Genomic DNA, 103,067 nt, shown 5'->3' with positions numbered 1-103,067 from the left:
GACAGAGCCAACTTCAAAGAATATCGAAGAAAATGAATGAGACAGTCCAGCTTAACAAAGTAGTCCAGTGGAAGACATCTAGCTTGGTAGCAGCAAACCCAAGTAATGTTTCATGACTTCAGGTTTCATACATTTTGAACAGGGACCATTTATCTTCCTTTTACTTGATTTAATTTGCATGTTGTGTTCAGTAGTTTGACAGGGTGTTGTACTTGCTATTGCATCTAACTTTGTTTATGAAAACATGTGATTGACAGACAGACGAACAGACACAGACAGATCATGTTTGAAATATATGTATTTGACAGACAGACAGACAGACCGACAGACAGACAGACAGACAGACAGACAGACAGACAGATTGTTATATTTGAACTCTTTCTCTACCAATAACAATTGCTAAGTTTACGTATGCATAACAATAACAGTCAATGAACAAAATGTTGAACGTCTTTATCATACAGAAAATCATCAAAATTGCACTTAGACAACTTTGACAACTTTTAAAAATCACACGAGCGTTGCAAGACTGTACAATTTCAGACAGTTGCTTTCTCCATCTATCTCTAAAGTCTGTTTTGCTGCTTTTTCCATTTGCATCTTTTGAAATTTTGGAGATCTTATCGAGATAGTCTTCAGCCATAGGGCCCCAATAGATAGACAGACAGACAGACACTGTTGTAGCCTGAAGAGTTTGTTGTTGATTTAAAGGAACTCTACTTAAAGACTAGCTTTTAAGCTATTGATGGAAATTTCTGTGTATTTGAAATATATGTATTAGACAGACAGACAGACAGACAGACAGACAGACAGACATCCAATATTACTAACTTGGAAACACTCCAAGGCTTCAGTCATGTGTAACGTGCTCTCATGATATCACCCCTGAGGCGAAAGCTTAGGCTTGCATAAGAGACATATCTATCGATGACATCAACAAAGCATCTCCGCCTAGATCAGTTCAAAGTATTAAGCCCGTTTTCAGAGCGAGTTTTCAGGATTACTGTTTTGTAGCCCTCAGGATGATACAACTTGGTCCATCAGATGAGAGTGCATGGAAGCTTTTCTTCCTAATACCGAGAATGATTTTGAACTCATCACGGGGAGGTAACTCAGGCATGAAACAAGGAAGAGTTACCTACAGAAAATTCTTTGATTTTCAGTGGGATGAACTGATTGATTTCAACAAGCAACAACCAATATGGAAACAGCATGATTTATTGTCTCAGAGTCAGAAGGCTGCCCTGAGGTTAGTGAAGAGTGGCGAATTATCGCATGCAGCAAGAGTATTGACCAGTGTAGGCATGGCTTCATCAACCAAAGAGACAGCAGAGAAATTGGCTGCAAAACATCCAGCCAGGAGAGATCAGTTGCTAAGCTCTTCATCACTGCCTAATGAAGAGACCCTTAACCTGTCCAAGAACCAGCTGTTCGAAGCAGTGAGGAAGTCACCTAATGGTTCAGGCACTGGACCTTCGGGTTGGAGATACAAACACTTACGAGTTGTTATAGACAATCCACTCACAGCTGACCTTCTATACTCTGCTTGCTCAGCAATAGCTAGGGGTGCCTTACCTGAAACCATCTGCCAGCTCATGTCAGCAGCACGTCTTATTGCCTTACCCAAACCAAATGGAGATGTAAGGCCAATAGCAATTGGAGAGGTACTTAGAAGATTGACTGCAAAAGCTATCTGTAGTCAAAAGAAGAGACAATTTGAGGACTTCTTCTGCCCATTACAACATGGTGTTGCCACACCAGGAGGATGCGAGCTTATTGTTCATCATATACAGCTATTGTTAGAAGAAAATCCAGATTGGATTCTTCTAAAAACTGATATGAAGAACTCTTTTAATTCGATAAGGAGATCTCACCTTTTGAAGCAAGTAGCTCAAGATCATCCCGACATCTATTCGCACGTGGCCCAAATGTATTCTTCATCAAGTCCGTTAGTATTTCAACAGGATACAGACTTGGACAAAATTATAGGGACACCTGGCATTTTTGTGTCTAGTCTAACTTTGGCACTGAATTTTTCTCTAGCAAAACCAAATGTTTTTCGAATTTCTTTTTTCATGGATTGCGCCATTGTTAGTATGTAACATAGCTTGAGTTCAAGACTGCAGCTGTACTTACTACCTACTGCGCATCTAGTTTGCTTTGAAGAAGGAAGACGGCCATTCCTACTTTTCTTGTCTTTGTACATGTTCATCGCTCTTGGATGCTCATTGTTGGCATACAATCTAAGAATGCTCTGTAGTAGAGAGTGAAAGCAATTTTGTGGGTCCTCTTATCAACATTATGGAAAAAAGGCGAATCATCTGTTTTTGCGCATTGATTTCGCGCATGTCATCACAATTTGAATTGTTTTGCCATTTTAATCAATAAACAAACTTTAACGTATTCAAAAATCATGCGACACTAATTAATTACAAAGAAATCCTGCTAAGACAAAAACTGAACAAGTTATAGCAACAAAAGAACATTGACATGCCGCTTCCGGTCCACGTTTTACGTAGCAAAATCTCAAACTGCTACCGCCAAAATGTCAGCTGCACTAAAACCGCTGCCCTTGAGACCGCCAAACTTAGGCGATAAGTTAGCCTGAACGTTCAGCTGCACGCAGTTGCAGAGTCTTGTTCCGTGCGATATTTCACGAGTTGCAGCGATGCCTCGAGGCAAACAGTTGAGTCCAAAAACGCGAGGGAAAATTGAAGCCTTTCACTCAGTTGGCCATTCTGTGCGTCAGATCGCAGCTTTTGTCCGCCGCTCCAGGAATTCGGTTCATCAGTGCCTGCAACGGCTTTCCCATGGCAGCAGCGATTATGAAAAACGACCTGGACGTGGGAAGGCAACGACAATCCGGGAAGATCATCGACTGAAGAGAATGGCACTGCAGAACCGACGAGCACCATCACGACTGCTCTCGTATCAGCTGGCTGATGAAACCGGCAAGCAGGTGTCAAGTAGAACAGTCCGTCGTCGTCTCAGTGAGATAGGAGTGAACGCTCGGAGGCCTAGAAAAAAACCACTGCTAACAGAAAACCATCGGCGTTTGCGACTGGGATGGGCAACCACTCACACACAATGGACTTTGGATGACTGGAAATCTGTTCTTTTTACAGATGAGTCAAAAGTCAGCATAGGAAACGATGGTGCTCTGTACGTTTGGCGTCGCAAAGGTGAGGAATTTCTCCCTGAATGTTGTGACCGTACGGTCCACCACGCGGCTAGTGTGATGGTGTGGGGATCGATGTGTTGGCATGGTTTGGGGTCTCTGGTGAAACTGGAAGATCGTTTGGACAGCACGGCGTACCAACAGGTTCTGGAAGAGCACATGCTTACAGACGCAGCGGCATTGATAGGAGACGACTTTGTCTTCCAGCAGGACAACGCGCCAATCCACACGTCTCGGTCAACAAGGCAATGGCTTCGCCAGCATGACGTCACTCTGTTGGACTGGCCGCCAAAATCGCCTGATGCGAATCCAATCGAGAACTTGTGGCATGAACTCAAAACTGCTGCCAACCGTCGCAAACCGAGAACTGCAGCTGAGCTCTGGAATGCTCTACAAGAGGCGTGGCAGCAGATTCCAGCCGCGCGTGTCCGGAACTTGGCAGAAAGTGTTCCGCGACGTTTGGACGCAATCAGGAGGGCGAGAGGCGGGAACACTCGGTACTGAGGAACTGGTGAAGGGCTTCAATTTTCCTTCGCGTTATTAAAACCGGCTTTTTTAAAAGCCACTAAACAAAATCAGAGAGAGTCTAACTTACGACTTTTACGTAGTCATGACGTCATACACTTTTAGGTCTCGTTTTCCGCAATGCGAAGCGTAAAGAAAGCAATTTAGGGTCTACGGTATTCTCAAGAAACCTAACAATCAACGCGGTAACTATTAAGTTCTTAACAATATTGATAGTTGGTAAATTGTGATCTAATTATTGTGTTACTACATACCCACAGCGGGGTGTCCCTATAATTTTGTCCAAGTCTGTACTTTGCCGTCAATAATATTGTCTGAGGAAGACATACACCAAGGAGACCCTCTTGGGCCAGTTCTGTTCTCAATTTAAATCCACCCATTTCTGAAGGAGCTACAAGAGCATTACCCTAACATTAGAATTTTGGCATATCTTGACGACGTTTTTCTATTGGGTAACTCAGTGAGTGTGCTTCCAGCATTCGAAGAAATGAAGACTACGTTCATGGAAATCAGTTTGGAAGTGGCCAATAACAAGTGTGAAATCTATAGCCCAACAGCAGTTGTACATTGAGCCATAGTGTCATCAACCTCGGTACCAGTCGCATCGAAAGGAGTAACTGTGCTTGGAATACCGCTTGGGTCCAGCAAGTTTGTCACAGAAGCTTGCTGTTCAAATGCTGAGAAGGGTGACCTCCTCTGCAACAAGCTGCCTGACTTAAATGATGTCCAAAGTTCAATGTTGTTACTAAGATACTGCCATGTGAGCCGGTTGAATCATCTAGGGCGAGTGATACCACCAGAAATGTTACACACAGCGGCTGCCATACACGACGAATAGATCAAAAGAACATTCTGCAGTCTATTGGGTTGCAAAACTCTTAGTAAAGGCCAGTGGCAGCAAGTAGCGTGGCCTATGGAGGTTTTGGTATGACTTATCTCTCATCCACATCAGCGTTTGCTTTTGTATCATCTTGGGCTCATTCTCTGTCACAGTTGCCACAGCGCTTTCCAGATACCAGTCTTGTAGTCGGCCGCCTGATTTCCAACAGGTCTGAAGTCAGTGAAAGGATTGACTCAGCTACTTGTCCAAAAGAAGTATCGCGTTTGAGTTCAATTCAAGGAAGAGGGACGGGAGCATGGCTAGATGCTATCCCGAACTCACAAAGGTTTGCACTAAAACCAAAAGATTTCAGTTGGCGACCTTTTTGAGACTGGGATTGCTGGTAGACTCCTCAAAATGGATTACAAGATGCGATTGCGGAAAAGACCTGGATTCTGAGAGATACCATCTCAAAACGTGTAAGACTGGAGGAGGTCCTGTCTGGACCCATAATACCATTGTAGGTGTTTGGTCCGAATGTTTGAGCCAGTTACACATAAACCACAAGAAAGAGCCCAGAGAAAGGTACTGTGATTGCGAGGATCAACCTGACATAGCGATCATGGATCCAGTAACTGGAGCGACATTGAACTAGATGTGTCTTTGGCCCACCCATGGTGTGCCGATATCTTGTCAAGAGCAGCCCGAGAAGACTGGGCAGCAGTGGTAAGAAGGGAAGAGAGGAAAGTCAAGAAATACCAGTCGAAGGTCCTGCCGGGTGGATTATGCCTCAACTTCATGCCTCTAGTTATGGAACACTTCGGTCGTTGGGGGAGACAAGCACAATCGTTCCTGTCTCAATTATCTTGACTAAGTAAAAACATTGACCTTGGTAACAGTGACCAAGATTTCAAGTGCTACTGTAGAAGAAGATTAGCTGTAGCTCTCCAAAGGTACAACGCAAAGGTTCTCATCCAGAAGATGAACCGCTCACGAAGCAAAGAAAATGAAATTAGTGACATATATAGTGTCCAATTGTGTGCAACCTAAGTTGATAAGTTTTTAGAGACCCGTGTGGGTCTAATTGATATATAACGGACTTTCGTATCTATAGCTTGTAATAGTTCATATGTATGAAATATAAAGATTTGACAGACAGACAGACAGACAGACAGACAGGGGCTTGGTTGAATGCAAGCCCAACTTCAGTAGTGTTTGCACTTAATACCCACAAATTTCGTTTTGCGACGTTCTCGAGATTGGGCTTGTCTTTACCCCTTTCTGATTGGATGACCACCTGTAACTGTGGAGCCACCCTAGATGGCAGTGGGTACCACCTGTTAACCCGTAAGTCTGGTGGTGGGCCAGTTTGGTCACATGAAGACACAGCATCTACTTGGTCTGATTGTCTTCATGAGCTAAATGTGCATCATTGAAGAGAGCCACGACATCGGTATTTGAATTCAAATGATAGACTAGACACTGTGGCTTTGACTCCGATAAGGGTTACAACATTGACCTGGATATAGCTCTGGCACACCCTTGGAGCTCTGATATTTTCCCAAAGTCATCTGAGTCAGATGGTGCTGCTGCACAAAGAAGAGAAGAGAGAAGGAAGGCAAAATATGCAAAAGAAAATCTACCAAGTGGATCAACAGTCAGTTTTATTCCCTTAGTCTAGAACACTCTGGACAATGGGGTGAGATGGCAAAACCTTTCTGGAAACTCTAGCCAAGAAGTCACGTTATGAACCTTTTTGGTTAACCTAACACTACTGAGTTTCTAGACATCTGGAGAAAAAAATTTTCAACTCAACTTCAATAGTGCAACGCTAAGGTCATAATGAGAAAAATTTCAGCTCTCACCAATAACATTGACTGTACTGTAGAGTGCTCTACCCAATTTTTCAGCCACTAAGTTGGCTCCAGGTAGTTTGTGTAGTTCTCTTTTAAGTGTTAGATGTTTGTTTTTAAAATGTAGTTGTAGTGACTCTTGTAGTTGTGGAGCTTTACATAGTTACCTTACTAGCATTGTATTATAGATGTATGTTTGAAGTAAATGTTATTTGACAGACAGACAGACAGACAGACAGATTTGTTTTATTGTCATCAAACGTCACTACTTACATCACTTGCTGCAGTACTAAAAGTTCTACTTTCCTACTGTTCTTCGTTTTAATTAATGAATAGAACTATGAATGGCTTTGTCCATCTCTAGCTTGTCTTGTCCATCCAAACAATTCAATGAAAGCCTAGATAGCTTTCTTAAAACAACTCTACTGTTACATTTCTGAATAATCACAGAAAATCTTCTTCTCCAATAGCTTCTAAACGCTGCTTCATTTTTCCTTCCCAGCATGTCTTTGGACTTCTTTGCAAGTTCATTTAAAAATTCCTCTGCTTTGGGTCCCCAACGACCAAAGTGTTCGAACACCAGAGGAGTAACAAAAGGCTTAGAACCATCTGGTAATGATTCTTTGCGATACTTTACTTCCTTCCTTGCCTCTCATTTTGTTGCTGCATATCCACATGTCGTGGACGCTCCCTTGATGGTATCTTTGCTCCAGGGATGAGCCATAGCATCATCTATCTCTTTTGTTGTTCCTGAGTCTACGTCGTAAAATGTGATGTCTGGTCTATCTTCAGTGTGGATGTATCTGTGTCTTGGCTCAATCTGGTGGCATATGAGCAAATCGCTGAGACACTCGCTCCATCCAGAAACTAGGGTGTTGTGCGTCCAGACAGGACCTCCCCCATACTTACATGTAATCAAGTGATATCCTTCTCTGTCCAGCTCTGCTCCACACTCACATTTTACAAGGAGCTGACTGAATGGCAGACAGACACCCAACCTCAGACAAGACGCTAGACGAAATTCATTCTGCTTTAGTGCGTGCTTGTCTGAAGTGGGGACTGTTTCAAGCCATCCTCCCGCCCCTCGTCCTTGCAAGGATCTCATTCTTCCCGCGTCTTTTTCCTCAACTATTCTATTGGTAAATGTTGCTGCTTCCATGCAGGAAATGTCCGTTGATAAACGATGCTGTAGTTTCCTGGGGTTCTTGATCATCTCCTCTAGAGTGTGATATATAACTTCTTCTTCATCGTCCAAGTTTGACTTGGGAGGAAGATTAGACACTGCTTGATACAAGGTTGACCTTATGGTAGAGGAATCATTCTTAGGGCTGCTTTGATAGAGATTTTCTAAGTCCCGACACATTGATGGAAATCTATTGGGGAGTTCTTTACAGACAGACAGACAGACAGACAGACAGACAGACAGACAGGTATTGACAGACAGACAGACAGATGGACGGACGGACGGACAGACAGACAGACAGACAGACAGACAGACAGGTATTGACAGACAGACAGACAGACAGACGGACAGACGGACGGACAGATGGACTGACGGACGGACAGACGGACTGACAGGCACATATCAATGTTTTCTTCAGAGGAGGGAATCCACTAAGAAGACCCACTTGGTCCTGCTTTATTTTCGATCACTATTCAACACACATTGTTAGAGTTACAGAAGGCTAACCGGAACATCACTTGCTTGGCATACTTGGATGATGTTTGTGTCTTGGGGCCAATTGATGCAGTTGTATCAGCATCGAATGATCTCAGATTTTTCTTTTCATCAATTGGATTGGAAAGCCAAGACAAAAATGTGAATTGCTATTTCCTACCACATCAGTCTGTTGTGATGTCACATTTCCTGTTTCAAATGAAGGTATCATTGTCCTGGGGACCCCAGTTGGTAACAGCTTATTCACCTCAAAAGTTAGCACTGACTTTGCACAGTCAGGAAGCTTACTCTCTGAAGAATTGCTTCTGCTGGGGATAGAGTGCCATCTTACTTCTTTGCTACTGCTATGCTCATCGTTTGTGTCATCTACTCAGAAACATTCCTTCTGATGAGATACGTTCTTCTACGATTATCCATGACACACAAACGCAAACTACCTTTACCAAACTGCTGAACGTCAATGATATGACTGCTGAAGCCTGGTCACAAGCTAGTTTTCCAGTGAGGTATGGTGGTTTTGAATGACTCCTGCAACTCAAATTTGGCCTATCGTATTCGTCTCTGGTTGGGCTGACTCGTTCCAAGTGTTACCGGGCTGATTTCCAGATCTACAGCCACAAGTAGCTTCAGTAATCAGTCAAACAATGTCTCCAAGTGCTCTGGAAGTTAGCATTAGTCACCATCTACAATAGTGTTTGTGTCCTGGTCAGGCTCTGACAGGCCTCATCTCTAACACCAAAGACTTTAGCATAAGTTGACTGAAAAACAAACAAAATCTCAAGTTTAGTACATGATTGACGACAATTCTTCAATCAAGGACGTAGCTCGTCTGAGATCCCTTCAAGGAAAGTGTTCAGGAGCCACGCTATTCCACCTCAAGAAAGCTTGCAATTTCTCCTGGATTATTCCACTTGGCAGCACTAATGAGGTTGGGTCTACGTTTGCCACTGCCTCAATCTATAATTGAATGTGATTGTGAAAAGACACTGGACACCGATGGATACCACCTCATTACTTGCAAGACAGAAGGGGGTCCAGTTTGGTGACACAACTCAATGGTCTCTGCTTGGTTTGCATGTTTGAAATGTGTGTCACTTCCTTACACTATTGAACCAAGAGACTGTTACAGCAGCTCTCAATCCAGACGTGACATAGCTGTCCATAATGCAACTGACTTCAACGTTGAACTTGACATCTCTCTGGCACACCCATGGAGCTCAGAAGTAATTTCACATACAGCCACAACGGATGGATCAGCAGCTTATATATAAGTACAGAAAGGAAGATATAGAAGTACAGCAAAGAAAAGCACATTGGTGGAGGTTCTCCTTGCTTGATTCCTTTAGTTTTCGAACATTTTGGATGTTAGGGGAATAGCAGAGAGAACTTTCTCCACCAGTTGTCACTAAGATCACGTAATGAAGATGGAAAGATGAATTCAATTGAATTTAAAACGTACTGGCGGCAAATACTATCAATAACATTGCAACATTGCAATAGTAGTGTTTTAGCTAAGAAGATTGACAGAATAGTTTGTAGTAATGACTCTGTAGATGATAGCTACAAACATTAGATAGCTGTTCGTTAGAGTTTTTTTTGTACGACCACTATTGTTGTTTACCTTGAACTTTTAGTGTTATATGTAGCCTTTTCTGTATTAGCATTGATGTTTTCAATAAATGTTCTTTGACAGACAGGCAGACAGACAGACAGACAGACAGACAGACAGACAGACAGACACACACACACACACACACACACACACACACACACACACACACACACACACACACAGATCCTTGATGTTACATGGTAGCAGATGAGGCTTTAGTCTTCTGCCTCTTATTGTTATTGTAGATTAACAAGGGAAAAGGCCAGCCGAAGAAAGGCTACAAACAGTCACGTAATTGTAATCTCCGGTCTATAATTCTAACAACGGCTTCCAGAATGATTCAAAATGTGCATCAGACCTTCCTACAAACCAACTGGTTTTAAGTTGTCGTAAATGCCAATGTAAACTGGCCATTGTTGTAAGAAGAAAGTTTTCCTTTAGCCAGTAAGTTGTTGTAAGGATAGCAAAGAAAGGTCTGAGATTCTTGGTGTCTTGCATCAGATCGAGATGATGGTGGCCTGTAGGTGGACTTAAAGATAGAGAGCTCAGTATATACCTTGTTCCATATACAACAGTTAACATCACTCGTAATACACTACTGTGTTGTAAGCAACATGCCCGCTAGTTGCGATACCGCGTAGACACGAGACAGTGTGAGCTTCAATGGGGCAACGTGCCAGGTTGTGAGGGATTTGTGAACAATGGGTTAACCAGAGTGGTCAGCTCACACACTGAGCTCACACGCTGAGCTCCGACAAGTGGCGTGAACCCAGGAGGCCACTCAGGGTGATGTTGGAGGATCGACACCCGTTAGAACCACCATCTACTCAAGCCAAGAGGTCAGTCAAGCTGATGTTGGAGACTGTCCCACTCCGCTTGAGCCCAAGAGGTCAGTGGAGGTGATGTTGGAGGCTCATCACACCATTACAGAATCCATTCCATTTAATGACGTATATGAGACAACTGGCTTGCACCAAAGATGTTAGTTGCATTGACGTTGCAACCTGAGTAAATTCAACATATATGTGCATTAACCATCTCTATTGTGAGTAAATGTGAAAGAAAAACAGATGTCAGTCAGCAGACCATGATGGAAAGTTGGTAGGAATGTGGGCTAGCATTTGCCACAGAAGAGAGAGCCTTGTCATTCAGTTGGATGTATCGTTGGTTTCAGTTGAAGACTAATGACTAAGAGGCTTTGATCAGCCTATCTGGCAGGCCAGTGGTGGCTACAATTGTTGCTGCTCCATTCCGGAAGCTGTGACCTGCGTAGTGGTCTTTGTTGTACCCAATTTATGTAGCAAAGACTGAAGCATAGAGGTAAGACGCAGGGGAGTGAGAAAAGACTCATCTGCGTGTGCAAATAGTGGTAGATCCGATGCTCTAAGACGGGCCAGGTAGTTTTCAACTCCTTACCGGACAGATTGAATGGTGTGTCCGTCTAAGAAATATGTCGACGCTTAAGCAGAACAGGTTCGTTTTGGAAGCCTTGATGTGTACCCGTTGTTGTCGGTTGTGAGATCAGAGTGTAACAGTGTTCGGTCCTTGTCATAATTGCTGGGTCTTGGAGCTGTAAACTCTGAGCACCGAAAGCCGAAGAAGGCCGTGGTAAATGCAGCCCAGTACATCTGACGGTCGTCGGTTGATAGGTCAAGACTTCCTTGCAGCGCCGATTTCATTTGACCCATGATCTTGATAGTGATTGGAAGGCGAGGTTTTGGAGGTAACCAAAGTCCGCGGCGTCTGATGCCTCAGAGGACAAGGGGAAGGCAAATAGAAGTTGCTACAGCGTCTGGCATGCCTGCGAGTTGATGATGGTGTTAGATGCCACCCAGATATACCTTCAGCGTCTGGTGCTGCACTTCTAAAACACCTGACGCGACAAACTCGACAAGAGATGACTCTGAAGCTGGGAACGGTGACCACTTCCTCTGTCTGCAGAACTCTTTATACCGTGACACGCCCGTGTTATAGGTGCGTCTTGATGAGGTGGCAATGCTTTCGTTTAGAAAGAATGTGGCTGCTGGTTTGGGAGACCAATGGTGAGAGCTTCTGCAGGCAGTAGAGTTGGCTGTGGTGCTGCTCGAGGTGCTAATGCATGGAACTTGGTCTGTACGCAAGACAATGTGTCAGCAATTATGTTAGAAGCGCCTGGAATACGTCTAATAATGACAGTATAGTTATTGTTTGCCGCCATAAAAGACAAGCAACGACGAGTGCCATGAGATTGGGGCAGCGGGATGAGCCGTGTTGCCACAAGTGGACTATGCGCTGGTTGTCATAGTGGGAGAAAACTCATTTGCCAGACCAATGAATACCTGTTGTCAAACAGGCTACGACGACGGCGAACAATTCTTGCCATGCTATAGACTTCATTGAGTCAAGCGTCTGGTGCGAGTGCCAATCACCGCAGAACCAAGCTCCACTGTAGTATGTGCCAAAACCGTGTGAATCGGACACATCTGTGTAGAGCTCCATGTCTGTGGTGGCAGAGAGATGGACATCCAGCGTCATTGCCACCCCTATCCAGGACAGGAGACACCGATACCACCATTGGAAATCCTTACTAGTTTTGCAGTTAATGTAGACATGGTGTTGACTCAATCGGACAGAGGTTGTCAGGTCAATGAGTTGTCGTAGAAAATTCGGTCGGCCGGAATGACCTTGCATGCGAAACTAAGCTTACCGATTATGGATTGTAGGTCGCGCTTGGTCGCCTTACGGCATGACAGCCATTGGCGAGTTTTATCCATCAGATCCCTCAGTTTTCAGGAGCTAACCTGGCTACAAGCGCCTCTGAGTTGAGTTCAATTCGTAGGAAAGTTATGGTTGTAGTCTGGCCTGTTTCTTTGCTCGGCTCCGTCAGTACGCTCAGCTGATGGGCTTTGTTCTTCACCCGTGTCATGGATGCACGGCAAGTGGAGTTGTCAGGTTTGACAAAGAAGAAATCCTTGAGGTAGTGTAAAACGTGATTAATGTGGCACTCGTTTACTAGGATCCATTCAAACGCGTCTGCTACTTGATTAAATAGTGCTGGTGATGAGCGTAGACCAAAGGCAAGCGCTTGTCGATGGACTCCCAGCAAGTCCCAATCCTCTCGGCGGACAGGGCACAAACAAATGGCATGTTTCAAGTCCTCTTTGCCATGCAGCAACCCTGACCGGTCTGTTTCACAAAGGCAATGGCATTGTCAATTTTTTGTACCGCAAGTGGTACTCCTCTGAGTCAATGCCGTTGTTAATACTAAGTCCACGAGGAGCAAAGAGGTACATAATCAGTCTTTGGAACAACACCTACGCCAGGGCAGTGGAGAGTTGGCAGAGGGGTTTGTTGTAAGGGCCAACCATGTGACCGTGAAATTGAGCCCAGCCTTTGCTGAACAATAACCTTGTGCTCGAGTGTGGACCTTAGGTTGCAAGATAAATGAAAGTAACATGCACCAGTGTAGCCAAGATTGAAACCGTGATGTAGTGACCAAAGCAGTGATTCAACAAACGTATGATCTAATTAGCCGATAAGTTCGTAACCTCGCGCCAGATCCGCTAGTAAGACAGTAGCCGCGTATGCAGACCAAGCCTGAAGCCACGAGCTGATGTTGCGGACATGTCTGCGCTTTGGATCAGATACCGAGGCTTTTGTTGCCATGGGGACCCACCCAGTTTTAGTTGTTACTTCAGTAACTATGGTGTTAAAGTCAACATATTCAGTTGGTGGTATCTTCCTCTTTGTCCTCCTAGATAGCATCCAGGATGCAGGTGATCACTAGATCTGGCTGCCATCCATGCGTGGCCGAGAGATATGCGAGGGCTGGAATGACGTGATTTTGATCTTTGCGGGAATGGCGACTGGGCGATCTAGACCATTGTTTGTGTGGTGATCAAGACCTTGATGATGAGTGAGAGCTTCAGTTGCTGTTGTTGTTTCGGTTCTCACGATTGTGACTCCGCATCCGGGTACGACCCTCCCTTGTAGCGGTGGCAGGAAAAACCTGACCTGGATCTCGAACAAATGAGCATGATACGAATAGCTTCAGACATGGCAGCTACTGATGCTTGTACTGTTGACTGGATCACAGTCTGTAGTGATGTGCTGTTGATTTGTGTGGCCATGGTAGGTGTTTCCGTTGTCACCGCCGTGGATAAAGCTTCTGCCGGCTCTGTAGTTGTTGTAGTCGCTCTGTCAGTAGGAAAGAGAGCAGCGGAGAGTCGCTTGATTCGTTCCGGTTTGGAGCTAGTGGAGACAAGTTGATATTGCTCTAGAAGCAAGTGAATTGACATGTCTGAAAGCAAACCAATTTCTTCTGGAGACTGAGGCAGAGTGAGGGACGATGCTCGTTGGGTTGAACGAATAGTGCGCTTACTCATATCAAAAAAAGCTACCAGCTATACAATGCTAACTGAACGATGCAACGTTTTCACAGTCATCTGCATTAATACATAGTTCAACCCCTAGCTATTATTAACAGTACAAAGGTTCGGCTAACCTCTGTAATCTTCTACTCTTGATGTTAGCCTACGTTTACTATGTAAACTAACCAGTATTGAATTTGTGGTCAATAGTGTCATCTGGTTAGTGACAGGCTGGATGATGATGTGTTGGGGCAAGTTTTGCAGTATAGAGAATAGTGTTGGTCGGATGAATGCGATGAAGGAATTTTTAGGCTATGTCTCATTGCAGAGGAGTTAATGTGTGGAGGAATTTTCCAGAGCGAAAGCCATTGTTTGTGAGTGATTGCACCGTATGAGGCCTTTCAATTTTCTTGACATAGTGGATGTCTGCTGTGTTTGAATAAGAGACATCGATACAGTAAACAAGTATTTGCATCTGACAGTAGCAGCAGTTTATAGACTGTGCTGAAGAGACAAAAATGTGTCTGCCATTGTGGCATTCTATGTTTTGAAGAGGCCTCTTGATGGGGGAGGCTAGCCCAAGATTGTGGGATGGTGTGTAAAACTTGAGGGTAAATTTTTGCTGTGGCCGTTCTTGCATTTGGAGGCTGTTTGGTTCGTATATCTTTAGCGTTGAAGAAGCGACATCTAGCCATTGACGGCTGAAGTATGGGGTGATTGGACTGGTCTTTTGTAAGGTGGTTTCCTCACAAGGGTTCTTTGCCAGCATCTTCATAATACTTGGAAGGTGCAAGGTTGTGTCGTCCATCAAGTTTTTTCTCCAGGACATGTAAAGTTGGTGATAAAAGGATGAGAGTTTGGTTTAGTTGTGGTTGTTGGGCATCCAGCCTGAGGCGGCAAAACTTCATAGCCCATGTTGTATTGTTCGATGAGATGAGATAGTTACTGTCAAGCGAGGTCTTTCCAAGCTGCTTGATTGTTTTTTTCAAGCTGCTTGATTGTTTTTTCAAACAAGTGTTATTTTACAAAATAGAATTGGAGAACAAGGCATGCCTCATCTCCTTTCCAGAAAAATGGCACTATGCCTCCAAACGATACACACACCGATCTTCTTATTAGTGGTGGTGTTCTAATCCAAAGAAAATCCCAGATATTGTTTTGAAATTGCTGCAACATTTGATGGGGCATAGAATATATGTGTGCCAGGTAGTATATTTTGCTTAAGGCATATGTTGACAGGACATGTGCTTGCGCTAGGTATGACATACATACATACATACATACATACATGATGATGATGATGATGGTATGTCCACTGTAATCAGTGACCATCTTCTCAGTGTCTTTGGCCATGTTTATGGGATAACAGACCAGCCCTTGACAGGCAAACCTTTTCACATTGAGAACAAGTCAGGTTTGGTTCCAGTTGATTTTTAGGACTGGTACAGCACACTTTTTTGCCAGTCTTCGACTTTGATATGTGAAGCACTAGATCGTTCAAACTTATCCAAAGACTGGTGACAATGTTGAAGCTGTTTGACTCTATCCGTAGCAGAAGGTTCAAATGTGTCTGAATTGATGGAACAAGATTTAAGACTGCTCTTTAGTGAGTATTTGAAGCGGAGATATCGATGACCGTGGCGATGCTTTCCATGTTCAAGTTCACCGAATAGTAGCTGCTTTGGTATTCTGTCATCAGGCATACACATGTCCAGTCCAACTGAGCTAACTTTTCATGATGTAATATTGTATTCCACTCATTTTGCAAAGTGAAAGAACTCCTGTATTTGCTGTTATGTCTTGCCACTTGATTCCACAAATATTCCATAGGCAATGCATATCATACTGTACATACATACATGATGGTTGTCCACTGATTTCAGTGATGATGTTATCATTCCAAGTTGTTGGAATCAATTGAACACTTTTTCAAGTTGGTCTTTAGTGAGTCTTTGAATCGTAGTTTTGGTTTTGACTGAGCATGGTTTTCCTGAGCAAGCTGACCAAGAAATAACTGCTTGAGAATTCTGTCATCAGACATCCGAATTAGATGTCCAGTCTATCTGAACTGAGATTTGACGAAAAAGTACTCAATTCCAGGTATATTGGCCATTTCTAACACTTCGACTTTAAATATCATATCCTGCCAGCGAATACCACAGATGCTGCAAAGACGACAGAGATGAAAAGTTTCAAGTTTCTTAATGTGTATGTGGACACTTGTATGTGGTCCAAGTTTCACAACCATAGAGCAGAATAGATAGTACAACTGCTTTGTATACTGCAATCTTGATATTGATCCGAATGTCATGTCTCTTCCACAATTTTTAAGAGAGCTTTCCAACCCGGAGTTTGCTTGGAAAATATGCTGTGATACTTCTACATCTATTGTTGCACCATTGGACATTTTGCTTCTTAGATATGTAAAGTTGTCGACATAAGATAGTTTGTTCTCGTCAATCATAACAGGTGGAGGTTTGAGGGTAGAAAAGGGGTGTGGTTGGAAGATCACTTTAGTCATGTTTAGACTGATTCCCAGGCCAAAGCAAATGGCAGAGTCGGCCAAACGATTGACAATACACTGGATGTCATCAAACTATGAGCAAACAGTGCACAATCTTCAGCATATAGGAATTCCCTAACCTGAGACTCTGAAATTAATTTTCGAGATCCAAATCGTCTAGAGTTGAAGACTCCACCATTGATTATGAACTGAATGCAAACTTCCTGTCCTCATCACAGAAAGCATCCATCAGCATGACAGAAAGCAATATGCTGAAAAGTGTGGGTGCCAGGACACATCCTTGCTTAGTTCCATTGTTCACTGGAAAGCAATCAGATTCTGAACCACCCTCAATGACATGTGCCATCATGTCTTCATGAAATGCTTTGATTAATTCATTATTTGGAAGGGCAGCCTACTTTGGCTAAAATTCTCCTCGAGCCAGATTGATCCACAGAGTCAAAAGCTTTCGCAAAGTCCACAAAAACAATAAATATGTCAGTATGTTGCTCAAGGCTCTTTTTGCACCTGCTGAGCTGAGAAGATCATATCAACTGTGCCTCTGCCACATCTGAAACCACACTGGCTTCAGGAAAAATTCTACTGGCTATATGAGCAGTCAAACTGTTTAGTGGTACTCTTGCCATAATCTTCCCAGTTATGGATAAGAGGGAAATACCTCGATGATTGTTGCAGTCTAACTTATCTTCTTTTTCTTGTACAGATGTACAATATTCTCATCTTTGAAATCTTGAGGAAAAGTTTCTTGTCTCCAGCAGTCACGAATAAGGTCTCCTATCTTTGATAATAGCTGCCCTCCATATTTGTAAACTTCTGCAGGTATCTTGTCAGCACCTGCTGCTTTGTTGTTAGACATTTCCTGGATAGCACCAAAGATCTCATCATTTTCGAGTATCCTTACGAATTTAGGGCAAATAGGAAGTTGAGGAATGCTCTCAATAGCCTCTGAAAAAATGAATGATGATCTGTTGAGCACAGATTGGAAATGTTCAGCCCAACTTCGTTACACGTTATTCTTCTGAGTAAATAATACTTCCCCATCAACACTGCGAAGTGGAGCAAAGCTGTATGCCACAGGTCCAAACACTTGTTTAAGTGTAACGTAAAACGATTTGAAGTCGCAATTGTCGGCTGATAACTGGAGATCTTTGGCTGTTGTCTTCCACCCTGTATCTCTCATTGACATACATACATACATACATACATACATACATACATACCTTCCCTTCTTGCCTTGGAGGGTTAGGTTGATGTTCTGTCGGTTGTTCTGCTGTCGCTGCTTTTCTTGGTAGTTGCAATTCTTGTCGACAGCTGACTGTGCAACTAACCCAGCTTCCTTCTGTTACTTCATATTTAGGAGAACAGGATTATATTTGTATTTTCAACAATGTCTTAGACGGTGTCAGGCCAAATTTGCAACTCCCTGATTTGAAACAATGTCAGCTTCAAAGTCATTTTGACACGTCAGTGCTTATTAGGTTGAAATCTGTAAGTAGTCTTCGCGATCAAGCGAGACTTAGTACTCTTGCAATTGCTCACACTGGAGCATGGCACCGGGCAACCCCAAACCCTAAACTTGGCCTATCCATGTCTAGAGAGGAATTCGTGATTGCTGTTCGGGTCTTTCTTGGTATACCACTCTTCTCTCTTCCACCGAATGTTTCCAAGTGTTCTTGTGGGCACATTCTCGATGTCTTTGGAGATCATCTACTAAGTTGTAGAAACCGAAGTCTTAGGATCAACGCCATGATGCTTTACATGACGTACTCTTTCATTATCTCTTTTCTGGCAACAAGGGCTCGAAAATTGAACAACGTTGTAGTGCAGAAAACTTCAAACGTCTCGGTGACTTGTATCATCCTGATTTTTTAGAAAGATGTAGTGCTTTTTTTGATGTTTCAGTGAGGAACTCATTACAGCCTAATCACATATGCCATTTTAAATCCTGGACCATCTGCAGAGGCTGGAGTTGAAGAGAAAGATGTAAAGGACTTTTTAGCTTTGCTTTTTAAGTTTCTGATGGAATGTTGTGGTATTTGAAAAACATATATATATATATATGTATTGACAGACAGACAAATCTACAGACAGACAGGGAAAACCAGCTAGACCAACAGACAAACAGAGTTCAATGGACAGGTAAACAGAATAAACAGATATGTAGACTTCCACAAGAAATATAAAACTCTTGCTGTTTCTTTTCTTAGTTTTAATTCAGTGTTGCTTGTATTGCATGCAAACAGTTGGAGATGAAGAAATGCATTCATTAGGAAGGGCCATTCATTCACCGTTTTCTGAGTTTCAACTGATGTATGCAAGTCTTGAGCAAGACCATCTTCTAGGAGAATTGGGCTTTATCAGTCTGGTGTGGACTATTTGTATACTCTTGGTTGTATCAGAGGAAGAGTTTTCTTATGGTATTTGCAGGAAGCACAAGGTCTTGTGGATACTGTTAATTTGATTAGCAACTCCATCTCAAAACTGTATCATTTGGCAGATTCAGTAAGAAGTGTTGTTCTTTTGTCTGCTTATCTGTATGTTGTTAGTTTGTTTGCATGTCTACCTGCTTGTTTACTATTACTACATGTAGTTTGTTTGGCTAATTTGAATGTTTGCAATTGTTTTATAAGTGTATTGTTGTTGTAAATGTGTTTATTTGATTCTCAATTGTCATTACAGTTATGCTAATTAGTCATCAGTAGTTTGTGATTGTGCAAGCTCATTGCTATGCTTAGTTTCAGCTATGAGCGAAAAGCAATGGGACTTGGTAAAAGTCATGAGATTTGGCGAGTGCCATACTCAAAACATACAGTAGTGAACTGACTTCTGGTCTGCGGTCTATTTGGGGTATCTACGTCTGTTATGCTCAGGACTGTGCCACACCTTACTTTGGTTCAATCACTGAGCTGTAGTTGCGATTGATTATACGTGGCAACCAGAGTTAATGGAAGAACTACAAATCAGATTTGCGAAACGTTCATGAAACAATTTTTTTACCAGAGCAGCATAGTTTATGTTTGCGATTGCCAAGTCTTGTTGGAAAAAACAACAGAGCTTTCTTGCAACTGGTTAACGTGAAATCAATCACTTTCGTGATTTTAGTAGGACTTTTGTAGAGGAACCTAACAGTGCATAAGCATGACCAATATTTATATTTCATATGTGATAACTCTCGTTACTGTACCTTGACAACTACAGACTATTACGGGCTTTGTTGTCACATGAAACAACAGTCGCTTTGAACAATTTAGATAGATGTTACAAGTAGTCCACTTAAAAGGAAAGTAAAGGTTAGATTTGTAACTCTTTGCAACAGTCCTATCGTGGTTTTCAGAAGGCTCGTAGCTGTAGAAGCAAGGGTGTAGACACAGCTTTAATTATTAGTTATGATATATATGCATACAGACATACAAATGGATACAGTACATACATATAGGATGTTCCAAAAGTATAGACAGCGTGAATGATTATAGATATATCTGGATTTTATACCAAGTGAAAGAAGACAATTGTGGGATCTTCTATTTAAGTTATCACAGGTGTTTGAACTGATGACTCCATGGGGTTGGGGTTGGGGTGACCTTTTGATCCAGACATATAATAATCATTCAAAGGGTGTATACATTTTTGGGACACTTTGTGTGTATGCACACACATCCATATGTATATACATATAGGTGTGTGTGTGTGTGTGTGTGTGTGTGTGTGTGTGTGTGTGTGTGTGTGTGTGTGTGTGTGTGTGTGTGTGTGTGTGTGTGTGTGTGTGTGTGTGTGTGTGTTCAAACTTCGCAATGGCCTATTTAATGGCGGCCAAACTTACCATGTCCAGTATCGTCATAGAGGACATGTGATATTTTATAGGTACAATAGTGCCATCTATTGTCCCAGTACACTCTGATGGTACTGCCACCAGACTGTCCACGACTGCTTATTCATCAGGTCAAACCTGCTTATTTCGCAGCTAACCCTGATATCTAAGGGCTTCTCCACTATCCGCAACCAGTGGACGTGCTTGGTAGCAGATGACGCTGCTACTGGAAATAGAACCCAGCTTCCAAGACTGAATTAGTCAGAGGAGCATTTCAGCACAGTATCGTAAGCAACTGTGGTCACTTTGACTTTGAAGTGTAGTTCCTTGTTTCAAGATTCTGGACAGCTTACTGCGTCCATGCTTGTCGCTTGGCATGTTGTATGTCTTCACCTGTCAACATTTGGTGAGTTTTGGAAAGAGAGAGAGTGGGATCGGTTCTGCACACGCCCATCTCACTTTAATCAATTTAATGTACAGGTCTTCGTGACATATCTATTTATTTATTTTTCTATTCTCTGTGTCTTCTATTCAAATCCAACGGCGTTGGGCTAGAGGTGACGGGCAGGTGTAGAATGACACTGGAAGCTCTTAGTCTCGAACTTACACATTGGTGGCTCAGGTGTGATGGTCGTTTGATGCTGACTGGAGCAACTGTATCATTGATATCCTACCTAAGTGTCAGAGCAGCCCTTTCAGGGACAGCACTGCTCTCTCTATAAGGAGAAGGGGTGATAAATGGAACCTTAAACAAATCTTGCTTCTCTTATATTCTGTTGGCTTACCACAGTCAACTGGGCATCCAGTATGCCATCGAAAGAAACGTAATATACTCAAGTTGAAACGTACCCTTGCAACATGGAATGTTTGAACCTTACAAGACAATTGAAATAATGTAAGTCATGAACATCCTACTGCTATTATTGCTAGAGAGCTTAGGTGATATAACATCGATATTGCTGCACTCAGTGAGACACATTTGGCTGGTGAATCAAATTTGGAAGAAATTGGTGCTGGTTACACCTTCTTTATTCAGGTGTGCCAAAAGGCGAGAAACACCAAGCTGGTGTGGGTTTTGCTATTAAAACCAGTAGTCTACACCAGTTTGAATTTCTTCCAAAAGGAATAAACTCTTGTTTAATGTCATTACGTGTGAGTCTTTCACATGATCGTTTGCTACACTTATCAGTGCCTATGTACCGACTCTCGTGGATTCAGATGAAGCTAAAGAACGATTCTATGAAGACTTGACCAGAGTGCTTGATTTGGTTCCAAGCAACCACAAATTATTTCTGTTTGGGGACTTTAATGCTCATGTTGGTTGTGACAATTCTGCTTGGAGCAAGGTGATTGGCCATCATGGTATGGGAAAAGAAAATTTAAATGGAACTCTGCTTCTTTCTACCTGTGCCCAGAATGCCCTTGTAATAACAAATACTGTCTTTCAACAACTTAATAAATACAAGACAACATGGATGCATCCACACTCACATCACTGGCATCTTCTGGATTATGTCTTGTAAAGCAACGCAACGCGACTTATAAGACATCAGACTAACTCGAGCTATGAGAGGAGATGGTTGCTGGTCTGACCCTCTTTTAATGAGATGTACCACTTCTTTAGTTATCCAAACCAAACATCATCCAGGCAGATCCAAGTTTGTAAGAAAATTATGTGTCGAGAATCTACACCTGAACGACACTAGATGTCAGTTCCAACATATGATACAGCAGTCATCAGCAGAACCAATGGATTCTGAAGACATCGAGTCTCTCTGGAACGAAGTGAAATATAGAACTTACCAATGTGCATCTGAGAGTGTATGTAGGTCATCCCAAGCGTAAACATCAAGACTGGTTTGACATGAATGATTCTTCTCTTCAGAGTCTACTTCAAAGTATGCCCAATGCCCAAGGCTCATAACAGTTGGATTACTAATAATAGCTCTAAGTCTAAGAGACTGATATACAATCGTCTGAGGCAATCTGTGCAAGTAAAGCTATGGATAATGAAAAAGAAGTGGTGGCAAGATCAAGCACATTCTATACAAAGGGCAGCAGATGAACATGATATGAAGCGTGTGTATATTAGTTTGAAGACAATGGTTGGTTCTCAGCATAAAAGGTTCACACCCGTCTCTTCCAGCAATGTCTTATGTCTACTCACTAATCACAATGAAATTATACAAAGATGGGCTGAACATTTTCAATCAGTTCTGAATCGTTCATCTGTTGTTGATGAAACAGTGTTGGAAGAATTACCTGAGTGGCCATTGCAAGACCAACTCATAGAAAATCCAGCTATGGACGAAGTGAATAAGGCAGTTATTGATCAGATGTCATCTGGGAGAGCTTCAGGTTCAGATGGTTTACCTTCTGAAAACTTCAGATTTGGTGGTAAACATCTGATAGGAAAGTTACTTCAACTGTATACAGCTGTATGACAAGAATCAGTTCCTAAGGACTTTAAAGATGCAGCCATCATTCACCTATACAAGCGCAAAAGGGACCGTTCTATCTGTGGCAACCATCGTGGCATCTCCCTGTTGTCCACTGCAGGAAAAATTCTAGCTCACATCATACAGAATATGCTCTCCAGTAATGTCTCTAGCAACATACTTCCAGACAGCCAATGTGGCTTTCACTCGGGTCGTGGGACTACAGACATGACTTTTAGAGCCAGGCAATTGCAGGGAAATTGCTGTGAACAGCACAAAGATCTTTCATGGTCTTTGTTGACCTTACTAAGGCTTTTGACACCGTGAATAGAAACCTTTTATAGAAAATCCTGTCTACGATTGGCTGTTCTCGTAAACTTGTCAACATAATAAGATCTTTCATGACAATATGGCAGCCAAGATGATACACAATGAAGACTCATCAAATTCATTTAAAGTTACCAATGGCATCAAACAAGGCTGTGTTCTGGCACCTTTGTTATTCAATGTGTTCTTTGCAATGATGTTGAATGTTGCATTCAAGAATTGTAACAAAATTATTTATTTACCTTCAATCTGATGCTGATGGAGGTATCTTTAATCTTCGTCGATTCAACGCAAAGGAAAAATTAGAGACATCTTGGTATGGGACTTGCTTTTTGCAGACGATTGTGTTCTCATTGCCCATTCTTTAGACGACATCCAGTTTATCATGGACTGCTTGCCAATGCGGCACAAAGGTTTGGACTTACTATCAGTTTGAAAAAGACAGAAGATTTGCTACAGCCAAAGCCTGGAGCTACATACACACCTCTAACTGTGAAGGTGAACGGAAGTGCATTCAAATCAGTTGAGAAGTTCAAATATTTGAAAGTTTATTATCACAAAACCCTGTTCTAGATGACGAAATTGCTATGCGTCTGAACAAAGCTGGTGTTGCTTTTGGTAGCTTGACAAGACAGCTTTGGAATGAACATGGGATCAGCATAGTTACGAAAGTGAAGGTATATTGTGCTGTTATTATTGCCACTCTACTCTATGGTTGTGAGACCTGGACTTAGTACAGGAGACACGTCAGACAACTAGACAGATTCCACACGCGTTGTCTCCACAAGATAGCGAATATCAAATGGCAAGATTGGCTACCCAACACAGAGGTTTTGAAAAAATGTAAAATATTGGGAATAGAAGCATTTCTTGTGCAGTCCCAACTTTGTTGGTGTAAACATGTGTGTCGCATGACTGATGAGTGGCTGCCCGAAGCTGTCTTTTACTGTCAGCTAAGAGATGGAAGTAGATCAGCTGGAGGACAGAAGTTGCGTTATAGAGATACCCTGAAATCCAATATGAAATTATGTGGTTTTGTGAATGTATCCAAATGGGAAAACATTGCATCAGATCAGACGTTATGGAGAGCTGTTTGCAAGGAGTCAGCAACAATCTTTAAGGACCAACGAGTTCACTCATTGAAGCGGAAACGACGGAAGAGAAAAGCTGCTCAGCTATCGCAAACGGGCTACATATGTGATATATGTGGTCGATCCTATGGGGCTCGGATTAGTTTATACAGACATAGGCAAAGCCATGATTGAGATTAGTTGTTCCGACTACTCATTCCATAATAGCGTGTGTGTGTGTGTGTGTGTGTGTGTGTGTGTGTGTGTGTGTGTGTGTGTGCACGTGTACATGCGTGCGTGTGTGCATGCGTGTGTGCATGCATGTGTGTGTTTGTTTGGCTACATTGTTCTGTGGAGAATTACAAAATGTTTTCAGGTAATCAGTTGTTATGTGTCTTTTAGGCTGTTAGCCATTGTCTTGCATTTACTGATGGGTTAGGCTTTGTTGGCCTTCTTTCTGCTCTTGAGGTGCTGTACATGCTCACCACATTTACTGATGTTAACTGATATGATTGTGTGGGCAGAGTTTGTTTAGTGGGTATTTGTCAAGGCTGGATGTGGTTTTAGTGGAACTAAAGTCAATTTGTAGACTAGAATTACCCAGTGGGAATCAGATGGCAACGTTTGGCGAAGACTGGGGATATGCACAGAATGCATTTGGACTGTTGCAATGTTGCGGTTCGACTATAGCAGTGTGTTTTGGTCTGCTTGCCATCTTGTCTTGCTATCTGTTTTCTGTGTGTGTTTATTTCTATCTTTTTGCTCTTGTGTGTGTGCTTTTGTTTTGCCCATGAACCTGCATTTCTATGTATTTTAGGAGATCTGTTGCTCAAATTTGCAATGTTTCAATCCAATCTTTCTGCATCTGTTTTGTCAAGAGCTTCAATTATTCAACTGTTTTCTAGCTCATCTCCATGGATGCCAGTTTCTCATGTAGCTCTTCATACATATAATTATCTCGTTGAGCATCGACCTGCTGAATATCAGCAGTTGGTAGAACTCATCTATCAATGTGAAACGGGTGTGTAGCAATTCTAGTAGAGGATGTGAATGTTTTATTATGTATAACCTAGCAACAACAAGAAGTTTTGTTGCTCTTGTTAATTAATGCTGTTTGTTCTTTGCATTTTTATGTTAGCTTCTGATTCATTGCTTTCCGGGTCTCATCAACGTTTGGTTGCATTCAGTGATAGCTGTCATGACTTTGCATTTAACATGCTTTTTGTTAGTCTGAAAGAGAATCTTTTACAAATCCCGACACTTAAGGTGATTGGGCTTGCATTCAGATAGGAATTGGTGTTGTTACTGTTGTTATTGTTGCTGTTGTTTGTATTTTTGTTTGTTGTTGTTTGTTGGTGCTGCTGTGTGTATGTACAGTGAGGCACCTGTGACTCAGTTGAAAGAGAATTGCATTTGAATGAAAACGTTTTTGGTCATAGTTTTGGCAGTGGTCACAGTTTTAATTTCTTTCGATTAGAGATGAACATGCGCTTATCTTTTTTTGTGTCAAGAGTAAAAATGTGAGAGTCTGTGGTTTGTGATAGGGAATGGTGACATCTACAGAGCGTGCTTGGCTTAATTAAACATCAGCTATGGAGGGACTTTGAGTGAATATATTTTACCTCAGTCAGTGTAATGAGTCAGTCCTCTTGCATATCTAGCTTGGAACTAAGGGATTACTAGTAGAGCAAATTTGAGGGGTTTCTTGACTAGCACATGGTAGTTTTACTCTTGCTTCTGGAGCATAGCTTAATTAATTATGTAATGTAATGTAATGTAATGTAATGTAATGTAATGTTAAATTTTCATCACACATTACAGCCTTTACTTATTTTACTGTTTACATGCATGCCTGCAAACGCACTTGTTACATTTGTGCAGTGCTTGTTGTGTTTTCTGTTCATTTGTGCATTATGTTTGTGTGGTTGTTTGTGTGTGTTTACCTATTTTCTCGTTTGACTATCAATGTATTTTTTCTTTTTGTAACAACAGATTTGGCAAGCAGGAACATCGGACAACGAAGCTAGTTCTTTGGTGCTGCCTTCATTTTCTCTTTCTCCTCTCACATACATCACTCAAGTTAGACTGTTTACACTACTGTCAAATAATTGTAAGTTCATCACGACAGTATTTAGATTGGGGATCGCTTGCTTACTTTGCCCCAGCAACTGGAATCATACACTTCTCACGACAATCCTGCTCTTGAGTTTGCTCTCAAATCATCGTCTTTATTATTTAGCGGTAAACCAAGTAAGAATTTATTGAATCCCTAATACAGCTACAGTCATACATAGCTTTATGCTTGTGTGTGTGTGTGTGTGTGTGTGTGTGTGTGTGTGTGTGTGTGTGTGTGTGTGTGTGTGTGTGTGTAACGAAAGACGATCTCTAAGAGTGGGAACTTCACATGCAATGTTTGTGGATGCTCTTGCAAGGCATGCATTGGTCTTTGGAGACACAAGCAAAGCCATAAATGAGTTTGGTCGTGTTGACCACTCACTCCACCATGTGTGTGTGTGTGTGTGTGTGTGTGTGTGTGTGTGTGTGTGTGTGTGTGTGTGTTTGTGTGTGCGTATGCACGTGTGTGTGTTTGTGTGTGCGTACGCATGTGTGTGTGTGTGTGTGTGTGTGTGTGTGTGTTTGTGTGTGCTTACGCACGTGTGTGTGTGTGTGTGTGTGTGTGTGTGTGTGTGTGTGTGTGTGTATGTGATTTTTGTGTCTACAAATGTATGTGCATACATGCATGGATGCAAGCATTCTTGTAGAGATGCGTGCACAGACACAGACATGCAAAGACACACAGACATGCACATGCAGACACAGACATGGACACAGACACACAGGAGAATATAATTTGTTCAGACATCTAAAACATGCTGGGTCATCAGCTAAATAGAGTCCCGGATCTAATATGGGACATTCTCAAATATGGGACACTGGCACAAAGCTTCAAAGCAAGCTACCTCTCCATTTTTTGTATCAAAGTTAAGACTGATCATTCATTAATCATTTCTGTTAGATTCAAGCTCTTCGGTTTCATTTTCATACTGCCACAAGCTCTTTTCGAGGAAGGGTCCGATTCTCCAATATGGGACAAAACTATCTAATATGAGACAGCCGCTAGTTCTCTCTGAACAAAGCATCTTAAGCATGGATCAGGTATTCAGTCAAGAGGGGCACGTCTCTTCTACCTACAATGTTGGAGCCAAGTTCGTCGCTTTGCTCTTCTCCTCTAAAGAGACAACGGAAAAGGGGCAGGTTACAGCATCTAATATGGGACATCCGTATTGTTTGAAGAGAGACATTGTTGTGTTGCCTAGAATTTATTTGACTGTCAAACAGCAAGGCAACGCTGTTATTGCTTCCAGTGCTTATCAAGTCCTCTGTTCTCAGTTAGAGAGCTTTTTCACTGTTGTCTGCATTGTCTAGCTAACTAAAACACAGCTGCAAAAACAGCTTGTAGTCTAGAAATGACCAGAATCATCATCTTTGTGTTCAAACACTTTGTAGCATCTCTTGGTTGCATAAAAAACACTCCCTGTTGTTCTTAGCAAAACTGATCGAATGTAGATGGAGCTACTGTAGTGAAGTGTTTATGTAGTTCCAGATCGCGTTGTCCTCGTTATCTTTGTCTTTCTGCATGGTCGTCTCCATGTACACTGTCTCGTAGAGCCAGACCAGGAACTGCACAGCCATATCTTCTTGCACGCAGGGCTTCAAACAACGTGCAGATCTCATGAATAATCTAGAATTATCTAGACTAAGGTAGTAAAGAGAATACTCAATAAGCGACTTACAGTTGACTCAACTGCATAAATCTTCAGTTCAGACCTTGCATAAACATGCACTTTGTGAATGAGGAAGTCACTGAGTTCTAAACACTTCATTACAGTGACTCTACCCACATTCGATCGGTTTTGCCAAGAACAACAGGGACTGTTTTTGATGCAACCAAGAGATGCTACAAAGTGTTTGAACACAAAGATGGTGATTCCAGTTATTTCTAGACTATAAGCTGTTTTTGCAGCTGTGTTTTAGCTAGCTAGACAATGCAGATAACAGTGAAAAAGCTGTCTAACTGAGAACAAAGGACTTGATTAATCACTAGAAGCAATAAACAGTTTTGTCTTGCTGTTTGAGAGTCAAATAAATTCTAGGCAACGCGACATTGTCTCGCTTCAAACAATACGGGTGTCCCATATTGGATGCTGCACCCTGCCCCTTTTCTGTCGCCTCTCTAGAGGAGAAGCACAAAGCGACGAACTTGGCTTCAACATTGTCGGTGGAAGAGACATGCCCCTCTTGACTGAATACCCGATCCATGATTAAGACGCTTTGTTCAGCAAGAACTGACGGCTGTCCCATATTAGATGGTTTTGTCCCATATTGGAGCATCGGACCCTTCCTTGAAAAAGAGCTTGTGGCAGTACGAAACTGAAACCGATTAGCTTGAATCTAACAGAAACGAATGATCAGTCTTTACTTTGATATAAAAATGAAATGGTAGCTTGCTTTGAAGCTTTGTGCCAGTGTCCCATATTTGAGAATGTCCCATATTAGATCAGGGACTCTACTATATTTTTATTATATATATATATATATATAATAAAAATATCAGCATTCTTCCTTTTTCCCTGGTGAAGTGCAATGCCGGCAACATCTTGCAAGTCTTTTACCACCTACTAGTTCTGTCTCGTCCTCTGTTTCTTCTACACAACATTTCTTCCAGAAGGCTCTGGATGATGCTTTGAGATCCAGCATTAAAGTCAGCTTTGTTAGTCTGTGAGAACAGGCATGTTTCAGTGCTGTCGCATATCTTCATGCGGGGGCTTGGTTGAGGGCAATCACCAACTCAAGTCTAGGCCTGGCCATGTCTCCGCGTGAATTTGTGACTTCTTTGCGTTTGCGTTTGGGAATTCCGGTTTTTCCAGCACCCCACACTCAGTCTGTTGTGTGTGCAGTCATGAATTGGACATTTTTGGTGACCATGCTCTTGGCTGTGGTCCTCTTCGGATTAAGCGACATGATGCCTTATGTGATGTCATCTTCCAGTGGTTGCTCTTAGACAAATCCGATGTACGTCGAGAACAACGCTGTTCCTCTCATTCTATGACAAGACCAGGTGACGTTTTCCATCCCGACTTTTCCCTAGGCAAGGCTGCTTATTTCGACATTTCCGTGAGGAATTCGTTCACTCCCTCTCACCTTATTAATGCTGCCATAAAAGCTGGTGCTGCTGCTGAGGCCGGGGAAGTGGACAAAGATGAACGCCATCTTGCTAACGTTTCAAGTTATGGCTGTTTGTTTTACCCTCTTGTGGTGGAATCATACGGAGTGTGGGCTGCACATAGTCTGGAGGTGTTGAGATCAATTGTCAAGAAGTCTCTTCTATCATCTGGCTTGTCTCTGGGCCAAGCTTCCAGGCAATTTCACGGACAGTTATCTGTTTGTTTATGGCAGTATAATTCAAGACTGATTAGTGACTATCTACCTAATTATTATGACTTAGAGTCTTTGTGCTTCTGTCCTTAGGGCGGATATGTGTTATCTGTGTTATCTGTATTATATACAAATATATTTATATATATATAGTCCATTCTTAATAAAATGTCAGTAATATATATATATATATATATATATATATATATATGTTGCTCTGAAATTAATGCTTCTTTTTAAGCCCCTACATTCACAAAAAGTGTCAAGAACAAAGACCACTTTTGAATAAACATTTTATGTTTTGATTTTAATGTAACTATATTAATTTCCCACACTCAAAGTGTGCAGAATTGAAATATCGTTTTAAACTGCACTATCTTAGATTTGTCCAGAATCAGAACAAACCATGCAAAAGATTTATGACCCATGCACAATTTGCATTCATTATTAGTCTATTGGAAGGTTGTTGCTATATAATTTACAAAGGAGCCATGACAGCAGTTGCTAGAAATTAATTCTTATGATTGTTTGCTAATTCAATGCACTTCTGCATTAATTAAGTATGTTGTGCTGAAGTAATGCATTTAGAGCAGTGACACATAACAAAACAATATTGTTTGAATTTTCTAAATGAACACCAACATCACCATAGCAATGCTCTCATCCTTTTTTTGAAAGAACAGGTTTTCTAATGCTTCTTTTAATAATGGTTGTCTTTAGTTAAAACATTTTTTAAAATGGGAAAGCTATAGGGTTGTCATATGAAAAAGAATAGAAACAAAACCATGTAGGGTGTGCTGTGACATCTTTCATCAATTAACTAATGCAGACTGAACAATAGGTCATCCCTACATTTCACCATTTTCTAAGTTATAGCAGTGTTTAGAAAATTTTGCAATGTAGGAATAATGTATTGCTCAGTCTGTATGACTGAATATATGAAATGGACAAATGGACAAATGTTAAGCCCTCCACGTCTTTCGATGTCGACCTTAAGGTCAGTTGCGGAGATAGCTCTCCCTGCCTCTAGAGACAGGGGCCTCCATGCGCTACATGGAGTCTTGGGGCCAGCGCTACAATCCACCTGGAGCTTGGCCACAGTCATCCAGGGGCACTGACAATGGCACAGCTCTGGGACTGGACACCAAGGCCCACACATACCCGTCTGCTGCATGATGTTGCTGCCAAGCCAGCGGTCATGTCCACCCCAGTCAATGACCAGGTACTCATTTATACTCCTGAGTCAAGAGAAGCAAGTGTGGGCGAGTTCCTTGCTCAAGGAAACTGCGACAGTGTTGCCTCCACCAGGATCGAACCTTCAACCCTCATCACGGAATACAAGATCCCGGATGTCATCACCAACACTCTACCATCTGCTCCACCTCCCCCCAATATATGAAATACGTAACAGCACACCCTACATGGTCTTGTTTCTATTCTTTTTCGTACGACAACCCTACATATTTCCCATTTTTTTCAAATTGTTTTAAAACTTGTTTGCATTCTTTTTAAAATTATTTAAGAAAGTAAAGAAATATATTGAAAGCATGGGATAATTCAATATAGACTTATAACAAGATCTACCACACTGGTAATGTACATGATAGTCATGTATTCAGACTACACCCAGATTCAGACTACACCCAGATTCAGACTACACCCAGATTCAGACGAATTCCGTTCTGAAGCATACATATACGCAGTTACTAAGGTAACAGTGTATGCAAGCAGCTGTGAAACGGCTCTGCGCAGTATCAGAGCCTTCTATTTACGGTTCTGTGCAGAATGCCAGGTGGACATTGATGGTAGAAATTGACACACTCCCCCGTTCATCACTCAGTGCAGGAAACGTGTAGGTTGGATTTGGTTCAAATGCAATCAGAATTTAGAGACAAAATGCTAGTGGTAGAAGAACGGCTTCAATCGGCAGAAAGTTTTCAATTGCTGAAAGTGTTGCGGAGTGCGATGACATGTACAGTCTACACCGTACTGGTGTGGGCATGTGTTCAAATGAACTGGAAGGTGCAGTGTTTGCGTCACCGAGAAATTTTACACGGGAGTTGGTTCCTCGAGAGGTGCTCTGTGCACTGCAATGACAAATTTGAGTAGTCACATGGTCATATCAACCTGCTCCACTGCAGTCGCAGAGGTGCTCCACTGCAGTTGCAGAGGTTTGGTGTAAAATCAGCTTTGTAGTATAAACGGTTGATATTGTACCCGCTCTTACAGAAGAAGTGGACAACAACCCTACCCTACAGACCAACGTTATTGCATTGGTGTCGAAGCATGTGTGGGTAAACTGTCACTTAAAGTCTGTTAGAAAGCAGTGAAACAGTGGCAGTACACTGGCTTAGTAACAAGTGTGTAGAGTGGGATTCACTTATTAAAATTTTTGGTGAATGACAAACTGAGATTTTTGACATTAGTGGTGCTTTCAACTAATTGCACATCTGCACAAGAGTGGGGTAGAGTTCAGTAAGCCTAATGGCATCAATGACATACCAGACATGCTATTGCTAATTGTATTCTATATTCTTTAGCCAATCCTTGTATTGTGCGGTTAGGATATGAAGTTCTTCTGTTTCTTTGTCACAGTTTACTTTATTAAACAGACTTTGATGGCCGTTTCTGGCTGGACAAATTTGTATCGTTATATTTTCCTCTGCAGACATAGACAAACAAGCAAACAGGCACAGAGATGGACAGACAGCGAGATAGACAGACAGACTTACAAACAGACAATTAGTCACACACACACACACACACACACACACACACACACACACACACACACACACACACACACACACACACATACACACACACACACACACACACACACACACACACACACACACACACACACACACACCTCCACACGCACACGTGCATGCACACAAACACACACACACACACACACACACACACAACACACACACACACACACACACACACACACACACACACACACACACACACACACACACACACGCAGGCACGTGCATGCGAAGTGGTAATTTGCAGATGCACTTTTGTGGGCTAGTATGTAAAGACTGATTGTTGTATTTTATTGGGTTACTAGCGGTTGTTTCTAGTCATGAACCTGATGTTGCTTACCATTGGATTCATGCGATAACTGAAGCCACAATGCAGATGTATATTCAGCAGATCTTGAATATTCCTTGCTTGTCTCATCAATCATCAGCACAACTTGCCACTGACATTGGTATTCAGTTTCAAATATAATAGTATCTTTTTGGGTAACCTGCATTTATGGTTTAAGTAAGAAATCTGAGTTAAAGAGGAGAAGACTGTTATAAAAATCTTGTTTATTACCTTACTTACTTTTGTTTTGGTTTAGAGTATCTTTGTAACGTGTTGACTGCGCTGGAAGTGACTCCTAGTGTCACTTTGAATCAGATTGTTGTACTTCTCAAAGCACATCCTGAACAGTAAGTCATAACTATTTACACCATTTACAGGTCAAAATTGACACTTGTCCCATCAAATTCTTATATCTGTCAAATCAAATTAAGTAGTTTGTAGTCAGATCAAATTCACAAGATGTCAAATCAAATTTGTAGTATGTCAGATCAAGTGTGTAATCTGTGAATCAAATTGACAATGTGTCAAATCAAAACTGTTATTCCTCAATTGGCTCAAAACAAACTTGTAACTTGTCAAAGCAATTTTGTTCTTTGTCAAATCAAATCTGGATTATGTCAAATCAAATTAGCAAGAAATCTAATTAAATGCGCAAGACGTCTCATCTAGTAGGTAAGACTTTAGTGCATTGATCACAATTAATCAATGCTATCACACATTCATCTCAATAGAGCTACCTACATATAGCAAAGCAAAGTACCTATAGCAAAGCAACAGATAGCAAAGTAAGTTACTAACACATAACAATTTAAGGCAATCACCAAACTCAGTGAAGTGTACAAGCATACAGAGTAGTGAAATGACATAACTTCTAGTACCATTACAGTGGGCCAGTGCTTTTGGCAGCGTGTGATGCAGCACATAACTGCATATTTAGTCTTCTCCGCTAAGTCTAATGTATATGAAAATTCAGTGCTTTGTGACTTGGATTTTGTGGTAACAATTACATATCAGTAATGAATGGCAGTCAACAGCTTAGGTAGTAGGGATGTCTTGTGCTTTTGATTAGATATCTTGCTAATTTGATTTGACGTTATCCACATTTGATTTTACTGACAAGAAAGTTGGTTTGACAAGTTACAAATTTGGTTGGAGGTATGACAATTTTGATTTCACGCATTGTCAATATGATTTTGCAGATTTCACACTTAGACTTGACCTGAATACATGCTACTTTGATTTAACAGAATACCAATTTGATGTGACAAGTGACAATTTTGAACTGTAAACGGTGTAGTATTGCCTTTTTTGTCTAAGAAGATGTACCTAATTTGATGAGAGGTACAGTACTTTTTGAATCAATAGTGGTTGATTTTAGTAAGGAATGACCAACTCTTTTGTAGAACTGTAATTAAAAGAGGCACAGTTGTTTGTAAGAGTTATGAAGAGTAAATCTTGAAGTAATTGCAACTGATTTCAGAATTAGCTTTACTTGCCATTCTTACAACAGAACCTCATGTGTCTGGTCTTTGTTGTGAGGTGGTTATAAAACAAAGTTGCACTGCACTGCTTAATAATTTTGTGTAACATGTTGCTGTTTGTTTTGTAGATTTGTGATGATAGCAAAAGATGAAAATATTCCTAGTGCTATCTACACTACAGTTTCTCAAATTAGAGGAATTGATATGTAGATTTGGATATTTTAGTTATTGTTGTTACAATGATCACAATAATATTTACTATGTGTACAGTTGATAGAGTGTATATGTCAGTCAATTTGTGCAATTGCAGCAATTAGTTGTAAGGTGTTGAAAGAGTTTTGAGTATCACCTGGCATCTCATATTAGTTAACCTAATGAGTCACTAGGCAGTTGTCTCTGCTGTCTGTTCTACTTTCTTACTGCTTGTTGCTTTACATCACTTGGACACCCTACCCTGGACAGGTGTAGGATGTGATGGAGTTGTGCATGTGCAGCAGAGGTACATACTGAGTACTTCACTCTGTGAGCTGTTATCTTCAACAATTGTTCTCTCCCTGTAGTGAGTAAATCAACGGGATGTCCGGGAGTATATAGTTATGATGATATCATTGGTTTTGAATGTTTACTGTACTCGCTTGATTAATACCCCAGAGCTCGAGTAAGCCCCCAACCCCTACTCTGGCCAAGGCATTTCATACCTCATATAATTAGTCCTGTAAGTACTAGTAATGCTAATGACGCTTCCACAAAGTGGCGGTTTGCTAGATTGCGCCTGTAGGAATGTTGACATTCTTCAGCTTGCTCGCTTCTGTCGACCACGTGTTGAAGTTTTTTTGATAGAAAGAAGATTAGGTTTCTATAATTTTAGGTAGTGCTGGTGGTTTGACAATTATTGAGAAAGACCAAGAAATATTAATCATATGCCACACACAAGATCCATGCATTAGCTAGACTTGCTCTAGGTGCAGTTTTAGATGTCTGGCTCCTAAGGGTTGCAAAGCCTCTGGAGGGGAACTTTGGTCAGAACTGAGTGATGCCAGCATTCACAAGTCAAAACACACACACCACACACCACACACCACACACACACACACACACACACACACACACACACACACACACACACACACACACACACACACACACACAAGACGCGCGCACGTTGACTAACGCGCGCTAAATCAAAGCCTCGGCCTCCAGAGTTTTAGCTGTGTCAATGGTCGGCTACAGAGGTGATAGCAAGCTTTCTAGTAGAGATTACGCTTTAGCTGGAGCTCTTGCTGGAGCTGTGACGAGAGCCACAGTTTCTCCTCTTGACGTTCTCAAAATACGATTTCAACTTCAAGTAGAGAATTTTAGACACAACCGTGCTTTTCAGGTGCTGATATTCGAGCTCGAGTATTGTGCCTACGCATTTTCATTTCTTCTATGTTATAGGAGCGTACTCCGAAGTATAGAGGACTACTTCAAGCTGTTCAAGTAATCTTACAAGAGGAGGGTGTACGAGCTTTTTGGTATTACACTGATACATTGTAAAGCCTGGTCCACAATATTGACGTTGACGTTCCGCCGATGTCAACGTCAATATTTCATGCCAGCGTCACCGCCCGCAGCGGCGTAGCCAGAGTCCAATATTTTGGGGGCACACTGGAAAATTTTCTCAAATCTGTATTTCTACTTTTATACCTTTTCACTTGTTAAGCATATTGTTCTTCTGTGTGTCTACTGGGGCAAACCTGTCTGAAAACAGCTGCTTCCAGGTATATCTTACTGAAAGTATATCTCTTTCCTAGAATCTATACTATGGCCAGAAGCGCTAAAATAGTTTATCTCTTTTGTCCCATGCCAGCCCTGAGGTAAGTCTTCAGTCTCTTTAAACTTGAAAATGAACGTTGAAATGATGCGGTCTAGATACACCCGCAGTGTCAATTTGGGACATAGCTTGCAGGTGTACATAGCTACCTTGACTGGCAAGAGATGATTATTATGCCAGAGAAAGATGTTACTTCCTGTTTGATCTCTAGATATCTTGCTACTGATTTCATCTGAAATGACACCATTTCATGATTAAAATCATAGTGCTTAATTAACCAAGCAAGGGGCTCCATAATTGTGACATTAAGAAAGAAGGACTATCTTGGACTACCAGCACTAGCTGTCGTTATTAAAGACTGACTTTTAACTGAAAAACGTCTATTGAATTCTCTTAGCACCTGATTCAGTGTCTTGTTGTAAATGGAAATGTGATAATGGTTATTGATGTCTCTAAAACCTTTTTCATTACTTCATGTTACTGTTGTTGCAATTACGACAAACTTTTTCAAATGAGTAGGTTTACTGGCAAGCCAGTAGCAAGCAAATAGAAAGTGGTCCAGTCTAACGTGCGCTAACAAGCATATGTTATGTAAAGTAGCGTTGTATTTCATCTGCCTTGGGGAGCAACAAAATTGGTCTGGAAGTTTGTAGCTACCTGGATCTAGTGGACAATTGCAAAATGTGGACTTTGCATGTATGTGACGTGTTTTCTAATAAATTGATTACTTATTTGAAAAGGAAGTAGATCAAACAGGCTTCTGGTAAAGTTCACTCTTAGAAAAAGTGATCCGCCAGCCGGATAGGCTCCTACGGCAACAGTTGTTGCAATCTGCGACGTGGTTTGGGAGGGACTTCAATAGAAGGACTGAAGATCTATCTTTTTGCTATAGATACGATATCAGTTTGATACCACTATTCCTGGTGGTATCAAACAAATCTACAGCAGCAGCCAAATCTAGAGATTTTGTTGATGTACTTCAAATTAGTTATGATAAGCTAGGATCAGTTAGGATAAGTTATATCTACAGTAAGCCTTTCTCCAGGAGCAAAACCTTGTCAAAGACAACAGTGCAAAAAAGGAAATTGAATTGACTGAATTTGCATTAGGCAATTGCCAAAGCCATGAAGTCGCATTAAGAACGCACAGTAATGTTGACGACACACGACAAATTATGAGGTTAGGCAATCTAGCTTTACGGAAAATAGAAGCAATTACATATTATTTCATTATCTAAAACATCACTGGCATGGGCAGTAACAATCATTGACACCAAGTTTAGGGCTAAACCTGCAATTTGAAAATATTGGGTGTAATTTGCAATTTGCTAGGATCAAAATCTAAACTAGTAGCCAAATTTTGGGGGCACGTGCAGCACGCCCCCTATAGCTACACCACTGGTCATCGACATTGACCCCAGCGTCACAACATTGACACTGGAAATGAACTCAGTTCTATTCCAGTGTCAACAACCTGAAGCACTCAGCGTACAAGCACATGATCATTTTCAACCAATCAAAAGCACACATTAGGAACTAAGACACATCCGGGAGCAGCAGTGGCTGAAGCACTGGTGGAATCCGTGAGGAACTACCGGTGCTAATGGCAAATTCGGTTGAATGATTATAAAGACTTAGGACTGAGAAAATGCCCGTGAAATTGTTTTTGCTGCTAGCGTTGCTAAAGTATTTTTTAGTCCACTTTCGTCTCCTTCCAGCTATTGAACTCTTTTGCGTCTATGACGCAGTAGAAAAAGAAACAGAGGAGCCACGTATAACGGCGGTATTTGTTTATGTTGAACTCGCTGGACTTGAGCTTCAGACCATCTGATCTGTGCATCGCGTCGTGCAAATACATTGTGAACAAGTCAACGTCAATGTTGGACACCGACGTTGACATTGATGTCAGTGTCTGTGTCAATATTGTGAACCAGGCTTAAGGGCTGGTTTCCTTAACTTAAACAAGCTGAGCGTCAGCTCAGTGTGAACGATGGTCGACGCTGAAAGTGAAACGTAATGATTTAGAGGGAACTCTTATGGAAAAACGACCTGCTTTCGAAATGTAGATGTTGTCATTAATCTTCGAATGATGTTGTTGCCGTGGTCTTACTCGCTTTGCAAAGACAGATATAGTGTATTAACTTAAATTTACGAGACGTACGCAAGTCTCTAAAAATTCTGTATTATGTGGATTGGAGTGGCTGCTAATCAGGAACGGTAGCATTGACGGTATGCAGAGTTAGGTAGTTTATTTGCGCTAGCTTACAAAGGACTACAGCAAGCGCTACGTGTAGTTTGGTATATAGCTACTAGTTAAGATGGAAACATTGTTGGGGAGAGCGTCAGTGAGAACAGAAACGAAACACGGTAATTTGTCAAACAGACACACAACATAATGATTTGTCAAAATGCTTTGCCTAGAAGAAACTTAAGTTTATATGTAGTCAAACACAAACTGATTCATACACCTGCACCGCAGAACGTAAACCATGTGGTACACATTGACATAATTGCTTACTATGTACATACTTTAGCAAAGAAATTTATCTGTGTGAATTTGGTCGCATGAAATCAAGCTACAAGAATTTCATTCACAGCCGGATGTCAACGCGTGTTTGGACATCATGCACGTATCAGGTGCAAACTGAGGAATTTTTGAAGGAGGCGCCTGCATTTAAAAATGGGCATGGCAATGCTTTATTCTTATGCATTGTTTATATATATATATATATATATATATATATATATATATATGATATTGATGTGATATTTAATTTGGTGTGCAATGTTCTTTCCGGATTGCTATATGAGTAATAATGTTCGGTCATTACTATGTCACCCAAAAGCTCCACTTAAACTATTTCAAAGAGTGAACGTTGTATACAAAATTGGTGCCAATAATTGTGACAAACAAGAAGAAATCTGAAACTAAGACTAAATGAACACAAATTAGCAATTTGACGTGGCGACATCCATAACAATGCCATTGCAGCCCACTGCTGGGAAACTGATCACATAATGAATTGGGAAGAAAGTCCAAACAACAGAAAACAAATACTATACAGACGAATCAAAGAGGCAATATGGATTAGAAAACATGGGGCATTAAATCAAGATGATGGTAAGACCATGATTAGAGACCATTGGTCAACACTATTATGATGTAACAAAAAAACTAACAATTTAAAATGCAGTTGATAAACGTTATCTATTATTTTCGATTGATAAAGACTTATGGGTCAAAACGTTCCGATTTGTCAAATTTTCTATACGGTGCACATCTCTCGCGGTATGTCTAATACATATATATATATATATATATATATATATATATATATATATATATATATACAGTCGTGTGTCGCTTATCTGACCCCCTTGGGACTGGACCCTTTTGAATAAGTGAAAATGTTGGATAACTGAAGCAATTACGAACTCAACTATTGTTCATATTATACGGCATTTTTTCACATTAGGTATACTGAATGTAGATGTAGAATGAATGTAGTTGTAGATGAATGTAGAATACAACGAGAAGAAATGCTTGAACTCACTCTCAAACTTGTTTCAAGAAACCACTGACGTGCACATGGATGTGTACATGTACGCAGGACCAGCCACATGATCACCCATGTGACAAACTTGACCTGTCGGATAAGTGACTCGCGACTGTATGTGTGTGTGTGTGTGTGTGTGTGTGTGTGTGTGTGTGTGTGTGTGTGTGTGTGTGTGTGTGTGTGTGTGTGTGTGTGTGTGTGTGTGTGTGTGTGTGTGTGTGTGTGTGTGTGTGTGTGTATCGGATAAGTGATGTGCGACTGTACAATGGCAACTGCAGTAGTCTGATGTAGCTTCATTTCTTCCGCTGTTGTTTGTATTAGTATTTTATTCACTTTCTCTGCCTCTAGTCCTTTTCTCTAACACTGTCCTTCACAGTTGGAAGCAGTCCTAGACGTTTGTGGAATACAATATTTTTGAATCTCTACGACCGTTACGTCGAGTCGTTTGACTACAAGTGAGTGGTTATCGATCGTTTGGTCTCGGTAACTATGACGGCTGTCAGTTTGTCTCAGTCAACAACCGCTGATGGTGACTGCGAGTGCTCAATTGATGACGACGACGACGACGACTTCAGCTCTTTGAATCCTGTCAGATCCAGATCTGGTACATGTAAGTGTCCTGTTTGTGACAAAATAGTCAGCAATGATTCTTCTCTTTGGCAACATATAAATGTGGAAGATATTACAAGACATACATTTCCAGATGCCAGCTTTCTTGACGCTCACAAACGAAATGTCTGCTCTATGTGTGGCTTTGTATATTCTTGGCATTGGAAATACTGCCGTCGTACACAAGGAGCAGGAAAGCCAAGATGCAGGGTCTGATGGTCAAACCAAGTGAATGCAAGTGGTTTCCTAACATGACTGCTTCGTCTTGTGGATTCCCTGAACCTGACAAGACTAATATTGCTAATGTACAGAATAAGGTAACCCGACGATTTCTTGAGTTTTCTGAAATATCGGAAACTGAGTTGTCGTCATGTTAAAACCATACCTCATCAAATGCCAAATTGAAATCAACTTTGTCAGATGATTTAGTATTGACTGGAATTCATGCAGCTGCTTCACTTGTCTGGCTGGATGGTGATGAACATGGGATTTTTAAGCTGTCATGAATGAAGCTGTTACTCTGCCAGTTTGTCATGTTCTTCAATCTGTAAGACTGTTACTTGCCCAAGTACTGGCTATTGAACTTGAGCATGGCTATTCGGATGGATTGGGGCTCTGTGAGATTATTTATTATTGCACACCCTCTTGGGGTGGAAGAAAAAAGATATGTTGTTTCATCTTTATTGTCTTCTCATTTAAATCGCTGGCAAGAAGGTCAACTTGTCGATTTATGGAGGGAAGCCAGAAATGATGCAGTTCCTCGTATTTTTAAAAAAAACTCTACAAAGAAAAGAAACATCACTCGTTATATCAATCTAGCACAGGAAGGTCGTTATGGTGATGCTATACATGCTCTCACTTCCACAGTTTGTGCTCCTCATCATGACAAAGATGCGCTTGATGAACTTAAACAACGTCATCCTGAATGCGACCTCAGTTCTCAATGCTTTGAAGGCTTTTCCCAGAGTTACCAGCCCAGGGTGTTCACAACTTAGAGCGCAGCACTTGTTGGATGCAGTAGCCGGATCTGTAGCTTAAGCCTCGCAGACTTGCCTGGATCAACTTACAAAGTTCATGTGTGTGACACTTTCAGGAAGCTTGAATTCTCTTATTGCTCCATGGCTTATATCGGAGCACCTTCACTGCCGTATGCAAGAAGAATGGAGGTTATAGGCCAATTGCGTTAGGGAAGTTTTACAGCGTTTGGCAAGTTGTATCTGTTGTGCAGCTGCAAAATTACATTTGCCAGATCTTTTTTTGCCATATGGACAAGTTGGAGTGGGAATAAAGGGGGTATGGAAGCTGCTATACACACTTTACAAACTTTCATTGAAGAAAATGGTAATAACGAAGATCTATGTTGTGTGAATGTTGACATGTCAAATGCGTTTAATAATTGTGACCGCTCTTCGTTTGTTAACTATCTTCAAAAGAAATGCCTGATCTAGTGCCGTGGATACAGTGGTGTTATATATCTGCAGGAGAACGCAGATTTGGTTTACATTATATATTGTCTACAGCAGGGGTTCAACAAGGTGATCCACTGGGTCCGCTTCTGTTTTCTGTGGTTATACTGCAACTCTTGGGTGATATTGGTCCTCTCTCAGGTATGCAATTGAATCTATCGTACTTTGATGACGGAGTTCTTGTTGGCCCTCGTCATGCAGTTTGCCAGTTATTGAACTGAATGTTGGAGAAAGGCCCTTTATCACAAATCTCAAGCTTAATTTAGACAAATGTGAAATATTTTGGCCAAAAGGTGACCAAAAGTTCTCAGAATTTCCAACTGCTATACGTCGAATCTGTTTGATCAAAACCGGAGCAGAACTTCTTGGTTCTCTAATAATTGGGTCTGATCACTTTTTTGATGAGTTTATTAGCAAACGTGTGAACAGCGTTCTTCAAATGCAGAGTCATTTACCTGATCTCAACAATTCACAAATTGAGTTCCATCTTCTTCAATCGTGTCTTGGTCTGTGAAAGATCAATCACATTCTTTGAACTGCCCATCCTAACCATACCATGTCTATTTTTTTGTATTTTTTGTATTTTACCCACTAACAGTGGGCAAACAAATCACACATACTCCCACATAACATTGTCAACATTGCAGATAGCTAGTCTGTCCAAAATCAGTTTTACACACACACACACACACACACACACACACACACACACACACACACACACACACACACACACACACACACACACACACACACACACACACACACACCATGTGTAGCATACAGCATTTAGTGAATTTAGACATTACTTTGAATTCAGTGTTAAGTACACTACAAGCCTGAAACAAGCAAGCACACTTCCTTATATTTGAGTACCCAGGCACCCATGCATGCAGCTTTACCACTTTGTACATGCAACTGTTTTTGGAACATAGCATGTTCTTGAATACAGTTTTGTAATCCACTAGACCAATACATATATTTGAAACATGAATCTAGCAACATACAATATGTAACTACGAGTCCAACTACAGAATCACCTAGAGACTAAAGAGATCAACTACTGAACAAGTTTAGAACTAACCTACATTTTATAACTACCAAAAACCCAAAGAGGGTTTCAGTTACTACAACATTAATTAATAGGGATGAATGCAGTTTTTTTGCTAGACTCTGCAACCGAACATGACATCTTGCATTGGATTACTCTAGTATTTCATCGCTGTAGTTGAACTAATCGAATTGTTCTGAGTTGCGCCGACCATTCTTAGATCTTAGAGAACAGAGATACTGTACTGGTCTCCTTCATTAGCCCATCTACCGAATTGTTTGATGACTAGAGGCTTGAAGATTATAGGCCAATACGCACTTAATTCAGTGGCTGATAAAGACTGTATGCTATAATCAGGAGCTTATTGTTAGTGTTAGTGTTACAACCAAACGTGATTACTTCACACAGTGAGCCTGCCCTCTTGTATGCAACTGGAAAATAGGTATTCTTTATCATGGCTCTAGCAGATGGAACACTTCTGATACTGTGTTATTGTTACCTTGTAGTTGAAATTATTGTGAATGAAATGCTGTTGTGATATATTACTTGTACATTATCTTTGTAGGATTTTTTAATTGCAATTAATAAAGATTACAACAAGTGCTCAAATGTCAGCAGTTTACTCTACATTGTCTAGTACAGAAGCATATAGAGAACATTCTCAGTAACAAATAGTTATCTCTTGTGTCATGATAGTAGCACCTAATGTCATTTATCAGTAGTATCTGCTACATGTGGTCAATCTGTTGTGTTGAGGTTATTTCTTGTGTATATTAGGAAAGGACACATTCCTGGTCAGCTGCTGTCAATAGTATATGGTATGGTTCAGGTATGTGGTGCAAATGACAGGGTAGTTTGTACATTATTAAGTTAAGCAATGCAACTGATATCACATACTTCATTATAGTAAGAGAATAGTACAAGCAATAAACTGCTAGTATCTATACTAAAACTTGTGGTTGGATATGGTGTTAGTAAGTGTATAGTGTAAATGTGCAATTCAACATGCTTTGTGAATTTGCTTGTATTTGAAAAAATCAGTCAAGGTGACAATGGAAGATGACATGCAGTCAGCAGTAGTGTTTGATAGTGATCAAGCTTATAGTTTATACACAACATTTCTGTAGCTACATGCTTCTATCTATCTGGAGTAGAGTTGAATTGAAATTGATTGAAATGTTTGTTATCATCTGGACAGTAGATTCATTAAGTGGAGATCCCTAAGTTACTGTGAAGATATATCCACAATGGTACATACAGTCGCGTGTCACTTATCCGACCCCCTTGGGACCGGACCACTGTTGGATAAGTGAATATGTTGGATAACTGAAGCTGTTACCTACTCAACTATTGTTCATATTATACGACGTTTTTTCCACATTAGGTATACTGAATGTATTTGCATTTAAAGGAACCAAATGTCTTATTGATCTAGAGATAAAAATTATACTTTTCATGATTGATTGTAATTTTATGGAATATGCAGGATGTGATATCTGTCATATCATCTGTCATATCATCTGTCATATCTGTCATATGATATATCTGTCATATATATATATATATATATATATATATATATATATATATATATATCATATATCTGTCATATCATCTGTCATATCATCTATCATATATACAGACTTGGACAAAATTATAGGGACACCCCGCTGTGGGTATGTAGTAACACAATAATTAGGTCACAATTTACCAACTATCAATATTGTTAAGAACTTAATAGTTACCGAGTTGATTGTTAGGTTTCTGAGAATACTGTAGACCCTAAAAATACTTGCACATTTTGCCCTAACACATACTGGCAAAATTGAGTTATAGCAAACACTATTCCCAGCATCTCTTTCTCTAATTGGGAATATTGTGTCTCAGTGTCTGTCAATGATTGGCATGCCTCAGCAACTGGGAGCCAGTGACTGTGCCTATCATGCTGCCACAGCATGACTCGAAGGCCTTCGGGGAGACGTCACTGCTGATAGCTGTGGGAACTGAGGCTGCTGACTGGAAATAAGCTAAATTTTGCATGGATGCTCCCATAGCTCTCTTTGCCTCATTGAATGCATTCTCCTATGCCTGGTCACATACAAACAGGTCCTTCTTGGCCAATTCGCAAAGTGATTGGGTGGCCTGAGAGAGGGTTGGGATGAACTTCCCGAAGTATGTAGCCATTCCTAAGAACCATCGCACGTCAGTAACTGATTGAGAATAGGGCGTGTCTTTTATGACTTGCATTTTGTCGGCATCTGGACATACTCCTTGGTCAGTCAACCAATGCCCCAGATATTTCACATGTGTTTGATGCATCTGGCATTTGTTCCAGTTGATCTGCAAGTTAGCTGCATTCAACTGTTGCAGCACCGATTTTATCCTGGTATCATGGTTTGCCTGATCCTAGCTAAATACCGGAATGTTGTCTACGTAAACAAGGACACCCTCCAGTCTGCTTAGGATGTCTCCACCACACGCTGGAAGATTTTGGGAGTGCAGGCTATTCCAAATGGGAGTCTCTTGAAGCGGTACAGGCCACAGTGCGTAATGAATTTAGTATATTATCTGGATTCTGTTGATAGAGGAATTTGATAAAATCTGGACTCTGCATCCAAGACTGAAAACATTTCAGCTTCATCTAATTTGCTGTAATTTCTTCCAATGTAGGTAGCATGTGCCTTTCCCTGTATGGCTTGGTTTAATCTCCAATAGTCAATGCACAACCTCAATGTTCCATTTGACTTCCGGACTGACACCAATGGTGACACCCACTGAGTAGCTTCTCAAACAGATTCAATTACATCTGCTTCCTTATAGCTCTGTTTTCATGGCTGTACGAAGGCTGAAAGCATGGCACCATGCTTGAAGAGATGCTAGCGTTGCTTGAGGATCTACCATAATGTTGATGGGCTGAATTTTGACCACATTGACCTCCTGCTTAGCATGCAGCTGCAGCTGTAGGATGACATCCTGCCCACAAAGAACTGTTTGTCCAGGAGGCACCACCAAACAGGTGCACTGACAAGATCTATCTTCTGCATTGATTGTGACATCTGCCACACCCAGGGTTTCCACAGCATTACCATCATATGCTTTCATCACAGTAGGACTGGGTTGTGTTGGTGCTCCTATGTCTTGGGTGATGAGCATTTGAGTAGCACTGGTGTTGAGAAGACCCTTGCACTCGCTGCCATTTACCTTTAGTATGACAGTAAATGTCTCAGCCTTTGAAGAATGACAGGCTGTGTATTGTATAGCCTCGGAGACATGATGAAGTGACTTTGCCAGTTTTAGAGAAGTTTGTGTTTCGTATTCAACAACTTGGGCAATGGGTGCTTTCCTTTTCTGTAGACATACCGCAGCAAAGTGGCCTGTCTTTTGGCAATGTAAGTACTTTGCGTCTTCTGCTGGACAGTGTTGTTTGCCTCGTATATGTAGGCGACCACAGTATTTGCATTTGAGGAGTTTGCCTTGTGTGGTGTTGGGGATACCCGGAAACGGACGCCAAGTACAGTACAAGAAGACTGACTATATTATATGTCTATGCTAATCATATACCAAGTAGATGCATGCGTACACGACACCTTGGTTGCCTAAACTGGGTAGACTCACTTTGCTCACGGAAGTTGGAGACGGTGACTCTATAAGGGTCCATGTTCATACACTGAGCTCTCAGCAAGAGGTTTCCAGTGCCACCGCTTTCACACAACTGCATCTGCCAAGGTGAGTTTCGAGTACTTCATCAATTTCTTCGTAACGTTATTACTCCTTATACCAGCGATCAGCTGATCTTGGAGTTGGCCGTTTACCACTGTGTCAACACTTGTGGATGCAAAATCACATAGTTCTACCTTATGCGCATACGGCCAACAAAGGAGGTGACAGATTCATGATCCTGTTGCTTCATCTGCCGAAACTTGTGTCTCTCAGCTGTTGTATACAGCTGGTCGAAAGTATGTGAGAATGGTATCTGTCAAGGCTGTATATTCATCCGCTCTGTCTCCAGTTGGCATTTCTACTACCAATTTCTTGACCACTCTCTGCAGGCTCAGTCCAACCAAGTTTAAGAACAGACTCTTTTTCTCCGCAGGCTCCGTAACCTTACAGATCAACATGTAGTCATTGACATGATCGAGCCAGAGCTCAAACTCTGAGGCCACATTGCGGCAGTAGTCTAAAACGAATTCATTTGGGGCTTGTCCCTCTTTGGCAGCCATGCTGACTACGCCAATGTAGAATGGCCGAATAACTGATGTATTTAGATAGTACCGCCAAAACCACCATTTATTGACTGCGCATGCTTTCCATTCTCGCAGTCCGACACTACAATACTACACCTTCTAGCTACACCACTGTATTTATGATATCCGTAGTTGGTGACTTGCGTTAGCAACAAAGTTCTGTACATAGCACTTCACACTTCACGTTTGTGTGTACTATCACAGCACGATTGGATGCTCATAGATTTTCAGGTAGCATTACTTGAAATTCAATGTTTCTGTTGAGCCAAAAAGTTGTTTTTGATCAAAATTGATGTCTTTTTTCTAATTTTTTCTCATGCCGAACAGCGCTTAGTGATTGGCTGTCAGGCCATTGTCTTTCATTGCCACATGTGACACAAAGAGTAGTGTGTTGTGATTGGTCACTCACTTGCATACCATACATTCCTGAAGCGTGACACTCAAATATGGTTATGCAAGTGTGACACCCAAATATGGCCATTTTAGAAATAGCCACAGAGGTTTGGTGCAAATAGAATCCCTGTTTAATAGTATACTGCTCCTCTCAAGTCATGTGACTTCTTTGAAGTCCTGTTCCTATGACTTGTAGCTTTTCAATTGCTTTAGGATATTACTGGTAATTGAAACTGTGTTTACACCGTCGCTTCCACAGACAGCTACAGTATGAGCCTTCTAAGTTATGAACACTATGATGGTACGATAGGGTAAAATCAATTGCTGCGAAGAATTACGAATTTAGATGCTATTTTCTTTCTAAATCAGTTAGTTGTAAAATCTACCTAAAATTGTTGACTGCAAAGTCCGTAAATAGTCTAAATTTAGTCGGTGAAGTACAGTATCGAGAGTTATCTCATATGAGACATGCAAATCGCTTATGGTTACGTATTTTAGATTTCAGTATAATTGTCTCAAAGCGATAGATTTTACGTTGGCAGTTGTTATACCTTGTAAGTTCAGGGTTCGACACAGTAGGCTCAGTACTCGAGACAGTGTTATATTTGCAACCTAGACTAGCCGACACTCAAGTAAGTCAATAACAAGCTACGCACGCGTACTACGTACTACTCTATGTGCATTAGTTAGTGTCAGATGTCACTACACTACACTCCTTCCACCTTAGCTAAATCTACCTGTATTGCGCAGGTTTCTGTCGATTTTGACGTTGTGGGTATCTTTGCTCTTGGGATCCCGGTGACTCTGGTGACGTTGTCATGGTTTCCTCTTCCACTGGTACTGGTACCGCAGCGGTTGGACGGGTGGTTGTCACTGGAGTGTGTGCTCTCTGACTATCAACTTCAACAGGTGTTCCCGCATCCGTAGGTCTTATGGGTACCGATTGGTCCTGCGTTGCGGCATCCGACGGTGTCAGCGTTGGTACTATCGCGTCGTGTTCTGGACCACTCTCGATGAACTCGTTGGGTATGCTCCGAGGATCTCGGGTTAGTAAATGTTCTACATGAACATATCGCGGCTGTTTGTAGACATCAACCAGATAGTTGACTGGCCCTAGCCTTTGTAGGATTGTCCCACATAGCCACTTCCCACGTCCGTTGCGTCTAGGGTTTAAGACACTGACGGTGTCTCCCGGGCTCATATTACGAACTTGCTCTGTTGCTATATCGTAATGGTCTCAATGTTCCTCTCGAAGAGTCTTCCCTGACTCCGGCCTCAGAAACGAAAGTCTTGTCCTGAGCTCCTTCTTCATTAGTAACTCAGCGGGTGTTTTGCCCGTATTGCAGTTTGGCGTAGTTCGATACCACAAGAGAAATTGGTAGTTGGTGACTAACTGTGCGGCTTGATGGCTTGGTCTTCAAGCTTTTCTTAACTTCCTGCACTAGGCGTTCCGCCTGTCCATGTGAAGAAGGGTGATAGGGTGGTGTAAGCTGATGCTTAATTCTGTTCGCCTTCATAAATTCTTGAAACTGCTGTGACATAAATTGTGGGCCGTTGTTGGTTACTAACCTCTTGGGTAACCCATGGCAGGCAAATGTTCTCCGGAATGCTTCGATAGTTTGTGTTGAGGTCCCATGAGTCTCCAACTCGTGCACTTCTGGCCACTTTGAGAACACGTCAACGATCACTAAATATTGTTTTCCACTGACTTCCGCAAAGTCCGCGTGTAGCCGGCTCCATGGTGCATCAGGGTAAATCCACGGGTAGGAATGAGTTTGCATTGGTCTATGTCTGGTGTCTTGACACGCTTGACATGCCCTAACGGTATCTTTGATATCCTTGTCAAGACAAGGCCACCAGACAAACCCTCTTGCTATGGCCTTCATGCGGCTAGCTCCAACGTGGTCTTCATGGAGCTCGTTCAGTACCTTATTCCGTAATGTGTGTGGAATAATAACTCGACTACCCCGCAATAGACGGTCTTCAATGATAGTCAACTGGTCGGCTCTTCGTTGATATGGCTGTAATTTGGTCTCACCGTGTTTCGGCCATCCCCTAAGTGCATGTTCATACACTCGTTTCAGTACAGGGTCCTTCTTGGTCTCCCTGGCCACGTCTTCCGCTGTTACGGGTATCATCTCACAATAATCAATTCGGTACAACTGTTCATCGTGGTCAATCACATTTACAGCTATCGGCAATCAGGACAACATGTCCGCTTCTGCATTTGTAACTCCTGGCACATATTTGAGCTGATAGTTGTACAAACTTAATATCAACGCCCAACGCTGGAGTCGGGCGACAGCAAGCGATGGTACTCCTTCCTTGGGTCCGAATATCTTGACCAACGGGCGGTGATCAGTTACTAACGTAAATGATCTACCAACTAAGTACTTGTGAAAATAGCGGACGCCAAATGTGAGGGCTAAACCTTCACGATCAATCTGGGCATAATTCTGCTCAGTTGGTGACAGTGTTCGAGAGGCGAAAGCGACAGGTTGCTCGCTTCCGTCGTCCATTATGTGTGAGAGACAAACTCCGATACCGTAAGGTGATGCGTCACACTTCACTTTTACACGTTTCTCTAGGTCATAGTGAGTAAGAAAACCTGAATTCAACAGTTTCTTCTTTGATGCTTTGAAAGCCCTTTGTTGTTCCACTTGCCATGTCCACTGCCGATTCTTCTTCAGTAAGTCATGCAGTGGCTGTAAAATCGTCGAGAGATTGGGCAAAAATCTGTTATAATAGTTGAGACAACAAAGGTAGGCCTTCAGCTGGATCACATTCGACGGTTCCGGTGCTTGCGTATTGCTGTCAGTTTGCTTTCGGACGGTCTCAATCCTTGGCTGTCAATGACGTGTCCTAAGTACTCTACTCATGTCTGGCGAAATTCTCATTTCTCTCTTTTGAGTCGCAGACCGAGGTCTCTCAATCTTCCCAGAACCATACGTAGATGGTCATCGTGCTCTGCTGCTGTTTTCCCCATGATCAAAATGTCGTCTAAAAAACAGCCTACTCCGGAAATTCCGGCTAAGATTCCGTCCATTGCACGTTGCCATATAGCTGGCACGGAACTGATTCCGAATGGCATACGAGTATATGCAAAGAGGCCTTTTGACATATTGATAGTCAAATACTTTTGGCTCTGAGGTGATACTTTCATTTGTAAGTAAGCCTGTTTCATGTCTAGCTTTGAGAAGTATCTACCCCCAGCTAACGTGGCAAATAGGTCCTGTGGATTCGGTAACGGGTATGTATTCATCTCCAAATACGGGTTGACTGTCACTTTGTAGTCACTGCAGATCCTTAGAGATCCATCTCCCCGTCTTACAACGACTATGGGTGCTGCCCAATCACTATGATCTACCGGTTTCAATATCCCTTCATTCTGAAGTCTGCCCAATTTCTCCTCGACCGTCTTCTGTAAAGCGTATGGCACGGGTCTTGGTCTGTGAAATCAAGGAATTGCACCCTTCTGTAGTGTGATATTCGCTTGGTATCCGCGTAATGTTCCCATGTCTGATTGGAATAACTCACCAAATTCAGAAATCACGTCAGGTGGGTTGTCTTGCACCATAAACAGAGACTGCCAGTCTAATTTTATCGACTGGAGCCAATTCCTTCCCAATACTGGGGGCTTTGAAGGTGCATGAACGACTAACATCCGTCTCATTGTGTGTTGATCACCGTATCGAACTGGCACGGTTGCCTCGCCCACTACGCATAACGGTTGACCACTGTATGATCACAGTGCAATCTTACTTTTCTGTAACTGTACATGCTTCAAATACTGACTGTAACATGGTGCGGTAGCACGGTCACAGATGCTCCAGTATCCACATCTAACTCTAGGTCACGCCCCACCACTTCTAATGTTATTTTAGGACCGCCCTTAGTATCTGACAACGTGTGAATAATACTCACCTCCGCTTCCTCGATGTGGTGCGTTCTTTGTCCGCCTTTTGCATGCCTTGGGAGTTTCCTTTTCGTTTTGCTTTTTCTTGCGACGTGCCTTTGCGATGTGGCCTTTTACGTTGCAAAACCTGCACGTATAGGTTCGGAATCTGCACTTGTCAGAAGTGTGTCCTCGCCCATCGCATCACTGACATTCCTTCTCTGTTGTGGTCGTTCGTTGTGATTGGCTACTGCTGCTTTTGAGACTAAACATTGTCTCCTTGTGACCCCGTGGTGTCTCACCACGTAATGACTGCGTCTCACGTCTTGCAGATTCGTACGCCTGAGCCATCGAAATTGCTTTAAAGAGTCCCAGCTCAAACTTGGCCAACATTTTCTGTTGCGCCGCTTTGACGTAAAGCCCACAGACAAACTGATCTCTCAGGGCTGTATTGAGATAGTCACAGAAGTCGCATTTCTTTGACAAGCGTCGTATTTCCGCAAGATAGGAGGCAACGTTTTTGCCTTCCTTCTGGACTCGCTTATAAAATTGGAATCTTTCTGCGACGACAATGGTCTTGGGTTCGCAGTGGTTCTCCATGAGTTCAGTTAGTTCATCAAGCGTCTTGTCCTGCAGCTTCTCCGGTCTCGTTGGTTGCATAACAACCTGTATGTCGTTGCACCAACCGTAGTTAAGAATATTGCCCGCTGCTTGTCGTTGTCAGCTACGTCGTTTGCGGTGCAATACAACTTAAATCGGTCGACATATTTGTCTACGCTGTCTGTTCTAGCTTGAAACTCAGTCAGTTTTCCTAGGACTCTTGACTGCGCCATATCCTCGTCGCCAATGTTATAATACCTTGTAAGTTCGGGGTTCGACACAGTAGGCTCAGTACTCGACACTGTTATATTTGCAACCTAGACTAGCCAACACTCAAGTAAGTCAATAACAAGCTACGCACGCGTACTATGTACTACTCTATGTGCATATAGTTAGTGTCAGATGTCGCAACCTAGACTAGCCAACACTCAAGTAAGTCAATAACAAGCTACGCACGCGTACTACGTACTACTCTATGTGCATATAGTTAGTGTCAGATGTCACTACACTACAGCAGTTGCAGACATTTAAGTTCTGTTGTTTTGTTTCCAACAAGACTTGTCAATCGCAAACATGAATTAGACTGTTCTGGTAAGAAACTCTTTCGTGAACGTTTGGCCATCTGATTGGCTGTTTGTCCCTGGAAGTCTTACATGCCAGCTGATTGTAATTATAGTTAGGAGATGTATGAAATCTGATATTTAATGGACAACAACAGGAAAGGCATTTAAACACTTCGAGTGAGGGAGTGGCAGTTTCTCAATTTTTTAATTGTATGACAATTGGTGTTTTGTATATATTGAACTTCTGTTTGTAATTTTGAGTTCAAGAGGTATGAACAAACTAGGAAAGTTCGGTGTCTTTACTATAGAAGTTCTTATGTCTATTATTATGAGTTATAACAGTACAACACTCACAGGAATAACTGAATGCAAACGTACAAGTCATCCAACAGAGTATGTTTAAAGGCCCATATTACGTGTACGTATACTTTCCAAAGTTTTGTTCAAGACATCTTTTACGTACTGTTTAGCTACAGTTTACTGTTGTTTCTTTATTTATAGTTTACTACATTTGAATATTTGACTTGGAGTTTATCATTGAAAGCAGCAGAGTGGAAAAGACCAGGTGTGTGTGCAATCAGTGCAATTTATCAATCCTTAGTTACTGCGCAGCTATACACAATGCAGGTGTACATTTTGTTAGTGGAGGAGTGTCTGGATGTGTGGCTACATTTTGTGTCCAGCCATTTGATCTACTACGGACACGGCTTGTATCACAGGGTGAACCAAAAGTGAAACATCAGCTGAAATTTCATGGCATGACACATAAATATAATATATCAATTGTATGTTACTCAGATCTATCAAAACTTAGCCCATGCAACATTGACAATCTTTCAAAGAGAGGGTGGAAAGGCATTTTATAAAGGTAATTACGGTACTGATGCAGTTTCTAAGAAATGTATACAGTATCTTGCTTCTATTTACATGCCCCCCCCACACACACACACACACACACTACCATAGCCAGCATGTGTAATTATTGCATAGCAATTGACACCTGCTTGACGTGACCGATAAATGTGATTGCCCGGATGGTTCAGTCAATTGCTAGCTATTGAGTCATTCTTTTTGTGTTCTTATTTTGTAATACACACATTGAATTTACCAGCAGTGCCTATTACACTGGCAGCAGAGGGTGGTTGTGTCGATGAGCGTATCAGAGCGTCACATTAGTGTTCCTGTAATATTTTCTTCAGGAGACGTAAGCGAATGGTTTCTATGGTTCGAAATATGCAGTAAGGCCAACAAGTGGAGCAAGGAAACAATGTTACTCAAGTTGCCTACCTTATTGGAAGGTGAGGCTCTTGCGGTGTGAGTGGAATTGTCAGAAGATGTTCAAGAAAATTATGACTATGAAACAGCACCTCCTTACTAGGCTGAAGCTTGTAGAGTTTGTGTCTATGGACAGGTTCCACCGACGCGTGTTACAGCCAGAGGAATCGCCTACAATGTATCTATATCAAACTGTTGGATCAAGCTATACCAAAGATGGATGATGCAGTTAGAGAGACGTTGTTGTTGCACCAATTTGTTGCCAGATTGCCAATACCAATAAGCCGGCAACTTCAAGCAGCCGGGGAAACTCGAGAATTAAAAAATTTCTTTTGTGGATCGAGCAAGACTACTAATGACAATCAAGGAGCAATGTTCGAAGACTGCGGCTGTCTGTGATAGAAGGTTGGTACGAATGAATTGCAACAGCCACAAAAACAAGTTGACACATTATCGGAACGGGTTGCACTCCTGAATGCAGTAGACCGCAAACACGCTAAGTCTTCGAGAGTTAGATGCTTTAACTGCAATAAAATTGGTTACAAAGCAAACGTCCAGTACAGTCTCTGAGTAGGCAGAGTCAACAATGCTATTCTTGCGGTCAAATAGGTCATTACGCTAGGGACTGTCATCAGGGAAACGTTTGAGGAGCTTCTGCAATGGTAGGCCCTGAGTGCACTGTTGTGGCTGCTGTAAAGTCTGAAGCAGCCACTATTATCGGATATGTGGGAGGTGTTGCTACAAGTATGATGTTAGACTTGGGATCTTTTGTTTCTCTGTTTAAAAAAGATTTGCTTTTGAAGGTATCAAAATTTGTGAAGATACGGCCTATTTTACAGCTTCTGGAGATGAGATTCATATTCAGGACTGTGTTTTTGTTGTGGTGCAGCTGGACAAAGAGAGAATAAGCCACGACTTTGTGGTTGTTGATAAGCTCATTGTTCCGGTGATTCTTGGTGTTGACTTGTTGCAGGGGAATGGTTTTAACTCTTGACTTCTCATCAACACCTCTCAAGGTAGGAAGCCACAACTGTCAAGCAGGGGGCCTGCATTTCCCTAGAGGCAAAGACGTCAGGGGTACCACTCTTGCTCCATCCTCAACAAAGTAACACAAATTGTGTGTCTGCATTAGTGGATGGTGATGATTGTGAATCGGATGTGGTTTATAAGTGTGCAATACCATTCTTTGTTGATAACTGTCGCTCTGAGCTACCAACATGTTCAAACAAAACATTATCTCTGATCATCCAAGACAACCAAGATCTTTTCAGAACAGTGCCTGGACTGACTTCTCTAGCATGTCACTATATTCCTACTTCTGGATCCTCAATACGAGTTCCACCTCGATGGATACCTGCTCATTATCGCAATGAGGTTGAAATTCAAATCAAAGATATGTTAGCACAAGGCATCATAGAAGAAAGCGCTAGTTCATGGATGGTACCAGCAGTATTTGTGAAAAAGAAATCAGGTGAACTCAGATTGTGTGTTGATTATCGAGAACTTAGCAAAAGAATTTCTAAAGATGCCTATCCTCTGCCACTTGTTGATGAAGTACAAGATCGTTTGGCCAGATCCACAGTATTTACTAGTCTTGATCTGCGAAATGGATATTGGCAAATACTAGTTCATGAGTCAGATCAACACAAAACTGCGTTTTGCCCTGAACCGACTTTAGGCCTTTTTCAGTTTAATTAAAAGATTGCCGTTTGGACTGACAGGTGCTCCTATCTCATTTCAGCGACCGATGGACAAACTTTTTCATGATCTTCCCTTTGTTACTGCTTATGTGGATGACCTTTTCATTTATTCGGCAAACATTAAGCTACATGCGAAGCATTTGCAAGAAGTTTTTTGTCATTTATGGAAGGCTGGTCTTACATTACGAGGACACAATGTTGCATTGGTAGACATGAAGTGAAAGATCTTGGGCATGTGTTTTTGCCATTGGAACGCTTCCAAATGAGGATAAAATAGAGGTTGTGAGGAATAGGGCCATTCTGAATGATGTAACGGCGCTACATCAATTTTTAGGAATTGCATCGTATTACTGGAGATACATTCATCATTTTGCTGACATTGAAGGACCACTACATCAGCTCACACACAAAGGAGTACTCTTCACATGGTCGGCAAAATGTCAGGAAGCATTTAAACAGCTATAGGAAGCTCTGATTACTTCTCCTGTCTTGGTGTACCCACAGTTTCACACAAATGCGGCCAATTTGTGTTGCACACAGATGTGAGTGAATCTGGATTAAGGTGTGTGCTAGAACAAGATAATCGAGTGGTGGCTTACGCAAGTAGAAGTTTGATCAAAGTGGAGAAACATTACAGTGTGATCCAAGAAGAGTGCTTGGCAATAGTATTTGGTACCAAAGAGTTTTGACATTACTTACTTGGACGGTCATTCAAGTTGTATACTGATCATGCTCCTCTACAATGGTTGTCAAAACCAAAAAACGGAAGGAATGCTTTTTGTCGTTGGGCTTTAGCTTTACAGGAGTATAAGTTTGAGATTGAGTATAAACGAGGATTGCAGAATGCCAATGCAGATGCCTTATCTTGCCTCTGTAGTTGTATTTTCAAAGATGAATCATGTTTGTTGACTAGACCATCACATTGCTTGTCAAGAGCTAGTTTGTATCAGGCACAGAGGAATGATCCACATATTTTTCAACTGTGTAAATGTATGTCACACTCGGAGCCACCTCCTAATGCAGCTTCTTCAGTTGTACAGAGTTGTGTTCAATTGTGGCTGCAGGTTACAGTTGTCGATGGTGTTTTCTGTAGGTGTTATAAGCCTAAATCAATGAGTGATGCAATTACAGTTCCAATTTTACCGGATAGTCTCCACCAACAGGCACTGAGGCAAGCTCATGATGCTCCTAGTGCTGCACATCAAGGAAGATTGAATAAATTGGACAAACTGCAACAGTTAGCCTACTGGGTTGGAATGAACAAAGATGTTGAAGTGTACTGTCGAGAGTACTATAGATGTCAAGAAACTAAACCTCCTGCACCCAAGTAGGCTCCACTGATTTCAATACCAATTGGACGACCATTTCAAATGGTTTCAGTTGACATTTTAGAGGTGCCAATGTCGTCAAGGGGAAACAGATACCTCTTAGTCATACAAGACTATTTTACCAAGTGTCCAGAAGCCATTTTGTTAAAAGACTAAACAACTTCTAGTATTACATCAGAGCTAGTGCAATTATTTTCGACGTTTGGAATTCCTGAGTTCGTTCACTCAGATGAAGGCCGAAATTTTGAAAGTTTGTTGTTACGACAAACATTGGATGCATTTGGCATAGAAAATCTAGAACTACAGCTTATCACCCACAAGGGGATGGGATGGTGGAGCGCCTGAATAAATCGTTACTTCAAATGCTTCAAGCATATGTTCAAAAACAGTATGACTGGGAGTGTCATTGGTATTGTTTGCGTACAGAACAACACTACATTCTTCAACTGGTATGTCACTATTTGGTCTAATGTTTGGAAGAGCATCTCAAACCAATGGCTTGCAACCAGAAACAGCGTTTGAGCCTGAATCCTATCAATGTCATCTTAAACACAAGCTGGCAGAGATTAAAGACTTTGTGAAAACTAAGGTCGCCATTTCGGCAAAACACCAGAAAGAGAACTATGATCGTCAAGCAACGGACTGCTCGTTTCGTGCAGGTGAAAGCGTGTGGCAGTCAATACCAACTGCAGGAAAGTTAGATCCACGATGGGAAAAAGGTTGGATTGTGCAGTCAGAAGTCCGGTTACGCTGGAAATTGTGAATGGTCGAAAGAGAAAAATCATTCATGTAAATCGCATATGTTGCAGAATTCAACCACTGTGAGCAGATCCCTGCAGCTCCAATGGAACAAGCAAGCAATTGTGTCCACCTCAAATTTGCCACCTTATTCTCCCAGAAGATCCACCAAACCAGGGTGTTGCTTGATATCCTCGATGGGTTCGACGTCCACCAGATCGATTGCAATATTAAGCTCTAGGACGAGCCTAGCATAAACGGGAGTAGTGTAATATATTGCATAGTAAGTGACACGTGCATGACTAGACCGGTAAAGGTGATGCATATGGTTCAGTCAATTGCTAGCTATTGAGTCATTCTTTTTTGTGTTCTTATTTTGTAATACACACATTGAGTTTACCAGCGGTGCTTATTACACATGTTTTCTCTACTTCTACACAAGTTAACAAGCTTAACTGCTGGTTTCAAAATAGTATGTATGCTCACACATTATGTGTGTATAATTGATTGTATTTGAAGATAGGTGACATTGTCTACTGATGAGATATGTAGTGTCTTATTGATTATGAGGTGGTCTTATGAATATTTCATCATGATGACTTTGTAAATTTACATTGATCTGTTCATTTTATTATTGCAACAGCTGTTGCAATGAGATAGTATTTTGTATGTTTGAATATCTTTGCATGCAGAACTGCAAGTCTTGTGTTACATAGAAACAAGTCTGGAAGGCATATGTCCTCAAATTCTACGGGTGTGTTTGATTCTTAGAGTCTTGGGTTTATCTCTAAAAGAGCCATTTATATCTGATAAATGTTGCTGTGGTTGATTTTAACATATGATTTGTTTCTTGTTGTGTGTCATTGAACTAAGTTTAGCTGTTCTGTAGTGATGAGAAACTCCAAAGATGGGAATCACAGATAAAGCAATTAATGGCTTGAATTTAATCTGCTTCTGTATGCCTACACCTCAGACATTGTGCATTCTGTAAAGTAGTATTTATTGTGTTTTGGTTATCCTTGATTTCAATTGTATGCTGTAGGGTTTTGTGCTGGTTTATTCAGTGTACGTACAACGTAACACAACACAACAATAGCAAGACTACTCTACGCATGCGTACCATACATGCCAGTATGTCACACTACATCTCTCTTTCTATAAGCCTTGCCTTTCAGGCAGTTTAATAGTTGTCCCTGTGTGAAGACATGTTGTTGGCGTGCTTGGCATAGGCATGCTGTTACAGTTTGTCTGGGAGTGTACCGCTAAATTGAGGACTTTCAGAGGGTTCATTGGGCATTTCTTGTCTGGTGAGCATATTGTTGCAGCTGTTTATTCTCACTGTTCCAGTTGGCGTTTTGATGTAATATGACCTTAGAGTGACGGACTTGGAAACTACTACTTTTCCCATCTTTTCCTTACCCTCTGAAGTTAGCCACACTTCCCTGTTGGCTGGTAACTCTGCAAGATCCTTAGCATGGTGTCTTCTATTGAAATTCTCCTTTTGTTTCCCCTTGAACTGTCTGTCAGCATTGCAAAACACCTTCAAGTAAGGCCATTGAGGCGCCAGCAACTCAGGAATTTGTGGAGATGTGTTCTCAGGCATCTCCCCATGAGAATTTCTGATGGGCTAATGTTGCACCATGGGAGAGGTGTTGTCCTGTAGCTTAGAAGTGGTAGATAGGCATCTATGGATCATTGGAGTAGCTGCGTGACAGATTTCACCATTCTTTCGGCAAAGACCATTACTTTGGAGATATTGTGGGCTGCTAGTTATGTGTGAGGCCATAAGTCGCAGCAAACTCTTTCATCTCCTAACTAGAAAATTGAGTACCATTGTCACTCCTCAAGACTTCTTGTAGAAGTGTGGACTGCTAGCATAGAGGTTAACTTTATCAGCTTCGGGTATCTTGAAAATTAGTCGATAATGGGCTCCTTTGAATTCCAGCAGGTCTGATCCTATTATTTGAAATGGATAGTCAGGCGACTTAGAGGGCATCAAAGACTCTGTAACACCGACCACAATGTTGTACCATCTGTACAATTTGTCTGGAAATACCGGGCCACCATACTGATGAGTTTGCTCATAGCCTGCCTTGAGTGATTGCCTGGTGTCCTTCGTGGATTTTCATCAGGATGTCTTTCTGCATGAGACTTGGAATGACAACTTGATTGTTGTACAGTAGCAGACCCTTGTAGAGTGAGAGTTGGGATCAAGCTCTCCAGAAGGGCACTAGAGATGGGTTCTCTGGGCTCTTGTTTGACTACCCTTGTTTGCAGTATTGTAATACTTTGAGCAAATGGGATCAGCTATTTGACCATCTTGCTGTACCTTATCTGTTGTGGTGGGAAGGTTTCGATTCAACCTCTTCTTGAAGTGAGTTGGGGTGAGTCGTTGAAGGTAACAGGGCTCTGGACAATGTATCTGCTGTGTGGAGCTGTTTTCCTGGAACATGTCCAATGGTAGAGTTATACTGTGCCAGTCGAAGGCAAAAGTGGACAAGTCTCAGTGGCAAGCTGTCCAGATGCTTCATTGTCAGCAAAGGAACCAATGGTTTATGGTCAGTCTCAATGTGAAACTTTCAACCTAATATATAATCCGAAAACTTGTCACATGCTCATGTTACACCTAAAGCCTCCTTCTCAATTTGAGCTTATCTTTCTCTGTCTCTGTCATGGAACAAGAGGCGTAAGCGATGGGCTGCCAGGTGTCATCAAGACCTGTTGCTTGCAACAACACTGCTCCCAGGCCATGAGATGAAGCATCTGCTGAGAATTTTTGTGCTTCTCTGTGGGTCATATAATACTAAAACCATAAGGTGGGTCGGTTCCTCCTTCAGCAGTGAGAAAGCCAGTTCCTGAGGTTGCTCCCACACCAAAGCATGTTTAGTACTCAGAAGCTCTCGTAACGGCTGACAAATTTCTGCAATGTGCGGTGAATATTTTCCAAGTTGGTTCACCATGCCCATAAAGTGACGTAGCTCAGTGATGTTTGTGGGACATGCAAGATCACGGATGGCTGCAAGCTTGTTTGGGTCTGCACGAATTCTGACGTCAATCACATGACCAAGAAATCTGAGTGTCAGCACATTGAATTCACATTTCAACAGGTTGAGTGTGACTCCTACTTGTTGATTTCAAGTTGGGACATTTGATAATTGAACGTTGTATTTAGCTTAAATCTGACAAAATAGCGCTCATTCGACGTTGAAACAGCTCTGGCGCACATGAAATGTTGAATGGTAATTTATTGCAACAGAAATGGCAAAAGGTCTGATGAATGTTGTGGGTAGACGACTCTTTTCGGCTAGTGTTACTTGGCAAAAATCCACTGTTGGTGTCTACTTTAGAGAACACCATGGCTCCAGCCAACTGGGCTAGTGAGTCATTAACTCTTGGAATTGGGTGGACTTCTGAGCACTTTGTTGTTCAGATGTCTCAAGTCAACACAAAGTCGGACTTGTCCAGTCTTCTTGGGAATAGCTATTCCCGCACACCATGGAGTTGGCCCCTCCACCTTGGATATAACTCCCAGGAGCTCCATGTACTCAAGTTTCTGTTGTGCCTTTCCTCTCAGTCAGATAGGGATGTTCTGTGGGGTGTGTAAAACGGACGGCTTTGCTCCAGTCTTCAGTTTGATTTCATAGGAGTTACCAAATCCATTGAAAACCCGGGGAAATCTGCTTGGAACATCTTGCTTTGCAGTACTTTCAATTCTAGTGATTAGTTGTAAGGAAATAACGGCAGGTAGTCCCAGTAGGTTTGCTTTAAGGGCTGTGACGACTTAAATAGTTTCTTCTATGCTCTTGCCGTTACTCGCTAGTGTGTAAACTGCCCAAGTACGCTGAGATTGGTAGATGTTTGTCCATAAAGTGGTGTTGATGATGGCTGTAAGGTGGGTTGATTAATCCTCTTGTAAGTCTCCTCAGTGATAACAGTTGCCTCTGCTCCTGTATCCAGTTTGAAATCAACTTCATATTCTCCAACGTGAATTGTTGAAGACCAATGTGATTCTTTGCCCATTGTCATGGGAAATAGGTATGTTACTTTTGAGACCTCCGATTCTTTATCTGCTACAGATTTGGAGAAACACTGCGAAGTGAAGTGATCTTTGCGATGACATTTTGAGCATGTAGCTTCTTTTGCTGGACAGTAACTGGCCTTCTCATGGCATTTCCCGCAGCGCTTGTATGTTGGGTATTCCTTAGAGTACCATTTGACTGGTTTGACATTGCTTGACTTGCATTGGGAAGTTCCCTGCAGCCTGCTGTTGGCACTTGTTTGTTCCAGCCGGTGGTATGTTTGGTGCGTGGCCTCACCTCGTCTAGAACAATAGGGTGCTTCTGGCTGTCATCTCCTTTGAGACTATCCTGCTGTTCTTGGACGGCTTCTCGCTGTCTTGTGACACGTTTGATCTTCTCGAGAGTTAGGTCTGCGTCCTATATTAGCTGTTCAGCCAATACTTGGTTATGCATCCCTACAACGATTCTGTCCCAGATCATGTCCTCCTTTCATTCCACAAATTCACAAGTCTCTGCCAGTGTGTAGAGCGTTGTAATGTATTGTTTGATTGACTCTTGATCTTGTTGATTTCTCCTGTGAAAATGAGCATGTTTGTAGATAACGTTGCGGCAGACCCTAAAAAAGTTCTCGAACGCTGTGATCACTAAGTCGTATTTCTTACAGTCATTCTCAGAAAAATTTGTGGAACGTAGAACCTCACCTGCCTCTTCACCCATACAATAAAGAAGTGTAGAGACTTGTCGTGAATCCTCTTTGCGCGAGCCGAATGTTATCCTGAACTGGTCAAAGTGGCGTTTCCACTGTGGCCAGTCATCGGACTTACTGAAGGTATAAGGTTCAGGTGGTTCAAGACGTAGTTCAGCCATATCCTGTCACTATGGTAGGGTTTTGTGCTGGTTTATTCAGTACACATACAACACAACGTAAAAAACAATAGTAAGACTACTCTACGCATGTGTATCATACATGCTAGTATGTCACACTGTTTATGCAACATACCAGGTAACAAGCTTGTTTTGTTTTGGGTTGCCTCAGTACTAAAATCTTGGTATTTTTGGTTACTGCATCGCTAGTTATTCAGGGTGCATTTGCTGATACCATTGGCGTTCAAGGAGGAAAGAATATCTGCTAAATATCTGTCTAAAAATTGAGGTACATTGCATGTGACACACCAGCATAGAAAGACTTGTGGGCAGACCAGGCACAAATCAAATCTAATCTTCATTCTCACACATTACTACCCGTGTGTGTGTGTGTGTGTGTGTGTGTGTGTGTGTGTGTGTGTGTGTGTGTGTGTGTGTGTGTGTGTGTGTGTGTGTGACGATGGCAGAGTGAAACTTGGTTGAGTCTATTGGCAATGAGGATAAGTGGTTTCTGCTGGCCATTGATATCTACTGGGCGAGCTGTTTAGAACTGGTGAAATCCTCTTAGCTCATGCTATCAGTTAGTAATATGCCAGTTATTAGCACTGTATGGATTACACAGAAACATGTACCTCTTTCAGTCTCTGGGACTTACCTGCCGGGTTGGTGGGCAGCCAGTTGAGGTTGAAGACCCCACTTGCTCTACCCCACTTGCTCTACCCCACTTGCTCTACCGGAGGGTGATGACAACAATAATATTTTCTTTGCACCTAAACAAGGTACAGTTTTCACTCCATGAATGCATAATACGACATTACACCATCTCTACATTGCAACACACTGAATTGTTCAAGAGGAAGAAACTGAAGCAACGTAGGGATACTGTAATGCTCTATTTGTGCATTCATGGAGCTGTGTGTACTGTCACTACAATCCTATCTTGTTTTCATACTTTGAAAATGTGAACATTTCTCTCACTGTGCTTACAGCCCTCCCTACCTTGTTTCCAATTTTTGAAATGTTAACCCTACATTGCTTTAATTTTTCAAAATGTTTTGTACTTGTTTTTATTCATTTTTCTTATGTAGAAACTAGGTGCCTAAGCTAAACTTTAGTTTAGACCTTGTTACTCACTCTTAATTAAAGAATGTACCATGAAGGAATCAGAAGAAACATGTGAACAACAAATACTTGAGGGAGATGATGAATCTGGGAGGTATGTGACTTCTAGTTCTGCACTGACTACCGATGGCAACGAACAATGTGTAGGGCCCCAAGAAAACCGCTAACGACTCAGCTTGCTGCAGCGGTTCAGATCGAACCTAAGAACAGTTAGCTAAAAGAACAATAGTTTTCATGATCACAATGATGGCCACAAAGATGCACTGTCCTCTTTGTCTATTTATGGTCATCACATACAGGCATGCTACAAGTTTGTTAGACTGCATGAAGATTTCGCCATCACAGATGGCGTCCAACAACAAGAAGGCACTCTCCTGATACAGCCTCATTTCCAGAATACACACAAATCCATACGCCACCTGGGAACAAGACTACCCCTGATGTGCTGCCTGGGATTTCCTTTCACTCATTCATAAATCTAGCTAAAATTATAGTCCATGCACATGTACACGACACGCACAGCTTTATTCTGTAGAATTAGGTCTCTAGGCTAAATTTAGACCACGTTACCGTTTTAAAGAATGTACCAGAAGAATCAGACGAAAGATCAATAATTGCAGTTGGTGGCTGTTTATGAAAGAGTGTTCCCTTGAATCTTTCTGGCTATTGTGGGAGGTTCAGCATCATTCATAAATTATGAATGCATTGGTAAACATTCATCTGTAGTAGGCTTTAGAGTAGATTTCAGCCGAGTTCTCAGACTGGAAGTGTATTGTAACATTGCATCTGTTGACCTTTTTGAAACCCACATAAACCTTACATATCAGTGCAGAATGCCAAGTATGCATGCCAACTAAGTAAGTGCAAAAAATCTGCTAGTACTTTTTGGGAACACCACACCAGTGATTGCTGGTTATGCTTTGCAGGTGTCACTTAAGTGATATCATAATAATGCATTACAGACTTGTCTGTGCAGAGACACAACTGTCTGTTTACACTTGTGCATTTGGTGGCAGCTTTACTTGGTTTGTAATGCAAATTTATGCATGTCAGTGAGCCTTACTGTAAAATCTCATCACATGACCGTAATTGGAACTACTTGTAATTGAGATTCTCTTCCAGAAAAGGCGTGAACTATATTATAGTTCTGTACCTTGCTCTTTCAGGTCTCATGCCTACACTACTGCAGATATTTCCCCATGCAGGTTGCCAATTTGGATTCTATGAGTTGTTCAGAATCATATGGAATTTGTGGCACGGCAGCACCAATGTTGTATGTAGTTGCAGTGTTTCACATGAATAGCAAGTTGACACATCCTTCCTCCTGTTGTAGCTCAGCCCTGTTGTACCAATATCAGAGAGCCTTGTTTGTGGAGCCAGTGCTGGCATTTGCAGTAAGGCTGTCGTTTATCCCTTGGATCTAGTCAAGAAACGACTACAAGTAAGTTAATTATGATGTGTTTGGTGCTAATGGATGACCACGCAGACCAGCACCTGCCATTTGTGATTCTACACTGTAGATACAAGGATTTGAAATTGCAAGAGCACGTTTTGGTGTAGTCCGACAATACAACAGTCTTCATCATGCTTTGCAGCTCATTCTCAAAGAAGAAGGCATTTTAGGACTGTACAAAGGTTTCATGCCAAGTGTGCTAAAGGTAACTAACTACCTGCACAAATTTCAGATACTGTTATACATAATAACAAGTTTCATTACAGGCGGGAATGGCAGTTGGGGTGACATTTGCAAGTTACGAACTGTGCTGTAGTTTTATTCGAAGTTACAGAACCTGGACACCATACATAGTGTAATATCATATATGATACAAATCAAAGTTATGCTAGCCAATACTATCAATTCCAGGAGTGAAATGATGCTTGATGTGTGATCAATGATGACCACCTATTGCACATACACATTTGCACTAGATATAATGGCAGCTATACAAGTGTGCTGGTGTACACTAAACGTACTTACAGTGAGACTAGCAATACAAATTACTGTCTATGATAAGCGTGCTTTCTTGACCTGACCCGGTGCAGTTCCTTCTGTATGTTGTCGCTTGTTTGTTGTAAGCTTTTGTGACATTACAGCACAAAAACTGCTAGGATCTGGACTGTCTGGTTGTACAAGATACTCGCCAATATAATCTGGTGTCAGGCATAATACACCAGCTGATTTCAATTTAGCGATGTCTACCAGTAACAGTGACTGGCCTTTCATGTTGATAAAGGCATGAGTTGCTGAGTGGACATCGCAGAATGGTGGACGAGATGACACAATGGTAGCTCCTCCTGCTTCTAGCAAACGCTGAAATCCAGCTTTACGAGGGCCATCAACAGCTAGTAACACTCGCCATCCACGAAATGCACCAGACATCTGATCATCACTTTTCTCAGTGTTCTACAAATATAAAATAATTGTGGTTAATAATTAGTGCTATTCTATTGCCAATTGACTATCATACTATTTTGACACGCCATCTTTTTGCTGCCTTTGCCAACTCTGTAGGTTTCTCCTTTCCACTAACCTCTTTGCCCCACTCATGCTGCTCTTCTTTGACAAATTTTCCTGCCTGACGACTTGCCTCAAGATACGACTTATGCAACACCCACTTTCCTGCAGCAACCATTGCCATGAATTTTTCAGTGCGTGATGCCTTCCCTGCTACAAGGTGGGATGCTGATGTCACATAATAGTCATAGTCATAAAACTTCCCTCCTAAAGTCTCAATAAGAGCAGAATAGTCCATTTTTTCATCTCGATCTAAACCAGACAGTTGGAACACAGGTGTACGGCTTGTGCTTGCCACCTGACTGAGCAGGAGACTGCAGTTTAGGGGACTACATGTTTTACCGGGTGGACGAATAGGCACAGCAATTGGTGGTGGAGCAGGTGGAGTGGGTGTCAGCCGATTTTCTTTACTATTCAGTACTTGAGACTTCCTGACATCCCCCAAAGTACAGTCACTTGAAGTTATGAGGGCTACTTTCTGACTGGCAGGAAGGCATCGCTTTTGATTACGTTGATAGCATGATGGATTTCCATTCTCAGGTTGACAGATAATTTCCTCGTTTGTTTTAACCTCAACTGTTTCTTCCATTTGTGCAATGATTCGTTCACGTTCTTCACGTCCACTGGGATCATCATAGCTGATGGTAGCCATTGACATACTCTCTCTCCAGCTTGTATCACCTAGCTTACAAGAGCTGCTGTAAATTGTCTTATTACCACAAATGTGTTGTCTGTCTGTTTTGCTAGTGGACAAATTTTGATGAGATTTCCTCCGACTGCTGGTTCTTCTGTTTTTCGCTGCAGACACAAGTTCATCAATTTGTCGCTTGAAGTCTTCTCTGTCTTCTGATGAAGGTCCTTGTAAGCTGTCTATGTCAGGTCTTGTAGACTCAACATTTAGGGGTTTAACCAAACTGTTCAGGGATACAGACTCAGAAAGATATGATGTTTCTACTAGCTGGTTTGTTTTGCCAGAACTGTTGCTGTACCCATCATCTACCTTCCATGACAACTGGTCCCGTTTCTTGCAAATTCCTGTCAGAGACCTTCGTGGGTTGTATGTGTGTGGAAAGGCTGCCTCATTAAGGTGCTTTGCACCTTCTCTACATGCAAACAACCAGTGTGGAGAAACAATAAACTTATTGTTCTCTTTAGCAAGTCGTATCTCCTTGCCTCCAGATTGCAATCGGCCCTCATGAATGACATGTGTACATGACTCATCATATGTGAATCGATAGTCACTTCCCAGTGCTGCAGCAATATCATGCAAGTCAGCTTGCTGCTTAGCAAGCTTCTTTGTCACAAACAGGACAACACCAGACAGGACAGTAGACGAGGTAGCTGTAGTGTGGTAAACGCTATTTGCTCCTGCACTGTCTACTGGATGGCCTATCTGGCTGATAGCTGTCTGTACATTGCTTTGATATGCTGAAGAAAGTATTGATTCATCAGCAGAATAGAAACCGTGTCCACTACCAGACGTAAAACTGTTTAGTCCCTGCAATGCATCTGCTGTGTCAAACTGTGGTCTAATGTTGCTGCTCAGAGATGACAGAGCTGTTCCTAGTGATTTCCTGCCACCTGCTTGAAATTTCCTTGTATGCCGTTGTTCCTGTACATTACTTGCAACAGGTATACTGTTTACCTTTTCGTGAATAATGAATGGTTCCACATTTGTAAGTGATTTTTGTTGAGCACATTCATAAATCCACTGTGATGAGACAGCTGGTACATTCCACAACTTACTGGCTTCATATTTTGGACCAGAGGCTTCTTTTAGCACAAGATAGTTAGTGGCTTTCAAATTGTCCTTGTCCTTTCGTAACATTTGTTGTTGAACAGTGCCGCCTAGCAGCTGAATGAATTGCATGAGCACATCTCGTTCCAAGTCCACAAATTGACTAATGCAAAAAACAACACCTGCAAATGGATTGAAATCAGCTCTGATTGGAATGGGCTGGTAAAGTGGATGAAGGGAAGTGTCAAGATGTTGTCCTGTTTCAATACACCTAGAAAGCCAAAGGGGGGTGAACAACTGCTGGTTGCTATGAAAACATGAAATGCTAGAGTCGATACTGACAATCAGGATATCAGCTAATGTAGCCTCAGTCATCACTCCTCCATGTGATACAATCTGCTTAACTAACTCATCACTTTGACAAGTGACAACATCAGCAATAGCAAACGATTTTCCTTTCAATGGACAATTGGCCGAACAGGAAATTTCTTCAATGGAAATAGAACTGATACCTGACTGTTGGTATCCTTCCATTATATCATCAGTGTCTCTACCATTGCTACCGTACTTCTCTATACCATTGGTTATACAATCAGGTGAAACATCACTCACACAGCTTTGTAATTCTTCTGGCTCACTGACCATACCAATAAGTTTCAATTTGTTTGACAGCATAAAACCTTCCTCAAGTACTTTTTGTTTGCTTTCACAGCAAGCAAGCAACCATTCCTGTGATACTATATATGGTGGAGAAGACATGGCTTCAAAAAGGCGACAATCTGATTCAATCACTTCATCGGTGACAAAATGCGTGATAGAGTCAGAGATACTATGACATCGAGTACCTCCACCTGAATTCACTATCTGAAGCAAGATATCACTCTTCAGCTTCTCACTACTTCTAATAGCAATCCTACAACCATCTAGGTACAAATTACTGACATCCATCTCGAGATCAAGATGTTGGAATTTACTTTTAATTAAAGTTGTCTGTTTTCCGTGGTCGGATATGTCATAGTGGTATCTGTCTTCTTTGTTGCACTTGCCTTCATCTTGTTTGTCATTTCCCTCACCGTCACTAGCACCAGCAATAGACTGCGTCCTGTTTGTAGATACTGGATAGAGCTGCTCATCCAAGCATAATCCTTGTTTTATGCACTCAAAAAGCCATGCTGGAGACACAACAAACAAGTTCCATTTTAAGGCATACTCATACTTCATGCCATTCCGTTGACTAGCGACAAGATGAGTGCACTTGTCCATGACAAGCTCACCTGAGTATGTACCACCATTCTCTTCTATAATTCTCTTGACATTTTGTCTGTTTTCAATTCCAGTGACACAGATGCAACACCCCAGGAAGGCAGGACATTTCATGCTAGAAAATTGATCATCTGAAGCAGATATAATTCTTGTTTTACTTTCTTCCCAACACTTCATAATCCAATTTTGAGACATAATGGGAATGCCCAATCCAACTGCTGTTCTGTATTTCTTAGAGCCGACAGCACCAGCAACAAGGTGAGTAACATCACTGGTTAGATTCTTAGACACTTCTCCACCCATCAATTTGACTTGATCATACAACTTTTCACGCTCAGCTTGTTGTAGACTGCTGCAGGACACGTGGACGCCATTCATCGTCATAGATCTCACTAGACATCCAGTGGGAAGTGGTTGTTGATTTTTAAGACACCAACAAACAACAGATGGCCCAATCACTTTGCACTTCATATCGATTAGATGGTGACTCACTTCTGACGGAATATCATCGCATACAAACACCATCGTCTTTCTGTCCTGCTGGTCACTGATCACCGCTCGTCTTACAAGAGTTGTTGTACAGATACCAGCAGTCTTTGCCGCTCGCTTTGCCATCTTGAATAATAAAGACGGCGATTTAGATGCAACGAACGACAAAATACCGTCTCTCTCCTCTTCCTTTTCGACGTTCGTCTCCACACTGCTCATGATAGAAGAAGCCCGCCAAAACTGAACACTATATAAACAAACTTCCACTCCAACAACCAAATTAACCGATCAAATACTGCAAGAATCTGAGACAACAACAGTCAAGTACAGGCAGCTACATGTACTTGAACTTGAAACGTTCGCCGTAACGCACGCTAGGCTTTTCTAGCCTTGTAGACCACGCGCGGACGTAGCCTGGTTACTGTTAATTAATGAATAAATACTAATTTTAGTACACTGTACTAGGAGCAATATGTACACACACACACAAGACATGGTCTCGCAGCTAGTAAGTCAACACTCTAAATTATAGTGCTGAAGCCAAACGGCAATGTAATATTGCTGTGCACAGCTTACCAAATTAGTCATTCAAATGAGTTGACGACTTTAGATGGATGTTGAATGATCAATCTACATTATGGTCAATGGGTGATTACACAAAAGTAAACTTTTAGCTATTGCTTAACCATCCAATACGTGTCCTGTAGCAACATCTACTATAATTCTAATCAAAAATTAAGTGATACAATCACACCAAAGTGTCATGTAGCTAAACAAAACAGGCTTATTAGTAGTTTCTGTAAACTATGGGAGAAGAATGAGTCCACACAGCAGAGCTGGTCCTTTTGTGGTAGCGAGGCCGTTGGCGCTCAAAAATTTTTGTCAGATCACAAGTTGCTAGGCCACTAGGTGAAAAGATCATCTCAGCAGTTTCACCTTGACATTGCTTGGAAATGGCAGAAGCAACTGATGAGGAACGAGCCCATTTTGGAATCATCCTGTTAGAATTAGGATCATTTTCATCAAAGTCATCATCTGAATCATCCAATTGAACAGGAGTCATTTCATATGACACAAGTTCAGCCACCTTATGCACAAGTCCTGGTGTTATGGTTAAGTTTTGGGCAGCTGCAGATTTCGGAATGCTGAATGTGTCGTTGTGATCCTGACTTGACTGCCCACTATGTGAAAGCAATGGAACAGCAGCCATATTTGCAGTTACATCCATTTTGGCAGATGCAAAAATTTCTTTCAATTTTGATCTGTTTTTCTCTGCTTCTTCACGAACCCTATTCAATTGTGCTGCTACTTTATCTGCTTTACAGTCACCAACTTTCTTGTGAGGTTCCAATACCATTTTGCAGCTGTCTTCATTTAAATGCTTCACTCTTTGTTCCTCTCCCTGCTTCCTTCTCTCTTCACACTCCTGTGCTTTTTTCTCATAAATTTCCTTCTTTGACTTGCACTGTTCCTCTCTCACATGTCGTATCCTTTCACTGTTTTCTGCTACCAGTCTAACTTTGCTTACCATTGCTTGCTTTGCTTTCTCCTGTTTGGCCCTTTGCATTGCCAGTCGACGCTCTCTCACTTGGCGGCTTTGTTCTTCCCGTTTCCTAAATTGACACAGCTATATCACATACCGTAACGACCATATAAAACCTTCTACAAACAAACGAATTCCCATGGGAATTCGTTTCCCAAACTAAACAGAGACAAAATGTGTGAAATGCATACAAAAGCCTATGCTGAATAGCCCTATACTTGATCTATACCTAGGTAAAAGTGGGAAGGAGGTGGCTAGGGCAAAACATGCTTGACGGTAACATTTATCAAACAAGAAGAGAAAAAGCAGACTGGAAAATCAAGTAAAACTGATGGACTGTCTAGGACTGCATTTGCGCCGGGCACACGTGAGCCCAATGGTCTTTAGCAAACTGGCATTAGAAAGATGCTAGCAGCAGTCATGTTTACACAAATTAGGTCCTCGCGTGTATCTCCCAAGCATATGGGAATGTCAGGAAAATTTGTGGTGCTTTCTGCTTTTCGTGAGTACTACTGCACAAATATTACAATAATGGCTGAAGAATAGAAATTTCGGATATTGATCTCACTTTATGGAGCTACAGGGGTGGATATTCTGTCATCTTCTACTTGCGGAAGTTTTTTAGGAAGGTCTCCATGCAAACATAAGCACATATGGTGTGTTGATGTCATGCGACCACTAATGCTGTTCTAGCTAGAGCTGCTTCCATAGTCTAATCATGATTAGGGTGTACAGTAGTCCCTCCCATTTGCAACCACCCCAAAAGCCCGCCAAACTTGGTCGTAAAACGGAGGTGGTCTCTCCCAGGTGTACATGTGACATGCCTACTGCTCACATGACTTCTGCAAAGTCCCTAGGTAGACATCAGCCTCCCTCTCAGGCTAGATATTCATCATCACCAAGGTCAAGCCCAGCACTGTCTTCCGCATCTGTGTTTCTGAGACATAAGGGACAGATTCCAAGAGTAGTTGTAGATCCACACTTCTTGGACGTGTTCACCAATATTGTATATACGCCGAGGCCTGGTTGGTCGCTAACAGAGGTGCACATGACACATTTTAGCGGTTGCTGGTCGTATTACGGAGGTGGTCACTGACAAGAGGTAGCTGCTATACAAATTTGGTCCGTGCACAGCTAGTGTGATCGTAAACAGGTGGTCACAGATGAGAGGGGCACATGAGAGGGACTACTGTAACACCAAACTAATCATCGTTAGGGTCCAGTGTAACACACCCTAGGACTTTCAGAATATTTTGAGCATCAAGATGATTATGATCAGTCTGTTGGTTCTAAACCACATAGTTTGTTGTACTCATGAGAGTTTGAAACAAACAATTCTTTCCTTTATAATAATTGTTGAGTAACTAGAAGAGTGCAAGTATTATGAACATCATTCAGTAACATTCACTCTTCCATCTGGAATCAATCTACTTTAAAAAGGGTAACTGCAGCTGACAGGAAAAATGTTTTAGATTTTTAAGTTTTAAGTCTTCGCTGAGACATAGCAAGTCAAAGTTGCTTCTGGTTCTTCAAGTTCCGGTAACGTGTTATAATGGGTGTGGTGTAGTGTACACGTCACAGAGGGGAGGCGTGTGTGCCTCTGTATAGTCAGCGGTCTGTAAAAATGACTACATCTTCATATCCAAGGCAACGCTGCTAGGGTAGGCGCAACGGCAGCAACAGTTATTCTTCTGAAGAGACCTCTGAAGGGATTTACGTGATGCTGACGTTCTGTCATTGCATGAATCGCAGAATGAAGATCTGCTGGGAGACATTATAGTGACTAGACCACATAGGTTCGAGTTCAGCGACAGTGTCTCTGAAGATTTGAGATTGCCTGCTGCCTTGGAAGCGGACGAGGAAGAGGACAGGCTACCCGATAGCCTGTCACCATCGCAAGTAGGAGTAGCAAATGTAATCGATGCACGTCCGGGTAAGTAAACAATCATCACAGGTGCACTTGCGGTCGTTGTGAGATGATGGATACATACTTGTGTGGAGTGCGTGTGCTGTCAAAACGTATTTGAGGTTGTCTCAAATAATGACGCAATAATAATGTCAAATACTAGCAACAATAGCGGTACAGTGTACCGGTGTGTTCATGCAAAACTCTTGCTGTGAGAAAGAGAACAAAATGAGTTGAAGTTCATACGTTGAATTTACGTTGACACAAGGTTTGACTTCACTGTACAGTATACTGTAATGAATACGATTCATTCACTACACATGATGACCGAGCACCTAGAGACGCGAGTTTAGATATAGTCATCAAGAGTCTGACCTCTCCTAGCCATTTGCAGTACTTTTGGTCATGCACAAGAGTCTTTACCCTCCCGCTTCTCAAATATGGCTCTTCTTTTTCTTTTGCGAAGGTTCCAGAATGCTGCGATCTTGAAGGGTGGAGGCAGGGAGTTGGAAATTGGTGGCCTCAATTTCGCTCTTCTACAACCCAGACCAAGTTCTTGAATAGACCTGGCTGTACGTATCTCGAAGCAATCGGGCTAAAAGTAGCTACTACAGACTCCTGTCCACTCAGTAGGACACGTCATACTCAGTAGTAGTCGCCTGGACAACACAAACGTCTCTGCAATTGTCCTCCTTAGTTGCGATTCCCACTCTTTTCTTAGCTTGGGGATCCTTGGAAATCAAAACACTCTTGAGTATGACTTGCGCAAATTAGTGCATTCTGCAGCCACACAACACAGAACCATTCTTTCGCCACAGATTCCTTTGTTTACAATACATGCTACGTCTCCCCTCTGACGTGTACACTACACCACGCCTGTTATAACGCGTTACCAGAACTTGAAGAACTGGAAGCAACTTTGACCTGCTATATCTCAGCGAAAACTAAACTTAAAATCTAAAACTATTTTTCCTGTCATGTATGCAACTAGAACTATCAATTTCCAAAACAATTTTTTGATTTTTGCGTTGCAGTTACCCTTTAATTCACACTTAGCAAGATTGCTATATAGGGCACGTCGAGGATACCGTTGTTATTCCCCGAGGGGAGTGGCAGCTAAAAAGCGAAATAATTAGGAAGCGAAGTAGAGGTACCGTACTGACGCGATTAATACCCCACCCATGGTTGGCTAGCATCAAAGGTAAACTAGGGGATGGGACTTTACTCAAAACCTGACACCTGGAGGTGTTAACTGGTGGAAGTAATTAACTTAATCAATGGACAAGTAACTAATTATCCACCTGACAAGCCATCCCGCACACACTTCCTGTCAATGCTAAATTGGTTGGTGGTTTTGACACCACCGAGCCATTGCCTTGATGCCATTCAACAACGCTGATGTTGTATTCAACAGTGAAGCTACAATCTCTTGGGCATAGCTGCCTAGAACACGTTGCCAAATGCGTAGTAGGCAATTAAAGAAGCTAGTCTATATAGAAAGCGCCAATTAGCACCAATTAAAGAACAAAAGGGTGTGAAAATCTTAGGACCTGGACCAAAGGTGGGGATAGGACTCTACTCGAGGCCTAGGGTATTATTCGCGTCAGTACGGTAATTATCGAGGCAATTAGTTGCCACTCACCCGAGGCGGAATAACAACAATATCCGAGATCCACCCATACGATAAGTGATTTGTATTATGCAAGGCCATTGGTTGGTTTGAATTACCATTCATTTTGAGCTGTGAGTACATAAATTTTACTTGTTACTTGTTCAGTAACCGTTCTGTAATTAATTAGACAGAGTCTAAGTCCGTTGGCTGTTTAGTAGCTCATTAAAGGCATATCAAATCATCTGTGCGTTATTGAAACCAGCTGAGTTGTGCTGTTGATCATAGCAATGGTAGGGTATACGCGTTGCCTTTGATGGCGGTATCAGTGTACTAACGATTTGTACCCGCTGTATCAACCAATCAGGGCTGGCAAAACCCACGTGACATGATAAAAATAGTGCATATTTTGCACTACTGTAGAATAATTAATAGCTGATGGCTTTAACCAATGGATGCCTGGGATTTTTATATAGGCAAAATTGGATCCCGCTGTTTTGAAAAAAGATTTGATGCCCAGGGCTTGGTATGGCTAAGCTATGGTATATTGCCAAAACTATTAATGTTAACTCACTTTTTCATATCCTCATTCCTTTTCAATCGTTTGGCTTGCAACTCACGTTGGTATTCACTGATTTTTCTTTTCTTCTGCTCCACAGCCTCCTTAAACCTACTCATCTTGTGAAGTTGTTGGTCCTTGGTGGGTGTATTCCTTACCACAAAGCTCTTCACAGTTGTTACAAGGTTCTTCACAACTGTTTCTGTTCGCAAATCTAATCGTGTTGAAATGCCCCTGCTTGCAGGAGTCACTGTACAGACCTAAATAATTGTTATTTAGGAAGTATATACAAACCAGTTTCTTAAGACAACTCCAACATTATGGCACCATTCTACTTACTTTGCCATGATGTAATGGGAAGATTGACTGACCACTCTCATAGTCAACTGATGTTTGTGGTTGACCATTGACAAGATTAACTAAAGAGGAACAACAAATATTACTTTACTGAGTAGTGTTGCTTCAATTAATGGAAATTCCCACAAAACTACAAGTGAAATTGATAATTTTAACTGCCCTGTTTTTGTTAGTACATTTCTTTGTTTTAATGAATGCTTATTGATATTAACTTAAGCTGCTAACTTGAGGATGTGTCAACCAAGACACTTTGTTTCGCATGATGATGAATAAATAGCTTATGTTTGTGTATGTATCATCTGCACTTGCTTCTGTTCCCTATTGCTTTGAAATAGAATGTGACCCTGAGGACAGTTTGAGCCTGTAGAGCTGTACTGAACTTGATTCTGATCCAGAGGCAGACTACAGAAATCCTAAGTGCTTCATAATCTTGACTATGGCTGAGAAAAAGATTTTGTAATCAAATCGTCCTCAGTTGCTGTTTCAGTACTAGATGAAATTGCTATATGGTGTACATTTGCTAGTGTTATCTCTACCATAAATATGTTTAACCAAAATTTTGTATGCACTAAAATGTACATGATATACAGTATGCTCCTGTTTGACATGGCATACATCATGAAACTACAACTGCTTACTTTGAATATATCTGATCAGATTTTCAAATTCCTTATTTCATTTGATTTTAATATTAGATCAGGTGGCAATTCATAAAGCAGACTGTGTTGCATAAGAGCAAGCTCGTGCAATAAGCTGAAATTGTAACTAAATATGCCCGTCCTGTGATGATCATCAGTCTACTAGTAGTGACTTGTGTGCCTCAAATATCACATGAAACTTAACTGAATGCTAATAAAAACATACACAAAAGTACTGTAATCCTGGAAATTTTAGTAGGCAATCAACTTTCGTGTATTCACATTGATGGAATTTCGTATGTGAGAAAATTTGTTGGCTACATCTTGTAAGTCATTTGTCGTCAGTGCGCGGAAGCTTCTGACACCCTCAGAACAGAGTTGACACTTCCACCAACATCTCGCTTGCAGGTAGCTTCAGTGTTATTCTGTTAAGGGTACTCATGATAGCAGTAGAAGATGCTTTGGTACCCTAGTCACATGTCTGCCTGTCTCTGATCATACTGAAGTCTTTCTTCTCGTGACTGTGTAAGGCCATCCCTAGCCTGCAGAACAAGTACACTGTATCTGGCTCCCAAAAAGTACGCCATTTCTGCCTGAACCAAATGCATAGGAAACAAAGAAGGCAAAATGGTTTGTGTGTCTGCCAACTTTAGAGCACGTGTACAAAGGATCGACAGAACTCGCAAATGAGCATGGGCTTACAGACGCCTCTTGCAAATCAATTCCCGCGTCAACTGCGCAAAGACTACGAGATTGCATGACATGAGAAAGTCACCTGACCTACGTGATGTCAATATGGAATTAGTGGCCACTTAAATTTGTAGGATATTAAATTTTAAAACTTTGTCTTATTTACAAAATTTTCAAAATTTACAAATTAAATTGCTTAAGAAAATTTCATGATTACACTACAGTATACCTGTAATTGATGTTGTAGAGTCCACTGGTGTTCCCGATTGATGGTTTTCAATCTGCTTGGAAATAGAAACCAAATGATTACTTTCATCTGCAGCTTCTTGTTGCATCAACTGAACTGGCGAATGACAAGAATGTGGTTCTGGAAGAGATCCCAATATTTCTAATAGCAAATGATTGATATCAACAGCAGGGTCTCATGTCTTACCTTGCCCTTGAACACCAGTAAAATAATTTGAAAATTGCGAGATTGGACTTAGCTTGTTGTCTTGTTGCTCTGTTTCATTGTAGACGATTTGAACATCCTGTTTCAATGGTGGCATAGCTGTTTTTGTAGACAAAGGTGTTCCATGTAGGGTTCCTTTTGTTGGTATTCGTGTAGACAAAACCACTGGAGACACAGCTGTTGCAATTGTAGCTTCTACTTCTTGCTGATCAAGTGCCAAACGATAAGTAGCCTGCTCTGAAGACACAGTATCTGTAACATGAACATCTTCCTGTTTCATGTCAGGGATGCCAGGCTTGCCATCTTTCTGCTCTTGAGAGGGCACATATAATGTCAAGGTAGTAAACTGAGATACAGTGTCATTCCACTGGTCATTCATACATGTAGTCAAAGGATCAGCAGTCTGCTCCAGCCCTGAACTACTTTCTACAGAAGATGTTTCGCTAACACGATCTTCGTTTTGGTGTTTGGCAGTGGTGACAAATAAATCAGTAGCCTGCGGCATAGCAATTCCATGTACAGATGCAATTTTCACATCTATAAAAAAATCTGTAGGTACATGTATGGTGCATTGGTATAATTCAATACAAAAGATACTTTTATGATGCTCATAATCAATGTTTCTATCTCTTTCATTTGCTGTATGCACAAACATACCTGAGTCATCTAGAGAGAAAGATTGATACATCTATTATACATTAGCACACTTTGGAATACACTCATATTTACCTGAACACATGGACATACTACATCCACCTGCCCACCCTTGCAAACACACATGCCAGGGTTGTACAGTGCGACTAAATCACTCGCGTTTGCATGTGAGTTTTGGACTTGCGACCAAAGAATTATTTCTAATTGCCATGTGCAATCGAGTAAATTTGACATATACTAAGCCGCGTTTGAATTCCATGCAATTCATGACTGCTTTTGAGAAACACCAACAGTGTGAGCTGCAGCTATTTTGTGTTGTCTCTCTGTATCTAAGGTAAATACTGAGACTTCCCGTTACATAATTATACTTACACAGCAAGTTCCAGCTGTTAGTACTTTGCCTGATCTTGGTGAACAACAAGACATTTGTTTTTGGTAAGATCGCAAATCTCTCAAGAAAGGTTTGTGTGGACATCATGGAATTGTTTCAAACATATTTCAATTGTAACTAACTTACTAAGGAACCCCAAAACCCTACTTTAACTTAAACTGTTTGGCATAATGTGGGCTAATAAATGCAGCCAAATTTAGACGTGATGAATGCTAAATAAAGACTCAGTGTCACCATGCCATATCATATCCAAAAACACTCAACAGCTAGCCTCGTCCCCAGAGTCACGTGAGCCTGGCAGTGTCCGATTCTCGTATGACAATTTCAGCCTTCCGTGTGTCTGGACTCACTGCGCTTACTTTCACACACTTACTTCACTAAGTGTCACCCCACATCATAGCCTTGGCACCCTACGTGACTAAATAGTACCTACGTCACAAACTCAATTAGCTTATATCTATCTAATGTGTGACCCAGCAGATTGTGTATCATGCCCAAGCCTCCAAACAGTGCATGGTGACTCTCCACGGTGAGTGATTCACCACGTTCACGCTCTACAAATCTCAAGACGACTTCAGCATGTGGAAAAGGTGAGGGTATTCCTACGTTATTGTCCTACTCTTGTAGACTGGCAAGCCTGCCAAGTCTAGTTACAGCGATCTGGACTTCGCATGTAGTTCCCTCGTTGTTTCGTCGCACATCCACTATCTGCATGGCCCTTGCTAGTGCGCAGACTCTATTGTAAAGGCCAGTAGGGCGCGCAATGGCAATGAGAGACACATTGACGTGGAATTGCAGTCCGGTCTTCGTGTTTTCAATTATGATGACTTCGGGAGGGTAAACTTGAAGTCTCCAGGGCCATCCTAGAGGGAAAAGACATCTTTGTCCGCACAATCAACGAGTGAACTACACGCGAAGTCCGGATCGCTGTAACTAGACTTGGCAGGCTCACCAGTCTACAAGAGTAGAACAATAACGTAAGAATACACTCACCTTTCCACATGCTGAAGTCGTCTTGAGATTTGAACATGGTGAATCACTCACCATGGAGAGTCACCATGCGCTGTTTGGAGGCTTGGGCGTGATACACAATCTGCTGGGTCACACATTAGATAGATACAAGCTAAGTGAGTTTGTGACGTAGGTACTATTGAGTCACATGGGGAGCCAAGGCTATGACGTGAGGTGACACTTAGTGAAGTAAGTGTGTGAAAGTAGGCACGGTAAGTCCAGACTCACGGGAGGCTGAAATTGTCATATGGGAACCGGACACTGCCAGGCTCACGCGAGTCTGGGAACGAGGCTACTCAACAGCTACGTGAGCACAAAAGTTCGGTAAGGCATTACACAAGCTGAGGCAATTCATTGCACTCCTAAGAGACACAACTGTCTGCAGTGGAAATAAATTCATCATTTTTAAAAAATCAACAACACTATAATTTGTATCAGACAGGAAACAGCTGGCTCGCAAAGACAAAGACCTGCTTACAAGTGCTTGTGTAAACGGGGTATAAGTGTCTACAACGGAGTTTGAGATTGAAAATCAGACTAGTTTCCATGTTATAATGGTTCTCCCACATATTACGTATTGTCTGTGGAGTAGATGATATTAGAAACTATAATGATGTACGTAAAACAAAATTATGAAACTAAACAGTAAAAGCAAAGTTGAGTCGTGTTTCGAGTCTTTCGACATGCTGATTATAGACAATTATTCACTTGAATGACTAGTAACAGTAAAGCTGCATATACTGATCCTTGTATCAAATAGTATAAATACTGTTAATACAGATACTACTGTAGGCTCAAACTGTTATTGACTTATTACAGTACCATAAAATTAGTGCTTGTCAACAGTTCCCACCCAAGCTTCCCAATCCTCAATGGAAACTCTCAACACCATCACGATTGCTGTGACTTCCTGGCAATGATTATTTACAGTCGAACCTTGCTAATTGCTGCCAAACCACGCCCCATTTCAGACCACGCCCATTATTTAAAAACCATGTTCTCAAATTCAGTCCTGGTCCTGCAAAACAATGCTCTATTGCTATTATTCACATTCAAAGCACTGCAATATATAGAACTTTGAGACAACATACTAAAATACGTGTGCTCAGTGAATGTTGCATGGGCACCTGCTACATGAGGTGCCTTCTCATGATTCACTGAGCACACGCAAACACACCCACGAAAACTTGAAAAAGAGCCACGATTTCAAGTTATGTCATAACGAAGCAGAGCAAGCAAACATCTTAGGGTGGACTACGCTCTATGACATAGTCTTTATTCCTAGTGCAAAGAGAAAGGCGGATCGCATTCTTGTCTGCCACGGCAGTTTCGCTCCTCGTACTTGATATTTCGAGAAAGCTAACAAGTGTGCTAGGTTCTTTATCTACACATTTACCATTTACCATCTTGAAATAGCTTGTGCTGAATGACAAGCACTTTGTCTATCGTTTTCTTGTTGCAAGTGACCCGGAAATGAATGGAAACCAGAGCATTATCGTACTACCATGATGACATCCGAAACTCGGAGCATGAAAGTAGCCATGGAGAGGTACTGGACACCGCCGACAACTCGGATCATGCATCTATCGTGCATGGTAGCTACTGGCCTCAAAGTTCCAGACCCCGTGCAACAAGAAAAATATTGAGAAATTGCTTTGTCATTCAACAGCAAGCTGTCTCAAACTGGTAAATAGTAAATTTGTGGATGAAGGCATGATTTCAAGTTTGCATGGGTGTGTCTGTGCGTGCACGTGAATTCGTAAGCGGGCACCTTTAATATTGTGTGAGACAATAGCAGAACATACAGGACTGTAAACAATTGACTATAGATGATCATGTTCATGAAAAGTCAAAGACAGTGCATGACTGGTGCATCACTGCATACTTACAAACCTGGTGAATGGCACTCTTATCACTTGTTTTCTTTCCTGTTAATCATTGCAATTACTGGCCCTTCACTGTGCGCTTTCTGACCACATACACAGAAACAAAACATTTACAAATCAGGATGTTTTGGTACCACCTTGAGGGCTCTGTTGTCACAACTATCAGGGTCTCCTCATGTGTGGTGCTGTGCAACAGGCGAAAATTTGTGTTTAGTTTTGGCAATCTGAATTTTGTTTGGAGATCCTCCCCCTCTGGCTAAACAATTATTAGAGCACAAAAAGGAAGAATGCACTCATTACGTAAATAACCAATTACTGAGCTACTGTACTAAGTAGGTAACGTCTCCCAAGTCCTTAATTGTAGTGCATGGTTCTTCCTGCAATTCTTGTCTCAGTAACCTGTCTCACCACTCCGCACAGAAGCTTAGATATACAGTAAGAAACCATACACTCCTACAGTGCACATACTGATTTAAGGGTAACTGCAATGCAAAAATGTTGGACATCGATTGTTTTAGTTGCATACATGACAGGAAAAATAGCTTTAGATTTTTAAGTTCAGTCTTCGCTGAGATATTGCAGGTCAAAGTTGCTTCCAGTTCTTCAAGTTCCGGTAATGGCCGTGGTGTATGTACACGTCACAGAAGGGAGACGCGTGTGCGCCTGTAAAATGACTACATCTTCATATCCATGGCAATGCTGCTACGGTAGAGGCAATGGCAGCAACAGTTAATTCTTCTGAAGAGCCCTCCAGAGGTTTTCACGTGATGATAACGTTCCGTCATCGCATGAACTGCAGGATAAAGAAGATCTGCTGGGAGCCATTACAGTGACAAGACCACACAGGTTCAAGCTCAGCAACAGTATCTCTAAAGCTTTGAGATCGCCTGCTGCCTTGGAAGCGGACAAGGAAGAGGACAGGCTACCCGATAGCCTGTCACCAATTGCAAGCAGAAGTAAGAGTAGCAAATGTAATCGATGCACATCCGGGTAAGTAAACAACCACCACAGGTGCAGCTGCGGTTGTTGTGAGATGATGAATACATACTCGTGTGGAGAGCGTGTGCTGTCAACATATTTGAGGTTGTCTCAAATAATGACATGATAATAATGTCGAATACTAGCGACAATATAGTGGCACAGTGCACTAGTGAGTTGACATTCGTATGTTGAATTCACGTTGACGCAAGGTTTGACTTCACCGTACAGTATACTGTAATGCATATGACTGCATTCACTACACATGAGGATAGCACCTACACGCAAATGTAGTCATCAAGAGTCTGATCTCTCCTAGCCATTTGCAGTACTTTTAGTCCTGCACAAGATTCTTCCTTAACCCTTCCAGTACCTGTCAATAGTGCACACTAGACTACGTTTTGTCAAGTTCGATCACATGCTAAATTACCTTTACTCCGCCTCCGTTTAGTACCCGGGTTTGCATTGCCGTTTCCCCCGAGATGGAGCCTTACTTTCCATCGACAAAATTATAGATTAAACAAATTGCTAATAAATTCTCTTTGAATGAGCCTACTTTGAGCTGTCTACGTGATCGCAATTGCCAGATATCGCTTGTTGTGATGACGTCACACCATGTCTTATTACAGACCACGTGACTTTGGAGTTGAATAGGCATCTTCCTGTGCTTCGGTAGCCAATAAAAATATTTTTAGCCATTAGACACACCCTTTGGGCGTGCCTATACATAGGCCAAATTTTAGCGGCACACGTGCCTTCGTCACAATTTTTGCTGAGACGGTGCACGACGCCCTGGCCGTACGTTGTTCTTCGAGGACATTTCGCCAAGACTTTAGAGGCAAAAACAATGCATTCAGACGTTTCTTATGTGTGTTTCGCTTCAAACGCATCATTTGAGGCCGATGCAACGGAGAACAAGTGAGATTTTCCGTTTATGAAGACAGCGATGACGCACCGTGATGTAAGTATATCATTTGGATGTCTAAATGTTTCGCTTTTTCACGATCTTTTCAGTAAGCGTTTCAGTAACTGTTTTGCAAGTTTGGCCGTTAGCTGTTGGCAAGAATTTTAAGTTATGTCCATAGCAATGGCATGTCCTCTGTTGCTATGGCTATGTACCCATATGTTTTGGTTAGAGAATGCAGTCTAGAACAATCTTTCAAACCGTTTTCTAATATTCTACGTTTATTAGCTCTCTAGATGACAATTCGACGCACCAGAAAGCAGATCTTCTCGATGATGAAGACAGTGGCGACTCAATTAGTGTAGCGTAGACAGGAAGTCGACGTGAACGTATCAAAACAATCATCAATAGCTACGAGAATTGTATCATTCGAAAGTGCAATTAACAGGCTTTTCAACTGTGTATGTATTGTAATTTTCGTGTCTATAATGTTGCTACAATTGCGAATAATAGGTAAGCGGAATGTAGCTTACGTGCGTGCGCTACCCAATAAGTACATTCTTGGTGATATACGTGATCCCGCCAGAATGTCGGTAATCTCTACGTAATATTATTTAGGAGCGCGGTTCGAAAAGGGTTAACCTCATTTTTCCCGCTTTTCAAATGCGGCTCTCCTTTTGTTTTGCGGAGTGCTGTGACCTTGAAGCGTGGAGGCAGGTAGATGGAAAATGGTGGCCTCAATTTTGCTCTTCTACAACCCAGACCAAGTTCATGAATAGACCTGGCTGTACGTATCTCAAAGCAATCATTCTAAAAGTGGCTACTACAGACTCCTGTCCACTCAGTAGGCTGCGTCGTACTCAGTAGTAGTCGCCAGGATGAGACAAAAGTCTCTGCAATTGTCCTCCTTATTTGCGATTTCTACTCTTTTCTTAGCTTGGAGATATTCGGAAATTGAAAAACGCTTGCATATGACTTGTGTGAATTGGTGCATCCTGCAGCCACGCAACACCGAACCATTCTTTTGCCACAGATTCCTTTGTGGACAGTACACGCTAGTGTGAAGTCTCTCCTCTGTGACATGTGCATACACCACGCCCGTTACCGGAACTAGAAGAACTGGAAGCAACTTTGACCTGCTATATCTCAGCAAAGACTTAACTTAAAATCTAAAACTATTTTTCCTGTCATGTATGGAACTAGAACTATCAATTTCCAACATAGAAGAATTTTTGATTTTTGCTTTGCAGTTACCCTTAAGTCTGGCTCATGAATGTCCGGATCATGCCATTTGTGTGACCTTTCCATGCAGTAATCAGTGTTCGGTCAACACAATTTATGGCCGGACATGGACTTGTTTTGACCTGACAATATCCGGTGTCAAAGCGTTATCTTCCACTCTGCTTTACCACAAACATAACATACCGTATAAGATGAAACATTGGTGGGAAATTATTTTGGTGGATTGGCGGATTTTTCAGCACCGCCAATATAAACTTCGCCATTAATTTGGCCTATGGGATATGTTGACGTCATCAGGCACGTGGATCAGCAAGATGGTATAGGTAATCCCTGCTTGCCGTCTGTTGTGCCTAAGCAGTAGTTGAAGACCATGCAGTAAGTTAGGGAAATGTGAGCCCGAACACAGCTGTCAATCACAAACACATCAACACCACTTATGGTAAGACATATATCAGTTATTAAACAACAATGTCCACCCGCCAAATAAAATCTGCCAATATGCTTTGTCCGTCAATTTCTTAGCAAACCGCCAAAATAAATTTCCGCCAATGTTTTATCTTGTACGGTATGTGTAAAGACATACCTAAATGTGCCAATGGTCTGGTGTCCGAGGCAAGGTCTGGACCTTCAAGGCTACCCGTTTTGGCATTCTTGGTAATCTGAACAAAAAAAACTTCACTAATGCGAACAGGGCTTGGCACGAGGCTGTTTGGATTAGCAAGGTTCAAATGAGAATTCACCCATCAGGTGTTCCATTATCGCTATTATCCACTCCACGTAGGACCACAATTAGACACTTACAGTAGCAGCTAGAACGTCCTGTTTGAGCCCAATAACAAAGACTACTCTGCATTTAGTCTTTGATATGCAGTTTTCATTTTCGTAGTTTGTTGTAGTGTAGATACAACCTTGGAATTCAACTGTACAAAAATGAAATGGTAGAGCATGTGGTTTCAATTGACACTATAAAAACATAATGTAAGACAACCAGACAGCAGAACTAGAGCGGATTTTCGTTAGAGCAAACAGAGAGTAGTATAATAGCCTGTTCACACTAGCATGGTTAGGTAGCCTAACCGAGCCAAACCAAACCGAACCGCGTCAGCTAACCGTGTTGGCCTGCGCTCACACTGACAAAGGCTGAAAGCGCGCTGAGGGTGCGTAGTCAAAGAAAGTGGGCGTGTATTCAGCTAACTGTGCATATCCGGATAGTTCTTGTGATGGATTGTAGGCAAGATGCGATTGTCCTGTTTTAATTGGCATCTCAGCAGTCCATCGCAGTGAGATGTACAACACCGAGGTCTCAGAGACAAGTTTTCACTGGACTACTGAACCGAACCGTGGTGGCACGGTAGCTTGAGGTGAGCCAGCTCAACACGGTTTGGTTTGGTTCAGTTCAGTCTAGCCGGCGTTCACACTGCGAAGTGAAGCCGAACCAAACTGTGGCGCACCGTGCTGGCACAGTTACAAACGCTAGTGTGAATGGGCTATTAGATTGAAGAGTGACAAGATACCATCTAAAAGAAATTTACAGCAGACAAATTTAAGTTGTGGTCGGAGAATGCCATGCAGTTTATTACATCACGTGACTCTAATCCATTTCACAAGACCGGTTGGGCATATTTGCTTTTGTGCACCTCTTCTGGCTAACTAATACATGAGAAACACTAATCCTACCACGAATCTCTTGGTGTACTAAGACACCTCAATCACATCTGCGACCTTGCAGCTGGCTGCATTGGAGCACCTGTGACTAGTCTGCATGAAGTAGTCTGTAAATTCAATTACTGACTGAAGAGCTGTGAGCTCTTCTTAGACGAATGCTCGTTGTTCGGCTTCTGTCAGTGCACGGAACAACTACGTAGTCTATCTTTCAAAAGTACCCGGATAATCCCAAAGCGCAAACATCAGCGGAAACGATTGGTTGTCTTGACTTTATACCTGTTATCGAATGTGAATGCTCACACTGGGTTACTTGCATTGCTATGGCAAGATTTAACGACAAGGACCCCTTTAGTTGTTCGACGTTCTTTTCCCAATGTAACAACGTTCAGCTACAGGTACAATAGAGTAAAGGTGCTTGTACAACGTTGTACAACTTGTCAGAGTGCTTGTACAACGTTTGCTGACTGAAATACGCGGAACAACGAGTACGGGTAAGCATCTAGCAAAGCTCAAAAGCCTAAGTCCCGCCTACTACCATCAGCCCCTCCTACTGTTTGTCACAAGAGCTGACCAGAGTCGACGAAACTCGTATTTCATGCAACTGATAGACACCTTCACAAGCAGCGGTTTGGTGCTGCTCTTGCAAAGTGTAAAGAAAAACATCAATGCAATAGCATGAGGGAAACAAATTGCCTTCTAGCAGTGGAGCTAAATGCACAGGAGGTTCAAAAGTCCGCTCCCAACCAGTAAGGCACAAAACCATCTAGACAAAAATCGTCTTGCCTGCACCCTAGATGACAAAAAATTGCCTCCAAAACAATCAGCGCACACCTGAAGGCCTGAAGATTCATACAAAAGCGCCCGTACTTCGTAGTGAATGTACTTACCACACACCGTGCATTTCAAGATCAGTCATTTCCGTCCGTTTCATCATCCCCTCCTGTGCAAAAGAAATCACGAGACCAACACAAACTGCTGTTAGTAATCGACTAAGATACACTGCATCCTATGCTGATCGAAACAGAGTAGCTGGTCATCTCATTTTCTAGGACGAAATTCACGAAGTGAGGCGCCATGGCGGTGACAGCATCAAAGCACGTCCACTTCCGTCCCTCTCCTACGAAACTCGTCCTCTGTTGCATCCTACCTATTGTTGAATTTATGCTCCAAACCTCCTTTTCACTAAACGTTGCGACAATGGAGAAGAAAAAGCTCTGGTGGCTACACAGATTATCAGTAAAGTAGTTGACATATCAAGCACCCGAATACGGAACATTGTAACACAACGAGATGCATATAATCTGGGTCTTGTTTTGAAAGATAACGCGTGGGCTGTTTCCGTAGACTGTGTGGCTGTAGTGGAAAATGATAAGTTGTGAACTGAGAGCAAGACAATCCCTTTACGGCAACTTTACAGTTGCATTTCTAGTTTGACAGACTGAACTTCTTGTCCGAACGTTCTCGTACGCGATCGCATAAACAAAATGTTTGGAAATGTCCGATGTCTGACCACTATTATGGGCACTTGGGTGTATGATGCTGATCTTCTCACCATTCAACTCTACCCTAATGATGCACCAAGGAACTTCACACCTGTTAGGGTTACAGGTGATGGTGACTGTTTATTTCATGCTGCGCTACAGTTCTGTGTTAGTTTGATGGACTGGACCAGACATCTTGTCCGAACGTTCTCGTACGTGATTGGGCAAACACCAAAAATGTTCGGAAATGTCCATGTCTGACCACTATTTCGAACACTGGGTGTATGATGATCTTCTCACCATTCAACTCTACCCTAGTGATGCACCAAGGAACTTCACTTCTGTTAAGGTTACAAGTGATAGTGACTGTTTATTTCATACTGCAAGCTTGCTAGCTAGGCAATGAAAACGAGTACTCAGCCTGCAGAGAAAAGCGTCGCCTAACAGCAAGAGCATTGGCTGAAATTGCTGTAGTTTACTCAGAGCTGTGTACTGAGTGAGCAGAGTCATGTGATTAACAAGAAGGATCTTCTTCTGCTACAACCCTTCTGAGTCAAGCACTTGATTCCGCATCTGCCAGTATTTGTAACGAATCACATAGACATGGTGTCCCCTGTTTGCAAGCATTTCCTCAGGCTGTTGCAAAATCAATGTATGAAAAAAGGAACCTATGCCAGTCTACCAGATATATGTGCGCTAAGCAGTGTCAGGGTGTCAGTTTGCGTATGATCTACCCGTAGCTTGGTTGCCCTGCTTACCGCCATTTCTTAGACAGCACCTTCTGTCCTAGTCCGTTTCAGAATTAAAGTCACCTCTGCAGTCACAACTGAAATTGGGCTGCTGACGCGTAACCCTAGAATGGATTGAGGTCATAGGGGTATCATTGGAAAGCTCTATGTTTGCTTTATTCAATTACCCTCACCTCTCATCTGTAAGATGCTCTTACACCGGAGATAGGTCGAGTTATGTGATGCTTCCGGTAAAATAATGACATAAAAGGTGGAGTCTTGTCAATCATGTACCATTCTAATTGCATACCTACTGTATTTAGATTAGTATGTTGTCCTAAATAGTAACTAAAAACAGCTTGAGAATGTAATCTGCACGCTAGGTACAGCCACTAAGACTCTCTATCGCTTTCTACAGCCCTGTTGGCTTTGTTCTGATAGTTTACTGGGAAGTTATTGAAACAGCGGTAATGAGACACCTCTATAACAATAGGGCATCCCGGTAAATTACAGGGTGTTAAGCAACTACGCTACTCCCCAAAGCCAGAAGTGACTTTAATTCTGAAACGGACTTCACTGTCTGCATCATGTGGTCCTCCTCTTCTCCAAGTCAGATGACTGAATTTTAGTAATGCACAGACCAGTTTGTTCCTGTTCTACTTTCTGAGAATACAAAAAATGAATTCATCCAGAGCCAGAAATTGCTCGTCTAGGCATGGTCACAAAAGGGTGTGGCTTTTCCAGTATTAATTAACTTGGGAGAGTAACTTAACTTTCACTCGCCATGCGTGAGTGTTTCTACTAGAGTGCGTGCAGCCCCTCCATGCTAGAAAATTGCACACACCAAAGCTGAAAGTAGGTTGTTAAGTTCATTTCTCAATGAGATTGCAGAGCAAAAGCTGCCACCTGACATCAGTGACCACTTTAATTAAATAAATGAAAGCATCGGGAGTGCCAATGCCTTAGTGTGCAATCAACTGGGCATTCAATGTTCAGTAGGACAAACACATCGGCAGCTAAAACACTGTATACTGCGCATGGGTGCATTTGGGCACAGAGAATCACCCATAACTCAAGAACGAAGCTACATCTTGTAAATCCATGAATGCAAACATCACTTCTAAATCCAAGAAAACATCATTTCTTACCCAAGAAGCCCATTTTGCCATTAAAACCCACCGTGTCAAACAGATAAAGCGGTAACACATGCACACTGAGAAATCATCCAAAGTTTTATCATGCAAATTCGTGAGGCTCAACACACAACAGTATCAATTCTGACACATAGAAGCCTTTTTTGTCATTAAAACTTACCAAATTAAGGCATCCCTATTAGGGCCATTTACATGCTGACCTAACCTCTTGCACAGCTCCTCTTAACGCGCGCGTAAGGAGCGGAGAGGGGGCAGTGCCCGCACGCTAAAGAGGGTCTGTTCAAATCTGGCAGATAATTGGGAATGGAAAAGGAGTGACTAATGCCTGAGATTTTAGCACGTGCCTGCCTCGAGTGATGGGTAGCTATTATGTCACTCGACACGCCGTGAAGCTGAGACGTCATACGTTCGCATTGTTCCGTAGAGGCTACCAGATCTGATCATGTAGTTCACTAGAAGGGGACAAGAGACTTGAGGAGATCGAAAAGTAACAGTAGGTCATTCCCTCATACAAGGGTACTACGAGTCTGAGATTCAGATCTCAAGCTAGGGCGGAATGCGAATGCCGTTCAAATGGTCAAGGTGACATATGTTGTACATATTGGTGGTAAGAGTTGACCCTACTTCAGCGGTCCGTAGACCCTAACCCCAGCAAGTTTTTACGGCTCAGTTATGACTCACAAGCTAAAAGTTACGTGATGACGATGAGGTGACCCTCTAGACTAAACAACCAGACTCACAAGACCCAGGAAGTTTCGCAGTTTATGAATCACAAAGTGAAACTTACATGATGCAATAGAAATCTCTGCACCAATACATGTACAACGTACGTCACCTTTACTACTTGACGCATTCCATGGTAGCTTGCCATCTGAATGTCAGGCTCTTACCCTTGTATGAGGGAATGACCTACTGTTACTTTTCGATCTCCTCGGTCTCTGCCCCCTTCTAGTGAACTACATGATCAGATCTGGTAGCCTCTACAGAACAATGCGAACGTATGACATCTCAGCTTCACAGCGTGTCGAGTGACATAATAGCTACCAATCACCCAAGGCAGGCATGTGCTATGTGTGCTAAAGAGGCGACGTCAAAGGTTAGTCACTCCATTTCCGTTCCCAATTATCTGCTGGATTTAACAGACCCTCTTCACGTGCGGGAACCGCCCCTCTCCGCTCCTTCCGTGTGTGCGTTAAGAAGGGCTGGGCTGTTCAAGAGACTAATGCTGGCTCATAGCCTCATAATGAGTAAATATGCATGTGATATGCAGAAAACTAGAAACCCAAGAAATTGTGATTTTGAAAGGCACCAAGATCATTGCTATGCCAAGAATAAGAATTTACAAAGCACAATGGGTCAATGCAAACAGAGAATATAAATGAAAGGATGCCAGTAATTACAATTTCTACTTGTGCATGGGTCATACATAATTTCTCGGATAACACGTCTGATCTTAATGAGAGTTAACTGGACAAGTGGTAAAAGCAGTCGAACAATGTCTGAAGACAGACCGTAATTTTGAGCTCTGAACAAAAAGTCACATACACACAAAAATTTCTCCAATATATTAGCATCATTAATAAGCTCCCACCTGAATAGGAATGTGACACATACGGTAAGGTATTGTCATCTGTGTGAAACCAATATAATACAGGACAACCTACCACTACGATAATCCATTTATTAAGTTGACTTGGCCTTACCTCAAGACCCTATTTGTCAGACAACACTAATAAAGAAAATACTTTAAAGCTTAGTATGTTGTCTAAATTTTTCTCTTCAATAATGTAAATCCACAAATTTTCGTGCGCAACTATTCTCGTACATTTGACCAGAAGACCTTTCTTATGCATTATATTTCGTATGGGCTCTGATGGACAATTTTATTTCACTCTAGTACAGTAACTGTTTCCTTCTGTATGTGCGTCAGTGTACGTGATTCATGAGTTCTAAGCGAAAGAAAAGTGTTATCCATGCCTGGCTCACGACAATAGATCAAAGAGAACTACTACCACTACCAAGGAGATCGCACGCCGCATCCAGAATCCAAAGAGGACGTCGCAGTTGTGTAGACAATGCGCTGGATCGAGATCACTTGGCAGCCAAGCGCAGAAAAAGAGAATAATATCACGTCTATGACTACAAGACTACTAGTCTAGGCTGACCATTGCCCAAGTTGCTGAAGAATGTGGACTTTTACCAGGGCACGCACTCGAGCTCGTCTGTAAAAATTGCTGAATCACAGAATCACAAAAGTAAACAGTTCAATCAATCCGCAATGCATATCGAAAACAGCTACTAGTACCGGACTGACTGCCTGAAGAAATGGTACAACTAAATATTCGCAGAAAAAGCTCATGACAGCTAGACGCCTTCTTGGACCGTCATTGGACGAAAAGTGATGACTTATTGCTTGCATGCCTTGGAAGACAGCAGCTGCGTTGTCAACTGAAGCGCAGTGTTGGAGTGCATATTACAACTAAAGCCTGGTTTACAATATAACGCTGACGACACTCGTGAGAACGCTGGCGAAGACGCCGAGTAGGTGTCAAAATGCTGATGCTGACGCTGTGCCATTTACAATATCATTTGATGAGTGTCAGCAACAAGCCACTACGTGCATGCTCATCATAATCGTATACCAGAATACAAAAGTCTGTGATTTGGTTTTCATTTCCTCCCGCACCAAGTTGTCGTGGAGACGCTTCCACATTTTTTGACAGCCTGCTGCTGGGAGCTCGTTTTTCCAATTATTTTTCTTGCGCCTCCCATCTCTAAGCTAGAACTGCCACAAGCAGCCATACCTATACTTACACACATTTGGTAGGCTTCTCTTCCATACTTTACTTCCAGTTGTGAAAAACAAACTTTACACTATCATTCATGCGTAGAGGTGGCAGTTTTGTCCCAACAGGTCCAACACTGATATTGATATAGTATTTGGTCACACAAACAACACATTTGGTGGGACATTGCCCGATGTTTTCCACACTGCACACACACACACACACACACACACACACACACACACACACACACACACACACACACACACACACACACACACACACACCAGGGTTCCAGCCAGGATTTTTGGAAGGCGTAGCAGTATGGGCAGGGCACATAAGTCTGACACGTAGGCATGACATGTATGCGTCTGTGCTGGTTTGGGGAAGTGGTTTAGGATGCCTACTGTACTGTACAGTACCAGGCTCTAGGAATCTGTCTCATTATTACCAGGCAACAAATCCAATTACAATACTATAGGTATGCATTAGAGACTCATGAATGACAAGTCTCCATCTTTTCCCTCATTATCACTCTGTTGATAAACGTTTTAAAAGGTAATGAACAGACACTATCTAGCTAGTCCCTCCCCTTCGTCATAACTTCTGGAGAGAGTGTGCACAGTGCGTGTGTGGCGTACAGCACCTATTACATGCGTATCCAGTATGTTGGAAGCATAGCGGGCCGCTACGCCCTCACATGCCTGGCTAGAACCCTGTGCACATACGCAAACACACACATAATTTCACAAGCATACATGTCGGTTATTAGCAGCATAAGACATAAAATTACCATTACCTTGCTTACTAATGAGGATCTGAAACTGTTGTTGGTCTGGCGTGGTACTTTGTTTCTGTCTTCTTCGAAGGTTATACCTTGCACAATGATTAGACTTGATCCTACTGCAACATCTGCTTCGCCTTGTTTTCCGTTTCAAAGGAGTTTTCGGGAGCAAGGTCTTGTGAGATCTATAATAAATTAAAACATGAATTCAAACAGTGAGTTGAACACTTGATTTACGGATTAATTAAGCAACAGAAACATCCTTCTAAGTCTGATGTTTAGCTAAGTTTAGGTAAACCACTAAACCGCCAAAAATTTGTTTGCAATGAAGGAAGGGACAGCCCTCTATATTCAATTTTTACTGCATTAGTCATTGGCAAGGAAAAGTAAAAAATAGTAGCCAACAAGTTCATCAGCCAGCCTGCCACCTACCCCAGCTGTGAGGAATGGTTTATGATAATCAAAACAAGGTTCAGCAGCACTCAAATACAGTACAAACAAGCAATATGAAAAAATTAGTGCATTAAAGGGTGACTGCAATGTAAAAATCAAAATAGATTTTATTGCATTTTTGTTATTTTTAAAGGGCCACTGCAGTGCAAAAATCAAAAATTATTTTATGCTAAAATGAAAGATCTACATATGTGTAGTCTAGAAAAAAATATAATTACATTTTTAGCACGTATTTTGAGAGAATGAGAGCAGTCCAAAGCTACTTCTGCAATACTATTTCCGGAATAGGGCGGTGTTAGCACCTGACGTCAGTGGAGGCAGAGGAATGCTGTCATACGTACTAATTAGTATGGCGAGTGGTTCAGAAACAGCACGTTGGAGCGACCTTGCTACGCATCGAATTCAAAACAACATCATAAGTATATTTTGGACATAGCGATCTTCTATGCCGTTGCTTTTGGACTTTCCACAACAACAGGTGTTTTATTCATACAAGAGCCCAAACCACTGGTCTCCCATTTCTTGCCTAACACATAGATAGTAAGGCATGGCAGACATAAGGCGTGGCGGCGTTAGCCAAGGGATGGCGGGCCACCACGTCTTGAGATGCCTGGGGAGAACACTGGAAATATTAAAATATTGTACACAAAAATTGTGAGGCAAGAGTCACTGAGTGCACCCTATAGTGGCGACACGACGTCTGTGTCGGGTAAATGAATCAGGACACTAGTAGCATGCACCATGTTCGAGGCATGTCTTGCATGAAGCGGCAATTTTATCGAGTATCCAATTCTTCTTGTGTAATTCCAATTCACAAATGCTACGTAACCAACTACTACATACCTCCAGCATTAAGTTCCATGCCCTTGTCACATAAAGCTGGCATTTTGAAAAGCTGGCAATTTGAAAAGCTGGATGCAAACTCGGGATGTAACGTAGAAAACTATATTTTGGAGCTACTTCTTCTAGTGACATCAGTTCTAATATATAACCTAAAATGCCGAGTGCACTTCCATTACTAACTATACACTGCCGCTACAGCTGCACTCTTCCACCCTGTCTAGTTCCTTAGAGATGACCTCATTTTTTACATGCGGAGTGCACAGGCGCTTTCAATCACTTGATCTACGTGACGCTACTATGTACGCCCAGTCTGTAAACGCTTCCATTACACCATTTTAATAACCTAAATGTTGTGTACTTTCTCTACGCTATGTCATATCACGCGATGAAAATGGAAAAATCACTACAGTACTACCGCGCAACATGGCCTCGGAGGAGCAAGGATCCTCATGTTGGAACTTACCGGTTGAGTAATTTCCTATATCACTAATTAGATATCACGTTTCATTTAATACACTAACGGAAAAAATCTCTACCGCGCAACACGGCCTCGTAGTACGGATCCTAAGTGCGCAATTGAAAGTCATCAAAATCTCTAGCTTGGGACAAAAATTATAAGGGGCAACATTCGTGTTTCTCTTCAATATGAGTCAACCAACATTTTAAAGTAAAGAATTAGAGTCGGACGAGAGGTGCAACGATGGTCACGTTTTTCAACTTTGGATCTTAGCAATGCATGTGCTCGGTGTAAACGACAGTCCAAATGCAAGAAAAGAACACCAGCGTAGACTTTTGTCAAGAATAGCAATGTACACAAGCGATCATTGCGGTCACCAGTTCTTCTACATAGCGCTTGCAATTGCCGCTTCATCTAGCTAGGTTAGCTAATTTCTCAGAATCTGTGTACAAATTCTTATCCACTCGGACGTTACTCAAATGTGACACTCACCGTTCACAATGCTTTAGTGCCTCGCTCGCGTACATCTCCACGAACTCGTTGTGAAACGACCAGCGTTCACATAGCTGAGCAAAAATGTCCTCAGCCACAAGAGCAGCCCATACACATCCTTGCTGACAATCAGAACAACACCCAATGTCATTCTGGAAAGAACAGCGCACGACATTCTTGTCTACAGCTTCCATAACGAAGGTGCGCGCCCGTATATTTTCAATCCGACCAATGGTTGAGCAGCAAAACTGCCCGGATACTCTATCTCTATTAATATTAAATCTTGTCACATGAGACTATGACTCGTTTCAGTTGTGGCGAACGGATGTTGACGATGACAGCGTGGTTTTCCTTGTGGTCACTGATATCCACTAGTCCGCGGTCACCGTGCCTGCAATCTACCCAGTACCCTATGGAATTGGCTATAGATAGTCATTGATCGCCGTGTGGACTACACAGAAACATGTATCCTGCTGAACTCACCTGCTGGGCTGGTGAGCGCCCAGATGGGAGTAAACCCCACTTACCCATGTAGGGGCAACGACACATATTTCTTTTACACATCAGATTCTGGTGCAGTTCCCATGGAAGGCAGTCAACAAACACAAATAAACAAACAAACAAATACATCATGATCAACACACTACCTAGCAAAGATATAATACGACTTCAGTGTCTTGTGTAGAGCTACAACATCTGTTTACTGTATGCTGCGGTTTTGGTTTTCTAATTTGGAATCTTGATTCTAGAAACATTATTCTTATGGTGTACACAGTACGTACGAGAGCACATTGATAAAATTGCTTTATCCGGGTCTTAAAAACATGTTGTCACGTGATGATTTGGCGCTAGGGCTATGAGTAGTTCTTCTGATAGGCGAAAACACCGATCCTCTAAGAGACAACTTCCATGTCTTCCTGCTTTAATGCAGGCTTCATCGTCCTCGTCGTTACCTTTGTCGCTGGTTACACAGTCAGAAGTCTCGGAGTCTACTTGTCATGAGTCTTCCAGTTTCCATTCTTATCGTAAGTCATCTTCCATACGACACAATGAAGGAGAAGACTCTACTGTGACTGTGGCGGTGAGAGTGAGACCGTTCGGCGAGAGGTTAGAACGTCACTTCTAGAATGATGACTACATTGTAATGCACTGCCATGTTGCGTTTTTTCAAGTGTCGAATCTAATTTTGTATCTGTGAGTTGCAAAAATTTGTAAAATTAATGTGATGAAATTGATATGATTAATTAATTTAAATCTGTAGATTCTTTTAATTAGGCAGTGGTTATTTAGCTGTGACCGGCTACTTTGTTACCTATGCTATTTTGTGGGCAGTCTCTGCTGATTGGATGATATTATTACACCCCCCTCCCTGACCTCCAAGATCTGGACACCTCCCTAGACCGGATGCTTTTTCCAGTGCATGTCAGGTCTTGGGACTCCGAGGGTAAGCACTTTGGCAAGAAACTCCCATATAAACACTCACTTGATGATGAATTCTCAAGCCTGTCTTGACTATTGCGTGCCAGTGTGTAGGAGAATGCGTATGTAACTGTATTACAAAGTACATGTGTACAAAGTACATGTGTACATTACAGTGTAGTACAAGTGTGTACTGTACACGCATACTGTATGCAGACCTGGTATGACGTTCACCAAACATGTGTGTTGGAGCACCACCCTACTTCAGTCAAGTTTGCCAGCTGGTGTAAGCTGTCAATGTCACAGACATTGAGTTGATTTTAGCTGGTTTCCGAGCCGCTGAGTTTTTTATGGAAAGATGTTGATGAATCAACTGCTTTCTACACACTCATGAATAAAATTGTGCTCATGCCAGTCACAACTGTTTGCCACACTTCTTGTGCTGTTAGACCACTTTCTTACCTCCTGGCTTTTGAATTCGTACATGCTTCTTACGATGGAATTTTGGGTTTACTCGTTTTTTATTTTGCCAAGATTGGTCTTATGCTGCTTTTGGCAGGGACAGAAAGAAGTGGATTGCTCTCAAGTCATTGCTTTCTAGACCTCAAAAGTTGTAAGGTGATCTGATTTCTCTTTGGGAGGCGACAAAGTCTGAGTGTCAGGTTTTCCCTTTAAAGGAGAACTCTCACCAAATACTAAAACTTGTTGAAAGAAAGATGCAAGGCCTGGTATCTTCCTGCAGGAAACCTACGGTCCAGACAGCCACAGAAACAGAGAATCGGAAACGAGTTGTTCAGACAATTCCCCGTATGTATGCAAAGTCTTACTCTCTCGAAGTAACTACTTTAGGTTTAACCATACCAAGTGCTCCTAACGCACCCAAAATTCAGCGAGACATGATCTATGAACTAATCTAGGAAGGGTCTCCTTCTGAGGTTGTATTGCCACAGTCGATATTTGCGTGATAACTTTGGGGTCCCAGTTTGCTTTAGTCAATAAATCACAACTTGACACCATATGTCTCACAATCCTTACCTTGAAGTGTGCACAGAAATTGGTCTTCCTTGCTAACCAACAATCAGAGTTATGCTTATGCCACATACGGGTACTAAACACGTCTATGCAGGTAATTTTAATGCTTTATTTCTTCGTTACAGTAAAAAAACTTCTGCAGTAAACGGTTGCAAAGGGTTGTGTCATGAAGTGACAGCTTTCATCTGAGAAATAGTTGATTTTGGTGAGAGTTTCCCTTTAATACCTTCTCAATCTTTAGATGCAGTCTCGATTTACACATAGCAATGCAAGAGATGCAGTTTGTTATACAAGGGAAGGTTGTTTCAGCATTGCTATGCAGTCGCTCAGTTTAGCAGGAAATGCTCCTCATGACGATTGTTTGGCTTTCAATGAGCTGCAATGCCACTGTCCATCTCACCCTCTCTCAGTCTGGAACCAAGATGTCACTTTTTTGCTTTAAATTTTAGAGAGTTCAGTCCTATCAGCTACCGTATTGTCGCAAATAAAAGCCGTGCTTATACATGTATATGTATAAACCAAATTGGAATTTAGGCTAATATTTAAGACAGGCTTATACTCAAGACAGGCTTATATGCCATTCGAGCATGCTTGCAGAAGCAAGATTAGTTAAGATATATAGACATGACTACCATGAGATGTCAGTTTCAAGAGTGTCAGTCAAATCTTCATCATCATTGTTGGTGTCATTGAACACTGCACGAACACGGCCGACACATGTGCACTTGCACTTGACCACGTGCGTACGTGTACTGTATGTCTTGAATAGAAGATCGGCTTCTAAACGAGACTGGTTTGTATGCTGCACAAGGTCTTCGATTTTTGGCTTTTATTCGAGAGCGGCTTGTATTCGAGGTCGGCTTTATTTGCGACAAGATGGTATCTGTGTATTCCCTCGTGGCTCAATCCCAGGTGTCTCGAAATTGCAGTGTCGATATCTTCTGGATGCAGTTGAAGGCTCAACCGCTCCTTTTGTAGGTGATTGCTTACAGAGTCTCACGAAGTTTGTTTGATTTCTCCTATCTGGCCAAGCAGATGATTGCATTGCTTCTTGGCTGCTTCACTTTCAGCTCTATACAAACAGCAAGGACTTCATCTGATTGTTGTGTGTGAAGAGATTCATCAATTAGTCAGTTCCTTGTGCTACATAGCAGTAGACTGTTGTGTCTGAAGAGATTCATCAATTAGTCAGTTCCTTGTGCTACATAGCAGTAGACTATCTTTGCAAGGTGTCTTTGTCCTTTCTGGCCAAGTAGGAGTTTGGTGTGCCTGGCGGTCTGGAGGCTGCCATTCAGTCACTTTGCAGTTTCACTGAAGTTTATGGTGACGCTCATCCAATGCTACTCTGTGCTGTTTAAAAGTTGATTTTGATATAAGTGCCACGGATCTTCGTTTCTTCATCGTCTGTGTACAACATTTCCAGACATTTTTTGTTTGGGTACTTGGATGTGCTGGAGAACTTCTATTTGGAAACGTTTCAATGTTTCACAGCAAGGGTTCAGCAAGGAGACACCGTATGACCTCTCTGTTTTCTCATGTAGTCTTGGAGTTGTTGAAGGATGTGGTTGACCAACTTCACATACCTCTGAATCTTTGGTACTTTGATACTTTTGTTGGAGATCGAAAGTTGGTTGCTCAGTTCTTAGGGATGATCTCTCAGGTTGGTTCTCATGACAGGCTATATGTCAGGGAGTCCAAGTGCAAGGTATTCTGGCTGTCTGGAAATCCTACTTTCAAGAATTGTCTGGTTGTTAAGAGTGTAACTGATAATCATCACTTTCTCTGGAGGTGCCCACTTTCTTGGATTACCAAGTTTTGGTTCAGCAGATTTCTTCCATGAATACATAGCCAAAAAGGTCTACCTCTTTAAGCTAGCTTACGCATTAGTGACCATAGTTTTATCTGATGGTTGATCATGTGGGATCCAACGGATTAGGAAAGAAACTCTTTGAAAACGATTCTCTTTAGTTGAAGATGTCAGGGCTGTGACAATTTTGTTTCAGATGCAAAATTGAGTAGTGGAAACATCAGAAATGAAGGAAAATTACAGAGGTCTTAATTAAAATGTGTTTACTGATGTAATGTGAGGACTTATGTAGGTTTAAGAACACATTTGAACATGTTCTAGTGTTGTAAATTCACTGTTTATTGTTGTTGGGTAGAGTTGTACATGAGCGTAGCTGTGTCATCTAGCTAGATGAAGATGCAATGGGCAAATTGAGACCCTAAGTGACATACTTGATTTTAGTGCATTGTCTACAACCTGTTATGACTTTCCATTTAATGGCAATGTTATAGGTTTTCATATTGTAACAGCTGATTTTATGATTGGGTAGTTTATAAGTTTGTTGTCAAGTTGATTTGTCATTTGATAGGGAGTTACAGTTATCTGCAATTTGCTGTGTTCGGATGGATGGGCCAAGGACAATTATAACATCATCTAGCAACCAAGAACACATTTTTTTATATGACTACTCTTTCTGGTCATTTAATGATGAAGGTGTACACTTCATTGATCAGCAACATTTGTATGAAGAGCTTGGTTTACCACTTTTGGATCGGTCATTTGAGGGCTACAACACTTGCCTCTTTGCATACGGACAGGTAAGTCTGCACCTTCTATGTTTTGTAAATGGTAACAGTGAACATATATGTTTAGACTGGATCTGGAAAATCATACAGGTTTGTATTTTCCTCATTTGACTAGTTGAGAAGGCGCTGTCAGCAGTAATGTAGTGTTTCTTAACTTGTCTGTGGCAGCTGCATGTTTGTCTTCCTACTACTTAGTTTGCTAGCACTAATATAGTTTCTGTAATGAGTGTGAAACAAACAGTTCTTTTGTTTGCAATAACTATACTCAACTTGGCATCTAGCAATGAATAAAGCCTGGTTCACAGCACACGCATACATGTTCCCAATATGCTTTCGCTGCCATCCAATCCGGCTGTGTGCACCAACATCAAAGGATGCCTCTGTCAGAGCGCAGTGACGCACAGTGGAGTGCAACAATAAGATCAGTTCTATTTCTATGCGCTTGACTGGAACCGTTGTATAGGAAATGCCATTTACAGTTCTCCAATCATCGAATGTGTTTAATTGGTCTTGAGATGTCGAGTGCGATGTCCAAGAATTCAAGTCAAGGACGTGTCATGGAGAGCATTGAAGACCTTCTAATAGAAGCTGTTAGACAGCTTCCTTGATTGTAGGTCGTCCAAAGCAAGCCCTACAGAGACGCCATAGCCAGAGAGAACACATGGCGCAGAGTTAAGTGGCTATAGTCACGTTGCTAGCATATTGTCACGTGACAGTTACTAGCTAATCTAATTATAGTCAGGAATCAACAGTTATGAGTTTTTCTTAGACAGATGTTATTTGGGGAATGTTGGACACTTTAGTTGTAGTAAGAGAATGTTTATTTGGTCATATACAAGTTAGCAGATGTACTAAGGCAGTGCATTTGTTGATGACTATGATGCAGCATTTTGTACAGCAGTCGTTTGTTGTAGTATCATGGGTGAGGGGGAGGCTGTAGGGATCATTCCTCGATTTAGCAAGGACTTGTTTGAACGTATCAAGCTTCTTACAGAAATGGAGGTCAGCATTATGGTACATTTTGTTAGTGTACTTTGAGTTAGTCTTTGTTTATAGACTGTTTACAAAGTTACTGTCAGCTTTTATGAAATTTACAATGAAAAGATTCATGATCTTCTGAGTGCTGTCAAGAAAAAGAAGACATCAGTAAGTATTTACAGTGTTTAGTTAGTGTGAGTTTTATAATAAGAAGTCACCTTAAATTGATATCTGTCTGTCTGGGGCCGTGTTACAACTGGCTAAAGCTAAACTGGTTTAAAGATTGACCTGTTTTTACCTGCGCTAAACCTGTTATAGTCTAAACCTAAACCTATTTTTATAACTTGGTTTGTAGTAGGTTTAGCTAGTGGTGTAGGTTTATCTGTCATGTGAAAATAGCATGAGTACTTGAAGGTGGGCTCTGACACCACCATTATGATGTGATCTACTTTATTTGTTGGTTGGTATCTATATATACGTATTTATATATAAAGGAGAGCTTCAGTCTGTCTGTTTGTGTATCCGTCTGTATAGCGTTTCTCCAAAATGGCGAGCCACAGCACCACCGTATTTTGCTCATGCATGCTGAATCGGTGGAGCTTGACAGTGAGGTTGTTGTCATCTTCCGGAAGAATTCTGGGACGACACGATTTCCTGATCATCAAACTTGCCTCCACTCGCACGTAATTTTCTCTGGAATGACTCATTACATCTCCACCAAGTTTAAACTGCCCACTTGAGACTTTGGACAGTATGTGCAGAGTGTGTCATTTATTGCTGGCAACGTTGAAAAAGACAAGATATTCATAATATATCCAGATCTTTAAGAATATGCCTACCTTCATTTGCCCGCGTACACGCGTCAAATAGCTGCCTCGTTTAATACACCTGTTCCTGCAATGGCAGCAACGTCTTCGAAGTGATGTTCAATGAGACTGTCGAAATGGCTGCAAGACGAGACGTGACATGGTATATATACAGGGAACCGATTATGCGGGTGAGTACACAACTTCATGTGACTTCCAAGTTTCTGCAACTCTGATGACCAGGAAATTGGCTGCTAATTTCTTGGAACGGAATATTCGATTACATTTTCATTTCTCTTCAATGGGATATTAACTAACTATTACTAATCTAATCAGCCCAGGCAAAGAACGGGATCTCAGCCAGTATCAAAAATGAGAGAAATCAGCAGCTACCGCATGTACCTAGATGCCACATTTGGAGTCTCAGTGACAACCAACTGTTGCTCTGACTCAATGACGGAGCAGCCCAATTTATCACGGCAAGTCTCATTCCAGGAATGATCCGCCGTTGCTATACTCAATACAGATTTGTTTGAATACCTTGCTCATCTTGTTGCGGAAGTCCCCAGTGGATACAGTCACCTTCTTGAACTGGTTTAGTTATTAATGGGAGGTGTGCATACACTAGGGTTACAGTAGTGTTTCTGTGGACGAATGGGCTGACTACAGGACCAACAATCTGACAATTGGAATGCAGCAAATGAACTTACTTTTAGTGCTGTTGTTAATTAGCATGCCAGTTGATGTGATGATGTTTTGCATGCTTTCAAGAGTTATTGAATAGCTATCGGATGTCGACAATTCCACGTATCAGTCAATATGCGAGCCCCCTTCTCATGCTCTTTGTTGGCTCTGTGTTGCACACAGATGTCGAATATAGGTCAAAGCGGGGTTACAGCTGACAAGCCTCTGCTGGAGTGATGGCTCTTTATGCCATGGTCTGCTGACTCAACTCAAGTTAAATTACTGTGAGATCAAGTACAACCTACCGCTGGTCACTCCTAAACGTGAATGACTCAATCTAACAGAACCGTCAATATATAGTTTGCCTTTTGGCTTCAACGCAAGCCCCGCCCTACATCACATTATAGCATAATAATTACGATATAGTTTGTTTGTAGACAGTTAGTCGT

At 41.8% G+C, this 103,067-nt stretch overlaps 8 protein-coding genes across 10 annotated transcripts; 5 read left to right on the top strand and 3 right to left on the bottom strand.

The window, feature by feature from the left end:
• The first annotated feature begins 23,386 nt into the window (after positions 1–23,386).
• Positions 23,387–34,557, top strand: LOC134190837 (conserved oligomeric Golgi complex subunit 7-like). Its single transcript, XM_062659361.1, has 12 exons — positions 23,387–23,428; positions 23,481–23,610; positions 23,686–23,789; positions 24,585–24,650; positions 24,707–24,860; positions 25,000–25,203; positions 25,321–25,448; positions 26,175–26,261; positions 26,318–26,432; positions 32,701–32,844; positions 32,980–33,070; positions 34,333–34,557. The coding sequence occupies exons 3-12, from the start codon at positions 23,700–23,702 to the stop codon at positions 34,412–34,414; spliced, it is 1,161 nt and encodes a 386-aa protein (XP_062515345.1). The 5' UTR covers positions 23,387–23,428; positions 23,481–23,610; positions 23,686–23,699; the 3' UTR covers positions 34,415–34,557.
• Positions 34,558–35,404: 847 nt separating this feature from the next.
• On the top strand, positions 35,405–58,484 carry LOC134191357 (mitochondrial thiamine pyrophosphate carrier-like). 2 transcript variants are annotated; one of them, XR_009971773.1, is made up of 7 exons: positions 35,405–35,582; positions 35,642–35,718; positions 43,477–43,528; positions 52,896–52,959; positions 53,038–53,125; positions 53,193–53,262; positions 58,325–58,484. XR_009971773.1 is itself a non-coding variant. In XM_062659966.1 (7 exons), the coding sequence occupies exons 1-7, from the start codon at positions 35,421–35,423 to the stop codon at positions 58,357–58,359; spliced, it is 564 nt and encodes a 187-aa protein (XP_062515950.1). In that variant the 5' UTR covers positions 35,405–35,420; the 3' UTR covers positions 58,360–58,484. The 2 variants fall into 2 exon arrangements, 1 of the variants encoding a protein (XP_062515950.1); XM_062659966.1 differs by having other exon boundaries at positions 53,022–53,125.
• LOC134190772 (uncharacterized) lies at positions 54,329–55,475 on the top strand. The gene is made up of 3 exons (XM_062659283.1): positions 54,329–54,413; positions 54,473–54,615; positions 54,690–55,475. The coding sequence occupies exons 1-3, from the start codon at positions 54,329–54,331 to the stop codon at positions 55,365–55,367; spliced, it is 906 nt and encodes a 301-aa protein (XP_062515267.1). The 3' UTR covers positions 55,368–55,475.
• A 5,919-nt stretch (positions 58,485–64,403) lies between the features above and the next one.
• LOC134191112 (mitochondrial thiamine pyrophosphate carrier-like) lies at positions 64,404–65,307 on the top strand. The gene is made up of 4 exons (XM_062659681.1): positions 64,404–64,713; positions 64,774–64,881; positions 64,961–65,098; positions 65,160–65,307. Exons 1-4 carry the CDS (start codon positions 64,612–64,614, stop codon positions 65,250–65,252), a joined length of 441 nt encoding a protein of 146 aa, XP_062515665.1. The 5' UTR covers positions 64,404–64,611; the 3' UTR covers positions 65,253–65,307.
• A 28-nt stretch (positions 65,308–65,335) lies between these two features.
• Positions 65,336–69,794, bottom strand: LOC134191111 (DNA topoisomerase 2-binding protein 1-like). 2 transcript variants are annotated; one of them, XM_062659680.1, is made up of 3 exons: positions 68,968–69,794; positions 65,909–68,865; positions 65,336–65,844 (listed from the first exon to the last, which is right to left on the bottom strand). In XM_062659680.1, exons 1-3 carry the CDS (start codon positions 69,662–69,664, stop codon positions 65,446–65,448), a joined length of 4,053 nt encoding a protein of 1,350 aa, XP_062515664.1. In that variant the 5' UTR covers positions 69,665–69,794; the 3' UTR covers positions 65,336–65,445. The 2 variants fall into 2 exon arrangements, with proteins under 2 accessions (XP_062515664.1, XP_062515663.1); XM_062659679.1 differs by having other exon boundaries at positions 65,909–69,794.
• Positions 69,795–70,108: 314 nt separating this feature from the next.
• Positions 70,109–85,133, bottom strand: LOC134190850 (inner centromere protein-like). Its single transcript, XM_062659382.1, has 7 exons — positions 85,066–85,133; positions 77,796–77,864; positions 77,181–77,735; positions 76,977–77,114; positions 75,402–75,481; positions 75,078–75,322; positions 70,109–71,058 (listed from the first exon to the last, which is right to left on the bottom strand). Exons 1-7 carry the CDS (start codon positions 85,115–85,117, stop codon positions 70,233–70,235), a joined length of 1,965 nt encoding a protein of 654 aa, XP_062515366.1. The 5' UTR covers positions 85,118–85,133; the 3' UTR covers positions 70,109–70,232.
• A 7,605-nt stretch (positions 85,134–92,738) lies between these two features.
• LOC134191677 (uncharacterized) lies at positions 92,739–95,308 on the bottom strand. The gene is made up of 2 exons (XM_062660296.1): positions 95,108–95,308; positions 92,739–93,047 (listed from the first exon to the last, which is right to left on the bottom strand). Exons 1-2 carry the CDS (start codon positions 95,299–95,301, stop codon positions 92,825–92,827), a joined length of 417 nt encoding a protein of 138 aa, XP_062516280.1. The 5' UTR covers positions 95,302–95,308; the 3' UTR covers positions 92,739–92,824.
• A 637-nt stretch (positions 95,309–95,945) lies between these two features.
• Positions 95,946–101,815, top strand: LOC134191581 (kinesin-like protein KIF14). The gene is made up of 6 exons (XM_062660203.1): positions 95,946–96,214; positions 99,934–100,162; positions 100,218–100,240; positions 101,065–101,152; positions 101,207–101,296; positions 101,663–101,815. Exons 1-6 carry the CDS (start codon positions 95,964–95,966, stop codon positions 101,813–101,815), a joined length of 834 nt encoding a protein of 277 aa, XP_062516187.1. The 5' UTR covers positions 95,946–95,963.
• Positions 101,816–103,067: the final 1,252 nt, after the last annotated feature.

The sequence above is a fragment of the Corticium candelabrum genome, chromosome 15 (genome assembly GCF_963422355.1).
Source record: "Corticium candelabrum chromosome 15, ooCorCand1.1, whole genome shotgun sequence".
NCBI classification, from domain to species: Eukaryota; Metazoa; Porifera; class Homoscleromorpha; order Homosclerophorida; family Plakinidae; genus Corticium; species Corticium candelabrum.
The sequence above is the reverse complement of the archived record's forward strand: the minus strand, read 5'-3'. Positions and strand labels throughout refer to the sequence as shown.

What these genes read in the sequence shown, in the direction of transcription:
- LOC134190837 (XM_062659361.1), top strand. Translation starts at nt 23,700, where the DNA reads ATGCGTCTGAACAAAGCTGGTGTTGCTTTTGGTAGCTTGACAAGACAG. An exon ending in CATCTATCAATGTGAAACGG is followed by an intron (nt 25,204 to 25,320) that starts GTGTGTAGCAAT and finishes TTTTTATGTTAG; the next exon opens with CTTCTGATTCATTGCTTTCC. An exon ending in ACAACTTGCCACTGACATTG is followed by an intron (nt 32,845 to 32,979) that starts GTATTCAGTTTC and finishes GTTTTGGTTTAG; the next exon opens with AGTATCTTTGTAACGTGTTG.
- LOC134191357 (XM_062659966.1), top strand. Translation starts at nt 35,421, where the DNA reads ATGGTCGGCTACAGAGGTGATAGCAAGCTTTCTAGTAGAGATTACGCT. An exon ending in GACACAACCGTGCTTTTCAG is followed by an intron (nt 35,583 to 35,641) that starts GTGCTGATATTC and finishes TCTATGTTATAG; the next exon opens with GAGCGTACTCCGAAGTATAG. An exon ending in TATCACAGGGTGAACCAAAA is followed by an intron (nt 53,126 to 53,192) that starts GTGAAACATCAG and finishes TATGTTACTCAG; the next exon opens with ATCTATCAAAACTTAGCCCA.
- LOC134190772 (XM_062659283.1), top strand. Translation starts at nt 54,329, where the DNA reads ATGGTAGGCCCTGAGTGCACTGTTGTGGCTGCTGTAAAGTCTGAAGCA. An exon ending in TGTGGGAGGTGTTGCTACAA is followed by an intron (nt 54,414 to 54,472) that starts GTATGATGTTAG and finishes TTGCTTTTGAAG; the next exon opens with GTATCAAAATTTGTGAAGAT. An exon ending in TTGATAAGCTCATTGTTCCG is followed by an intron (nt 54,616 to 54,689) that starts GTGATTCTTGGT and finishes CTCTCAAGGTAG; the next exon opens with GAAGCCACAACTGTCAAGCA.
- LOC134191112 (XM_062659681.1), top strand. Translation starts at nt 64,612, where the DNA reads ATGCCTACACTACTGCAGATATTTCCCCATGCAGGTTGCCAATTTGGA. An exon ending in GGCACGGCAGCACCAATGTT is followed by an intron (nt 64,714 to 64,773) that starts GTATGTAGTTGC and finishes CTCCTGTTGTAG; the next exon opens with CTCAGCCCTGTTGTACCAAT. An exon ending in TAGTCAAGAAACGACTACAA is followed by an intron (nt 64,882 to 64,960) that starts GTAAGTTAATTA and finishes TCTACACTGTAG; the next exon opens with ATACAAGGATTTGAAATTGC.
- LOC134191111 (XM_062659679.1), bottom strand. Translation starts at nt 69,664, where the DNA reads ATGAGCAGTGTGGAGACGAACGTCGAAAAGGAAGAGGAGAGAGACGGT. An exon ending in AAAGATGGCGTGTCAAAATA is followed by an intron (nt 65,845 to 65,908) that starts GTATGATAGTCA and finishes TTATATTTGTAG; the next exon opens with AACACTGAGAAAAGTGATGA.
- LOC134190850 (XM_062659382.1), bottom strand. Translation starts at nt 85,117, where the DNA reads ATGCAGAGTAGTCTTTGTTATTGGGCTCAAACAGGACGTTCTAGCTGC. An exon ending in TACTGGTGTTCAAGGGCAAG is followed by an intron (nt 77,115 to 77,180) that starts GTAAGACATGAG and finishes GATCTCTTCCAG; the next exon opens with AACCACATTCTTGTCATTCG. An exon ending in AGGAATGAGGATATGAAAAA is followed by an intron (nt 71,059 to 75,077) that starts GTGAGTTAACAT and finishes GTGTCAATTTAG; the next exon opens with GAAACGGGAAGAACAAAGCC.
- LOC134191677 (XM_062660296.1), bottom strand. Translation starts at nt 95,301, where the DNA reads ATGGAAGCTGTAGACAAGAATGTCGTGCGCTGTTCTTTCCAGAATGAC. An exon ending in GCACTAAAGCATTGTGAACG is followed by an intron (nt 93,048 to 95,107) that starts GTGAGTGTCACA and finishes AATTTATTATAG; the next exon opens with ATCTCACAAGACCTTGCTCC.
- LOC134191581 (XM_062660203.1), top strand. Translation starts at nt 95,964, where the DNA reads ATGAGTAGTTCTTCTGATAGGCGAAAACACCGATCCTCTAAGAGACAA. An exon ending in AGCTTCTTACAGAAATGGAG is followed by an intron (nt 101,153 to 101,206) that starts GTCAGCATTATG and finishes CTTTGTTTATAG; the next exon opens with ACTGTTTACAAAGTTACTGT. An exon ending in TCAAGAAAAAGAAGACATCA is followed by an intron (nt 101,297 to 101,662) that starts GTAAGTATTTAC and finishes CCGTCTGTATAG; the next exon opens with CGTTTCTCCAAAATGGCGAG.